Here is a 144,179-nt window from a genome sequence, read left to right as displayed (position 1 = left end):
TTAATAAACAAATATTTAATCATCTGCTTGCCTTGTATAATTCATATTATAATTTTATTTTATAATATTTGTAGATATTATGGATAATGATGGAGGATCGAATCACGACGCCCCTCTTGCCTCTCCGCGGCGCACAGTTTGGGAACCCCTGACCTAGGCTATATTAAATAGCTATTAGTTTCATTTTCTACCGCCCCCGCGCCATTGGTCTAGCAACCTATGCCGCCACTGATTCGTAATGGCGCATGACGTAGAGCAAAATGAAACCTTTAGACCAGTGGTCCCCAACCTTTTTTTCATGCGGGCCACAAACATGTTTCGGTCTTGGTGTCGTGGGCCGTAACAAATTTTTTTTAGGGTTAAAAATAACATACTTCAAAGTTAATGAAAGTGAGAAAAATTTCATGACTATCACGACGACTTTACATTATTTTGTCTGTGGGCGTGAATTTCAAAATGGTATAACATCACGAGGGCCACACATAAAGCCCCGGCGGGACGCGGGTTGGGGATAGCGGCTTTAGAGTTAGACAATGCTACGCTACGCTTGCTATAAAATACAAACACTCATCTTATAACAACATATTGTTATCTATTCCAGGCTATGAGCTAATGCGGCCATATCTCCATGAGTTCCTGACGTCAGCATACGAGGACTACGACATAGTGATCTGGTCGGCCACGGGCATGAAGTGGATAGAGGAGAAGATGCGGCTGCTCGGAGTGTCCACGCACCAGAGCTACAAGATCATGTTCTATCTGGACTATCTGGCAATGATAACTGTGCATACCACTAAATATGGAACTATTGATGTGAGTTTTTAGGCTATTGCATAGCTTTTATTGCGAGATTTGAGTGCGGCGAATTAAAAAATTCCGAAAAGAAAAACCCTTGACAAACTACAATCTGACAGGCACCGCGGTGTTGGTCGGTGCGGCGTTGCCAGACTTCGGCCGACTGTTGTGTGCAGCGACCACATAACCCAATAGACGCCTAATGTTTTGATTTCTCTTAAGAGGATTCCACACCGCCATTTTTTCCATACAAACGCTGTCCCCTGTTTCCTCCCTGGATAATGCTAGTAGAGTTATAATTTTTTTCCTGAATATCTACGGCCACTAATACAATGTCCCTATGTTTTCTTTTTTTTCATAATTTAATTATTAAATAAGATATAAACGTTCAAAAACCCAAAAAAATGGCCAGATTTTCCACTGTGTTCAAACGTCCAGAAAACAGATTTGGATAGATTATACAAAAAAAGCAAAACATAGGAACACAGCTCAAGCCTTTTTTTAATCTTTAATGAAAAAAGTACTTAAATCGGTTAAGTTTTGGAGAAGGAATCAGGGGACAACGAATCGTTGATTTTCTGGATTTTCTGCAGTTGTCTCTATCGCGTTCTGCGGTATAGGCTTGAGGTAAGGGAGACAGCTATAGATATTACACGTACTTTTTTTTCATTTCTCTAGCTGCTGTGGTATCCTCTTAACAAATTATTGTTCAATGTGCTGAGGTAAGCGACGCGGGGGGAGAGGTAAGAAATGCATTACGATTGGCTTATTGAAATTCACGGCATGTCATAAATCAGAACTAGTGATGGGAAGTACGAGAAGCGCTTGTCAAAAGAAATAAAAAAAAACAGTACATATTTATTTTAAAGCATAGAATGAAGAAAAGACTTTTATTAATTGTGGCAAGCTTCTAAAAATATACAAAAACGTCTTCGGATTATATTATAAAAGTACCTATACTTACCTAAGTATATTTAAAAATATACTTTTTTTTACAAATTATATATGTATATACTTTTTTAAACTTTTAAAGGGCAAAAATTCTGTAATATTATATGATTTTTGCGAAACTTTTATCGTTTACGCAGCACAATAGGAAAAATCACCCGATTTTGAAACATTTTTCATTGGTGCTCCGCTCCTATTGGTCTTAGCGTGATAATATAATATAGGCTACATAGGATATATAATAAAGCCTTCCTTGATTAATACTGAGAAAAAATTTAAATCGGTCCAGTAGTTTCTGAGATCAGCGCGTTCAAACAACAAACAAACACTTCAGCTTTATATTTATTATTAGTATAGATTATTTGACTTGCTAATTTCGCCACATGATTTCTAAGTCACAATAAAATTGATGGAAATTTATTTCTAAAAATAGTTGTTCGCCAATAAAACTGCTTGAAGTTTTAGTGACTAAAATTTAAAAATCTTTACTTGGTTACTTTCTTTACGCTTTCAAGATAAGATTTCATGATTACTTCGCAACGCCGACAAAAACAACGCTTTGTGATGGGTAGATAGTAGTAGTACTAGTAGATGGATGGTTTATCCATATTTCTCTTACTAAAATTGGCAAAATCAGTGTTGGTACTGCAGAGCTCAGTAATCGTCGACAATTTTTATTGCTATTTTTTTTTATGAGATAAGGGGGCAAATGAGCAAACGGGTCACCTGATGGAAAGCAACTTCCGTCGCCCATGGACACTCGCAGCATCAGAAGAGCTGCAGGTGCGTTGCCGGCCTTTTAAGAGGGAATAGGGAAGGGTAGGGATGGGAAGGGAAGGGAATAGGGTAGGGTAGGGATGGGAAGGGAAGGGAATAGGGTAGGGTAGGGAATAGGGGATTGGGCCTCCGGTAAACTCACTCACTCGGCGAAACACAGCGCAAGCGCTGTTTCACGCCGGTTTTCTGTGAGAACGTGGTATTTCTCCGGTCGAGCCGGCCCATTCGTGCCGAAGCATGGCTCTCCCACGTATAGCTATACGCTATAAATTATAATCATTAATCAGTTGTTTAACAACAGTTCTACTCAAAATGACTTGAGCATATCACGCTGTTTCGATTTTCGATTAAAAAAAATATACCTCTGAAAGAAAGTTGGTATCACATCACTAGTGACGCGTGACGATAACGGAAGAAAGGATAAGCATTACTAATTTGTATTTGATAGAAAGGGATATGACTTATGTCAAATGCTTTCGTCATGGATTCAGACCAGTGTAATTTGAGCTCTGAATAAATTGATTCTTGACAGTAAAAAAAATATTTTGTATGAAACGCACGAGATGTACATGGGTCACGGATGTGGTCGATACGAGTACTAAGACAGATTTCGCTATCATTATCTAAAGTAAGACCTATAAGTCTTACATATTGTCTGAAAGTATTCGCCTTGCATTAGGCGTCTAGAGGCTATGTGGTCGCTGGTTGTGTGCGTGCGACTAGACGTATGCGAATTATAACTATTACCGTAGCAGTCCCTGATTGCCACACGCATTTTTTTTATTATTTCCTTTTGTTACTAAAGCTAAAAAAGAAAGATCTGCAGAGATTCTGTCAAAGGAAAATGTTAAACTGTCGCTAGACTTGTTTTTTTTTGTGTTTTTTATTTAGTCACAACCTTTAGTTTTCCTATGCAAAAAAATCAACGTACAGAGTTGAGATCCAAGGTCTAATGTTTAAATAATACTAATTTTTATTTTCAGGTCAAGCCACTCGGCGTTATATGGGGTAAATATCCACAATACAGTCCAAAAAATACAATCATGTTCGATGATATACGAAGAAATTTCATAATGAACCCGAAGAGCGGTTTGAAAATCAGGCCGTTCCGACAGGCACATTTAAACCGAGACCGAGACCGGGAATTAGTGCATTTGTCCACTTATTTACGTGAAATAGCTCAATATTGTGAGGATTTTGATACTTTAAATCATAAAAAATGGGAAAAATACAAACCCGACAAGAGCAAAATCCAACAGGCAGGAAACAAAAGAAAAGCGGAGGACAGCGCGCCGTCGGCGAAGGAATGACGTTAATTTTGGCGGGAGCGCCATTTTGATTTGAGAAACTGGTAGAATATCTGGAGATTCGAATGTAGAATTTGAATGATTGTAAATAGAAATGTCTTACCATGAAACGTGTAAAGCCTTGCACTTAATCTAAGAAATAGAGACTGCTTAGAAGTCTATAAAATATGTTATAAGAGAGGCAAGGGAGGTATTCTATATTTAAAATATATAAAATAAATAAAAATAATGTCTACCAATTTCTATAATCGCATCTTTTTAAACGTCACACTTTGGATAGTAATAAACACCATATTATGATAAATATAGAGCATCACTATCTTTTTCGCACAGATTTAAATATAACAACCAGTATATTCTACTAGTAACTTAAATAGTTTATTGCGCCTTAAATGAAGACTGCCAACAAAAGACTATGTTGTGTTTAAGTCATAGACATAAAGACTACAGAGAGATATTTAAAAAAAAAGGTTGTAAATATAGTTTTGAGCGCAACTGCAACACTGCTCGGTAAAACTACCCTATGGTTTTACAATAGCTGCGTTTGGACAATAACAACCAATAATATTATATCTACCAATTACGGCGCGTCTGGTAACTAAATCTACGTGACCCCGCACCGCCCCGCAGCCCGCTCATTCCTCGGCTCTTGGTAGGCCAAAGATACCTAAAAAGCCAACATGTGCATTCCTCCTTCCATTTTTGCTCAAAGATCTTAAAGTGGGCGTCAAAATAAGTGAACGTCAGATTAGAACTATTAATTAAAAAAATGTCCACGTCTTAATGTCTTTGATTTAAGTGCAATAGTGAAAGTAATAATTAGGCTATTTTAATTTCATAACTTCGTATTTATGATAGATAATAGTAATATTTTTCAATAAATTTTTTAATTTTGTTTGGTTGCATTTAATTTGATCATTTTCAGGGAGTTTTAATTAACTTTTTTAGGGTGTTTACACATTCGCGGCGCCGTGTGTAAACAGCCTTACAGTCTGGTTAAAGTGATGACTGGTAATACCATAGATGACGTCGAAATAAAGGTTTTTTGTGAAAGGTCTTGTCGATCAAAGCGAAGTACAGGTAATCCTACTAATATTATAAAGCTGAAAGTATGTGAGTTTGTATGTTTGTTACTTCTTCACGCTTAAACGGCTGGACCGATTTCGACAAAATCTTACAAGGAGGTAGCTGACATCCTGGATTAACACATAAACGATATCTAGAACTAGAATCAGTGTGTAGAAAACTGTCAGCAAACTGTCAGTAGTGTGGCAGAATTTCACATACGCTTTGTCTCGCTCTAACATTAGCCTAAATAAATTAGTTGCGTCCTTGTCGGTATTGTTTCGCAAGGAACTGCGAAACCGTCGACACCATAAACTTAACGACAGTATCTACGACACAGACGCAAGCGTTAGAGCGAAACAAAGCGTATGCAAAATTCTGCTATGCTACCAGTTACCACAGAGGTTTATATTACAGATATGCATACCATGATACCACTGACAGTTTTCGCTGCCGCATGCGAATGCGTCGGTGGAGTGTGGACAAGAGGCGTTAACCAGACAATACGATAGATTTTATAAGTTCGTCTCCCTTTAATCTTTATGATAGATTACTTTTCATGTAATTCTTAAAAATCTAAACAGCTCTAAGCAAAATAAGTCTTGATCATGCTAAAGCGGGGAATTAACTACCGGGCCGCCCGTTAGCGGGGAATTGACTACCGGGCCGCCCGTCACGGGCAGGTCTGTCGCTTGTCTCCTCGTCAATTCCTAGGTACGGGCACAGACATGCCCATTGGCCCGTGCCCGCAGCCTGCCCGCGAGATCGCATTTTTCCCGCGCGGGCACGGGCAAGTCTGTACATGAATGGTCGCGACGGGCGACCCGTCGTCATTCACGCCTTGGAGAGCGACTGGAATATTATTGTAAAAAATACAAACACTAAACTTAGGAATGAAGGAACAAAAACAATTTTGACATTCGTTTATTTCCATTTACCGGTCTTCCGTATCCTTGTTTGTAGAAAGTTAAAAGCAAGGATTACATGAACACCGATCTACCTAATGCCGCTAAGACAGCGAACTTATTGAAAAATCCAAAGAAATCAATGCCGATGCTGATCTATCATTTGTTACAAAGAAGATTGAGTCCATGAGTCCACGACCGAGCTGCAGCCCTCTATCTATTTGACTGACTTGCCTGCTTGTGCCAGACCGGGCGGCCCGCGGGCAGCCCGGTAGTGAATTCCCCGCTTAAGTAAAAAACTAAAATAAAAAAAGGATAAAATGACAGCTGACGTCATATTTTGACGATGCTATAGATTAGCATCATTCAACATTTGTTACAAAGAAGATTGAGTCCATGTGTCCACCACCGAGGTCCGAGCTGTAGCCCTCTATCTATTCGACTGACTTGCCTGTTCTGTGTGTGTTCAATACGGGCAAGCGGCAGACTTGTGCCAGACCGGGCGGCCCGCGGGCAGCCCGGTAGTGAATTCCCCGCTTTACGGGCCGCCCGTCACGGGCAGGTCTGTCGCATGTCTGCTCGTCAATGCCTATAGGTACGGTCCACAGACATGCCCGTTGGCCCGTGCCCGCAGCCTGCCCGCGAGATTGCATTTTTCCCGCGCGGGCACGGGCAAGTCTGTACATGAATGGTCGCGACGGGCGGCCCGCCGTCATTCACGCCTTGGAGAGCGACTGGAATATTATTGTAAAAAATACAAACACTAAACTTAGGAATGAAGGAACAAAAACAATTTTGACATTCGTTTATTTCCATTTACCGGTCTTCCGTATCCTTGTTTGTAGAAAGTTAAAAGCAAGGATTACATGAACACCGATCTACCTAATGCCGTTAAGACAGCGAACTTATTGAAAAATCCAAAGAAATCAATGCCGATGCTGATCTATCATTTGTTACAAAGAAGATTGAGTCCATGAGTCCACGACCGAGCTGCAGCCCTCTATCTATTTGACTGACTTGCCTGCTTGTGCCAGACCGGGCGGCCCGCGGGCAGCCCGGTAGTGAATTCCCCGCTTAAGTAAAAAACTAAAATAAAAAAAGGATAAAATGACAGCTGACGTCATATTTTGACGATGCTATAGATTAGCATCATTCAACATTTGTTACAAAGAAGATTGAGTCCATGTGTCCACCACCGAGGTCCGAGCTGTAGCCCTCTATCTATTCGACTGACTTGCCTGTTCTGTGTGTGTTCAATACGGGCAAGCGGCAGACTTGTGCCAGACCGGGCGGCCCGCGGGCAGCCCGGTAGTGAATTCCCCGCTTTACGGGCCGCCCGTCACGGGCAGGTCTGTCGCATGTCTGCTCGTCAATGCCTATAGGTACGGTCCACAGACATGCCCGTTGGCCCGTGCCCGCAGCCTGCCCGCGAGATTGCATTTTTCCCGCGCGGGCACGGGCAAGTCTGTACATGAATGGTCGCGACGGGCGGCCCGCCGTCATTCGCGCCTGGAGAGCGACTGGAATATTATTGTAAAAAATACAAACACTAAACTTAGGAATGAAGGAACAAAAACAATTTTGACATTCGTTTATTTCCATTTACCGGTCTTCCGTATCCTTGTTTGTAGAAAGTTAAAAGCAAGGATTACATGAACACCGATCTACCTAATGCCGCTAAGACAGCGAACTTATTGAAAAATCCAAAGAAATCAATGCCGATGCTGATCTATCATTTGTTACAAAGAAGATTGAGTCCATGAGTCCACGACCGAGCTGCAGCCCTCTATCTATTCGACTGACTTGCCTGCTTGTGCCAGACCGGGCGGCCCGCGGCCCGGGCAGCCCGGTAGTGAATTCCCCGCTTAAGTAAAAAACTAAAATAAAAAAAAAAAAAAAATTACAGCTGACGTCATATTTTGACGTAATCGGTAATTTTGACTTTGAAAAGTAAAAAGTAAACATTTGGAATTTCCAGTTTGAAATCAGAAAACTTCCATTTATTTTTTATTTCTATAAATTAGATTTATACTTACTATACTTACTTTATTTCATATGCTATAAGTAGATAAAACTCATTATTCCCACCCGCAAGCGTACGCCTGATGATCAAGCTGGATCAGTTATGGCGCTATTAGTACTTATTAAGTTTAACTCCGTACTAAAAAGTACTTAAAAGTAGGTTAAAAGTTATATTTAGATACGTACGTACACCGCGATAACTTGTTGACTAAACAACAAACCAGGAAAGTACACCATATATACGTACGTACACCGCGATAACTTGTTGACTAAACAAACCAGGAAAGTAACCAGGAAAATACACCATAATTATATTGGATGAAAAGATGGAAGACTCAAACGCTACACCTTTACCCACAGTGGTAACTACTCAACCTACTCCAAATGTAGATACACCGGATAGTCCTGACGATTCCAGTGCTCCATTAAACCAACCTGAAGAGGAGACAGAAAAAAAAGAAAGAAAACGCCGTGACGATTGCTGCTCCAGCCCTAATGATTGCATATGGGACGAAGGTGATTGGTTAGATTTCTTCTGCTTGTGTCGTTGTATCGGGCATATCTTTCAATCCATGGGCCACTGTATTGGCAGCTGTTGTAACGACTGCGGGGAATGTTTTGGCGAATGCTGCACCAGCTGCGGCGAGACATTCTGTCATGGATGCTGTGAGGCTGGCGCGGATGCGACTGATGCTGCCGATGGTGGTGACTGCGATTGTGGAGATGGTGAATGTGACTGCGGGGACTGTAACTGTGACTGTTTGTAGTCTGATGAGTATGAAGACTTCAATGGCAGGATGTGGTATGCTATAAAAATGACGAATCTATAAGGGTATCGTTTTTGCCATTTGGCTACGGAACCCTAAAAACATCCACCGAAGAAACTCAATTATCTTTTATTTAAAGTACATAGTTAAGTTGCATTTGATATCTCAAATTTATTAAATAATATACTCCTTTGCCAGAGTTCTTGGCACTATTTATAGGACTTATATAATTTTTTATACTTGTATTCTAAATAGCCTAAGCTGAAGTCTATGTTACTTAAAGTATAGTTAAAAAAAATAATGTCATTATAAGAAGTACTATAAGTACTGTAAAACATTATTTATAATATTATACTTTCATAGCAATTAGTAACTAGGAATATATTTTATACCTTTTATTATATTTTGTCATGGACATGTCTACTATAATGACAATAAATAAAGACTTGTTAATATTTTAATTTCGCATTATAATACTTACTAGTATTCAATGTAGTAATTTAAGTCTTACTTAAATTATAATTGAACTGATTGCAAATAGTAATCCGTCCAATCCATCCTTTGCTATTGCTATAATATAATAATTAGGTTCTTAAAAGAAATCTGTCTCATGTAAACCTACAGGAAATTCTAAAAATGGTGCCAAAGTAAAAAACAATATTATAAATACCATCGAACTCAAAAATTCACATGTCCCAAGTGCCATTATAAAATGAAAAAAATTGCTAGTTTATACTTGTAAGACTAATAATTTCAAATGCTTCCTTAGACTTAGTTACAGGGTGAAGCCAAACAAGCGTAATTTGTGAGTTGTGAGTCGCAGAATTTCGGTCGCGTAGATATTTTTTCATACAAATCATGACTCACAAAATTACGCTCGTGTGAATCAATCAGGGCTTTTGTATGAAACTGAATGCAGCAGAATTTCTGCCAGCCGAAATTCTGCGACTCACAACTCACAAATTACGCTCGTTTGGCTTCACCCTTCAATATACTTAATATTAATTTACATAATAGATATACTAACCCTACGAATAAATATTTACGCTTGCACTAGTGCACTATGTTGGTACCTATTTAAAGAAAATGAATAAAATATATTAAGCTGACACAGGGCGTTTGTGCACTACACGGAATTTTACCGTCCGGCGTTCATAACTTTCACGTTTGCCATATAAATAAGGTAGGAAATCGAGATGCCGCGCCGCGCCGGATGGTAAAATTCCGTGTAGTGCACAAACGCCCATACAATGGTTTTACAAAAAAAGCACAATAATACTTAGAATTGGAATGAATTTGAAATAATTTTATTTAGGACCTGTGATATGATATGTATAAATTGTTTTAATTGGTTTGTTATAAAATTTTACATTTATACTCAAACATTGCGTAAGTATGTAGTTTTACATTATTGTACTTAATAAAAATGTTTGTTATAAGTACACATTTTTTTATTTGTATTGGTCTTTGGTAGGTACCTTCATTAGTCTGTTAAAAAAATGTATGTGCGCTATAATTATCTTACAAATAATGCACATTGTATACGTTTTTGATCATACTTTTGGCATGGTCAAACTATGAGTTACTGTACCGTATGAATCGAGGTGGTAGGGGTCGTTGACCTTTTTAGTCTAGGATGAAGGATTTATTTGAAAAATGCTCGCACTGTATTCAATAAACTTATTTAAAAAAATCGGCCAAGTGCGAGTCGGACTTGCGCACGAAGGGTTCCGTACCGGTATAGAGCAAAAGTAGACAAAAAATTGAGTTTTTTGTATGAGAGCCCCCTTAAATATTTACTTTAATTAAATTTTATTAATAATAGGCTAGATGACTATTTTTTTTTCTTATTGGTAATTGAAAGACCCTTAAGAAAAAGAAACATCGCTGAAGGAATGACTCTGATAGCTTAAAAATTCACCAAGATATGACAATTCAAACATCTCATAAAATAGACCTGCCCGAAGCGCTCCATACAAAGTGCTACGAAAGACCGACGTCACTCTTTCGTAGTTTGTACGCATCAGGTGACAAGTTTGTTCGATAGGTATATCAAATATTGCGTTTATGAAAGTGGTTTCATAACAAAAGTTGCTTTTAATTGCATAAGTTATCGATTGGTATACAAATATTAAGAAATTTAATTGAAAAAAAATCGACTTGATTATCTAACTTTGAAGGCGCATAACAAAACAAATAAAAATGCTATCGAGCTGTAAGTTTGGGGACACATATTTTTCACCGTGATTTCTTTATTTTATTAACAAAATTCGCTAATCTTTGACCTTGTCATCATCCCTATTATTAAAGTACAAATATAATTAAGCACTTTGTGAAAATTTCTGATTATTTATACCAGCCCGAGAGTTACCAAGAGGTTTTCCGTTTTGAGTTTATCATTCTAAGGATGATAATATCCAAGTTTTTATGAGTTCGAAGTGACCTACAAGATTCTCTAATCTGAGTACACATGACACATATGTAAGTAAAATATGTCCGAGTATGTAAAATACGAATCGCCCTTAAAGGAATCCGCCACCAAAAAGTTTGAGAACCGCTGGTCTAAATAATGTAAATTATTCAAACTTCATAATTTCCACGACGTTAAGTTTTCTCAACGACCAAGAAAAGTTAATTGCTTGGAAATTATGTAAAGAATGCACGAAAAGGTAAATAAAATGTTTTTATTTACAGTCATCCAAGGCTGTTTTGGTGTGTGGCGAAAATCAAATAGGTTGTCATTTTTCAAAATGTTATTTACTACGAATAATAAAAACTTTAATCGTAGGTTATTTATGAGACATTTTACAAAATAGGGTGTTTCAAACTTAATTAAGAAACATGGTAGTCTTTGGGGGGACGCCTTTGCCCAGCAGTGGGATAGTTTGGGCTTATACAGGGTGTTTCAAATGAGGTATACTACACCAACTCACAAAGTTTCTATGGAGAATTACGTAGTACATACTATGTCAGTGTGGAGAATCAATATTTTTTTCACAAATTTTTAATGGAATTTAGAATGACCCCTGAGTCACCCTCTTCCGGCTTAGTATACCTTATTTGAAATACCTGTATATTATTACTTAACAAAAACTTTATTCTGTTTAAAAACATAATATTTTAATTTTAAGACGAAGTCACAGGCAATAAACTAGCTGTTACTGCGTCTAGACATGGATTAATGGCGGTGGATTTTATTTACAAAAGATGGCATCGTAGACATTCTCTTTTATTTGCCTAAAAGGTTAAAGAGTTTGTAAATGCATGAGTGTTTTATATTTCGTATTGTTACTCAACTACGGCAACAAAATAAAGGGTACATACTAATTTACTAAATGAGAAATTATGTCTGTCTGTATGGAACCTCTTCACGCTTAAACAGCTTAACTGATTTTGATGAAGTTTCCACTTTGGTATGCACATAGGTATTTTATTTATTTATTTATTTAAATCAGGCTACGTAGGCCCATACAATATATACCTTAATGACTAACATACATAAACATTATATAAACTTAACAACTACACATTATCACGAATTAACGGCGACGTGACGCGCGCTTCATTCCGGAGTCTCCCCCGGAACCTTCGGTAAACCACATCAGTCGGCCAGAATTCCTCCGCTTCAAAGGTCGGGAGAAGATGCGTCGGTACTCTCACCACAAAGGAACTGAAGTTGACCTTGTGGCGAGACTGCAGACGCTCGACCCTCAAGTGGAGGGATGTCTTCTTACTGATGTAGTCCACGACATCTTCGACCTCCATGGACCAGTGCAGGTGGGATATGTATAGGGGCGTCGCGGATTTTATGTCCCGACTCCCGGAAAAGGACATACATAGAACAGGGGCTGTAGCCAAAGTCCCGTTATAAACGATGACGAAATTCGTTATCAAAATGTATGGGATTTGATATTAGTCTTCGAAAGCTAAATGTCATTTACCGATGACTTATGTCAAACCGCATATCTTATCCCGGAGCAGTTCTTATCCCGCAAAAATGTACGGTTCCCGCGCGCTAAACGATTTACTACTTGCGAGTACGAGTTGCGAGCCGTCATTGATATTACGAAAAAAGGTACGGTCCCACCTGTAAACGTATTACGGCCATTCCCAAATATTGATCTATCTTTGGTTTTGCCCTACTAGAGATAGGAATAGCTCACATTACGGCGGTTCCCAATATTTGATCTATCTCTGGTTTGGCCCTACCAGAGATAGAAATAGCTCACATTAGACATAAAATATTTTATGTCAATTGTGAGCTATTACTATCTCTAGTAAGGCAAAACCAGAGATAGATCAAATATTGGGAACGGCCCGACATTAGAGACATATTTTATGTCAATGGGGATTGTCCATTTTTTTTTAATTTTGCTCATTACAAAAACATTTCGAGGAATAAGGTCAGTGATCGTTTTTCTGTATATAAACGAAAAAAATACCCATTAGTTACTTATATTTTTGAACAAATATGTTTAACCTTTGTTTGACCTTCAATGGCGTTAAATTAGCAATAAATTCGACCAACATTACGTTTCGAACTTTTGGTAAGCTTCTCGTATCAGCTTTCACATAATGAGAACTTGCATTTGACGAACCAGCCATTATAAATAAGATTGTAAGGAAATTTAAAACATATGCAGAGGTAAATTGGCGGCCGATGATGACGTCAGAGCGAAACTTAGATCAAATATTGGGAACGGCCGTTAGAGTACAAGTTACAACAAAGTTGAGGGAAAAATGCAACATCAAGTCTATACATATAAATAAAATTGGAGTGTCTGTTTGTAATATTAAAATAAACGTTTTTTTACTACATATGCATATGAATATTTGGACGATACTTATACCAAAATAACAATTTGTCTGTCTGTATGTCTGTCTGTTTGTTCCGGCTAATCTCCGAAATGGCTGGACCGATTTTGACGAGACTTTATTGGCAGATAGCTGATGTAATAAGGAGTAAATTAGGCTACTTTTTAACCGACTTCCAAAAAGGAGGAGGACATATTTTTACTTTTTTATTTTTTACTTATGTATTTTACATTTTGTTAACGCGGACGAAGTCGCGGGTAATAGCTAGTATATAATATTAATTAATGAACTATTATCTAAATACTAGAAATTCTTTCAGCTGTTGATCAGCTGATGCTTATCCATATTAAAGCGGATTAAAGTCAATTCATCCATTTGTACCGTGGAGCGAAGCTAAATATAGACACAATGGACCAATTGGTGTACAGAGATCATTCATCTCGTGTTAAGTCTCAATTAAACGTTGACGATTTACAGAAATGATTTTAAAGATGGACATGAAAAATTTGTAAATATATAAAATTATCATTTACGAATAAAAAATATATATCGAAGGCAACGTAGCTCTGCATAGTGAAGCGTAAGCATCGTAGTCTAATGTAACGCGACGTAGTACTTCGTAGCGAAGCGTAGCGACGTAACGCTACATAGTGCAACCTTGCTACGAAGTGCTACGTCGCGCGATGCGCTACATAGTGCTACGTCACTACGCTTTGCTACGAAGCGCTACGTTACCTACGCTTCGCTACGAGGTGCTACGTCGCGCGATGCGCTACGTAGTGCTACATTGCTACGAAGTGCTACGTTACCTACGCTTCGCTACGAGGTGCTACGTCGCGCGATGCGCTACGTAGTGCTACATTGCTACGAAGTGCTACGTTACCTACGCTTCGCTACGAAGTGGTACGTTGCACGCTGCAGGTGCGTTGCCGGCCCTTCCTCTCTTTACCTCTCTCTAATATAAAATACTATGTAGTATTAGAATCGAAAGTGAGTTTATTGACCCAATATATCATTCCCCAAAACTACTTGCAATAAACGAAATTGTATCCGTGATATACGACGTCTGGCCTGTGTCATATATAAAAAGTCAACACTCATAGCTCATAGCATCCATACTAATAATGTTATGAATGCGAAAGTTTGTCTGTCTCTCTGTCTGTCTGTCACCTCTTTACGCCCAAACCGCTGAACCGATTTTGATGAGCATGTAGAATCTATATCTATATATATAAAACTCAAAGGTGACTGACTGACATGGTGATCTATCAACGCACAGCCCAAACCACTGGACCGCTTGGGCTGAAATTTGGCATGCAGGTAGATATTATGACGTAGGCATCCAATAAGAAAGGATTTTGATCAATTGCACCTCCAATGGGTTAAAATACGGGAGGAAAGTTTGTATAAAATAATACTTCTTAACGCGAGCGAAGCCGCGGGCAAAAGTTCGTGTAGATATAATATGTGTTATGTTGTATGACGTATTGTGAAGTGAGTCCCGGGAAAGGACATATTATTATGATTGACTTTTTATTCCTAAAAATGTGCGATTCCGTGATAAACGAAGTTTGATGCTTAAAATTTAGTTTGTTATTATTTTTAGCAATATTCCGCGAAATAAACCTCAACCTTTAAGTAAATGAGTGAGTGTACGCAGGGCCCCCGTAAGGGCTACTGGCGCCTGTGTGCAAAAAAAAGATTTTGGCGCCCCTTTAGGCAAATTTTTTGGGTCCTTGGTTTTGGTGCCCCTAAAGATGGCGATTTGGCGCCCCTAGAGGATGGCGCCCGTGTGCATTATATGGTAGCGGGGGCCCTGAGTGTACGCATAGGCATTTTGATGCAACGGAATAGCAGGTGTCATCTATATATAGTTCATAAATAGCAAACTCGCCAACTTCACTCTGCATCTCCATAGTGAAGTTTGCGTTTTAAATTAGTGTCGCTGACTCCATATGGACTCCATATCTATACTATTATTATGAATGCAAACCGTTGAACTTTGCTGGGTATGCAGATACATTAAGTGCCGGGCAAGGTCATAGGAAAGTTTTATCTCGGACAATGTACGGATTTCGCCCGTAAGGCTGCATTTCCACCGGAGATGACCTAAGCTGCGTTGCGAGGAATGTGTTTTACAAGAACCAATAGAATCGTTGCGCTGAACGCGGTGAGGCAAATGAAGCGTTTCTATTGGTTCACAAAAACACATTCCTCGCAACGCAGCCTAGCTTAGCTCCGGTAGAAACGCAGCATTAAGCAACTACGTCATCTAGTTCATGAATCTAGCCAACTTCACTCTGCATCTCCATAGTGAAGTTTGCGCTCTAAATTAGTGTCGCTGACTCCATATGTCCATTAATAATATTTTGTTTATTCCGCGTCGTTCTGCGCATGTTTGTGAGCATGCGCAGTCCGCAATGCCGTAGCTATTGTACAGATAGACGTACAGACAGACGTTTTGTCAATTCCAATGAATAATCTCATAAAATAAATAAAATTGTGTGTGAAAGTGGTGTGAGATGGAGAGGTGATTTTTGGAGTGTCTTGTGAAAAATAAAAAGGAACACGTAAGTACAAAATGATGCATTATTAAGAATAATCTAGAAGAAAATATAATTGATTGATTGCATTTTTAATGATTCAAGTGTTTTTTAAATTTATGTAAAAAAGGAGATTTTTGTTTTTAAATTGATAGAGTATTCCACTTTTGAAATCTGAATTAGACTATAAAATGCCGTACGGTAGAAATTGGGTAGTATTTCTTACCATATTTCTTCTGTGCATAAAAAAAGAAAATGTGAATGTGTCATATTATGTTACTATAATTTTTTATTAATTAATAATTATTATAGTATTATTATTCTGACTGTTGTAGGTTATACTAGGGCTCGCTTAGTTCGCCTTGATTATTCTTTTTAAAAATATATATTTAAATCCATACCTTCACCATTTTTCAAATAGTCGGTAATGGGTGTCGGTGAAAAGTTAACTACGAAAAAAAATATTTTATAGTAATTTTAATACTTAAGTGTTTTATTACGGATAAGTCAAAGACCATTTTGGAAGATGAGTGTTTAAATTATATGAAAGTATAATTCATTTCAGTACACTAAATTAAATAGACCACTGATCGAATTTTTATTTGCCTATTTTTTTGTTTTTGTTTGTCTTCATTCAACTTTTTGTTATCTAGACCTTGTCTTTCAATAGTTAGATAAAAATTAAGCCTTAATTTGATTATCTTAATCAGTTTTCCGGTTCAAAAAAGCAAAAAGGTACTTATAAAACAAAACTCAACCACGGTAAATAATAATACCTATGGAGTATGGACGCTTCACACCACGTCAGCCTGGTCCCGTGCTGCAACTTGTGTTACGGCCTACGGGTGCCAGACAACGGAAATTTGATTTTTATCATACGATACACATATTTAGTACATAATATATCCATGATCCATGAACATTGAACACTTTTTGTTCCGTCAGCGAGATTTGAGCCCGCAACCCTCGGCTTGAGCCATCACGCGCTAAACCATTGAACCACAGAGGTCGTCAAAACATCTCTAGATGAAAGCAAATTATAGACTTCGAGAAACAGTGTCAATTGTAAAATTGGCTCATTAGAAGCTTAACAAGTAGCCGCATCCGTGATCCAGAAATAGATATGTCCACACTGTGCACTTTCATCTTCAATTTTCGTCATCAACTTTCATATTGGCGCGTTCAATAATTGAATGCGTCAAGGAACGCAATGCCAATATTGTCATTTTTGAAGTTTTGGATACGGTCAGGGGGCATGCGTCGCGGGCATGCCTCACGTTCGCTGTTGACCGCGCTATAAAGCATGCCCTTGATGAACAGAAAAAGGCACAGTGTGGACAAAGTTATACATCAGTTACTATAGTTCTACCAGAATCTGATGGCAAATTTTGATGGCAGATTTTCATTGGATAAATTTTTATATTTGCATGTTTCACACACAGAATAAGCCGCTATAAGGAAAAAAAGGATCAAAATGTTTTATTTTGATACTTTTTTATAAAGGGTTCCGTACGTTTAGTCAAAATAAATTGAGATGATATAGTTTTTGCTTATGTTAGAGCAGTTTGTAAAATTTCGCCATCAGCCATATTATAATCTTTAATAATAATAATAAACATTTATTCAACAAACATTCACATCACACAACAAATACTATTTAAAATATCAGAGTGTCTGTTTGTCTGTTACCTCTTTACGTTTAAAAGGCTGAACCGACTTACATGATACGGTGTGGAGACTGGAGATACTGTGAGAGAAGAGTTTTCTTGAAAAATGTACGGTTTTTGATAGAATTTCGGGGCTACTGAGTTACGGATGTCCTTTAGTACGTTATAAAACTTAAGGCGACGCCTTGATAATTTGGCTGTAGCGATATCGATTTTTCTCAGCAATGACTAAACCAAAGAAATTAAAGTTCATTGTCAGTATTCATCATGTCTTTGTCTTTGAATTACCCATAGCATAATACGATTGGTCAACTTTTATAATACAGAACAAGCAATCAAAAAGACCTCTGTAAAAAAGGGATTCCTATTTTGCCAACAGAGGAGAGTGATTTAAGCTTCCAAAATTTGTACATAGATTGGTTCAAGCATACACTTTAATTTGCCCATAGCTTATATGAAATGTATTTATGGTTTTGAAATTACGCGACAAAAACCATTTTGTCGCTTACGCCCTTTCCATTTTTTGCTGTTCCATTGCTTGTTTTCTATGAAACAAGCAATCTAAAACCTATCCAACACGGTTTTTTACTTTAAGGCGGCGTCATCCTAAAAAGAAACCTGCAATATCACACTTTGTCAAACGACTTTGCCCTACTCTTTCTAGGTCAAAGTATTTTCCATTTAACACTAGCTGTTACCTGTAGCTCTGTTACTTTATGCCTACAATAATATTTAATTTATTTAATTTTTTGTATTTGTATATACAAATACTAAAAATTAAACAAGCGGCAACAGAAAACATACCTACTTAATCTGTGAAAATTTCAACTTTCTAGCTATTACCGTTCTTGAGATTTTCATGATTTTTTGTTTCGATATACCAGACCGACCATCTTCTCGAAACATGTATGCTGCCCCCCCCCCCTCCCCCCTAACTAAACTCCCGTTATTAGCATCCCGTTTTTACCCTTTGGGTACGGAACCCTAATATACGTATGAGTAGTATTCAGAATTAAATAATTCTAAATGGAAATTAACTTACCTGTAATTTTCCAATAAATATGAGTCAATATAGTGATTTAATAAGCAATCAAACTTAATTCCAGACTTAGGTATTGTTTAGGTTTCCTAGAACGGAAACTAGACCGCGTAATAAGCTAGGTCACAGACACAATGGAACCAATAAAGTATGACTAAACTTATTTTGAGGTTACTTTAAGGTTTAGTCATATTTTATTAAGGATAGAAATTAGGCATTGGTTATTTAAAGTATAATGAGTAGGTATATAATCTATATTATACTAATATTATAATTGGGAAGAGTTTGTTTGTTTGTTTGAACGCGCTAATCTCAGGAACTACTTATCTGATTTGGAAAATTCTTTCAATGTTAGGTAGCCCATTTGTCAAGGAAGACTGTAGGCTCTATTTTATCACGCTAAGACTAATAAAAGCGAAGAAATAGATGAAAATGTGGAAAAAACGGGGGAAATTATATGGAATTGCTTATTATCTTATAAACTACTGGAGCAATTTTTATGTTATTTGGCAAACATGAAGAATAGACCACGTGAAGGGCTATTTTTTGCTGCAAGATGTAAGGTTGCGTGAAATCCCTAAATTACGCAAGCGAAGCCGCGCGGAACATCTACTTATATAAAATAAAATCGTAGGAAAGTCAATTCTGTATATTGAATATTTTTGTACAATAAATAATACTTGGGATGTGATCTACTATGCTAACGCGGACGAAGTCGCGGGCAACAGCTAGTAATATTATAATGTTCCACGGAAATACGATTTTGTTTTATGCATTATTTTGTTTCATTTAACTTTCCAAATTAAAATGTAATGGGATTTGAAATAATCGATTTACGGCCGTTCCCAATATTTTACTTTTTTTAATTAGACATTAGAGACATATATTTTATGTCAATTGTGAGCTATTCCTATCTCTAGTAGGGCAAAACCAGAGATAGATCAAATATTGGGAACGGCCGTTAAAGTGACAATATTTGATTATTTAAAATTAGCCTGAGTCATAGTAGACAGCTTAGTGCTTAGTCAAAATGCGTTCACCAGTTTTGATAAACGTATGTCATGGCGCTTGCGATGTGGTGTGTCCGATATCTCTTTTTTCTCTCACACATTTCTATCTATCTCTCTCCAGCATGGACAACGAGCAGCCCCACCAGGAGCTAGTCAAGTGCGTTGTGGTCGGTGACACGGCGGTCGGCAAAACGCGGCTGATCTGCGCGCGAGCGTGCAACAAGCATGTGTCCCTGTCGCAGCTTTTGACAACGCACGTGCCCACAGTGTGGGCTATAGACCAGTACAGGATATATAAGGACGTGAGTATATAAGACTTTTATAGACAGCCCACCAGAACACTGCTACTCCTGTAAGCCAGTAGGCCTACCACGAAATAGTTTTGAGACTCAAACAATCGGACGAGGATGCCGCGTCCCACTCTAACAACATGATTTTACATTTGTAAGAGTAGGACGCTGCATAATGCATTCTCGTACGATTGTTTGAGTCTCAAAACGGTTTCGTGGTACGGCCCCTGGATCGACAGCGCGGTAATCACAAGCGCCAAGTAATTTTGATTTGTCGTGCTGTGCTGAAGGCACGCCATTTCGCGTACTCCTTGCTAGAGGATGATAATCTTTGAGACTTTGAGCGAAGAGCCCAAGCGCAATGGCGACTTAATTAGCGTCTAGCGTCTCTCTTATTTTAATTAGTTTCAAGAAAACAGAATCTTCTCTTGACTTTCATACAAAATGTTATACTATACTATATACTATTATATAGGCCCAAACCCCTACCCTATTCCCTTCCCTACCCCCTTCCTTTTAAGAGGGAATAGGGGAGGGTCCCCATTCCCCTATTCCCTCTTTAAAGGCCAACGCACCTGCAGCTCTTCTGATGTTGCGAGTGTCCATGGGCGACGGAAGTTGCTTTCCATCAGGTGAGCCGTTTGCTCGTTTGCCCCCTTATTTCATAAAACAAAACTCTTACTGCTTTTATATTGTACTAGCTTTCGCCCGCGGCTTCGCTCGCGTTAAGAAGTATTATTATTAGTTTGGTATTAAAGTCTCATCCCGATCGGTTTAAAATTTTCATAGTTTCATACAAACTTTCATCCCCTATTTTGTCCCCTTGGGGGTAGAATTGATCAAAATCCTTTCTTAGCGGATGCCTACGTCGTAACATCTACCTGAATGCCAAATTTCAACCCGATCCGTCCAGTGGTTTGGGCTTTGCGTTGATATCTATCAACGCAGTAATCTTACTATGTCAGTCAATCAGTCAGTCAATTTTGAGTTATTTTATTTTGCTAATTCGATAGCGCAGTTAGATGTGAAAAATTTATGTTAAATAACATTTGGCATCACGGATGGCTAAGTGGTGTAAATCCCAACAAGCCAGGCTGGCTGGCCTGGCTGGAATGCGGTGGCGTTAGGGCGAGTCCTTGGGAGAGTTCTTTGCCTAGCATAGGGATAGTATAGGCTCTTAAAAAAGTGGTACACAGCTTACGATGCTCTATATCAAATCCCATTAATTTTTGACATCCAACTTTGCTCTTGAAACTACCAATATGACTAGGAACGCTGGTTTCTTATCTAACAATATGATAGCATAATATTATTGATTTTTAGGGTTCCGTACCCAAAGGGTAAAAACGGGACCCTATTACTAAGACTTCGTTGTCTGTCCGTCTGTCTGTCTCCAGGCTGTATCTCAAGAACCGTTATAGCTAGAGTTATGAAATTTTTACAGATTGTGTATATCTGTTGCCGCTATAACAACAAATACTGAAAACAAAATAAAATTAATATTTAAGGGGGGCTCCCATACAACAAACATGATTTCTTTGGCATTTTTTGCTCGATATCAACAATGACAACAGACAAGCAGTTGAAATTTTCACAGAATCCTTAATTATATGTGAACTTTAATAATTAATAATAAAATTAAAATATAATTAAAATTTAAGGGGGGCTCCCATACAAAACACAACTTTTGGCCTATTTTTTCTTTATAACGGTACGGGACCCTTCGTGCGCGAGTCCGACTCGCACTTGGCCGATTTTTATATTAAAAAACATTACCTCTGAACTCATATGATGTAATCCAAGCCCGTACGTGTTGTAATCTTCTAAATCTATCTTGAGAGGCTTCTTAATTCTCTGACTATGTGTATGTATCCACTGTAGAGTTCACTATAACTTGTAAGAGTAGCAGCCCTGAAAGAGTAACTTTTGACTTCTATATTATGTTTCAATGCGGAAAGACCTATCGTCATAGATTATTTTCCCATACAATAATAAAAAAATCAACCAAATGCGAGTCGGACTCGCGCACGAAGGGTTCCGTACCATTATAGAGCAAAATTAGGCCAAAAATCGTGTAGCCCCCCATTATTTTTTTATTTTATTTTAATTTTATTATTAAAAATTAAAGTACCCATGACATATTATACCTAAGGACTTTGAGAAAAATTCTGTTGCCATTATGTTATTGATATAGAGCAAACAAGGCCAAAAAAATCACATTTGTTGTATGGGAGCCCCCCTTAAACATTAATTTTATTTTGTTTTTAGTATTTGTTGTTATAGCGGCAACTGAAGATATACATAATCTGTGAAATTTTCAACTCTCTAGCTATTACCGTTCTTGAGTTACAGCCTGGAGACATACAGACGGACAGACAACGAAGTCTTAGGGTCCCGTTTTTTACCCTTTGGGTACGGGACCCTGACTAGGTATTTCTGCATCCATTGTGGATTATTTACACATGACATACAGTATTTTCTGAGTGAAGTACCTTCGAATACTGTAGTGCCTGAAACATTACTTTAAATGTCCGTATGGTTGCCCGAGTATACATACGAGTTATGACATTTTTTACAAAATTATGGTACCCTGTTAATGTAATTTATTACGTGAGAGAGCCATGCTTCGGCACGAATGGGCCGGCTCGACCGGAGAAATACCACGTTCTCACAGAAAACCCGCGTGAAACAGCGCTAGCGCTGTGTTTCGCCGAGTGAGTGAGTTTACCGGAGGCCCAATCCCCTACCCTATTCCCTTCCCTACCTTCCCCTATTCCGTTCACTTCCCTACCCTCCCCTATTACCCTATTCCCTCTTAAAAGGCCGGCAACGCACTTGCAGCTCTTCTGATGCTGCGAGTGTCCATGGGCGACGGAAGTTGCTTTCCATCAGGTGACCCGTTTGCTCGTTTGTCCCCTTATTTCATAAAAAAAACCCTCTCTCCCTTTCGAATGTAACAAGATGTAGTAGACAGAAATATTTCCCGTTTAAAAATTCTATTTGCTACCACAAACACAGCTCTATAATAGCTAGTCTACACTATCTTTTTAACAATCATAGCAACATAGTATGTGTAGGAATCGATGTAAGTTACAGCTGTGTAACAGCTGTTATCGATTCCTGTAAGCCATTAGCGAATTTCTTCAACTTTATACTATGAAGGACATTTTGTTGATGCTAAAGTAAGAATATTTTATACTAGATGTCCCGCGCGGCTTCGCCCGCGTAAATTAGGAATTTTACGGAAACCGTACATTTTCCCATAAAAATAGCTCTTATGTCCCTACTCCCTTCACTTGGTCTACTCTATATCTGTGCCAAATATTGCCATAAAAATTGCTCCAGTAGTTCGTAATTTCTAATATTTCCCCCGTTTTTCCCACATTTTCCTGAGTTTCTTCGGTCGTATTAGTCTTAGCCTATAGTCTTAGTTCTTACTCGATAAATGAGCTATCTAACACTGAAATAAGTTTTTAAATCGGATCTGTAGTTCCTCCGATTCCGTTCAAGCAAACATACTCTTCAGGTTTATAATATTAGGTAGGTATAGATTTTTTTAAATTATCGCTTGACAAACTCGAGTCTCGATCTAAAAGACTATGAAAAGTACTTACCAATAACATGGTATAATATGGTAGTGATGATGATGACGATGTTGATGATGAATGTAATTTGCATAGAAGCATATGCTTTCCGTTCTTAAAACAACGCCGAAACTCCCAAACTTGTATCTATAAAGAATCAGGAGTTCTCTCAGCACCTTCCGAACCACGGTATACCAGGTATACCTCGGTTCAAAATCTTACTTGTTGGTAGCATATGCTTAGAATACTTCTCACGAAACCGAAGTCACCACATATTTCCCTATAATTTTTGAGGAGTTCCCTCGTTTACTTATGGATCCTTCATCAGATCACCACTTTTGTGAATATAATACCGAATTGGGATGATACCCTATATTTATGATGATACCCAAAAGAAAAATTTTGAAAATCGGTTAACAAACGACGGAGTAATCGTTGAACATAAGAAAACGAACATAACACCTCCCCCATTTTGAACGTCGGTTAAAATTGTAGCCTATGTGTTATTATGATGTTTAAGCTATATTATTGTAAAGTTTCATTAAAATCCGTTCAGTAGTTTTTGCGTGAAAGAGTAACAAACATCCATACATCTACATATACATCCATGCATCTATACATCTGTGGGATAATGCGTGGCGACGCTAAAGGAAGATCTTCCGACCGAGCGAGGTGTTATGCTCGGTCAGGCCGAAGCCCACGTGATACATTTCAGCTGTCGTATATATACCGACGCGCTCAGAAAACTTCGATAGCGCGATGCAGGAATATTAGGCGATTTGTGGGTACCGCCACACATCCAAAATTTTTCTCACCTTTTAAACCTTCCCTAGACCTCCACGAATAATTCAAGACCAAGATAAGATAAATCCGTTCAGCCGTTCTCGAGTTTTAGCGAGACTAACGAACAGCAATTGATTTTTATATATATAGATTTATGTTTAAGACTGTATTAAAACTAAGTGATAATAATTAATTAATACTTTAGAGTGTATGTGTTTTAGAACAACCAGCGCCCTGGCCGAGATTTCTTCGGCGCCCAGGTTGCTGGTAGTGCTGAAAAAATTGGCGCTCTTGGTTTGCGCCCCTTTTTATCTGGCGCCCTGCCCCCGTAGACAAGTGGCAAAACGCTAACGCTAACGCTAGCGCTAGCGCTACAAAATGTATGGATCTGACATTAGTATTCGCTAGCGAAGCGATGACTTATGTCAAATCGCATACATTTTGTAGCGCTAGCGTTAGCGTTAGCGTTAGCGCTTTGCCACTTGTCTACAGGCCCTGGTCGCATAGCGTCGCCTCCCCCCGCCCCCCCCCCCCCCCCCCCCCCTCTAATGCCGCTACTGCACATAATATATATACTTAGAGTTCACTGTGAAAGTATCAGCGCCAAAAGAGTTGTTGAAGTGGACATTCATTAAAGCGATTTGAGAGTGAAATTTCAAGATGGCGTCATGAGAAAGACGGTCAAAATAATTGTCTCAAAAAACTAAAATCTATGTCCTCTCTCGTATTTCAATGTATGTCCATAGGAAATTTTATCTGAATTAGTTCAGTTGTTTAAGCTTGAAGAGGTAACAGACAGACAAACAGACAGACACAATTTCGCATTTATATATTATAGTGTATCCCACAACCTTTACATTTTGTGGTACACTTTACGGAAAAACTATCACGTCTATTGATTTGTGCTTTAACATAGTCATTTTTATTTATATTAAGTAGATGTGTTATTATCAGTCAGTCAAGATGTGACGACGCGAGCCCTCAAAGGCCTGATAGACGTACGAACCGGGTTTTAAGTTTGCGAACTTACTCGGCTCGCGTCGGTGACACACGAGAATCGCTCACACTGGATTACCATGCCCCCGGGCTAGCGGCTCTTTGCTGACACACAGGCGTGTGATATTTTTATTAAGATGAATTATTATTAAGATCGTCGAGTCCGCGTACTTACTCGCACGTCTGTCACCCCTTTCACAAAGCTCGGCTTGTAAGGATATCTGATATCTAGACTTATAGAGCCTCGCCTTGAGTTTAAGTACGAATTATATTACGTCATAACTCCTGAAGAAATATACGACAAATTGCGACTATTGTATAAGAAATTACACCATAATCTACTTTATATTCCGAGCGATATTAAACCATATACCACATGTAATAACGTTCTTAATTGAATGGCGGGAATTTTTAGGGTTTCACTGCATGATCTAGTTCAGGCTTCAGGGGTCACCAATTAATTCGCTCGGGGTCCGTTTTAAGACATGAAATGAACTTCGCGGTCCACATATTTTATATAAAAAAATATTAAACATAGGTAATTAGTAATTACGGAAATTACAAAGGTATTTTTTATTTTTTAGAAAAAAAAGAACCATTTTTTGTAGCTAATTATCACTCTGAAATTTGAAGTGAAATATTGGTGTAAGCTATAGATATTGACATTAAGAGGATTCCACACCGCCCTTTTTTCCATACAAACGTTGTCCCCTGTTTCCTCCCTGGATAATGCTAGTAGAGTTATAATTTTTTTCCTGAATATCTACGGCCACTAACACAATGTCCCTATGTTTTCTTTTTTTTCATAATTTAATTATTAAATAAGATATGAACGTTCAAAAACCCAAAAAAATGGCCAGATTTTCCACTGTGTTCAAACGTCCAGAAAACAGATTTGGCTAGATTATACAAAAAAGCAAAACATAGGAACACAGCTCAAGCCTTTTTTTAATCTTTAATGAAAAAAGTACTTAAATCGGTTAAGTTTTGGAGAAGGAATCAGGGGACAACGAATCGTTGATTTTCTGGATTTTCTGCAGTTGTCTCTATCGCGTTCTGCGGTATACGCTTGAGGTAAGGGAGACAGCTATAGATATTACACGTACTTTTTTTAATTTCTCTAGCCGCTGTTGTATCCTCTTAAATCCTGGAGTCCTAAGATGAACGAAGATCATCTCCGAACATGCTTGGTCCGCACGCAATGTTTCGGCGGTCCGGAAGCGGATCGCGGTCCGCCAATTGGTGACCCCTGATCTAGTTTATATGAATTGGTTATGCCTCTCCTTTAAATATTATATGTATCTTACATCTGATAATAATTGTTATTTGATCACTACATGACGCTCGTTGCGCCGTTGTGCCAAATTCGTTTATCGCGCGGGAACCGTACATTTTTCTGGGATAAAATGTATCCCATTTCCTTGTCCGGGACTCAAAATATCTCCGTACCAAATTTCAGCAAAATCGGTTTAGCGGTTTGAGCGTGAAGAGTTCACAGACAGACAGATAGAAACACTTTCGTATTTATAATTTTCGTATGGATTGGAATGAGATTAAAGTATATTGTCGTCTCTTCAAGTTCCTAAAACAAATGCATGTCAGTTTATCATAGTATATCAATTTGTTATAAAGCAACGAAATAAACTCGAGATGACATACGGACACGACAAATCTATTTTTGGTTCATTGCTTTTTTCTATCGGCTTGTTATGTTATATCTTTAAACGAGCAATAAATTCTTGTATATATATATATATATATATATATATATATATATATATATATATACATATATATATATATATATATATATATATATATATATATATATATATATATATATATATATATATATATATATACGTATATATATATAATACGAGCAGTATATATATATTAATATGTACCTAACACAAACATGAAAACATACATACACACTTTTGTTTGGCACATTTGTTCAGACGCTGATATAGACTAATAAATACAAAAACTAACATTTTAAGTCGGTTAAAATCGTTGCTGTGTTTCAATGTGTCCTGACCCTACTAACTAAAGTGATAGTAGTCGATGACAGATCACAATCTTTTGGCTCGTGTCCAATCTGATATAATTATTAATAGTTTGAATGTGGTGGTTTTTGCTTAAAAATACCGTGTCTAGACTTATTGTAAATTTGTAAATCGCCCTGGGGTAAAAACTGGTCTCATTGTGGTAAACATAGTAATTTAATTTTTTTATTATGTTTATATTACATTATTATTTGCTATTGTCTTTTTGTTTGCTAAAATAGCAAATCGAATATAATAATGTACAATTATCATGTTTTTAATAATTAATTACTTATTATTTTAATAATTTCTATAACGCAGTATAAGGCTCTATTTGCCGCCCGAACGCGCGGTTTGGCATCTATTTAGATAAATCGTTACCGTTCCACGCGAACGCATATAAATCCAGGCTAAGGGTCAATTTATACTGGCGCAGAGTCAAAGCGCATCGAAGCGAATTACCAAAACTGAACATAACAAATTCAGCCATAACTCCAAAGCGTTAATGCACACATTATGCGGGCTTTACACTTGCGGCGCGAATTTCGGCTGCGATTCACGGATGCTATGCGCCGTGAACAGGACGCGAACAAATACGGCCTTCTACACTCGCAATCTTCGCAATTTACGTTCGCGCATTTGAGTAAAATGGAAGAAGTCACTGTTCGTGCTCTGACATTGTGTGCGACAGCGAATAAATGCGAGTGTGGATGATGTTCGCGTTCGCGCTTTGCGAGTTCTTTGTCGCGGGCCAAAAAACCGACACCGGCCGGGGAAAGCCGCGAAGCGCCAACACAAAGCCGCGAAACCCTCCACACTCGCAGTTCGCGGCCTTCGCGGGCTTTCGCGCCGCGAGTGTGGAGCCCGCTTTACAAGAGGGCGCGTGCATTCGCGCGAATGCACGCGCCCACCGCTCGATTGTTCTCGCAGAAGCGCCGTGCCGCTGAAAAAAATCGTAGCACTGCTACGCGCGTAGCACCTCTACGCTCGTAAACCGTAGCAGTGCTACGAATTTATAGTAGAATACTGCCGCACTCAGAGATGAATATTAATTATTACTAGAGATCGCCCAATGGTCGAAATTCCTATATTTTGTAAAAAAATATTGACTTTATCATATTTTTTTCAACTCTTGTCTCTGGGACTCAGCTGATCTCAGACTGGCCGTGTAAGCATTGTCTAATAGTATCTAAGATTCAATAAAAAAAAAACTATAATCCATTTTTAATCTGTCTCCTTGTTGTCAACAAACTTCAACCATAAATAAAATAAAAGATTCGTATGTATAGGCTTGTCACTCAAAAATATGTCATATATTTGAGTGTGCGTATTGTAGTGTGTGTAATGTTTTATTTGTTGAAGAAAATGTATGATAAAAGCATAATTTAAAAATAATATTAGCTCGATGCACTCCTTCACCATATAAACTATAACTGTGCAAAATTTCATTCACCTACGTTTCCGCATTTTTCGTCAAAAGGGATATAAAGTTTTTCGCTTGCGTGTTAATATATAGATTATTACTAAGGTTGGGTTGCAACTTGCACCAGAGGCGTGGTTAAAGTTAAAGTTATAGTCAAAGTTATGGTTATAGTTAAAGCTAATTTAACTTTAACCTTAAATTTGACCACAGAATTTGACAGACGAAGTTGCTGGTCCGACAAGGCTTTATAAGAACGTGGGCGGGGGCGCTGCTGGTAAAGGAGAACTGTCAAAAATGGCGTTTTTGTATGATGACAGCGGTTCCTTTTTTCGCTACGGGCATTTAAAGCCTTGTCGAGCTCCATGGTTATGGTTAAATATGGCGTCTTGATGGCGTCCATTTTTAATCGACTTCCAACAAGGAGGATGATAAATGTTCGTCTGTATATTTTTAACTTTAACCAAAGATTTGACATTTTGCATTGTAGTTAAAGTTATAGTTAAAGTTACAGTTATAGTTAAAGTAAGTTGGTGCAACCCACCCTTATTAGTTAAATATGAAGCGGCATACGACGCGATCGATCGCGATGCACGGAATTGTACCTTTACATCTAGATTTTTAGCTATAAAAGCTAAGTATGGGCATCCAGGAATATATGTGGCGATTAGACAGAGGTTCGGTGATGATGATGAATAATAAATCAAAATCAAATCTGAGTTCCGTACAAAACAAATTATGTCATAATTTGTTAAAGCTTTCAGCAAATTCTACGAAAAATGTAAACGCCACAATCATGCAATACAATCATTTTGTTTGCCATACGAAAATAGTTCTTATTATGTAACTCGTAAAGTTTACAATAGCTAGACTCTTACAATGACTCTATGTTACAAGCGAAATACACTCTTATGTAGTGGTATATAAAGGTGACTAATCGTAAAGCAAATATAAAGGGTGTGTTCTAATTTTTTCGTTCCACATTAATCATATAAAATTAAATGTTGGTTTGTAACTATTGTTGTAATTTACGCTGAGACAAGCGAAAACTATTTATTAATAGTTTTTGCTTACGGCTACCTTAACACGTAAAAATAAAAATTTCGAAAATCGGTTCACAAACGGCGGAGTAATCGTTGAACATACAAAAATAAAAAAAATAAAAAAATATCCACAGCCGAACATATAACCTCCTCGTTTTTTGGAAGTCGGTTAAAAATAGCGATCAACAATCCACTAGCAATCCGCGAGCGATGGCTGGGTGTCATGAATGTCACAAACAATGGTGTCATGTATAGTGATCGATTGCAATCGTATTTAGCTGATACGTGATACGAATTGCGATTTTGGAGCAATTATCGCGCAATAATTGCTATTTGCTATCGCATTGCTCTCGCAAGATACGTGATAGGGGGGGCGGTCCTGCCCCGAAAGTTTTTTATTGTATTAGATATCGCCCGCAACTCCGTTGCGCTAAAATTTGGCTTTCGCGGAACCGTACATTTTCCGGGATAAAAAGTATCCTATGTCCTTTCCCTGGACTCAACGTATCTCAATATAAAATTTCAGCAAAATCGGTTCACCAGTTTGAAGAGGTAACAGACACTTTCAAAATTTATGCAGGGTGTAACCAAACTAAGTGATGATACTTTAGGGCAGTGTTTTTCAACCTTTTTGATGACGCGACCCCCCCTAGTATAAAAAAAATATTTCGCGACCCCCCCAACCTTTCCTTTTTCATGCATGTATATTGTATGTTAATGAATAAATTTTACTTTTGTTAAAATTCTCCTACTTTATATTATAAATTTTTTTGACTGAAATAGTTCTATCGACCTCTGGCGACCCTCTTGCAGTTAAAGCGACCCCCAGGGGGTCGCGACCCACAGGTTGAAAATCCCTGATTTAGGGTGTGTAGGTGTAGCTATACTACCTTCAGTGAACTCTGTTCAAGGCATATACACACCCTAAAGTATTATCATTTATCACTTAGATTTGTTACACCCTGTATTGTTCAGTCCGATTTCGCTCGGTAAGGAAATACTTTGAGACCCGTGAAAGGACATTTATTAAGATACTTTTGATCCCGGAAACGGACCGTCCGTCCCACGCGATAAACTTATTTTGGCACAATGGAGTTACTGGCAACATCTAGTAGACAATAATTTTATAAGTTTTATAAGGAACTCTGGCACGACTCGCACTTGGACAGTTTAAAAAAAGTTTCTATGTCGTTCCAGGTTCTAGAACGTTCTTGGGAGGTGGTGGATGGAGTCAACGTGTCTCTTCGTCTTTGGGATACCTTCGGAGACCATGAGAAAGACAGGAGATTTGCCTATGGAAGGTAATAAAAGTTTGCGGAAAATAGCTCTTGTTGATGACTACAGACGAGCGGTTTTTCTTTGAACTGTAGAGTAGATTTTTACTACGTTCAAAGGAAAAACGCTCTTTTTGGTAAGATTAGAAAAGCCGCTTTCCTCTAAACCTTAGCTGGGTAGGTACATCACTATTTCGTTCTATGATAATGACGTTTAAAATTCGAAACTCAAACTCGCTGATTCTTCTTCTTCTTTCAAATAAAAAAAAATAACGTAAAATTATGATTCATTTAAAAATAATCATGCGATTCAAACATTGATTATGTTTTGATCTCTGATGTTTGAATTGTTTTCTTTTTGATAGGCTACTTACACCTACTTCTTTTAAGTCAATTTTAAATGTCAAATAACAAATTAATTGACTCTAGTGATTCGCTTTTTGTCGCGTTTATGATAAAGCTATAATTTTTTTTATATTGTTCATCTACAGGTCGGACGTGGTACTGCTGTGCTTCTCCATCACCAATCCCATATCTCTCAGGAACTGTGGAGCCATGTGGTATCCAGAAATCAGGTGAGTGTCTAAAGTATAAAAATATTATAAAACCAAGTTAATTGTCAATAAATAATACTTCTGGTTAACCCAGTATACTGACCAGTGCTCATGAGTTATGACTAGATAATGAGTTAGGATGTCTAGAATTTCGAAATAATATATTACACACCAGTCTATTTGTTGGGATGTCATTAGGTGCATATGTCTGACTGGTTTAAATAGCCGTTCAATCAAACAGCTAGCCCTTTGACTGAACAACGCCATTCAATCACACGTCTAGCTTTAATATTGAATATTTTAGTCGCTCAAAACGTTCAACACTACAGCTGATTTAAAAGCCGCCGTCTAATTTGAGTAGTTCAGCGCGCACCGCTGCGGCGCTAGCTGCGTTTTATTTACAATATGGCGTCAACTAGCAGGTGTTTGTTGGTGTTTGTGGTTGTTTTTCGGAAAGAAAGTAGTTAATAAAAGTTACAAGTGTTATTAAAGAGACAAAAATTGTAGAGGCACATACGAGTGAATCAAAATTTCAACAAATATTCGAGATTAAATTACGGGATTATGAAATGGATAGACGCAGCCCACCGGAAAGGGGGGTTCGGGGGGCACAGCCCCCCGCCAAAACAAAAACAAACACAATCCAGAAAGTCCAAAAGTAGGTTAGAACTGTGACTGTGCTGCGGCAGCAGCCGGCGACCACAAAACACGCCTCAGAATTTTTTATTTTTACTTATTGCATTAAACTTTTGGTCACCCCTTAAACTTAATCCGAGAATAATCTTTCAATAAAATACAAAAAGTTTTCCTATTCTCCCAAATTACATATTAAGCTAATGGTCGCCCTAGTTAATTTGCCATTAAACCAGTTGGCTAAGCGTCGTCTAGCTGTAGTGTTGAACGTTGTAGTCAACAAGTCGGCTAAGCGACGTATAGCCGTGTGATTGAATGGCGATGTTCAGTCAAAGGGCTAGCTGTTTGATTGAACGGCTATTTAAATCAGTCGGCTGCGACACATACATCACTTATCACACCAGCCTGCCTAGCATACGCCAACGAGATATCTCACTCCCGAGATAATTAAAAACTACTCGCCTCATAATGTCAAAATCTCGACATTATCTCGACAAAACTCTATAAAAATGTGTTATTTCGAAGTTAGATCTACGCGAAAAAAAAATTTTGTCATGCTAGGGTCAATAGAGATGAAGAGACAAACCATCAAACATCGAGAAAACATGTAGAGTGTATGCTAGGAAGGCAGTTCACGTGGCATCGGATTCAAGATTCGTGATGAGCACCGGCCAGTATACAAGATTATATTTTGGAACATACCTATTTAGATACATTTTTACGTCATTTATCAATTTTGAGATTGCAATGTCTTAACGCAAATATTCTACACTTTATTTGTGTTAAGACAATGACAAGTCAGTTACATTAAGTTACTTTTTTCAGGCGATTCTGCCCAAACACGCCCATCCTACTCGTCGGCTGCAAGAACGACCTCCGCTACATGTACAGAGACGAGACCTACCTCAACTACTGTAAAGATCGCAGTCCCTTTATACGGTGAGTCCTAATTCCCCAGACATAGACTAAAAATTGGTTTATCGCTAAAAAGAAGAAGAAAAAAGGCGAATATTGATTATGTGATTTCCACTGTTGGGGAAATATCGGTCATCACTCATCAGTCACCATAACGAAATCGTATTGTATCACACATCTGCATTACTTTCACTTTACGTTATTTATTTTGATAACAATAAATATAACGTTTGCACTGAAACATTACTGCACCAATTACTGCGCAGCCACAAATTTTTTGCCAATTTGCCAATTGCAAAATTACCAATGAAAGCATTAACTCACACGAGCGCCGACAAAGCTACGTTTTTAGGTTCCGTAATTTCTTCATCAAATCTATGAAATACTGGACATGAACGGAGCCATAATATGGCTTTATTCTAGCATAATATATTAAATTCACATTAAGTGGCCTATTCACTATCCTGCATTGCAGTCCGTCAGCTTTATACAGGTGAATGGTGTCGCAGGCCGGCCGCCATGCAGGGCTGCGACACCATTCACTATCCTGCATTAGCCGGCGTACTGCACGGCGGACTGCCGTGAATGGGCCCTTTTAGATCCTCAAGAGCCGCAGTGACGTCAGGGCAACAATTACCTGCCTTCAAGACAAAAAAAAAACACCTACTGTGAAACACATCACTTTTCTTTAACAAATCTTACCCCTCTTTCAGGGCACCACGTAAAAGCGACCTCGTAATGCCCGACCAAGCGAGGGCTTTGGCTCACGAGTTGGGCATATACTACTACGAGACGTCGGTGTTCACGTACTACGGGATTAACGAGGTGTTCGAGAACGCGATACGGGCAGCGCTCATCGCGAGGAGACAGCAGAGGTTCTGGATGACTAACCTGAAGAGAGTGCAAAGGCCGTTGTTGCAGGTATGGCATCCCTGTTTTCCAAGTAGCGGACTGGAGCGCAATATGCGGCATTATGCTTAACGTTGAAGGAGGTCGTTAAGTGTTAACATCCCAGTTTTGAGCACATTATGCGCCATGATGATCATTGGAAAACAGGGAATAATCTGTGGTTGGCGAGCGGTTTTTGGGCGGAGCGTGTTCACGTCGCGAACAATCTGCGGCTGCGCGTCGAAGATGTCGCGGGCAACTGGCGGATACGCAACGTTTTTTCGCGTATTCTCAGCATGTTAACAAATTAACAGAACATTACTGCCCAGTTGCGATTTATTCGCGGCGACGTTGTCATTTTTCTTTTGACATTTTTAGATGTTAATTAAGCAACACTTAACTGTCATTTATTTTCAGGCACCTTTCCGCCCCCCGAGACCCATAGAGCCGGAGGTGGTGGTAGTAAACAGCACGTTTTTGGAAAACATGGCAACACTTCTAAGACAACAGGTATTTAATTTTTTGGTCCTCCCAACATAATATAGACTATAGCGACCCAAACGTGATGGGAGGTATCCTTGAAAATTTAACATCCCTTGACCCTTGGGCCTTGCCAATCAACTTTTGCAAGTTAAAATCTAATTTACTTATTATTTGAAAGTTAGGTTAAGAAGACAATAACAATTACAATTTATCGATTGTAATTTAGAGAATGAGGAGTGCGTTGACCTTGAGCACCTTGCCCCTTAGTAACTAGGCCACTGACCCTAACCATCTCGTCTAGTACTTCTCCGACATGGTGATCATCTGCGGCGCGAAGGGTTTCCCTGTCCACCGGTTCGCGATGGCGTGCGCGTGCGAGGCTTTTCACCGGCTGCTCGCGGCCGAGTCGCGGCTGGCTGCGGACCTCGCTGCCGACCTGGCCAGGAGTTCCAGTGAGAGCAGCATGGTAAGTGACAACTGACATCACAAATTAACTGACTGTCTCTTCACAAGTGAAACTGACGTACTCAGAGACGAATATTATTACTTAAGAGCCAGTCCACATGGCGTTGCGTCGACGCAGCGCTGCCATTGCGTTGTTTTACATACAAATAACCATGGTGTTCGTTTTCAACCAATATGACGGACAGCCCTCTCCCGCTTCGTCTCGGAGGCTGCTGATGTTCAGTAATCAGTAATCATTTATTTTGTTAAGACCGCTTAGTAATAACGCTGCGATGGCGCGGCGCCCGTGTGGCCGGCTATGCATCAAAATATTTGCGTTGCGACGATGCAACGCAACGCAATGCGCTGTGTTGACTGGCTCTAACTGTAATTACTTAAATGAAGATTTTGACACAAGCCGCATTATCCGTCAAACTTAGGTCAAACTCTTAATTAAAATGAAGTTTAATAATCATATTATAATGTCTTTGAGTGCATCGACTTGAGTCGCCCATGGACACTCGCAGCATCAGAAGAGCTACAGGTGCGTTGTCGGCCTTTTAAGAGGGAATAGGGGAGGGTAGGGATGGGAAGGGAAGGGAATAGGGGACGGTAGGGAAGGGAATAAGGTAGGGGATGGGGCCTCCGGTAAACTCACTCACTCACTCGGCGAAACACAGCGCATGCGCTGTTTCACGCCGGTTTTATGTGAGCCCGTGGTATTTCACCGGTCGAGCCGGCCCATTCGTGCCGAAGCATGGCTCTTCCACGTATAAGTGGTTTTATACTTATTATAAAATTGACATAAATGAAAAGTTATATATATATATATTTAGGTCAGCAGTATGGGTGAAGCTACAGCTGGCGAATTCAATGAAGACACAGAATACTTAATACGACAGGATCAAGCGAAACAGATGAGGTACATTTTCAAATTAAATAATATATAGCATGAACTAACGCTGCCATTTTGTACAATGTCACTGATGAGACAGTTGTTAAAATATACTAAACTCTCTTGGAAATATTATAATCTAATATAATTATCATTTTGCATGTCTACTACTAAAAAGAAATTATCGCTGGTGTTATTTTTACTGACTGTTACCGCCCAACCCCCATGACATAGTTATTTACCTTGTTTTCCAATTAGTTACGTTAAACTTAAAGCGTTGTAGTTGAAACATTCAACGTTGAGCATTACAGTTTGACAACGCTTTATATGAACGTGGCGAGAAAAGGAACTATATACTGGAGAGAACCTTATATCGGTGTATAAGCGTCAAAAGCGTGTAATGTTATGTCCTACTTACTAGGACATAACAAAGGAGTCGGTTGGCATATTTCATGTAATAAAAGTGTTAATAAAGGTTTTTAGTGAACATTTAATGCTTGATATTGTTGAGTTTTGTGGTTCCGCTAAATAATAAACCATAAGAATGGCCAAAGAATGCCTCAAACACGTGGATTTAACATTAAATACGTAAGTTTTGAACAACGTTTTTTGGGCTTTTTGGTATTTTTGTAAGCTAAAAAGATAATTTATAAGTTTAATAATCCCTTATTCGTGCTATATAAGGCATTAGGGTTAAAATGTCACATCAATTAATAATTTGGCTATAAAAATTGCATAGCTTTTTACGTGTGTTTACGGATTCTCATCACTTGAACTATAATAAATCGATATCATGAACTAATTGACTTTCTTTCCTGTATCATAAAGTGCTTCGGAATAATCGACAAATAGAAATATTCAAGAAAATAAACGCACACTACTTGTATGAAAATAAGCACAAAATGGCCACGCGATGACGGGCTAAGACTACATCTATACTATAATACATAATCTATGAACTAAACGCTTCTATCATACTAAAACGTCATTTTTGACATGTGTTTGACAGTTCTCCTTTACCAGCAGCGCTCCCGTCAATGTCACTCACGTTCATTTAAAGCCTTGTGAGCTCTATTCTGTATAATACGTTCTAGTGCAGCAATTGGAAAACACGGTAACATGACAAAACATCCATGTAGTCCTGTCAAGTTTTAGTCTTTTTTCAGAGTATGGGATCAGATCAAGCGGCGCTCGTCGTGTCAGATTCTGCCTCTCAGTGACAGCTGTAAGAAGCCGCCGGATCTGTGCAGGGAGGTCAACCATCCTGCCATAGTGTCCATCAGAGTTGTCAAGGTGAGTTGCGTGTCCTTAAGGTTGGGACTCCTAAGGACATCCAAAATATATTTAAAAAAAAATCAATGTCATATTATTTCAGAATAACAAAATATTATAGGTATAGGTACCTACCCTTGCTTCTTAGAATAAAAAAGAAGAGGAAGAAATGGCGCAGACCTAATTTTTTTTGCTTTCAAAGTACAGTCAGACGAATGAAAAGATAATATTATATTTAATTTATTTGTGTTCCAATTAGATATCTTATTTACTTAAAGTCGCCCTATTAAGCTTTAACAATACGTCTTATAAAAATAACTCGTAATAAAATGCATTTTTTTTTCTTCAGTGTGACAAAGTCCAACACGGCACGTCCCAAACTCAAACCATCGTGACAATGAGCAAGTTGATATCACAGAACGTCATGCAAGAGATTATAAACTTCATATACACAGGAACTGTGGACAGCGCGGCTTTCAAGCAGCAGGTAAGCGAAATTACACTTTATCCTTTTTGGAATACGTCGTAAAATTGTATGGCTTCCCTTGCGTAAGGTTTGGGACACACTTGGATTTCGCTTCGCCAGCTTAAACGCTAACACGCTTTTAAGCTACTTTAAATACTTCTTCACTGCTTCGTTGTTATGATATTATCATTGAATTTAAATCGTAAATTTATAGTTAATTTTACAACTATTTTTTTCTAAATACTTAATTTTAAAAAATATATAAATTAACACCAATTTTGGAGATTTTTTATAAACATACCCTTTTTATAATAATCACCTATTGTTCTTGATTTTTAACCGACTTCCAAAAAACGAGGAGGTTATATATTCGGCTGTGATTTTTTTTTTGTTAATAAGTTCATAATACAAAAGGTAATTTTTTGAAATATTAATGTTTATAACATGAAGATTTATTTATTTAAAACAGCATCTCTATTTAACGACAATAAGTATTTTTCTGATAATATTTTTGTGATAAAAATCTTATTGTGCACCAAACCTTAGTCCTACTCTTCTAAAATGTCCCGCTTCTATGAAATTATAATATTTTTAATTTAAATAAAGTTTAGTTAAAAAATAAATTATATTTAACATTTAAATAAAATAAAAATCTTCTGCAGTCCGCTGCTATTGGATTACTGCTGGTAAATTTTATAAATAATATTTAATATTTATACATTTAATCATTTTATATGTAAAGATCACATTTATTTTATAGTTTTTTAAAGAAAATTTCATCTTTTATGCATGCACTTTCATAAATTAATTTTTAATTTACTTCACTGTCATTTTTATTTTGATTTTTATCACGCTAGTTAAATTTTATATTATATTCGTTAAATAGTACCTACCTATATAATATTCATACTTTTTAAATCTAAAAATATTATGACTTTGTTTCTGCTATACGTATTTTCACGTATTTTTGTTTTACTTTTAAATTTCACACGTAATAATAGTAAGATTAGATTTTTCTGAGGGTATCTATTTTTTTTTAATATATTCACTTATGTCCAACTATCTTAGCATAAGCATAGCTATTCTAATAATATTCCTAATTTAGCTACTTATTTTAAATTTTTAAATTCTCTATATTCTTGCTGTGAGCCTATGCATATTGCTACAGAGCATTTCGAGTCTAAAATCTTTATAACATTTAAAAAATATGATGTAAATTCTTTTTAAAATCTAAATAAAACACTATTATTTTATTGAAGCTGCCTTTTTAGTATTTTTTGGTATTCATACAATAGGGTATAGTCCGTCAAGAAAGTGAAGAAATTAAAAAGTGGCAACATCGTTAGATTGATTTGGAAGGGATGACACTACGATGTTGCCACTTTTTAATTTCTTCACTTTCTTGACAGACTATAGATATAAATTGCCATAAAGGCGTGTTCCTCATATCAACGTTGATTCTAAAATAAAAGAAAATACAGTCATCATAATCAATTTTTTAACTATCAAAAGACAGAAGTTTATCCAAAGGGTAACAGCATAGTAAACAATCATCAACGCAGTTGAATAAATCAACTCTTGTTTACCACGGAAACCTTTTGTATAGGAAATACGACAAGCAGCGGAACTCCTCGGCTTCCACGAGCTGACGAAACTCAGCCAGTTCATCCTGGACCAACACTTGCTGTTCGACAAGGGTTTCATGCAGCAGTTCCACACTGTGAGTTCTTTTTATTACCTCGATCGTTGGAATCGCAGACAAAATAGATTTGCAATCGTTATGCGACAGCCGGGTGCCACTTGGGGATTGATGGGTTAAAAACAACCCCTGATTCAAAAATTTTTATATGTGACAGGAATCAGAGTAATATTGGACCGATCTGACACTGGAAGTCGCTTACGTAGTAAATAAACACAAATTATAGCACTGGGCGGGCTGATGATGATGAACTATAGCATAACAATCTGGATTAGGTAAATTTTTAAGACAAAGTAACTAGATCCAAATCAGTACACCTGTTTAGATCACACAGACAGCCAGACAGACACGACAAACTTATAAGATCCCTTTGTTTCGTCGGGGGCTAAAACATATTATCATCTGCTCACAGCCCATACCTCAGCGTCTCCGTGAGATGTACGTGGAGAGGAACCTCTTCGCTGACGTGACCTTCGACCTGGACGACGGCATCCACCTCGCTCACCGGGCCGTGCTGATGGCGCGCTGCGACCCCATGAAGGCCATGTTCCAGGGACACTTCAGGGAGAGCACGTCGAGAGTGGTGAGTGACCTTCGCCGACGACGGCGTCCATCTTGATCAATAATCTGGCTGATGGCACGCTGTGATATGGGATCACAGCTCTTTATATCTCGTAGAAGAAAGGGAGGCATACCTATATTAAAATATCGTGTACGCAGCGGCGGCTGCATTTTCAGGCTTAACATGCGTCCAGTCTCCAGAATATCGTGACCTGACTGTGACTCCTGTGGAACTGGCGTGCTTTCAGTTGGTTGCCATTCTCGAGTCGGTTATACAATTTTCATTTCCACATTTGAGCAGCCCAAATATGAGAGTTATCGTTTTATTTAATTTTATAATAACAATAGAAGATAATATAACTTTCCTTTAAACAGATTTGAACTAGCTAAAAATTATATACATATTTAGGGCCTGTTTCACCACTCTCTGATAAAGTGCCGAATAGGTTATTCACAGCTTTTTTGACAGATTCACCATACTTTACCTTTCAATTTAAGTTGTGAATAGCCTATAATTCGGCACTTATCAGGAAGTGGTGAAACAGCCCCTTAGGACAGTTTTTTTTTTTACTTTACCTCCATCACTAAAATTGATTTTAAATGAATTTTCTTTCAGATATCGTTCCCCGGCGTCAAAATGTACGAGTTCCACATCCTCCTCTGCTACATCTACTCGGACAAAATACCGGCTGTGGAGCCGGTGAGGTGTCTCGAGCTACTGGAGCTCGCGAATCGGCTGTGCATGAACCGCCTCGTGAATCTAGTGGAGGCCAGGGTGATAGATCTGCTGCAGCATCAGGACAGGTTGGGTCGGTTCAAATTTGAAAAATTCTGCGACTTCAAGAAGTTGCAGAAGTTCGAATTTGAATTTGTGATAATTTGGCTTTAAACTATTAAATAAATCAGGAAATACGACGGGAAAAACAACCATGAACAACAAATTTTCTATATTTTAATTTCGTATTACAGACTAGGTGAAGAAGATCAAGTCGTGGAGATAGCACTTTCGCTTTTGGAGCCTGTAAAGGTAAGATGTCTGAAATAATGTTTGTTTTAGAACAAATCTCGCATAAAAATAAAAAAATCTTAACAATTAATTAAACATCAAAATATTGAAATGATTATAAAATATTAGTCCATCACTTACGGCCGTTCCCAATATTTGATCTATCTCTGGTTTTGCCCTACTAGAGATAGGAATAGCTCACATTAGACATTAAAGACATATATTTTATGTCAATTGTGAACTATTCCTATCTCTAGTAGGGCAAAACCAGAGATAGATCAAATATTGGGAACGGCCGTTACAAGTACAGTTAAGTTCAAAAATTTATGGTGCATTTTTATGGCAGCTGAATAATCAAATCAGAACTAGATGGCGCTGAATATTTAAATTTCATCTTATTGAAAAATATATAAACATAAAAGAATAATAATAATTATCGTAAGGTTATAAACATATTATTATATTATATTCTCGTGACGTCATATTGCGTGTCGCTGTCTCTTTCAGTGAGTCTTTCCGCCTTTTTGGTCAATAAAATGAAAAGATAACCCTACGTCCCCAGATGCACAACGCACACAAGCTGTCAGAGTGGTGTACGTGGCGGCTGTGTGGCGCGTACGACCGCGTGTGTCGCGCGAAGCACCTCAGCGCCGCGACTCGCGACTACCTGGCCGACAACCGGTGGCCGCCGGTGTGGTGAGAATATTTACTTCTATACTTTATGCATTTATGATGAAAAATAGTTAATTCATAGAAAACATCTATCAAAAACTTGTAAATTAATATTTAATTAGTTGGTAAAGGAAAAGAAATCGAAATTATCGTGTTAACTAAACGGCTCATAATCACAGATTCGATGTCGATTCAGCAGTGTCAATCTCCATAAACAGCAGTTCCGTTTCATGAATATGCAGGCGCGGTCGCAGCCTGAAGTTTTGGAGGGGATCACTCACTAGTCATTACACTAAAAATTTATTGCTGTTATAGGATAACTAGAAATTTCCTTTTTATTATTTGGCAAAATTTTGAGATTTTTCAATTTGACCTTAGATTTTGGGGGGGGGGGCATGTCCCCTGTGACTTCGGACCCCCCCTTCGGACCGTGCCTGTGAATATGAGACTTTTTATGTAGTATTTTATCTTTTGGAAGTTCTTTATAAATTAATTTAACATTATTCAGGTTCGTGAAAGAGTTCGACTACTACCAGAAGTGCCTGTCGGAGCAGACGCGCGAGCTGCGGGAGCTGCGGCCGGCGGCGCTGCAGCACACGCCGCATACCGGCTGCCTGTGTTTCACTAGTGGGTGATGATGACTTAGCATGTTCTCTAAATTCAGAGCCTCCGTGGTCTAGTGGTATAGAGCGGAGCGCGGCTCTTGACTCGGGGGTCGTGGGTTCGATTCCCGCGTTGGAAACATGTTACTTCCAAGTTTGGTTAGGACAATGCAGGCTGCAAACCTGATTGTCTGACGAGTAAGATGATCCATGCGTCGGATGAGCATGTAAAAAGTTGGTCCTGCGCCTGATCTCTCGCCGGTCGTGTCGGTCTTCCGTCCCACTGGGTTATGAGAGTAAAGAAATAGAGAGTGATCTTGTGTACTGCGCACACACTTGGGCACTATAAAATTACTCCTGCGTAGTTGGCCTGGTATCAATGAAACCGGCCACCGTCACCGAGTGCCGAAGAACTTGCGGTGATGCTCCACTACGCAACGAAGTATTGTGGTCTCGAGGAACTCTGAGTGGAGGCACGTATGACTATGCTCGTTTAAGCACGTAGTCAAGATAACGTCGCAACCTTGTAAATTGTCCTACACTAATTATTCCATACCCAGTACCCACGTCATCTTATTATGTATCTTCTGAATGACAATTGACACTAGGTAAATGATAGCGGTTGGGGTTTATACATATAAGTGATTGTTTCATACTGACCTCCATTATACAAGTACGTTTAACGCTGTACTTATGATACCCACCGGTTTTTGCCTATTTGAGGCGGAATCAGCGCCCCCAATGCGGGGGAAGAGAACTAAATCAGACGTAAAAATGACGTTTGAAAGTCGCCATATTGGCGCTCATAGCAGTAGTGAGAGTACTTGGAACTAATAATAGTGATGACAACTGTTGTTATTGGTTGTGGCTACGTCAGATTTAGTTCTCTTCCCCCGCATTGGGGGCGCTGATTCCGCTTCAAATAGCCACAAAAAATAGCAGTCATAAGTCTGGCGTACTTGTATAATGGAGGTCAGTGGTTTCATATCTTCAGCCTTATGTTGTATTATGTCATTAGAATGACCCAAATTGATAGCGTCAGTTTGTAATAGCGGCGTTATTGTCCAGGTAAAGTGCGTCGTGAGAGCGAGGCGACGGTGGACGCGACGACGTCGCTGTGCCGCACCGAGCCGCCGCAGCCGCCGCTCTGACACTTGCCTTACTGGAGGTACGCTTGTTTCTAACCCCGACTGTAAGCATGGGTTGCACCAACTTACTTTAACTAATAGTTTAACTATAACTACAATGCAAAATGTCAAATCTTAGGTTAAAGTAAAAAACGGACGCCATATTTAATCAACACCATAGAGCTCGGCAAGGTTTTAAATGCACGTGGCGTAAAAAGGAACTAACGCCACAGTGTAAATAGATACTAACGCTGTCATCATACGAAAAAGTCATTTTTGACATTTCTCCTTTACCAGCAGCGGGGGCGCTGCTGGTAAAGGAGAAATGTCGGCTGCACACGTTAATTTAAAGCCTTGTCGGACCAGCAACGTCTTCTGTCAAATTCTGTGGTCAAAGTTAAGGTTAAAGTTAAATTAACCTTAACTACAACTATAACCATAACTTTATTAACCACGCCTCTGGTGCAAGAGTAAGAGTGCAGTGGTGTTATAAGTTTAACGTGCATATTTGTATGTTTGTTGCAGATCGCTCCGGTTCGCGGTTCTCCTGCCAGTGTCAATGTGTTTCATGAGCACAATACTGACTATACTTATAATTTTCCATATTTACACATAGGATGTGAATAAACCCCTGACTATACTTATAATTTTCCATATTTACACATAGGATGTGAATAAACCCCTCAATCTATAGCCTATTCGTGGTAAAACAGTGGAGCAATAATTATGTCGGGTAAGACACCTACAGTTGATAAAATATTGTTTGTCATATTTTGTCAATAATTATTATATATGTGTTTACTTTTACTTTGATTTTTACCTAAAGTAAAGGTGACTTTCCGATTCTTGCGGCAAGCGACCGCGACTGACAAAAATTAAAATAAAATGCCACTTTATGAACTAGGCTATAAGGTTTCATTTTCTACCGATATTGGTCTAGCGACCGCTTCACTGCGGCTGCTTTGTAGTAGCGTAGCTAGTAGGTACACAATGAAATCTTTAACCTAGCCCCTAGGTCATAAAGTGACATGTTGTTTGATTTTTTGTCGGTCGCGGTCGCTTGCCACGCCGATCGGATACCTTACGATTGTCTGTCTTTACGCTGTATGATCGCTGTTTTAACCGGCATATAAATCGCATCACTGTCTGGATTAATGTAATGCACTAGAAGTTGCATAAATTTTATACAAAGAATTATTAAAAACAATTTTAGCCTTCAATGCACATTACAGCTATGTAAAATTTCAATTCAAAGGCTAAACTCACACTGGGGCACATTTGAGGCGACTCGACAGGTTTTTCTCTGAAGCATTTCATCTCTATTGTTTCGTTATAAAGTAAAAATTTCTGCTATGGAAATATGGAAGCGATATAGAATCGCCGAAGAGGGAACGCGCGCGTCCTTCCAAATTTTTTTAAATTTTTTATAGTGCACTAAGGCCGGTAATAGTCAGTATTTAAGATGCGACCCGGTCTCAAGACGCGGTTCGGCTCTGTGATTGGTCCAAATTTTGACAGCAAACCAATCACAGAGCCTGAACCGTGTCTTGAGACCGAGATGCATCTTGAGTACTGACTATTTATACCGGCCTAAGTTTATTCAGAAATGCGCCTTTCTACAATGTACAGCGCATGACTCTATATAGTATTAGCGCCACTAGCATTTGCTACTAGTTTTAAGTTTCTGAAAATGACACGGCGTCATTCCAGTGTCAAAAGTCAACATGACTGTGTTTATATTTCACCATAGTCTCCACTTTAGAATTAGTATAAGACTTCGTGTAAGCTTCGCGTATTTCAGAATAAATTCCTAACGTATAGTCTGTCAAGAAAGTGAAGAAATTAAAAAGTGGCAACATCGTAGTGTCATCCCTGTCATGTTGCCACTTTTTAATTTGTTCACTTTTTTGACGGACTATAATTATTTAGTATTATTAGTGTCTGTGATTTCACAAATTATTTTAGTGTCAATGAGTATTTTACAGTTCATTTAGTGATTATTATTTTCACAGAAATTAAGTTGATTGGTCAACGTGCTAGCGAATAGATAAATGCCTGTCAAACCCCTTAAAATTGAACATCAGACACTTTTTCCTTTTTTTCAAAATAATAGGCTATTTATCTTTAATTATTTACTATTTTTCTATATTAGTAAAGTGCCTATCATTGACACTGAAATAATTTTGTAATTAATTTGACTTATAATATAATAATTAACTAGACTACAAAATTCCTAGTATAAGTGCACTTTAGTCATAAAAAATAAACCTACTTAATTATTAATTTTCAGCATCTGTAATTTTAAATTGCTTATTTTAAAGGACTATAATATTATTGTAATAGTCATCAATCTAAATATTTTTACTTGGTGCGTCCCCATAGGTATGATATTTAATAATAATTGTTATTATTGGCCTCTTCGTATTTAAATAGTTAATAGAATCGGCGTTACTTTGCGGAAATCCATAGGTTAAAATTTAGTAAGTATGTTATTATTTTTACCAATATTCCGCGAAATAAACCTCAACCTGTTAGTAAATGAGTGAGTGTACGCATAGGCATGCGTACAGCACCTCCCTCCTCCCACACTGCCTATGCGTACACTCGCATGCAAGAACTTGCAAACACCACCACCACACAAGCAATAATGTTGGCAAATCCGTGCAAGGCCCCTCACCACCATGCAGGTTGAAAAACTCAACGCGCGTTTCGCCCCAACACCGGAGCATCCTCAGGACTATGAGTCAGGAATACTCAGGCTGTTGACTCTTTAAACAACGTCCGTCAACTATAAGAGGCCTTGCACGAATTTGCTAACATTATTGCTTGTGTGGTGGTGTTGTTTGCAGGTTCTTGCATGCGAGTGTACGCATAGGCAGAGTGGGAAAGGGGGGAGGTGCTGCACGCATGCCTATGCGTACACTCACTCATTTACTTACAGAGAGGTTTATTTCGCGGAATATTTCTAAAAATAATAACATACTAAACTCTTCGTATTTACATGTTTCATGCATTTATTATTTTAATTTTAGTGAGAATTGCAAACGGGATTTGGTAGTTATGTAATCGCATATAATATATTATTTAACTTATAAGATTTAGTATTTTCTTATATTATATCTGGTATCTGCTTATATTAAGCTAGTTTTAAAAAATGTTTAGAAGAGTGACAACCTTCACTGTAACAAAAAGAGATGGCGCTGTTTCGAATATTATTAATTATGTTCATTTTCTTATTTATTTTTTGTTTTCTCCTCCTTTTAATATCTTAAATACGTTAATATGGTTTCATGATAATTTAAGATTATATAAAGTATATAAACTGTAGTTTTATAAAGATGTTGGAAAGAGTTAATGCATCGTAGATGCAGTTTGAATGGTCTGTCACAGAGTACTTTATTATATACTGGAATAGAGACCTCACTCCCTTTATTTTGTGGAAACCGCAATAAAGCGCCATCTGTAACTTTACAACGGTCTAGTACCGTCGTAAAGTTACAGATGGCGCTTTATTGCGGTACTATGGATTCTAGTATTACTATATGTACCTAAATATTTATAGAATATTAGATGTACATTTAAAATTAAAATAAAACAACAGAATTTTATACATTTTATTTATTACAAGAACATTATTTTATTTCAAAACATTTTAAAGCAACACAACACTTCTACAAAGTACAAAGAGTCCTATCTCAGTTCTTGCACAGGAGCAATCTCACAGCACTTACAATTTACAAACACACAAACAGGAGGAACGGAGGCTCTACTCGACGGACATATGCACAGAAACAAACAAATTTCTCTGCATTATATATTAAGTCTATGTTTCTCCGTAATTCGTAAGCCGCAAGAAAAAAGCGTAGACGCATATCTATGACAGATAGCACCAAACTCTTCTTCTTCTTCTTCTTCTTTTTAATAATGGCTCCTTGGTGAGTTGCCACTTGCCAATATCAGAGTGAGTGGCAAAGACTCCGTGCTGAAGAAGGTCTAATGCTTAAAATAAAATATTTTCAATAAAAGGTATGTATTGTGTTGTATTTTTGTAACATAACAGCTATAATATTATTTTTCCTTCTGGTAACATCGATAAAAATATCCCAACAAAGATGTCAAAGTCAATCAAACTTTTTGCTTTCGAGTGTGGTGCGAAGCATGTAAAACCATAAACTTAACAGTGTGCTCTACAATTTGTCGAGTTGTTACAGTTACAGGCTCGGACATTGTTGCTCGCCTGTCTTTCTTGCAAAAATTAGGGTAAGGGATAGTTCCCTTTGTGAGTGTGGGCTAGACGAAGGTACATCACGATCATATATTTTTCTCTTGTCCTAATAACCATTGTTCCCTATATGATCTTCTCCCCGCAACCATTCCCCGTCCTATCAATTTTAAATCTGTGTTATGTTTTGTAAATACGTCATTTATTAAAGTGTTATGTACATTTATTGATACTAATAAAATAAAATTGTAATTAGTTAGTAGTTACTAACCCTAAATGTTTGTGTTGTTTTAGGTTCTCTCAACAGACTCATTTTATAAAAGTAGTATACCGTACACTTGTTTAAAATACTATTTTCATAAAAGATTCTCAAATTTTGTATATTTACTTATGTATTTTAGTTGCAAATAACTCAGTAGTGACATCTAGTACAATTTATGATAAAATCTGATGCGAAAGCTTTACAAGCGCCATCTCTTATTTTGCGACGGAGTTATTAACTATTATTATCCTACCAAATTAAAAAGTAAGCATTTCATACAATAATTAGGTACTTGGCTGGTCTTCTTTATTTTGGAGGTTTAAAATTCTTATGTTACCGTGTCAAACATTCTAAGATTGTACACCCTGTGGTCTGTGATCGAGGCGCAATAAAAATTGTGACGTTCAGAGTAACTATTGTAACCTTTATGGCAAAGTGATATTTATGTCCAAGGCATAAAGGTCATTACAGGAGTGAGGCGCAATAAAAATTGTGACGTTCAGAGTAACTATTGTAACCTTTATGGCAAAGTGATATTTATGTCCAAGGCATAAAGGTCATTACAGGAGTGAGGCGCAATAAAAATTGTGACGTTCAGAGTAACTATTGTAACCTTTATGGCAAAGTGATATTTATGTCCAAGGCATAAAGGTCATTACAGGAGTGAGGCGCAATAAAAATTGTGACGTTCAGAGTAACTATTGTAACCTTTATGGCAAAGTGATATTTATGTCCAAGGCATAAAGGTCATTACAGGAGTAAAATAACAGTTGTGGACGGGTTAACGGAATGTGATAGTACAGTCATCCAGAAAAAAATGTGATTGAAGATTAAAACGCTATAAAAATCATACATGTGCGCTTTTTAAATATATGGTTTTACAGTGTAATATTTTGCTTGTTTTTTAAAGTAGCAACTAGCATGTAGAAATAATATTGGAATATGTATTTGTCTTGTATCTGATAGTTTTTTTTGTGTTAAAACTCATATTATATTTAAAATGTAACTTAAGTTTAAGCTTATAATTACTACCAGGTATATAATATTATAAACTTTACATATTATTCTTAAGGTTATTAAAAATTGGTAAAAATCACACTATTTTTATAAGTGTATTTTAGTTTTATCAAATAAACTGAAATATTTTATCACCATTATTTTCAGGCAAATTTTTGCTTACGCACAAAAATCAAAATCTTACTCTACAGCTTAAATATTATGTTAAAGTACCTATATTATATTATAATATTTTATTATAATATTATATTAATATAGTTATAATATCTTATCTTAATCTAACATACGTAATAATAGTATTAAATACTATTTCAATTACCGCCTCAGATTTTTTTTATTTGAAGATTATTATAGGTAGTGATTCCGTTTTAAGGATAGTTTCCGGTTTTATTTATAAGCACTTTTAATGGTAATATTTTATACATGTGTAATTTATCTACAAGATCTCTAAAATGTACCAAGCAGGGTTTCCGTAGTTTTATTATTTTTGTAAATAATACGAATTCAAAATGAAATGTGTCGGCTAAGTATTATATTATCAAACAGATCACCTTAGTTAGTTTAGAGGTTGGCCACACACTATTTTTAGGGTTCCGTACCCAACCAAAGGGTAAAAACGGGACCCTACTACTAAAACTTCGTTGACTGTCTGTCTGTATATCTCCAGGCTGTAACTCAAGAACGGCAATAGCTAGAGAGTTGAAATTTTCACAGATTGTGTATATCTGTTGCCGCTATAACAGCAAATACTAAAAACAAAATAAAACTAATATTTAAGGGGGGCTCCCATACAAGAAACGTGATTTTTTTGGCCTTTTTTGCTCTATATCTAATTTAAATCCTTAGTTTTATGTGTACTTTAATATTTTATAATAATATTAGTATAAAATAAAAAATTAAGAGGGGCTCCCATACAATAAACACAAATTTTGGCCTAATTTTGCTCTATCGGTACGGAACCCTTCGTGCGCGAGTCCGACTCGCACTTGGCCGATTTTTTTATCGTAAAACGATTGCAAAATTCGCAAATTAGTCGAAATACAATCCAAGAGTACGGTACTTGAAAAAAGTTTGGGCTCATAAATTCAAAACAAGCACATCTAAATCTCACACACACACTTCGATCACTAATATACAAGATACACAGTCCGCGGCAAAAAACGACCTCACTAAAAGAGCACCAAACGCAACATTCTGGTGGACTTTCGATTTAGTAGTGCTCGAACGCTCCGCTGGGAAACATGTCCCAGTACTCGTTCAACAATTGTAAAAATCATACGTTTAAAACGCAAAAAATGGGTTGGAATTTCATATTTCCGGTAAGTATTAATTTTATCCTAATATATTTCATACAATTGTATTATAAATATTGGTATTTCATTAAGAAATCAACAAAAAACAGTTTTAAAATTAAGTTGTAAATAAATCAACACGAGGTATAAACCATCTCAATTGCGAATACTCATACTAAAGGTACTTATCGTAGTTTATCATGCCCACTTGAAATGTTCGGGTTATACACTGCGTTTCTGTTCCATTTGGTGGAGTCGCTATTAATTATTATTTATTTTATTGAGGAATATATTCTTTCTAGGTTTCCTCGAAATCCAGTTAGATGTGGAGATTGGATATCAGTTATAGCACGGCAAAGATGCGAACAATTTTTCAAGCCGACTTTAGCGAATAGGGTAGGGGATTGAGCCTCTGGTAAACTCACTCACTCGGCGAAACACAGCGTAAGCACTGTTTCACGCCGGTTTTCTGTGAGAACGTGGTATTTCTCCGGTCGAGCCGGCCCATTCGTGCCGAAGCATGGCTCTCCCACGTATATAATTAGTTAACTATAAAATTAAACATATTAGAACAACATAAAATTACAAATAAAAATAATAATTAATCCACACTTACCACTTTAAATATATCCACATTAAACTTTGGAAAAATTAAAAAATGGACTGTTAAAATTATTACAATCAACAAAAAATTTTGAACAGTTCTACTCCACTCATACTTCACATCACCCTGTTCCAGCAGCGAAGTGCGGCCGTAAAATTATTGAAGTGCTTTTTTGGAATTGTAATAATTTAAACTTTAAGACGATGGTTGAATTTAGTTTGAAGCGTGCGTCGTTCGTAAAAACTTATTGCTTTGTAAACACACATTGTACATTGTCTTATAAAAAGATCTTTAATAACTATTATTAAGGTTGATTTTAGATAAATGTATACTTTTTTAAACACTTTTACTCGGCGACAGATTTTCGAGAGGTTTTGTATGGGACTGTGTATCTTGTATATTAGTGATTGAAGCACACACACAACATTTTTTTACAGGATTAACAAAACAAAGATATACCTAGGTATACATAGACATATATATACCTAGGTATATCTTTTATACATATATACTTTAGGGTGTCTATCACCCTAAAGTATTATCACTTTGTTTTGTTTACACCCTGTATTCTGTAAAATATTTTTACAGGTTACCAACTCACAGAGATAGATACTAAGATTAAAATTAAACCAACATTAATTTTAGACGTTCTTACCTTTAAAACTATTTGCAAAACAAAAACAAATAAATGCTTCAATTACTAGTACATAACAAAGTATTTTAAATTGGGAGGGGTTTAAGTAGAACTTTTCCGGTTTTTGTAAGTATAATATTATTTAATTTTATTAATACCTACTACAAATTACAATATTATAATCACTGTAAGTCTGGAAAAATACCATAGGGCACTGTTAATATAATGATAAAAACGCTTGTATTTAGATTAAATATTAATATTTTGTTTAGTTTTCATTTTGTTGGAAATTGGTAACTAAGTATGTACCATCGAGGAAATTGATTCCTAGGCAGTTGACGGACCTACGTCACTCGATCGGCTTATGTCAATTCAATGTTAAGCTGTGATCGGTTTGATGGGTTTGACTTAAGAGCCTGCTGCCAAAAATATCAAAGCACGCTAGCCCCGCCTACACACCCAGCTAGCCTCCAATCGTGATATAATGATTCCATGAATCGTGTCTGCGAGGATTGTACTTTGCGCGGCAGCCTGCAGCTAATAGTGAATAATATCGCGTAACAATGGTTCCCGCATTAAAGCACGAAAGTAAAGGTCGTAAGTCCCAAAACTGTTTTTGATGATTACTTAAAAATTAAATACAATGCTATAAATATTTCCTTTAGCCATTATTTTATAAAGTGTGTGATTGTAGTAGTTATTTAATGATAGTAACTCGATAAGTGTAACAGATATTTGTTGAAAAGCCCAGAAAGATTCATAATTTCAAAAAATATAACTCGATAGTTATATTTTTTGAAATTATGAATCTTTCAAAATAAGTGAATCGTGTTATCCGTTAGGCAAATATCAGATAAATATACAATGATTAAATAAATCTCAATTTCATTTAAGTCAATCGTCTTCCGGGATCGTAATACTTAGGTACCTACTTATTAGAAAACACAGCAAAATTTGGCAGCCCGCCCTTAACGCGACCAAATTACTCAGGTCCGCCATCTGCCTAGTAATCAACTTCTCTGATAGTGCATTCATTTATTTTTCATAACTGTACTTTAAGGTCAGATTCCTAATCTACAGTACAGTAAAAAAATAGGTAATCCCTCGTTTTGCACTGGAGTTATTAGGAGCTGCTGAAATCCCTCTAAAGCCGTAAGGTATATGTAGTTTAACAGTAATTTTAGATGTCTAGTTACCTGACCTACTTGTATTTTGCCAATCTTCACTGTCGAATGACAATCTGCCATTTTTTACGTACTTGTAGATTTTAATAAGTGTAATAAATGTATGTGAAATAAACAGTGTGTTATTACATAATTAACATCCTGACTGTACTTTTAAAAGTGACATCTAATGAAAAGTGAAGCATTTTTTTACTGTCGCTACTGAACAAATAGAGGTCGCTTTTTTAACCGATTTAAAGTAAAATAATATCACTATGTATTATGAGCCTGCTGTCAGAAATTCAAAGCACGCTAGTCGCTAGCCCCGCTTACACACCCCGCTATCCTCCAATCGTGATAATTATAATGATTCTATTAATCGTGCCACCTTGTGTGCTTTGCGCTGCAGCTAGGGAATCTCCTTGTGAGTATAGTATTCGTTGTAGGGAATGCCATTATGCGAAAAAAATACTATTCGAATACTTAATTCAAATATTCTACAAAAATGTTCGAATAATTCAAATATATTCGGATAATTCGAATGCTGAAAACTCTGAATAAAAGTAGCACGAAGCTTCGTACAACCTTCTTTGTTAATAGTAGGAAGTAAATAATTCTTATTTTTACTTTTATATCAACATAATTCAGTAAATGACATAGTTAATGTTCATTGTTAACACTTACCACAACATAGAAAAAAATTGTAACGATGCTCTGGGGGTGGGTGAAACAATCTTGGAGCTGGTGACTTTAGTAACTTGAGGTGGCTAACGCCAATAACATGATATTAAGAGGATACACCAGGGGCGAGAGAAATTGAAAATAGGTATTTGAAAATGTATTGCTGTCTCACCAATCTCAAGTCTCCCACCGCAGAGCGCGATAAAGACAACACGACAAAAGTTCTAATAAAAGAACAGAAAATCTTCGATTCGTTGTCCGCTGATTCCTTCTCCAAAACTTAACCGATTTAAGTACTGTTTTCATTAAGAATTAAAGCAAGGCTTGAGCTGTGTTCCTATGTTTTATTTTTTTTGTATATTTTAGCCAGTTTTGTTTTCTGGGTGTTTGAACACAGAGGAAAATCTGGCCATTTTTTTGGGTTTTTGGACGTCCTTATCTTTTTTATTAATAAAATTATGAAAAAAAAGAAAACATAGGGACATGCTAATAGTGGCCATAGATATTCAGGAAAAAAATCATAACTCTACCGGCATTATCCAGGGAGGAAACAGGGAGGAGGGAGCAATAATATATACGTGGGAGAGCCATGCTTCGGCACGAATGGGCCGGCTCGACCGGAGAAATACCACGTTCTCACAGAAAACCGGTGTGAAACAGCGCTTGCGCTGTGTTTCGCCGAGTGAGTTTACCGGAGGCCCAATCCCCTACCCTATTCCCTTCCCTACCCTCCCCTATTACCTTTTCCCTCTTAAAAGGCCGGCAACGCACCTGCAGCTCTTCTGATGCTGCGAGTGTCCATGGGCGACGGAAGTTGCTTTCGATTAGGTGACTCGTCTGCCCCCTTATTTTCATTTTAAAAAATATCCACTTTATAATTTAACTAAGTAGGTACCGTACTTTTATTTTTATTTTTATCATAGACTAAGGAAAATTTATCGTCCATGTTTTTATATAAAAATCAAATAGCCACCGTACCAAGTCTACAGTACAAAAATAATTTACTAATAGTTTGAATATTTTGTTTATGATTTATAACTGTATCATTAGAACCTCATGAAAGACTAATCATAGGCATTAAAATAAAACTATGAACCCCTTACAAACTAAGCTTTATTTTTTTTCTATAAGTACAAGTTCTACTGTTTAAATGAGGTCAATATGCTAAAAAAATATCGCAAATATTGCGGCAAATTATGCTAGGTCGGAAGTGCAGCAGGCTTTGATTATGGTGTCACATATTTTAATGATTAACTTATTATTTATAGCTTATTATACTTAACCCCCGTGTTTCATTTCTTGTTAAATACGATCAAAATGCTCAAAATAGTAGGCATTTTTAGCGTTTTGATCGTTTTTAACATCAAATGGAACGCGGGATATAAGTTAGAAACTCTTATCACTGGTCTAATGGTAGGCAAAATCATTTCTGTAGTAGGCATGCAAGTTATTGCAAACATGGATGTATGATAAGCCGACATAATATATAATATGGAATATCAAGTTTTTCACTATTCTAAGACTTAAAAATATAATGTCTGTAGGTCTGGGAAACTGTTTTTTAAAATAAATTTTCTTTTCGGACGCGCTAAAAAGACTTGTAGATGAATTATGAAACATCAACTTGGATTATTTTCAATAGACTGCCAAGAGCCTTTTGGCTTGTGATGGCTTTTGAAACAAATGCCGCCACATGTTAAGTATTGTTGACAGTTGCATTATTATACAGAGTTCACTCTTATAATCAGTCAAAAGGTCATTTAAATATTGTATGTGCCTATCAAGCCTCATAAGATCACCCGTGGTCGCGACAGCAATAGAATAACAATAGATTTCCAAGAATCCACGATCGAAGGATTAAGAAGTACTGCTGAAATATTAATGCTTCAACTCCCAAGCGGTCACATTCTACCCTGATAACAATAGATTTTCACGATCGAGGGATTAAAGTAGACAAACTATTGTAACTGAAGCAAATTCTTCCAAAACATTTATGATTCAACATCACCATTAGACCTGAAGGACAAACAATTAGTATCCACTTCAAAATAAAACTAGTAATTATAACGGATGTCCTAACATTTTTATTTCACTTTGCACTTCCTCGTACAGGTCCTTATAATCTTCGTGCTCTTTAACAAGTACCATTATGCATCCTCTCATGGTACCCATGGCGGAACCGATATCTTTCCGACTGGGAGTGTAGCAGTATGGAACGTCTTTCTCCTCACAAACTGCCGGCAGATGACACATGATCTCTATCGGTGAGATATCTCCAGCGAAGAATACTAATCTGAAATTGAAATGTTTTATCAGTTAAAGTTGTGTACGGTACTCCTTTTTAAATAACTTATAAATTCTTAAGACTTAGTAGGAGTGATTGAGATGTTTTTGTAAAATATGGAATTATGGCCTTTAGAGACATATTTTGATAAACAGTTTTACTTGTAATAAAGCACACTGACACACTACATTTTTTACTATCTTAAAAGTAGAAACAGATCATAATACTATTGAAAATTATATATGATAGCCATTCATCCAACCAATCTTGATTGGTTTATATTTTCTAAGACATTAATGGAAATAACAACATTATGAAAAAAAGATTAGATATTTTGATTGGAAATTCTTAGCTCTTTTACATTCTAACCTTAAAATAAACACTTACCCTTTTTCGCCTAATCTAAGTTGCTTCTGTACTATTTTCAGTCCATTTCTTATATAATTCTTGTGGCTACTGGATTTCTTAATGAGTTTGTATATTTTCTTGCTGAGTTTCTTGGGGGCCATGGGTTTGGCAATGATGCTGCAATGTTCTACCTTATCATCGTAACTTTGTGGTTCGGTTTTTACACTAACGTCGGCATCTTCTTGTTGTTCAACGGGCTCTTGCTTTACTTTACCCATTTTATTGATAATTAAATAAAAATAAAATAATGCTGTTCCTAATAGCACGTGTTTTTTAACCAAACAAATCGTATCAACAACGCGGCTGTCAAGTGTCAAATACAAAAATCAAAATGATTTCTCATCTGACATTGACATTTGACAAATAACAATTGACAACTATATTTTTTATACATACTTTGCAGCCTGCATACAGCCTGCATGGCCAGCTGGCAACGACACCATTCACTATTCTGCATAAGCCGGCGGACGGCAAGGCGGCCTGCCGTGAATGGGCCCCTTTAGATTGATTTGAAAGGGACAAGCATAGATAAAGTATTATAGTATAATAGATGTAGTCTTAGCCCGTCATCGCGTGGCCATTTTGTGCTTATTTTCATACAAGTAGTGTGTGTATATTTTTTTGAATATTTCTATTTGTCGCTTATTTCGAAGCACATTATGATACAGAAAAGAAAGTCAATTAGTTCATGATATCGATTAACTATAGTTCAAGTGATGAGAATCCGTAAACACACGTAAAAAGCTATGCAATTTTTATAGCCAAATTATTAATTGATGTGACATTTTTAGGGCTAATGCCTTATATAGCACGAATAAGGGATTAATAAACTTATAAATTATCTTTTTAGCTTACAAAAATACCGATTGAAAAGCCCAAAAAACGTTGTTCAAAACTTACGTATTTAATGCTAAATCCACGTGTTTGAGGCATTCTTTGGCCATTCTTATGGTTTATTATTTAGCGGAACCACAAAACTCAACAATATCTAGCATTAAATGTTCACTAAAAACCTTTATTGACACTTTTATTACATGAAATATGCAGACCGACTCCTTTGTTATGTTCTAGTAAGTAGGACATAACATTACACGCTTTTGACGCTTATACACCGATATAAGGCTCTCTCCAGTCTATAGTACCTCAATGGGGACATGAGTCATTCAGAGTCATGCCACTACGTGTTGCCACTTTTTAATTTCTTCACTTTTTTGACAGACTATACCCCGGAGAAACAGCACAAAGTCAAAATATTATGTTAACAATACAAATTGCGCACGCGGCACGACATAATTACTTTTAATTTCAGTATTTTATAGAAAACATTATTATGTACGTAAAAGACTATAATAGATCTATATAATATTTACGTTCTCTGTTCTGTAGAACGTTGTCATAGCAACATAATTAATCAAAATAGACCAGTAAAATGTCAAATCTTAAGACGAAATATTATTGTATTTGAATAATTTGATAATTTTCAATTTTCATCAAAATGGTAAGTTTCGAATTAAAAAATTTATTAAGTATTGCTTTACATCGGCTAGGGTGACCATACTGGTTCAAATTTAAGGACACTTATCGTTCATGACGTTGGAAAAAAACTAATGCATGGGTGTTTTTATATTTCAGGGGCTGCTTAACATACTCAGAAAATTGAGGTCTAATCCCGAAAAGGAGTTAAGGTTACTTCTTTTGGGCTTAGACAACGCCGGGAAAACCACTTTACTCAAGCAACTAGCATCAGAAGACATCAACCATGTGACTCCCACTGCCGGTTTCAATATAAAATCGGTTTTATCAAACGGTTTCAAACTGAACGTATGGGATATAGGTGGACAGAGGAAAATACGTCCATATTGGAGAAACTATTTTGAAAACACTGATATTTTGGTATGTGTTGATCCAGAGTATTCCAGTGCATATAGTACCAGTTATTAACGTATAGTGACCGCAACTTCGTTGCGCAGAAATTCATATACCGCGCGGGGACCGTAAACTTATAAAATAATTATTCAGAATATAAAAATATTATGATAAAAAGCGAGAAATTTGGTTTTCAGATTTACGTGGTGGATTGCTCTGATCATCAAAGACTGCAGGAGACGGCCCAGGAGTTAGCGGAGTTGTTACAAGATGAAAAACTGGTTGGTGTCCCACTTTTAGTGTATGCAAACAAACAAGATCTCGCTACAGGTAAGATATTTTGATGTTTTTAAATCAAAATTCTTTAGGCGAATTGTGAGCAATATTTGAACGATGTGGATTTTAAAGGATGAACGAACTTTTACTTCTGCTTCATGAAATAAAGTGTGTCATATTTTATTTAGATACATGTGCATTGTGCAGGCTGCTCAAAAATTTCTCGAAAATTCTCTGATTTCTATTGGAAAATGAGTAAGATATTAGAGAATAGATGACGCCAGCACTATAGACATAACTACCAGTAGTTCGACTGCAAAGAAACGGACAGGTTTCAATATCTGTCAAATTCGTCGGGTTTCACTAGGATTTACGAATGGATTGTGCCTCGCGCTGGCTGATATAATTTATTTTTAAATATTTTAAATATTTTAAATATTTAAAAATAAATTTTTTAATATTTTAAATATTTCAAAATTGGATTCTGACAATTTTAATCGCATGTGCCAAAACACAAAGAACAAAACGACCAAAGAGGAACACGTTCATCGAATATGTCACATTTTTAAATTCGTAGGTAACAAGCTAACAACCCTAGCGACGATTTTCGTCATAATACGTCAAATTTAAAAATTTCAACATCAGTTGTAAGTCGGCATACCCTATCATTCTGTCTACTCTGACGCCAGCGACTCGCGCCAAAATTCGTTTATCGCGCGTGAACCGTACATTTTTCCGGGATAAAAAGTATCCTATGTCCTTTCCCGGGATTCAAAGTATCACTATAGTCTATACCCGGGGTCGGCAAGTGATTTTAGGTGGGGCCCGGGTACTGTAGGAAAATTTTGACGAGGTCCAGAAAAAAATACAGTTGTCATAAATAGCTTAAAAATATCATTTTAATTGATAAAGGTATACGTATACCTTATCCATGTATTCATTGATACTTGGTATAAAATACATTACTTAAAATATTTCACGGTCCGAGATTCGACCTTTCTGTTGTCTGTCCGCCTGTTGCCTACCGCTGGTCTATACCAAAATGCAGCAAAATCGGTATTGGTTCGGGCGTGACGCAGACACGATAGACACACTTTCGCGTTTTTAATGGGTATGGGTAAAAGTGTCAATGTGTCTATCTATCTCTTTCTCGCTAAATGAAATATAATATTGACTTTGTATGCAATACCTGTTATATTATGTCACGTATACACTGTACATTACCACTAGACATCGGATTATAATATGCACGATCAAAGTGCCGAAATATGCAGGCAAATATGCACGAAAATGGCCAAAATATGCACAAAATATGCTCAATCAAAGTCACTTATTATTATTAAAATTTATTCTTTTTGGAAGAGTTTTCCGGTGTTTCCCATAATAAATGCGCTAATTTCCATTTTTTTCCTCCTTTCCGATTGCAATCTGTGCTCATGGAAGTTGATTACCTACTTTATTCCATTTTTTTCGAATGTTACCAAGTACAAAGAAACATTTTGTTTCTAGTCTTGAAACGGGCGGGCGCGGGACTACACATTTGAAGTATTTTGATCTATCGTACCTCTGTTTCGTGGCCTTGGTGTGTATTATAGCTAGCTAGTTTGGAGACTACGAGGGCATAATATGGCCGAAATATTATGCACTATCAACGATAAATTGCCAAATTTTGCATTTGCATATGCAAATATTATGCAAATGCATATAATCCGATGTCTAATTACCACTATTACCTTCATTCTCTTTATGCTTTTTTTCAGCTCTCCCAGCGAGTGAAATAGCACAGCACTTAGGCCTGCACCTGATTAGAGATAGGACGTGGCAAATTCAAGCTTGTGTGGCCACGGACGGAACTGGTATTAAGGTAAATCCTATTTTTATGCTGTCCTCCTTAATAGTAAACATTCACACGACAATCTTTTCTCGTTATTCTGTAACATTGGAAAAGGTGTTGGTAGACATAATAATTATTACAATTAAAGCTTTGCAATATCTATAATAAAAAAAATACGTGAGATAAGCACTCGGGAACTGCCGCGGTAAAGTTATTGCATAGCATTTTTATCAACTTGTGCAATTATAATTTGCATACGTCCAGTCGCACGCATACAAAGTACAACGTGCCGAAGTCTGGCAACGCCGCACTTGTCTCTCAAGCAACTTTTCTAATTCATTAGACAGGGACAAAACTTTATAAAGCGTCATATCGACAAAGTTGGCAGCTTGGCCCTTTACTTAAAGTCTTGTAAGTACGCGAAATAGTTAAACATAAAGTAACCGCCACGACTGCAGACGTGGGAGGACTTAAACATATTGTGTGCACGATTTTAAGGCGCTGTTATTTTCATAGTGCGCCTGATCTAACGGCAACTTAACTATTTAATAAAGAAACAATAATTTCACATTTCAGGACGGGATGGAGTGGGTTTGTAAGAACATTCCAGTCAAGAAAGAAAAATAATAATACTGTCAAAAACATAGGGCTACCACATATCGGAATAGTTTCGGACATTTTCTATAATAACATAATGTTATTCACTTATGAAATAATAACATTTGCGTTTCTAAGAATATAAATCGTTATTTAACAAGCACATTTACTTTAAATATGAAATGTCAGCAAAGGCAAAGGGAAATTGTGAGAAAGCACACGAGTACGACGCCTAAAAATGAGTTTAAATAGATATCTCAGAGTGTCTGATATAAATTATACATTTTTATATTTTTACTAGTAAGTTAAACTGTACATGTTTTTTTCTTTTAATTTTAAATGTTATGGTTGATGTTTCACACATGTGTATTATAAAATTTGCATTCACATATTTCTAGATTTCAATATTGTAAATTGAAATTCTAAAGAAATACGCTACTTTGTTTGTATTCACATATTTCTAGATTTCAATATTGTGTGACATAATTCTAAACGAATTCGATTCCTTACAATATCGTTAAACAAATTTATTTTCTTCGTATCTAATTTGAATAAACTGCGTTTTATTATTTTCCATTGAAAATACTTCTTGAAGTCTTGATATAATGCTGATATTTACGGGTAAATAATAATAACTAAATCGGAAACCATTAGGCACAATCATATTTTTATTAGAGTAGTATTATTTAATATCTGGATATTATTAATTTAAGGCCATTATTTTACACTATTCATTATGTCTAATAATATGCATTTTTGTGTTGAATAAAACATTATGGAAATATAATCTTTTATTTATTTACATATTACAATGATCAATTAGTCTACAAATTCGAAGGATATTTTTGGTAAGGAAGATGATAGAGTGCAAATAAATTGCAAATGATAGATTAGCACCAAATCCAGCTACTCATGTACTTAATCTAAAAATAACGTAAAATTTACCTACATCACAAAATATTAGACCACTTGTTAATTTTTTGCTAATCTCTGTTTTAAAAACAATGCAGTTGCTACGCTGGACGCTGTTATGCGTTTGTGTATTCTTTAACAAAAAAATAAAATAAACTGTACGTACCGTATTGAGTTATGAATGCAAACATGTTCTTTAGATCATATTTTAGAACAAGACTGCATTCATAATTCAACAAAAATATCAACCAATGGATAATAATAATTATTATAGTGGCTAATAATACAACATGGTAAACAATTATTTAATATTAATTAAGTACCTACCTCAGTCTCAAGTCAAAACTTGACCTTAAAATATAAATGTTTATGTACCTACGTATAACAACAATTTCGAATCACTTAAATCACAAAATTATTTAATACGAATAATATCTATTATGCCTAAGCATATTTAAAATCTCAAAATTATTGTCAATAAAGATTAAAAACTGAAAAATTATTAAGTACATAATATTATTGCTACTCTTAATCAAAAACCAATCTACTTATATAAAATGCTACAACTTACTTTAAATTTAATAGGACTGTCCCTAAACTTTAAGCAAATGTGGTAAACGTTCTTGGTGAGACCTCTATAATTCGCTGTGGTAGACTTCTGTGGTCACTTTCAGTTCGTGCTCGTGGAAAGCGGCGCAGTCGGCAGGATATTTCGCCTGTAAATAAAGTAAGGGTTACTTAAACCTTTTTAAAAAAGGTTAGACGCGGAACCTAAATTTAAAAAAGAACTTGAGAGGTGTCACCCGAATGGAACGAAGTTATTTCTTATGTTCAAAAAAACCTGTGTACACTCAAAAAATTATTACTATATTATACACTCGAAAAATTATTAAAATAACGCCATCTACTGACGCCCAGGAATACTAGCAACGCGTCACTATTTATTAGAGGGATATTAGATTATCATATATATATTGGATCCGAGATCATTGAGTCAATTATATTGGATAATGTAAGGGCCAATTCACACCGGATCGGCAGCGGCCGGCAGCGGCGCGAAGAGCACTTTTAGTGTGAAATAATTTTAAACTTTATTTACATACTTATATCTACTAGTATCGCTTGAAAACTTCAAAAGTGCTCGTGGCGCCGCGGGCGGACGCGCGCGGTCGCGCGCGAGGTGCCGCGAGCACTTTCCGCCGACGGACGCGCGGTGCACAGTGGATCGAAAATCGAGTATCATAGACATAAGAACTTGAATTTCCAGATGTCATTTTTTTGGGCTGAAATATGGTCTCCTAGTTGTTATTAATGTTTCAAATATTGTAATGTAATTATTTTTCTAATTATATAAGTACTTGGATAATCTTGCTGAAATAACAAAAAACAAGCCATATTAAAAATGACGATGTCTTTTGACAAATCGAATTCTCTGAGATCTAGTAACCCTGACGTCAATACCTGTCAGCGTTAGCGCTCTCCATTGGCTATTGAAATCACATATGACGATAGGATCAATGAAATATGATAATGTAATACGCAGATATGATCAAATGATCATATATATTGGATCCTATATATGATCATAGAAATGATCCAATATAAATGATAATGTAATACCCCCCTTATAAAAACGCCATCTAGTTGACGCACTATCAACACATAATACTATCAACGCCCTCTGCCCCTACCATCCAGGTACTAATAAAAAGTTTCGTTACAACTTTTTCAGTCTAGCCCAAGGCGGAATGCGCGTTAACGAACTACGTTCCAATAAGTAAGTACCTAATGGGTACTTATGTGTTTAAAACTTTATTTAATCATTGGCCTAAACCTTGCAGATATTGTGTTTTTTATATTGCTATAAGTATAGTATGTTTTATTATGGTTTAGGTTAGGGTGTGTTCATGTGTTGTGAGTTGTGACTGGCGACGAATATGTTTTTCCAATATCCAAGTACCAAAAGAATCATTGCGCTTAGTGACGTCACATTATGCGAATCTATGAGTTTTCAAAAACACATTCCTTGCACTGCAGCTCCAGTGAAAACACACTCTCATTTCTGTGTGAATTGACCCTTAAGCTAAGGGGGCGTCCATTAATTACGAGACATTTTCACTAACCTCGCAGTTGACGTCACTCTGAACAGCATTGTACAGGTCCCAGAATCCCTTGCCGTCTTGGAAGCTGAGAGCTGCTGAAGCCACCAGGCTGCTCAGCTTGGTTAGACCTGCCTTGAAGCCTGGAAGACCTGGAAAAATGCTCATTCATCAAATTATGCTGAAACATTGAAATACTTATCCCTAATCGTTAAAAATGCTCACCATTTAATTGCGCGGTGCGCCCAATCGTTATTAAAATATCCTCAATCATTAAAATAAGCCTAATCATCTGAATATGGCCAATCGTTAAAATGTTATGGTCATCATTAAAATATTGCCAATCGTAAAAATATGGCCAATCAATAGTCATTATTCAATAACTTAATAATATGGCCAATCATTAAAATAATTATGGCCAATCATTAAAATATTATGCCCTATCATTAAAATATACCTAATCAAATTATAATATCAAAAGAAATTCTCCTTAATGCCATAATGTTAATAATGGAGGAAATGAGGCCTGTGCGGTTTCGGCAGTGGAACCGGTTGCCGCATAATATTTCAAGTAAATAATTGAGTAGGTTAAAATAGTAATAACAATATAAGAGAATAATATTTATTGAATGCAAACTTAAAATAAAACAATTAACATTAACACGATGGAGCACTGCTTATCTAAAATTTTCTCCATCTCCAACGATACAAGTTTCAAATTTCCATGAAGTTTAGGTGCTCTACCCAGTTACAAAATTGGAGGCAGGAGCCTTTCAACAGCTTTCAGTAATCAAATAATTAAAAAAAAAACGAAAACCTCTTTCATACTGTCAATGTAACAAAATATTGTTTTTTTAATATTCTTTTTTATTTTAGTATAAAAATATTACTATAAAATGTTATTATATCAAATAGTACATTTGATAACATTATAGGTAATGTAGGACCAAGGACATTAAGAGCACCTTCACATTACCTCACAAGCAGTGCGGCAGCAGTGCTGCAGCCGCACGGCTTCTATACAAAAACGACTCTCTTTTGTATAGAAGTCGCGCGGCTGCAGTGCTGCTGCTGCACTGCTTGTGACGTAATGTGAAGGCAGCCTTAAAAGTACGCAAAGTACTAAATAATACAAATCTTATTGAAAACGTAAAGTTAAGTATTCCGAGTTCTAATTAATCAACAATAATTATTATAGGTAGGTAATATTTTGTATGATATATTTATTTCTTGCTCAAGCATCGGTTAGCCCGTTTTAGGAGAAAATCATTTATATTAACCATCTTCTTTTCTTTTCTGATTGTGTCAAAAGCTTGAATTATGCGTTTTTTTAGCACATCAATGTCTGTTATTGTATCCCTTTTCCTATAAACTAAGCCCTTAACACGATTCCATACGTAGGTCTCTGCAGGAGTCAGGTCGCCTGAATACGGAGGCCACTCCACTGGTCCATTGCGACCAATCCACCGAACATCAAAGACCTTTTCAAGATAGCTTCGCACTCTTTTATCATTGTGACTCGGATTCCCATTGTGCTGCAGGAACATTTTGCTACGAGCAGCTAGGGGTATCTCTAATAGTATATCAGGCAGCTGCTCTTTAAGAAATTTAAGATAGGATGAAGCATCTTTTCCCTCCAAAAACACTGGGCCTAGCAACTGGTCCTCTATTATACCACACCAGACTTGAACGTAAAAATTTTCTCCACTCCTTTCTGGCAATTTTATAGGAAAGGTTAATTCATGTGGTCTGCACCAGTAGTGTAAGTTGTGAGGTTCTTCGTATCGCATGAATGTGCATTCGTCTGTCCAGAGAATGTTTCGTGGCTTCAGTATCAGCCACCGGCAGAAATCGTGACGCGCTTTCTTCTTGTTTTTCTCCACACCGCCTCCGCCTTTTTTTGGCATGTCTTCGGAATTTATAGCTTTTGCTTCTTTTGTTTAAATGTTTTTCCAACTCTTCGTGACCTCAAGTAAGATTCTTTCGCTGGGACTCTAACCGATTCGAAACTTGCAGAGAGGGAACTATATCCCTGTTACATGTAGGTACTTTAAGCTGTGTTTACCACAAGTTAACAAAGTTGCCACAAGTGTGAAAACAAAAAACGTTAATTTGTCTTATTATGTAAGTAAGAAATGATGTGGAAAATTTATTTTAAAATCAAGTTAAAAGTTCTTCTGAAGTAAATTGAATTAAACCACAGATTACTAGAATTAAACCGCGAGCGTTATGCGTAACAACATCAACATTCAACAATAATGTCGACTGTCAGCTGTCAAATGTGTCAAAGGTACATCTTTTACTTCTTTTTTTTTCATATGGCGCCCGGCTTTTTAACCATGGCTAGTGTCAAGTAAAATATGGCGGGAAAAAAATGTTCGTGAAAACCCGCGTGGGGTTTCAAGTTCGCGAACTTACTCGGCTCGCGTCGGTGATACACGAGAATCGCTCACACTGGATTACCATACCCCCAGGCTCGCGGCTCTTTGCTGACACATAGGTGAATAAGATCGTCGAGCCATAAGTTGCGCGTACTTACTCGCACGTCTGTCACCCCTTTGAATAATTTGCACGTCTTTTGACGCTTCACATAAATAATAAATTACAAGTTACAACCATAAAAGATCATTTTTACTTACGTCCATCCTTGTCGTGATGTCTGTTGACCACGCACATAAGGTGCTCCTGGCACTGCGGAGCGGCGAGCGCGTGTCGGTAAGCTCGGTGCACCCTCAACACTGGCTCGATCACCTCCAAGTTGAGTGTGTCAGTTAGCCGCTCAGCCAACGCATTGTAGTCCGACTTGGCTAATTTCTGGCTAGCCGTCTGAGCCATTTTCAGAGTTTGCTAAAAGATAGAGTTAGGTTATAATAATCGAAAATGAGTCGGATTCGCCTAGTGGTTATCAAGAGTAAATTGGCGCAAGTGGGCCTTATGGTTATAGCGTTTTAGAACACAATTTAAAAAGTAAAAACTTCAATATTAGGACATTATAGCTTTTTAAATTGTGTGTTCAAAAGTTGTGGTAAACACCTTGATATACTCAAACGCTGGTGAGATATACTCGGAGACGTCAGTATCCATATCCATGTACTTCTTCAGGGCGTAGTTGATGAGCTTGGTGATGGTCTGCTCTGGTCTCTTCATGTCGACGTGGACTGACTTCGGCAGACCCTGGCTGTCTAGGAAGGTGTTGGTGATGTACTCCGCTGATATCATGTATCTGGAAGATGGATGGATTGATGAAGCATACGTAACTAGAGACTGCATCTGCCGTACCTACTGTTTCTGCGTTAAAGAGTACCTAGCCGTGGTGTTTGTGGCTGTGCTTTTTATCAAAATCGATCTAGTTGTTTCGGATTTATTGCGACAAACGAATTATCCTCTTTTATTATAATAGTAAAACACAGATGACAGCCAGACAGACAGACAACTACGACAATATAAAACATATTAAGTATTGTTATAGCTTAAAAACTATGTCTTCACGCGGACTGTGAAGGGTCGGTGAAATTAAAAGGTTAAGATCTAAAATTATTGATGCTACTCAACAGAGCATAGATCCCTTTTCAGTACCTATTTCAGAAGGCAATATTATTTAAATCAAATAGTATTTAAAAACATGAGTAGATAAAGTGGGTAGCTAACAATTTCTTTCCTGTCTTTCTCTCTTTCTATAGTTTACTCTTCGTTCGTTGTTTATTTTATTTTGTCTATCTTTTCACCACCTTCTCTACTCTATCTTTCATATTTTGGTTAACTCTTCTCTACATCAGGGTGTGTTTCCGTGTATATATATGTGTATGTTTGTGCGATGGATGGACCCGTGGGTCCCTAATCCCCGGTTTGTGGTGCTCGGCCTTGGGATGCATGGCGAGCAGGTGGCTTACGTCGCAAGGGCACCAGGGCAGAATCTCCCTCTAAAGATCACAATATGGAGAAACGCAAATTGGAAAATACTCCCCGGGCGGGTACCAGTTCAACTGGAGAATCCCGCACTCCCGGTTCTCCGGGAGTCTGCCGCACGTATACGTGTGAGGGTAAGGGGCCATAGCAACGGCGAAAGATGGAGAGGGTGCGACAACGCACGAATGTCCGAAATCGGCGCACCTAACCGCGCCGGCGGCGGACGCAATTACGGACGAGGACGTGGATTTTACCGTCTACCAGCCTAACGGCGTAGAGCGGGTGAAAAGACTGGCTCAGAGAAAGAAGGAGCGGGGTTGTCCAATCCGGGACCTACCCAACCTGCCACCTGTGCTGCAGTACCGGGATGTTTTCGGGACGCAGCCCCGCGCTCCTACTCCTACCGGACGAGACGAAGAGGTCGGTATAGATTTGACGCGCTAAACTCGCGTCGTTCTGCGTGACGTGATGCGTGAATTCTCTTGTGGTGGCGGCACAAGGACGAGACCAATCCACCGGACGAGACAGTGAGGACTGGCCCGCGGACTCCGACTATACTGCCTCAGACATATCGATGGACTCTGAGGGCCTGCCCACAATACCGGACAGGACACGCCTGAGAAGGCGAAACTCTGATGAAGACATGGGGCCGCCCATCAGTAAAGGTGTGGTGCCCAAAGCGAAGAAGGGACGTGGCCGGCCACCAACCACCAAGCCCATTTAAACAAGGAGAAGAAGGAACGCCGGGCCGCATTCAGGGCGAAAGTCGAGGAGGTGGCCCGGGCGGCGCGGGAGGCACGAGAAGCAAGAGAGGCGTGAGTCTATCTTCGCGCAAGCCCTGCCCCGGCCCAGGACATGGAGCAGACCAGCGCCGGCTTAGCAGCCGACGTAGAGGGGGCCTTGGAGATGGTGACCATGGTCGCTACAAGGTCCTCGAATTTGAAAGGGACTTATCAGCGGGCCCTCAAGGAGGCGGTCGCGTCCATCAAGGGTCACCGAAATTAGGGGCCGCGGTCAGAACGAGGAGATGCGGGCACTGGAGGCGCAAAATGAACGCTTTCTGCGCCAGGTGAACGCGATGCGCCGGGAGCTAGAGGAGCTCCGCCGTCGCGTCAATGGGCCCGCAGCCGATGACCTGCAGAGGATGTTGTCGGAGGTCAAAGAAGAAGAGAAAGAAGCGGCCATCAATGGCCGCTCAGGAGGCGGCAAATGGGGGGCAGAAGACCAACGCCCCTCCTGCAGAGGCCTCGTGGACCACCGTTGGCCCACGCAGGCAGAAGAAGAAAGGGGCGGCTACTCCAGCTAAGGCCGCCCCCAAGAAGAAGGCCAAACTGCGTGCCCCCAACACCGCGGCAATCACCATCACCTTGAAGGAGAGAGCCGCGGCGCAGGGGGTCACGTACCTTGACGTGCTGAAGAAGGCAAAAGACGCGGTCCAAACCGGACTGCAGGTCCAATCGCTTCCGACTGGCCGAAACCGGCGCGCGCGTCATCACCATCCCTGGCGAGGGCGCCCAGGAGAAGGCAGATGCGGCCGCCCGGCGAAATGCGTAGAAATACGCATCGCCGGGCTGGACGACTCAGCCACGACGGCCGACGTATTGGAGGCCGTTGCAAGAGAAGGAGGATGCCCGACTACCTCCATCAGGTCGGGCCCAATAAAGAAAGGAAGGTGGGGCGATGCCTCGCTTTGGCTGAGCGTCCCCGTCGCGGCAGCCAAAAAGCTAGTCAGCTTAGGGCGGCTGCGAGTGGGCTGGGTCTCGGCGAAGGTGACACTGCTGGCCGCGAGGCCTAAGAAACAAGAATTAAAAAAAAAAAAAACCTCGTGTAGGGAGTCCCACATACCCCCGCCCCTTCCCCCGAGGGGGCGGGGGATACGTAACGTATTTTCCCTCCTCAAAAAAAAAAAAAAGGGTAGGTAACTAACAATTTGAAAACTGTCGCTTTTGTTTCTGAAACAGATGAAGGCTTTAAGACCAGGAAAATTATTTGAAATAAAAAAAAATGTGGATTCTATATATTATTATGGCTAGATGATGAAGTAAGTACGGTCCGTTACAATGTTTGTTCAAATTATATGGACAAAAAATGAGTACAGTACTGCCAAATTAATAATGCGCATGCAAATCTTCGCTAATAATAATTGTCGTAATCACGAAAACACCCGAATCTATGAAACGTAAGAGCCCCAAACAATGACTTGCAATTTGCACCTTGTTCAAAGAAAATAGAAGTAAATATCATATTAGAGCCGGTGGCAGTCCGCTGTCGCTAGTACGTCAATAAGTGCTATAACCACAGACATATTGTGGCTTTAACTCACCGGGAAGCCATCGCGGCGTTACCATGGTAACGTCCAAGCAACGTCACTCTACGTCGCTGCAAAGCGCTGTTTTGTTTAAAACAGCGGTTGCGGCGACGTCTTTTTTCTTCATGCTAATAGCTTCTTAATCATTCATTTTTACAAAAAAAAACTAATATTTTAATATTTTACATAGTAGAAACCCATAAAAATGTTGATTGAAAAATATGCTTTATAAATGGCGCCGAAAACACTGTCCGCCATAGTGTGACGTCATACGTTTTGTATTTTAAACTCTCTTTATTGAACATTTTTTTATGTGCTAAATGTATGAGTCTAAAAGTGCCCAAAAATTATAAAAGAATTAAATAAGAAATTAGAAATCATTTGTAATGTTGAAAACTTTTGGAGAAAAGTTTTGGCCATTTCATTTCCCGTCTACAATAAATGGAGATAATTTACAAAACTGATGTTTTATTTGAATTATTCAAGAAAATATATTTTACAAATCTTTCTAGGCTTATCTTATTATTTATGTACAAATAAACTTACATTTCACAAGCGCGATAAATAAAAGATATTAAATTACGAGTATGATGACGTCGCATCCAAATCGGAAGTACCACAAAAGCGTTTTCGCCAGTACAAATCCTATTTTCATAAAATCATATTTTCAATTCGACTTTATTTATCAATCATAAGTTTTTATTTGATGATAAGGGTAAAATATAGTTTCCTAGGCCAAGTTCTACTAGAAATATGCATTTGTTCAATGAAATTGAACATAGGTCAAGTAGCCTATTATGACCGTTGCCGAAAAATTACGAAAATTTCTATGCGCATTATTACTTTGGGACAGAGTTGGGCAAAAACTAATTAGATTAACAATTACACAATTACAAATACTTTGTAGTTGTTAATCTGATTACGAAATAATCAGATTGCTGAAGTAATTGTGCACTTGAAGTTGTGGCGGTACCCACAATTCGCCTAACATTCCTGCATCGCGCTATCGAAGTTTCGTAGAACGGCAAGATATATACAACGTCTGAAATGACGTCAGTGGGCTTCGGCCTGACCAAGCATGCTATCTCGCTCGGTCGGAAGATCTTCCTTTTCGGCCGCCACGAACAACGTTAAAAAGTTAACCAGTAGTTGAGAATGTAGTTAGAATAAATTTTAATCTAATTACATTATAATCAGATTACTGCGTAATTCAAATACATGGAATTACTTTTTTTTTATAGTGATTATTCCTAGCCAAAGACTTCTTTTTTATTATGGCGGTCTCAGTGAGTTGCCAATGTGAAATCATGAAATGTCAGAGCGATTTTGTGTTGACTTTGCAGTTTGCTCTTGGATGTACCTATCTAAGGTCAAATTCCGTACTACATCCAATTAAATTATAAAAGTACTAAATATGTAAAAAATTGGACACCCAGACACTTATTATTCATTATAATAATTTTTTATAATAGATTTTTAAAGAAATATTCGATATTTAATTATTATTGAAAAAAAATTTGTTGCAATTTGACTACCTACCGCAAATAAGTTTTTTTTCAGACACAAGATGATTCTGTAGATATTCATGGTTTATCTCAACAGTAAACCATAACTTGAATTTGAGACTTTTAGATTTCAAAAGTGTTAGTGCCCTAGCGAGATAAGCCCTTTCAAATAATTTCCCACATTTTTTTCACATGCTCCTATTAGTCTTAGCATGATAAAATATAGCCTACTTATAGCCTTCCTAAATGAATAGGCTATCTAACACTGAAAGAATTTTTCAAATCGGACCGGTAGTTCCTGAGATTAGCGCGTTCAAGTTAGCCCTTTCAAATAATTTTCCCCGTTTATTTCCACATTTTCCTCTATTTCTTCGCTCCTATTAGTGTTAGCGTGATAAAATAAAACCTATAACCTTCCTCGATAAATTGAAAGAATCATAAAAATCCGTAACGTACTTACTTAGTTTAAAAGATTGGGAACAAAGGGACATGAGGGAAAAAAACGACTTTGTTTAATAATATTATCACGTGAAACAAGCCTATAGGCTTCGTTTCTGAATATTCTGTGAATTGAAAAAAGTAGGGGCTGTAATTTTTCTAACTTTAAAATCTCTTCGAACTGTACAACTTCTATGGCGTATGACACGTCACACGGCTAACGTGTCTGAAAGTTTTTAAAAAATGTGAGCCGCAATTAATCGGTTAATGTCCTTTTTCAGGACTCAAAGTACCTATATACAGTCTGTCAAGAAAGTGAAGAAATTAAAAAGTGGCAACATCCTTTTTTCTTAGATTGATTTGAAAGAGATGACACTACGATGTTGCCACTTTTTAATTTCTTCACTTTCTTGACAGACTGTACCTCTATAGTTTATACCAAAATTCAGAAAAATCGGTAACAAACAGACAGAATAACAAACAGACACACTTTCGCATTTATAATGTAAGTTATAAGTACCTACGGATAATAATCATCAGTAAGGAATAAGGATGCTAAGTATAAACTATAAAGTCGCCATTTCTTTTGTCCGACGATAAATTTATTAAAGTTTTCTGAATGTATTCTTTGCTGTGGTCGCTCATGCCCTGATGTTTAAAAAAAAACTCCTGACACTGTAAAAATCATAGACTTAATATAATATACTGTTTCTAGGTTTATGGTAAAAATATTAGTAGAGTAATTAGTCGAAACCAAAGTATTCAATTACAAAAGTAATTAATTTCAAATTAATTAGAATTATTTGAAATTGGATTACTTACGAATCGATTGCTTGGTGTGATTCTATATTTAAATTTTAAAGTAATTGAACTACAATTTAGTTAGAATAAAATGTATTCTAATTAGTTTGCAATTAGATTGATAATTAGATTAACCAGTATTTTAATTATGCCCAACTCTGCTTTGGGATCACTGTACTTATTGCTTTTACTTTGTAAAATTTTAGTTACCAACTTTATCCACTCAATATGCTTTCATTTAAATCACTTCAGTTCATGCCATTGAATCAAAAAAGGGTGAGCGTCTAACAAGATATTCATTTCAATTAAAAATATTTCTCATAAAACCTTTTTAATTAAAGACGTTGGACTTTTGAAAGTCATAATTCAATGATTTATTAGAGGGATGTTTTAACGAGAACTTGGTCTAATGGCTCATAAAATCACATTCATAATATTATTCGCAATATTGGATGATAATTAAGGTAGGGATTTTGATTTAAAGATTAAGCAGTGATAGTAGGGGAGGGGAAGGTGCTAATTTTTGTAGTCACTCGAGCGTCATGGAGACCTAGTAGGTTTTTTACATAAAAGGTATAACTGATAAAAAAATAATAAGAGCGTTTTTTATTTTAGCGGTGGGTTCAGAAACTGCAGCCATTTTAAAGTTTTTAAAAAGAAAATATATCCAGAAAATTACTTATTTAGGTTAATTATAAATATATTTTAGACAACAAGGACTAAATCATTTAGTTTAGTGCAAAATAAAATATCTGCGAAGTTTAGTTAGGAAAATATGAGGCTTTATTTTTTTATATTATAAAATGTCCCTACAGGCTTATCTAACCTTTGAATCGTCAGTGCTTTATATGGAAGCTTTTTTGAGGTATACTAAATATCCCCTATCTTAATCTGACAGATCCGATGACATTTCAATATTTTAAAAAAATTAAGCCACCATGTGAGAAATCTGATTTCTGTACCATGATAACTAGACACATGTCAGAAGTTTATACAAGCTTAATCTGACACGCTCGACCTACTCCCGAAATCCTTCTTCCCCTCCCCAACTATGATTATAATCCTATTTTTACAAACCGCAACAGACCAACCAAAACTGCTAAATGGAGACGCGATAGCGATAGTCATGAAAAAAAAATCGTTATTCGTTTTCAATAAGATGAAAGTTTTTAATATAAAAGAAATTTTATACGTGGGAGAGCCATGCTTCGGCACGAATGGGCCGGCTCGACCGGAGAAATACCACGTTCTCACAGAAAATCGGCGTGAAACAGCGCTAGCGCTGTGTTTCGCCGAGTGAGTGAGTTTACCGGAGGCCCAATCCCCTACCCTATTCCCTTCCCTACCCTCCCCTATTCCCTTTCCTTCCCATCCCTATCCTCCCCTATTAAGTATCCTATTCCCTCTTAAAAGGCCGGCAACGCACCTGCAGCTCTTCTGATGCTGCGAGTGTCCATGGGCGACGAAAGTTGCTTTCCATCAGGTGACCCGTTTGCTCGTTTGCCCCCATATTTCATAAAAAAAAAACAAAACTTATTATCGTTAACTCAGACTCAAGTAACTTTGCTTAATTTTCTTTTAACTTACCTCTTATATACTTCAGGCTTCGCTATATGGACGACCATGTCAGTCAGATATTTCGCTACAGCCTTAATCCAGTGCCTTCTGAACGAATGGTTCTCGAAACTTTTAAACATCATCTCAAAGCTGATGCTCCCATCAGGTGCTGTGAAGGCTTTAGTGGCTTTCTTCAGTCCAGACTTCTCCCAGATCGTCTTACCCAGCTCGGAATTAATGAAGAGGTCCCAATATAGATGCGCCTTCTCCAGAAATGGCGGAAGGAAGGAGGCATGGTCTTTGTGAGAATCAGATCGTTTCTGGGCCTCGTTCTCCGATAGAGAGTTGAGAGTATTCATGATCATCGACATTACTCCACCAGCATTCTGGTTGCTTAGCAGCCCAGAGGCTAAATTCATGATGCCGTCCAGATTGAGGTCTTCCGAGCTCCGTTTCTGCCGTTGGGGCTGGTCTCCCATTTGAGCGAACATCGACATCATTGTACCAATCATGGATGGGTCAATGTTGCCGTTCTGACCTCCTAGTAAGCTGCCCAGACCTGTAATAATAATAAATTAGACCAGAACACTTACCAGCCAATCTGGTTGCATCATAAAGTTATATACCTAGCGGGATAGAGCAACAATCTCAAGCTGTCGAACGTAACCGATGTTGGTTTTCATCTGTGTGAAAAATATGTGTACGTATACACTTACACAAGCATGACTGAACATGAATTCTATGAGATTAAATTGTCAACGTGCGGCACGTGCCGACTGGACGTCAAAAAAAGAGTGCTGCTGTCATGTATCACACGTCTCATTTTACCACGCAGTGTTACTGATAGTGACATCTCGCTTGCTCGGGCCTTGTTTCTCTATTCCGCTAGGTATATTAACTTTATGGGTTGCATACTTGAACGTATAAAACTTCCCCAGCGGAATTTGAGCCTACGTCCTTCCTATTATTAGGCGATTTCAGCACTAAGCCACCGGGTCTCGATGTAGTAAAAGTTGATCCCAGTTACTTTTATAGCCGGATCAAACTTAATTACAATTTAGGAGGGTATGGTTTGGGAATTAACCTGATTTGAAACATTCTGGGAGAAATTAAGGTTTTTTGCGTTATTAACGGCTATATTAAACACTACTTAAATTAAGAGACATATAAGTATGTAACTTAAATGTCTTTTAATTTCCTCTTCAACATGCTCACTTTGCTCAGAAAAAATACATTTTGCCTTCCGCATACAAGGTAGTAAGATGGAAATTCTCATCATTATTCTCTGAGGTATCTTTTAATTCGCGCCAAAAAATTGTTTCCTAATTCTCAATTTTTTTAAACTTAGAACTGTGTGACATCGTACCTGACAGCAAATCGCCAGCGTTATTCTTCTGTCCAAACAGAGCTCCAAGGTTCTTGGCATTGTCTCCCTGCATTAGGTTCCCCACTATGCTCCCTAAAGCCCCCAAGCCATTGTCCTCCCCATTCCCCATATTCTGGAGTAGGGATGAAGTGAGGTCAAGGAAGGGATTGTCTTCGTTGGTGTAGCCTCCACCGATGGAGAGGACCACGAGAAGTAATGGTAATATCGCCATCATTGATTCTGGAAAAAATAGAAATAGTTCAGAACATACTTTGCACACGTCATATTATTATCACGACACGCGTTCATTTTTCTTGGGTAGGTTCCGAAATACAACCCAATATACAGGCTATATGACTTCACAAAACTTAAGAGCCCATATGACCCTAACTTGACTACATACATTAACCTAGATCTCAAAATCTGTAAGGGCTAGAAAACTGATTTTTTGACACAAGTAACTTCAGTTCATAAAGATTAACGGCCGTTCCCAATATTTGATCTATCTCTGGTTTTGCCCTACTAGAGATAGTAATAGCTCACAATTGACATAAAATATATGTCTCTAATGTCTAATGTGAGCTATTCCTATCTCTAGTAGGGCCAAACCAGAGATAGATCAAATATTAGGAACCGCCGTAAATGCTCAAGACGAAAACACGATTACTCAAAAAATGCTCGATAGTTTCTTTTTTACAAAAAACCTTGTTTTAGACACATTTTTGCTTGGATCTTCGAAGTTTGCTGTCTTTTCTTTAATAATTTTTAATATCTAAAAAGGTATTGATAAAACCTAAATTTGCTCAAAACACTTTTTTCATAATCATTATAGTTCGTCTTTTATTCAAGTAAAACTAACTCGGCGATGATTCCGCGCCGTCCTTTTTCACCTGGCATATGAAAGACGGGCGTGAGTGTGAAGAGAGAAGGACGATGTTTGATTTTTAGAGTCAGGTGAGCTCTTAAGAGTCGGCGCTATACCAGTAAAATAGTAGTAACTATTAGGGTACTTCAAAGTATGCCTGAAATATTTAGAACTAGATGACGCCCGCGACTCCGTTGCGCCAAAATTCGTTTATCGCGCAGGAACCGTACATTTTTTCTGGATAAAAACTATCCGATGTCCTTTTCTGGGACTCAAAGTATCTCCTGGATGCTCAGCAAAATCCTGTCCATGTCCATGCCAAATTTCAGTAAAATCCAAAATCAAAATCCAAAACCGATTTTGCTGAAATTTGGCATGAGCTTAAAGAGATAACAGACTGACAGACTACAGACAGACAGACAGATGGACAGACAGAGACACGTTCACATTTATATAATATTAGTATGAACTGTACTCTTTAGAGTTACTCAGACTCTGACCTATACAAAGAAAATAGGTTGTTCTTAAAAACGCCGCGTCCTGCTCTAACAACGTCGTTTCACGTTTGTTAGAGCAGGACGCGGCATTCTCGTTCGATTGTTTGATTCTTAAAACGGTTTCGTGGTACATGCCCTGACTGAACATTGCTGCTCCAGTAGCCCTAGCATGGCCACCAGTAGAAATGCGAAAGTATAGACAAACTGTGGACATAAACTAAACGTGCCGTTCCGTTTAAAGGTTGCCGGTAAAGATTACCGCGGCCTATAATATATGCCATAGAGTAGGATATTATTTAAATTTTTAGGACTATAGTCTGTCATAAAGTGGCATTTTAATTAAATTTTTGGGAACGAAAAAAGATCGGAACGCTACCTTAAGTTTATCTCCACAGTTTGTCCATACTTCGCATTTCTACTGGCGGCCGTGCTAGGGCTACAGGAAACACTCTGCCGGCCCTTCTATGAAAACGATGATGATTACAATTGAAATTCTCGTATTTGTCAATGTAAGCTACAATCACACGCCGCCCCAGGGCGCAATCACAAAGGGCGCTATTTCTTTACTCTTTTTGATAAGTTTACGTGTAACGTCACATTCCTTTGCGAATCTTACAAAATAAATAAAACGTTTGAACCTGTTTGGACGGATTATTTTTGGGTTCTGTACCTAAAAAATAAGTTCCAAAGTCCGAAAACTCGTCTGGCTGGGGTTTGTCGTGAACGTGTATGTCTGTGAGTCGACTGAGAGAGAGGAAAGTATGAAAGCAGAAATACCGATCTAATATGCGACTAAGTGAAGCGTACTCCATGTTTTATTCAACGACATTAACACAATAATCCGTACGAAAATAAGTGCGAATGTCTGTCTTTTCGTTTTTCATAAAATTTCGCGAATTTTGTGATCCTAAAAATAATATAACAAAAATGATGTCCCACGAGATTTACATGGAATACATAATATCCGTCCATTATAATGCGAAAGTGTGTTTGACGTTCTGTCGGTCTGTTGCCTCTGCCAAACCTCTGAACTGATTTTGCTGAAATTTGGTATGAAGATACATTGAGTCCCGGGAAAGGACATAGGATACTTTTCATCCCGGAAAAATGTACGGTTCCCGCGTGATAAACGAATTCGTGAGTGTAGAAAAATTTGCGGCGTTTTTCTACAGTCGCAAATCACATTCCATGCAATAAAAATTATAATTTTGTTATTTTCTCGATTTCATTTTTATGGAGCAAGATAAAGATCAAATCAGCAACCGTAACTTTTCATACTTTTTGTGTAATGTGTTGACAACATAAAGTTAATATACCTAGCGGAATAGAGAAACAAAGGCCTGAGCAAGAGAGATGTCACTATCAGCACTGCGTGGTAAAAAGAGACGTGTGATACATGACATCAGCACTCTTTTTTTGACGTCCAGTCGGCACGTGCCGCACGTTGACAATTTAATCTCATGGAATTCATGTTCAATCATGCTTGTGTAAGTGTATACGTACACATATTTTTCACACAGATGAAAACCAATTTTGGTTACATTTGACAGCTCGAGATTGTTGCTCTATTCCGCTAGGTATATTGACTTTATGGTTGACAATCGTCACACTGACATGGTTACGCTTCAAATCGTCAGCAAAAACATTTTGTACTATCAGAAAAATTGCTTCATAGGCAGATTGCGGACCTATATTATTTGGTTGGTTTACACAGGGTGTAACATAACTAAGTGATAATACTTTAGGGTGTGTACGTGTTCCTTATAGAGAGTTCACTGTGAAAGTAGCAGCGCTGAAAGACCAAATTTTTTTTCACTTTTGTATGGACAAGTGCCCGAGTCGAGCGTCACGAGTTTAACCATACAAAAGTGAAAAAAAAAGGTCTTTCAGCGCTGCTACTTTCACAGGGATCTCTCTACAAGAAACACGTACACACCCTAAAGTATTATCACTTAGTTACCTACGTATAAAAACAACGTAAGCCGGAATGCGGATTCCTCTTCCCGGAACTACACGGGACAAAATATCTCCATTCGAAAGTTTCAGCAAAAATGGTACAACGGTTTGGGGTAATATTGGTAAGAATAAACCAAGTATTCAATCTATAAACAACCATATTCTATACTAATAAATATTACTGCCGTACTCAGAGATGTATAGTGATCAATTTAGGTTGGGATGCACCAGAGGCGTGGTTATAGTTAAAGTTAAATATGGCGTCCAAACACCCCATATTCTCATACGACATCTGTCAATTTTTCCGGTTATAGTTAAGGTTAAAGTTAGTTGGTGCAACCCAGTCTTAATGAAGAGTTTGACAGATAATGTAAATGTATGGGGCTTATGTCAAAATCTTCCAGTAATTTCGTCTCTGAGTGCGCTACCACAATAGACATAACGACCAGTAGTTCGACTGCAAAGAAACGGACAGGTTTCAATATCTGTCAAATTCGTCGGGTTTCACTAGGATCATGAACGGAATGTGCCTCGCGCTGACTGATATAATTTATTTTTAAATATTTAAAATAAAGATTACAAAATTGGATTCTGACAATTTTCATCGCATGTGCCAAAACACAAACAACAATACTACCAAAGAGGGACACGTCCAGCGAATATGTCATAGTTTTAAATTCGTAGGTAACAAGTTAACAACCCTAGCGACGATTTTCGTCATAATACGTCAAATTTAAAAATTTCAACATCAGTTCTAAGTCGGCATACTCTATTTAATAATTCTGTCTACTCTGGCGCTACTAAGCACTCAGGTATTCAGAACCATTTGGCATTCCTCAGCATATTACCATTATTACAATACAATGACCTAATAGTTTTCCTAGAACATTAACTAAAGACAAAAACGATAAGTATTTAACAAAAATTAAGTTGTTATCAGGTAAGGAATATTTTAAATCATTGTAAAACTATTTTAATCCCTACCTCAAAAAAAAAAAAAACAAAAAAAAAAAAAAAACAAAGTGAAAAGCGAATAAGCTTGATTTGTCGTATGTCCTTTAACCTTTTGTACGATGCTTCCTAAGTCCCAAAAGATGAACCGATTTTGATATATTTACATAATTTTTTTGTCAGTAAGCTACGTGGTCAATAGCGTTTTTAATGATAAATGCTTACTAATACTGTAAAAAGACACACTAATAAATTGTGTGTTTGTCTGTTACTCGCAAACTGTTGTCCGCCAATACACTGAACTCATTAGAAATAGAGGAAAATGTGGAAAAAACGGGATGAAATTATTTGAAAGGGCTTATTTGAACGCGCTAATCTCAGGAACTACTGGTCCGATTTGAAAAATTCTTTCAGTGTTAGATAGTCCATTTATCGAGGTAGGTATAGAACATCTTGTAATTAATATTATTTAACTTTGTACTAACACAATTTAATAACTAGGTTAGTTAGTCATTCATGATACATTTATTGTGAATTTGTATATTTATTGGTTAGCTACCGTTACGCTGTTCGCAATTGTTTAAGTACGGTACTAAAGTCATTACCAGCATTAAAAGTAGGTTAAAAGTAAGCAAAAAATTTGGGTGAGTGTTGTTTTTGATAACTTTTTGTTTTAGTTCCAATTTAATGGATGAGATTTATAGAAAGTTTTCGCTGCGTATTACAATTTTTTCATCCACATCATTCGTATTTATTCATCATCATTATTATCTGTAAAGTTCATCATAACGAGACGTCTTGATTTTAGTCTAAACGACTGATGGAAACTCTGAATAGCTTTGTCCACACTGTGCCTTTTTCTGTTCGTCAAGGGCATGCGTTATAGCACAGTTAACAGCGAACGTGAGGCATGTCCGCGACGCATGCCCTCTGACCGTATCCAAAACTTCAAAAATGACAATATTGGCGTTGCGTTCCTTGACATTGAATGCGCCAATATGAAAGTTGATGACGAAAATTGAAGATGAAAGTGCACAATGTGGACATAGCTAATGTAACGTCTTATTAGAGTACCAATATAAAACTAAAATTATTATTAAATAATTTAGATGTCGAGTTGTTCACCGCAGTAGGAGAAACATCAATTCATCATCATACAGGGTGTAAAAAAACAAAATGATTATTATTAAGGGCGCGTATATGAATGTCCCGTATAGTTTACTGTAAAAGAAGAGGTCTTAAGACGCTCCCCCTATGGAGATACCGTAATTTACCGTTTGTAGAGCTTTATTAACTCATAATTTAAAAGCTACAACATTATAATAAAAATACAGCAATAATCTTCAGTATATGAACATTCCTTTCATGGTTATAAATTTCCCTTTTTTTGTTTTTTTTACTCATGATATCAGCTTCCAAAGTCATACCAATTTATTTAAAATCAAGCATACATTCAGTATCTGCCTAATATTTACAAATTACGGTTATTTGTAAACACACGCCAATAGATCGATAATTTCATTAACTACATACTGGACGTTTGAATGTTTTTAGGTCAATTTTTAACTAAGATCTAAGGTAAGTAGGATTTTGGCGCGATCTCGGCAACGCGGCAAATGTATGGTCAAGGTCGTTTGCTCGGGGGATGGCCTCAAAGAAAAACTTTTTAAAATTTTGTATGGGGAAATCTAAAGCAATGGGGCACGTGCCCATACAAATAACAAAAAAATTTGCTCTTTCGGCACTGCTAATTTCACTGTAAACTATTTAAGTGAAACATATACATCCTAAAGTATCATCACTTTGTTTTGCACCTTGTATAAAAACTGCTACAGAATGTCAACGAAAACTATGTCAAATATTTGAATGACTCATATCGATACTATGAATGCATCAGTCACATATAACCGTTATGCAAAATGTACGAGGTTTGGTAGGTGGAATGTGTTGACATAGTTTAGTTAATAGGATTTTTTTGTAAATTGTAGTTACAAAGATATTAAGGTCTCTAAGAACACTTGCTATACTATAAAGATCGACAGTGTTTAAATAGGCGTTTTAGTTGTATGTACGTAGTTTTGTCTATGTCCGATACGGGATACCCTGGAAAAGTAGCTTGAATTGCAAAACAGTGTTGCTCTAATATAAATAGAGGTACACTGTGTTTTTTTATTTCAATTTTTATCGTAATTACCCCTTTTCTAATAATATTAATAGGGTAAGCACTAAGCCGTAAGTGTAATAAAATAAAAATGGTAAAATGTTTTTAGTAACTTTTCTAGTAATTAGGTACTTTTAGGTATTTATTGCTAGAAAAGTTAAGATACTTCGGTAACTGATACCACACAGCTTTGAAATAATAAGTTTTAAAATAGTAAGTCCTATGCTAAATCTTTTTCTTTTCTATTTACGTGTTATTTTTAAGCTTCTTGAGTTACACATAATAATATTATTATCTTACCTTAATTTTCCTTTCTGATTTACAGTTGCAATCCCATTGAACGTGTCAACTTATGCACCGTTACTCAGAGCACTAAAATGTGAAATAAAAAAACAATGACTGTCAAGGACAGGTATTTATTTTTTAAATTAGTTTCGTTCGAATTTCAATTATTTTAAAAATCGATTTATTTTCGCGGCGAATCTGTGACGTGCCTACGCGGCAACATAAACATAAAGTATTGTCATCTCACTCCAAGGCAGTGCTGCCAGCATTCAGACATATTTTATGCCGAAATAGCTTAGAAAATAGTAACTTTTATTCGTAAATTGAGTTTTGTATCATTTACAGTTAAAAGCCGATCTATTTAATATTTTTTATGTATGCTTTAATAAGCAATTGAATTTTATATACTTAAGTATACTTTTTTATTATTCGTAAAAAATGATTTCCGACCGAAAACAAACGAAATAATTAAATTAAAATGATTTAAGATCCACGTGTTCATTTTTCCCCTAAATATCGTGAAAAACCTCCAAACTGGCAACATTGCCAAGGTAATACGTGTACTGCGCCTACGGTTTCTTGACGAAAAGTACCGTTTCATCGTCTGTCTCTTTCTCTCGCCCGTTAACCGCGTGAGTGTGAAAGAGAAAGCTGTAGTACCTGTTATTTTATGACGTCCACAGTCATTGACCGAAGGATTTTTAAACGTTTTATTTACATTAACGGTTACAAGTCCTTTAACCTGTTCAAAAGTGGACAGATGAAAACGGAAAATTACTCCATAGTTAAATTACAATCCTAACTAACTTGTAACTTACTTTACAACGAGGCTTCAAAGGTGAAGTAAAAAAATAATACTTTCTTGAAATCGTAATAAATAAAAGTCGTAGCCGTGCCGCCGTATATCAATGACCGCTATAACGGACCAAAGCACCTCCAATCTCTATACTTACCAAATTTCAGCAAAATCGGTTCAGTGGTTTCGGCGTGAAGAGGTAACAGACAGTCGACAGACAGACAGGTCACTCACTTTCGCATTTATAATATTAGTATGGATTGGTACTGCTAATATAATAATATATTATTCTGTGGTATGGATGAGTGTAGGCCACTTCATTTTTGCCGCCCCATGTACGAAAACTACTGCCCCCCTAGGACGATGCGCCTTTAGGCCGCGGCCTATATTGCCTACGCGGCCTTTTTATAAATGCAGGGTTGCGGACACTAAACATTTTTTGATGTAGTCGGGTTATTGTTTTTTTTAACTTATCGCTTACTTGTTTAGCATAATAATGTTACTAGCTATTTGACCGAGCTTCGCTCGGTATTCGATAAAACACGAATAAAATGACATTTTTAACCGACTTCAAAAAAACGAGGAGGTTATATATTCGGCTGTGGATATTTTTTTTCTAAAAATGATTCCTAGCTAGATCGATTTATCGCCCCCGTAACCCCCTATATAATAATAATAATAATAAAAATTCTTTATTTGCACATTAAAAACATAGCAATAATATCTATAATAATAATATCTATGGACTTTTGACATCAAAAGGACATTTTGCATAATAGACCAGGGTAGAAGCCTTTAAAAATAATGAAATGTGAAAAAAAATTATAATAGAATGAAACCCATTAGAAAAGGAGGGAAATATGATAAAAATGAAAGGAAAAATAATTTACGGGCGATCTGAGGTTGGGAAGGGGATGGGGGTGAGTTTTTAAGGGTAAAAAACGGATTTTCTCGATTTCCGGCAAAACTAAAAGTCCTATCGAAAAAAGTCAAATGGAAAAGTTGTAGATAATAAAAAAATCTAAAACTTTTGTATTTACACTTTTTTCACATAACCTCAAAATTTATGTGAAAAATTAAAAAAACCAAGTTTTTGGTTTTTTATTTTTATCTTTTACAAAATTTTTTTTTTTTTAACGAAATTTTGTGAAAACTTACCTTTTTATGTCCCAAATACGCTGTAATTTATTTAATTAAAAATATCTATTTTTTCACCTTATTTTGAATTAATATCGAAAAAACACCCTAATTTTCAATCGAAAATTCACCCGTCAAAATATCAGCTTTTTTCAAAAAGTTGGTGTGGTTTCTGTTCGTTGAAATCTCTACTTTCCGATGGTAAAAAAAAATATATATGTTACTATGGTAAATCTTCTCAGAAAACGCAAAAATTAAAAAAAAACTTGAATTTGAAATTTTTTTTTAATTATTATAAATAATTTTGAGCTATTTATTAAAATTTAGACTTTAATTACTCGAAAAACGTTAGATTACATGTGACGTTGATAACAAAAAAATTGCAAATAAAAATATACTACTATAATTAACAAACAAATAAGTTAATTAAATTAATATTTAATAAGACATCTACAATATTTGGAGAAAGTTGTCTAATTTTCTTTAAATTATATGCGTAGATGCTTATTTATAACTATTTTGAGATAAATTATATATATACCTGAGTAGATATACCTGAGTGACCTACGAAAAATTGTAGCCCATCAAAAGGTATTTCGTGGAGAAGTGGGGAAGGGGCTAGGCGGGTCTGGGTCTTACTACATACATACCTACTATTATATACTATATATTTCGTAGCAGCTGTTACATTAAATGATATTTTAGTACAAGATAAAAAAATAATTATCTCCTTAATTTTGCACAAACAAATGTAGTTAATCCCATGAAAAAAAAAAAATTTCAAAATCTATAAAAAATATATTTAAAATCTATAAAAAATATATAAAATATATATCGTAAATATATTTCTAATAAAACAAACTTTTGGCCGATTTTCATATATATTTTATACTTTTTTATAGATTTATAATATATTTTTTATACATTTTGACATTGATTTCTTTAATTTTTTTTTTCATGGGAGTTTATTCACGATTAAATAGTGAAGACATTATTAATTCGATTTTGTCTTTTCAGATTATCAGTATGGATGAATCTGTTTGTATCATTTGCAATAAGGCAGATGATAAGCAAGTGTATGCAATAAAAAAAGCAGCTTTGAATCGTTTAGTGGTATCCAGCAAAAAAAGAATCGACAATAAATACAAAAAATTTGAGACTTTGACATCAGCTTTTATTCATCGAAGTTGTCAAAGTCAATATAATGACGAGACCGCAATAGCTACATTTTGTAGTTCAAGACAAAAAAAGCAAAGGAAGGAAAAGAAGTAATTAAAGATGCTCTTAGATTTAATTTTGAATCTCATTGCTTTATCTGCGGTGGATTTTTCGGTAATAAATCAAAAGAAAAAATTTCATGTGTTCAAAGCAGCGATACAAGAAATAATGTATTACAGTATATTAAAAAAAAGAACACATTAAATGATTTTGATAAATGTAATTAGAATTAAATAAATCAACTTTTTAATTGAAACAAATTGCAGCAATCACATTTTTTAGATGAAATTATTTATAATAATTAAAAAAAATTTTTCGAATTCAAGTTTTTTTTTAATTTTTGCATTTTCTGAGAAGATTTACCATAGTAACATATATATTTTTTTTCACCATCGGAAAGTAGAGATTCCAACGAACAGAAACCACACCAACTTTTTGAAAAAAGCTGATATTTTGACGGGTGAATTTTCGATTGAAAATTAGGGTGTTTTTTCGATATTAATTCAAAATAAGGTGAAAAAATAGATATTTTTAATTAAATAAATTACAGCGTATTTGGGACATAAAAAGGTAAGTTTTCACAAAATTTCGTTAAAAAAAAAAAAATGTTTGTAAAAGATAAAAATAAAAAACCAAAAACTTGGTTTTTTGAATTTTTCACATAAATTTTGAGGTTATGTGAAAAAAGTGTAAATACAAAAGTTTTAGATCTTTTTATTATCTACAACTTTTCCATTTGACTTTTTTCGATAGGACTTTTAGTTTTGCCGGAAATCGAGAAAATCCGTTTTTTACCCTTAAAAACTCACCCCCATCCCCTTCCCAACCTCAGATCGCCCGTAAATTATTTTTCCTTTCATTTTTATCATATTTCCCTCCTTTTGTAATGGGTTTCATCCTATTATGATTTTTTTTGGTTTTAAAAATTATCGACCCTGGACTATAAGGGACGCAATACTTTTTATTTGTATTTTGCAAATAATGTTTTATGTTATAACTTATAAGTTATAACCTTCGTATGATCAGAGTATGATGTAGCTTCTTCGCATACAAAAAATTCTCTGAGGCTTTCATGCGCCTGCGAAAATAGTTATAGCAATATTTATATTGCGTAATAGTTATAATAGTTAATACAGGATATTAAATCCCCGCAATTATCTTCCTACCGTCCTACGTCTGTTATTTTCATCAAAATCTGTTTAGTAAATAATTTCGAAGCCAAGAAAAATTCCAGAGAAATAATTTATTCTTAGTCAAATGGTGGATTTAACTTTTTTATTAAGCCCCGCCATTTGCCTGCGTAGATCCATCCATACTAATATTATAAATGCGAAAGTGTGTCTGTCTGTCTGTCTGTCTGTCTGTTACCTTTTCACGCCCAAACCGCTGAACCTATTTTGTTGAAATTTGGTATGTAAATACTTTTTTTGAGGATACTTTTTTCCCGGAAAAATGTACGGGCCCGAGCCATGGGCGTACCCAGGTTCTGGGCCAGGGGGGGGGGGGGCAAAATTTCCAGGATCTGGGCCGGGGGGGGGGGGGGGGGGGGGGGGGGCAAATAACCCAGGTTCTGGGCCAGGGGGGGGGGCAAATCAGATTTTTGATAAGCTAGGTGTTTATAAAGAATAAAAACATTATAATTTTTAGTTGTAAGTAAAAATATTGTATTGCAAACAAATGGCAAAAGTTCGTTTTCTTAATTTTTGATTTTTATAGATAATAGATTTACTAGATAATATACTTAGTAGGGACGTCAACATGATCCAGGGGGGGGGGGGCAGCAGGAGTTGCGGGCGTCATCTTGTATTATGCGGGCGTCAACTAGATCCATTTCTGTGATTTTATTATTATAATTGGGAAGAGCTTGTTTGTTTGTTTGTTTGAACGCGCTTATCTCAGGAGCTACTGGTCCGATTTGAAAAATTATTTCAGTGTTAGATAGCCTTTTTTTTTTTTTTATTTATCGAGGAAGGCTATTAGGCTATATTTTATCGCGGTATGACTAATAGGAGCGAAGAAATAAAGGAAAGTGTTGAAAAAACGGAAGAAATTATTTTAAGTGGCTTATTTGAACTCGCTAATCTCAAGTAGTACTGGTCCGATATGCATATTATATAAGACTAGATGTCCCGCGCGGCTTCGCCCGCGTAAATTAGAAATTTTACAGAATCCGTAGGTACATTTTCCCATAAAAAATATTTCCCCCGTTTTTCCCACATTTTCCTGAGTTTCTTCTGTCGTATTAGTCTTAGAGTAATAATATAATATAACCTTCTCGATAAATGATGAGTCTTACTCGATAAATGATCTATCTAACACTGAGATAAGTTTTTAAATCGGACCTGTAGTTTCTGAGATTGACGCGTTCAAGCAAACATACTCTTCAGGTTTATAATATTAGGCAGATATAGATTTTTTTTAATTATCGCTTGACAAACTCGAGTCTCGATCTAAAAGACTATGAAATGGTATAATATGGTAGTGATGATGATGATGATGATGATGAAGAATGTAATTTGCATAGTAGCATATGCTTTCTGTTCTTAAAACAACGCCGAAACTCCCAAACTTGTATCTATAAAGAATCAGGAATTCTCTCAGCACCTTCCGAACCACGGTATACCAGGTATATCTCGGTGCAAAATCTTACTTGTTGGTAGCATATGCTTAGAATACTTCTCACGAAACCGAAGTCACCATATGTTTCCCTATAAGTTTTGAGGAGTTCCCTCGATTACTTATGGATCCTTCATCAGATCACCACTTTTCTGAATATAATACCAAATTGGGATGATACCCTATATACCAAAAGAAAAATTTTGAAAATCGGTTAACAAACGGCGGAGTAATCGTTGAATATAAGAAAACGAACATAACACCTCCCCCATTTTGAAAGTCGGTTAAAATTGTAGCCTATGTGTTATTTATTTAATATTTTAATCAGCACATGAATTGAATAACAAATTTTTTTTCAAATTAATCGTAGCACCATCTGTCTGGACAAACTAAAATTGAAATAGAATAATATTGAATGCGATGATAGCGCCGTCCGCCGGATCTAATGTAAAACAATCCAAAATCAACAACTCCTTATAAATAAGAAATTAATTGAAAAAACATTTTCCAGTAGACCAAACTGTAAATCTAAACCATTCTCGAATCTCCACGAACACACACAAAAAATTTCATCAAAATTGGTCCAGTCGTTTAGGAGGAGTTCAGTCACATACACACGCACACAAGAAATATATATATTAAGATACTTACCAATAATTTTTCTAATCTTACGTGCTAGGCAAAATTTTAATAAGGGTTACCGATTTTCTACCGATTTTTGCGCCTGAAGTAGAACGTACCTTAGCAGTTAGTACATAGTCCTAAAGAAAAAAATCCATGCTCAACGAGAAAAAAAAAAGAACAATGGGGCGATAAAGAGTTTGACTTTAGCTCAGTAGTAATATCACGTGTTTATGTGCGTAAAAAAGGCAAATATGGACATTTTGAAGGTAATATTTATTTACTTTATTATTAGCATAGTGTCCGACGGAAACTGATTTTTCAGCCGAAACCGAAACCGAACTTTCGGCCTCACTGTTTCGAAACCGAAACCGAAACTTGATAAAACATTTAAAATTCCGATTATTTACTTAACTGATTTTTAACATTTACTAACACTGCCACATCGGATTTTTTTGCATTTTGCGACATTTCTTAAGATAAATAATATTAGTCTTAATCTTATCTCGTCACGTTATAATGTTCAATTATTGTTCAGCTATGCAAAGTTGCACCATAATCGGCAATGTAAGGGTTATAAGACTGACACACATACACACACACACACACACACACACACACACACACACACACACACACACACACACACACACACACATTTTATTAGTATGGATTTCAATTTCAGGTTGTTTCAATAATTATCTACTTCATAACAACTGTCAAGTGTATAAAAGTGATAGACAAGTTTGTAAAGACGGGGCCTGTAGTTGATAAATATTGTGGAAAGTACGGTGCCTGCGACGAAGGGACTCATGTTATGTGCAGGTACTATGATCCAGTGAGTATTTGCCTTTTTAACATCTCCATAGAGGTCCACACATTTTATATAAAAAAAAATATTAAACATAGGTAATTACGGAAATTATAAAGGTATTTTTTAGATATCAATGAGAAAAGTAACATTTTTTGTAGCTAATTGTCTCTCTGAAGTTTGGAGTGAAATATTGGTGCAAGCTATAGATATTGACATTAAATCCTGGAGATGTTGAAGTCCTAAAATGAACGAAGATCATCTTCGAACATGCTTGGTCCGCACACAATGGGTCGGCGGTCCGGATGCGGACCGCGGACCGTATGCGGAACGCGGTACGCCATTTGGTGACCCCTGCCCTAGGTAACCGGCTGCCGCTTGATGGGATTGATGGGTTAACTTATATGTATTTGTAAGCTGAAGATTTAAGATTTTGAATAGATTTTATAGCGGGATCTGAGCGCGGCGATCGAATCAAGAAATTTTGTAACAAAAAAAACCTAACACACCCCACTCCGTTCGGCACAAGGGTGCTGTGTTGGCAAAATTCGGTTTTTGTTCGTACACGCAAAAACACTGGACTCAACACTGAAAAATTATCCTGGTAGCATTGTATTTTTTTGTTTCAGAATAACAAGTTCGGCCCAATGTGTCACGACCCTTATACAAATATAACCTTAAATGAGGACCAGAAAGAATTCATTGTGGCGGTTGTCAATGAGTAGGTAATAAGTTTTCATGCTACAGTCAAAATGCATTAAGGTGGCACCAGCGGTCATTGACCTTAGTCTAGGAGCTATGAGAATAATTATAGCACTCCTATGTGATGACATCAAGCCTGTAACTTCTTTGCGCTTAAGTTCCTTTATTTCGCCGGAATTATTTAATTTTTCATGCTTAAAATATTATACTTATAGTATTATTGTCCTTTCCTAGGACTCAAAGTATTTTCACACTGAATTTGAAAATTGGCTCAGAAAGAACTTGAAGCCGTAGGCAAACTTTCGCATTCAAAATATTATTACGATTTTAATTTAAATTTTTATTGATATGTTGCTAAAGCATAATATCAACTAACAATTTGTAAGGCTGGTCACTGGTGTATGTTTAAAAACTTACGTACGTACTTAAGTACTTTTTTTCAGAGTTCGAAGCAGAGTCGCGATGGGAGGTGACAAGTTGAGGGACGGCAGTATGCTACCGCAGGGCTATGGAGTTATGAGCGTTGTAAAAACAAAACTATTAAAATATTTACTACTTATATAATAATAAAAGAAAGTCGCTTCGCTTTCGCTGTCTGTCCTGATACAGGGTGTAACAAAACTAAGGGTGGGTTGCACCAACTTACTTTAACTATTATAACTGTAACTTTAACTATAACTACAATGCAAAATGTCAAATATTTAGTTAAAGTTAAAAAATGGACGCCATATTTAACCATAACCTTGAGCTCGACAAGGTTTTAAATGGACGTGGCGAAAAAAAGAACTAACGCTGTCATCATACAGAAACGCTATTTTTGACAATTCTCCTTTACCAGCAGCACCCCTGCCCACGTTCATTTAAAGCCTTGTCGGACCAGCTATCATCTGTCAAATTCTGTTGTCAAAGTTAGCCTTGACTATAACCATAACTTTGACCATAACTTTAACTTTAACCACGCCTCTGGTGCAACCCACCCTAAGTAACAATACTTTAAGGTGTGTATGTGTGTGTTCCTTATAAAGAGTTCACTGTAAAAATGGCACTGATAGAGATAGTAAGTACTAAGTAGTGTGCTTTGTTCGAACTTCGAAACATAATAATCTTGAAACATGAAATGTAATATTATCAGCTAATCTTACAACTTTTCGTTTTCCGCCAGGCATGGGACGACGAGCTTGCTGAATTTGCCCAGCTGTGGGCAAACCAGTGCATCGAAGGATACGACTTATGTCGCGCTACGTGTAATACTATATTTAAAGTGAAGAAATCTAGAAAAACTTACTGTATTTCTGTTCATTAGAACTTTGCCCTGAACTTAACTTGAGGGGAGAATCCTATCAGCTCATACTTTCATCTCTTTAGCTCCCGTTTCCCGGTCAGCTGCCGACCCCGCTCTCGTTTCCGCTCCTGCTTGCGCTCCAGCTTTCGCTTCCGCTTCCGGTGTAGCTCCTGCTCTCGCTTCCGCTCCAGCTTTGACTCCCGCTTCCGCTTCCACTCCTGATTCCACTCCCGCTTCTGCTACAGTTGACGCTTCCGCGGTACCCGCTTCTGCTACCACTTCCACCAACTATTCCGCTCTTCGCTCCCACTCCCGTTCGCGTGCCCGCTTCCTAGCATCTCAAGAATGTTCCTGAACATAATGTTAGCTATAAGAGCAGGGCCCGATCTAAGGGGGGCGAGCCGGGCATTTGCCCAGAGCGGCAAAAATGAGGGGCGGCGAAATTGACTTATTCCTATCTTCCAACCTAGCCATCCACCACTTAAGTTTGAGAATTTTACCAGCTAACCTACCTTAAGTTTGCTAGTGGAAATATTTGAGTATTTTACTTAAATATTCCTCCCATTTTCCCCCAACAAATATGTTTCCTGTATATGTAAAGGGCGGCGAAAATGATCTTTGCCTGGAGCGCCTAAATGGCTAGATCGGGTCCTGTATAAGAGCGGTTTATGATTGTAAGCCTTAATGACTTATCTTTTTTCCCTCAGCCAAGTTCCCCGACTTTTTATTGATATGTTGCTAAAGCATAATATCAACTAACAATTTGTAAGGCTGGTCACTGGTGTATGTTTAAAAACGTACTTAAGTACTTTTTTTCAGAGTTCGAAGCAGAGTCGCGATGGGAGGTGACAAGTTGAGGGACGGCAGTATGCTACCGCAGGGCTATGGAGTTATGAGCGTTGTAAAAACAAAACTATTAAAATATTTACTACTTATATAATAATAAAAGAAAGTCGCTTCGCTTTCGCTGTCTGTCCTGATACAGGGTGTAACAAAACTAAGGGTGGGTTGCACCAACTTACTTTAACTATTATAACTGTAACTTTAACTATAACTACAATGCAAAATGTCAAATATTTAGTTAAAGTTAAAAAATGGACGCCATATTTAACCATAACCTTGAGCTCGACAAGGTTTTAAATGGACGTGGCGAAAAAAAGAACTAACGCTGTCATCATACAGAAACGCTATTTTTGACAATTCTCCTTTACCAGCAGCACCCCTGCCCACGTTCATTTAAAGCCTTGTCGGACCAGCTATCATCTGTCAAATTCTGTTGTCAAAGTTAGCCTTGACTATAACCATAACTTTGACCATAACTTTAACTTTAACCACGCCTCTGGTGCAACCCACCCTAAGTAACAATACTTTAAGGTGTGTATGTGTGTGTTCCTTATAAAGAGTTCACTGTAAAAATGGCACTGATAGAGATAGTAAGTACTAAGTAGTGTGCTTTGTTCGAACTTCGAAACATAATAATCTTGAAACATGAAATGTAATATTATCAGCTAATCTTACAACTTTTCGTTTTCCGCCAGGCATGGGACGACGAGCTTGCTGAATTTGCCCAGCTGTGGGCAAACCAGTGCATCGAAGGATACGACTTATGTCGCGCTACGTGTAATACTATATTTAAAGTGAAGAAATCTAGAAAAACTTACTGTATTTCTGTTCATTAGAACTTTGCCCTGAACTTAACTTGAGGGGAGAATCCTATCAGCTCATACTTTCATCTCTTTAGCTCCCGTTTCCCGGTCAGCTGCCGACCCCGCTCTCGTTTCCGCTCCTGCTTGCGCTCCAGCTTTCGCTTCCGCTTCCGGTGTAGCTCCTGCTCTCGCTTCCGCTCCAGCTTTGACTCCCGCTTCCGCTTCCACTCCTGATTCCACTCCCGCTTCTGCTACAGTTGACGCTTCCGCGGTACCCGCTTCTGCTACCACTTCCACCAACTATTCCGCTCTTCGCTCCCACTCCCGTTCGCGTGCCCGCTTCCTAGCATCTCAAGAATGTTCCTGAACATAATGTTAGCTATAAGAGCAGGGCCCGATCTAAGGGGGGCGAGCCGGGCATTTGCCCAGAGCGGCAAAAATGAGGGGCGGCGAAATTGACTTATTCCTATCTTCCAACCTAGCCATCCACCACTTAAGTTTGAGAATTTTACCAGCTAACCTACCTTAAGTTTGCTAGTGGAAATATTTGAGTATTTTACTTAAATATTCCTCCCATTTTCCCCCAACAAATATGTTTCCTGTATATGTAAAGGGCGGCGAAAATGATCTTTGCCTGGAGCGCCTAAATGGCTAGATCGGGTCCTGTATAAGAGCGGTTTATGATTGTAAGCCTTAATGACTTATCTTTTTTCCCTCAGCCAAGTTCCCCGACCCAGGACAGTACATGATCAAAAACCGTTTTGAGTACGACACCTGGGTGCCGACTGTGTACAAGCATACGAAATTCAGGGACCCCCACTACGTATCACCTGAGAAGATCAACTACGTGGCGTACATGACCATACGAAGGTCCTACCATGATGCCCTTCAGGCTATGTCTCCGGATATCATCGAGGAGAATTCTGGGTAAGTCTTATTACTTACCCAGAATTACTTTAAAGAAGAGGTTTTACTGAAAGGTAAGGCACAATGGTCCATGCTGGCCCACTTCAAGCCAAGCCGTGTAGACGGGGTATTGGTGTATGATGGCGGGTGATTTCCAGGCGTGGCGTGCAATGGCGTGGCCTACAGTGGGCCATCGTGGGCCATTGTGTACTGGCTACTTTGAAAAGAAAAGGTATACAATCAGACCTCATCTTTATTTTTAACGTCTTTTGAGAACACCTCCAGAAAATTTGGGAAAGAGCTTCATAGCATCAGCAGCTGCAGTAATTATTCTATCGGAGTCCGGATAGTTCGAGTCAGGGCTCCTGGTGTCTGTGTGCAAAAAATGGATTTTGGCGCCCCTTTTTTGGGTCCTTGGTTTTGGCGCCCCTATAGATGGCTTTTTGGCGCCCCTAGAGGATGGCGCCCGTGTGCATTGCACACACTGCACATATGGTTGCGGCGCCCTGGTTCGAGTCAGCAAATATCTGACAGCATGTTGCGAATTGCGTCGTACCATAACGTATTACGATTTACGGACCCAGTTGAAGAAAATACTCCCTCACTTTATACGTGGGAGAGTCATGCTTCGGAACGAATGGGTCGGCTCGACCAGAGAAATACCACGTTCTCACAGAAAACCGGCTTGAAACAGCGTTTGCGCTGTGTTTCGCCGAGTGAGTGAGTTTACCGGAGGCCCAATTCCCTTCCCTATCCTCCCCTATTACCCCTTAAAAGGCCGGCAACGCACCTGCAGCTCTTCTGATGCTGCGAGTGTCAATGGGCGACGGAAGTTGCTTTCCATCAGGTGACCCGTTTGCTCGTTTGCCCCCCCCCCCTATTTCATAAAAAAAAACTTTGCGTTACATTATCCAGACTAAACCCTGCATCTCTTTTCTTACCCTGATAAGCCATAATTTTCATTTTAAAATACAAAAAAATCTTTCATTTAACCATTGAGAAGATGGTGTCGCACTATATGCTAGAGCATACCCTGTATTTGAACTTACCCGACCTTAAGTTTCATTCGGAATTTTTTCTTCTTTTCTGCAGTGAAGATGGAGTATACGCATCGGTGCCAGCAATTAACTTCCTCTTCGGAATGCAGACGCATATAGGCTGTGGGGTATCAGCCTTTAAGGACTACGAGTACACCATAGACTACATGTTTCATCAGAGATATAGAAGGATACGGAATGTATGTTGGTTAAAAGGAAATTGTATAGGCCATTTTTTTCAATGTTTTGCCTAAGCCTAAATATTTATTTAGAACAGAACACCGAATTGAGAAGCAACACGATGATGCATGCTATGCAAGGTTGAAATATCAAACCACATTCATGCAATTTGGCTCTTTAATTTTTCATCCCCAATTTGTACCTTTTTTTTTAACATGGGTAGATGCTTTACGCATCCCCGGCAAATTGGGGATATCGGCCGGGTATGTGGGACTCCTGTAGTCTACCCACTAAAACCCCCATGGTGCTCCACTCATCGCTTAAGGCAGATTTGCGGGTACGATAGAACCTACCGCAACCCCCAATTTGTACCTAGTTATGTCTGGCCGCGTACATAATATCCGTATATCTGTTTCTTCTGAGAAGTAACTGATAGTAGATTTCATTTCTTTATTACTCAATACTCAAAGATAAGAAAAGGAAGATTCTGTTCTGTCCAAACAAGAAGAGTTCCGAAAGAAAAGACTTACAACCCTATCGCTAGGTAGTGAAGTAAGATATAGCTTCTCCCTGTAGCATATTGTGATGGTTATTGTTTGAAAGATGATTCAGGAAGAATTTAGAGCTTAAAAATGTTGACCTGACATAATTTTTTATCTTTCAGGTAGTACTCCTAATATGCAACTACTCGGAGCGGTTGCCAAAGAATGGTAAACTGTATCACACGGAGCCGAAGGAAGGCACTGACTTGTGTGGCTGCCCACCAGGTTGGAGTGGAGATGCTAGCTGCCTTTGTCGTGAAGGTTGTATATAGCCAAAACTACCAAAGACATCACAGACTTCTTAATCCTTCGATAGTGGATTCTTGGAAATCTATTGTTATTCTATTGTGTCTCGCTCACCGGTGAGCTTATGGGGCTTGATGGGTTAATTATTAAGAGTTTTCAATATTCATTTTGATACTGAATGGGGTCAAATCTGACAAGAAGCTCCCAACAGGGAATATTATGCAAAGGTCGGAGCAAAGGGCGCCACAGGCACATACAGTAAACAATCCGACCAAAATCCGACATGATGCACACGTCATATCAGAATATTGACAGAATCGTTGTCAAACGTCGAACAAAACTTTTTGTTTACTATAAATGCTGGTGCTGCACTCTAGCGTGAAAATATTGAAGTAATATATTATCCTATTAAGTCTTTGTCGTGTCAATAGTAGAAACCCTCATTTTGGCCATAAAGTTTTGTGCCTTTACTCGTAAAGGGAATAAACTAAAGGGGTTCGAACATTGTTGTATGGAGCCTGGCATATCTATTTGCCCTTTTGATTTTTTCCGAGCACGATAAAAGTGGTATATTTGGATAGAGGACACTTATACAAACAAAAAATGTTATATAACATGGTATCCTAAAGTGTTACGTTTCCGAGATATTTGGAAGTAAAGATCGCCATTTGTGTCCTTGGCGATCTTTACATATCTCGGAAATATGACACTTTAGGATACCATTTTATATAACATTTTTTGCTTGTAAAAGTATCCTCTATCCAAATATATATCACTTTTATCGTGCTCGGAAAAAATCAAGATGGCCGGCGGCTAGATATGCCACAAAGGTTCGTACCCCTTTGGTAAAACTTTCAAAAACTAATATAGCCGTTTGATCTTGAGGATAAACCTGTATACTTCTTTTCAAAGGTATCTGTGGTATTTTCGGCATTTTTTAAAATGTTTTATCTGTTTCCATTTCAGCTTGTGGTACTTATTGCAAGTCAATACCAGATATTGCTATTTTACCTATTTTTAAAATCGAAGATGCACCACCAAGAAAGATTGCTAAGCTCAGGTAGGATCCACAGAGGCTTCTTATACTGATCGTTTTTTTTAATTACCTACATATTAGTTACATCACAGACATAGATCAAGATAGATACCGCATGTGTATGTACTTCGCGTGCCATATCGGGTTCCCAAACGACGAGCAATGCTCGTGTTTCGAAAGTCTGTTCTTTAGTCTACTATCGGAATCGGACGAAAATCGAAATTTTATTAATGTCTAAATGCCTAATTGTGCCGAATTGAGAAAATGTAGAAATTCGTTTCTTATCATCGGTACGTCACAGTAGGTAGGTTAAAGTGGTACGCCCGTTTGGCATGGCACGCCTTGATCGATGTCTGTGAGTTACATCTGGCAAGTTCCTGGAGTAGACAATGTATCTCGCAATGAACATTAAATTTGCTACAGTAAAAATGCTATCCTACGTAAATAACATTCAAATCTGTTCAGGGATTTAAGCGCTATACTTAAATCCATAAAGAGAGAGACACCAAACAAATTAAATCTATTTGATTGTTTTTAGAAATTATGACTTAAATAAGCCAAATACTGATATTTATGAGGTGGGAAGAGATCCAGTAATAGAAGAAGAAGTCAAGTATTTCGATCTCGCTCAAGCAGAAGTAAGACTTTTTATATACGTACTGATGAATAAATATCCAAAATTTTAATTGTTTATCGCTTTACGTTACGTTTACACCAAACATAAGTCAATTTTATATTCAATTAAAATGGCGTTTTAGAGTGTTATAATAATACCTAAAACATATAAAATACCTAGGCAACTTTTATAACATACTAGGGATCAGAAAATAATTCTAAACTCTTCAAAATAAACGTCTAATGCTGATCACATATTGCAGTTTCACACAAAACTAAATAATGCGACGAAAGAAGATGCTGTAAATTCCTTTTCACGTAAAACCAATGTCAATAGTGCCACAAATAACGTTGGTGATGATTTGAAAGCACATGAAGATGTATTTGATTTACTCAATAAATTAGACAATGAAATAGAAAACATTGAAATAGGAGAGAAGGAAAAAGAAGAAATTCACGAAAACGTAGCAAGCATTTACAAATTACTGACCGATGAAGAACAAGAATACGAAGATGGCGACCGTAGATACGCCAATAATAATAATTATTATCAGTCAGACAGTTATAATACAGCACAGACAAATGAAGATGGTTACAATAATATAAATTACAATAGAAGTCCAAATAGAGCACCAAATTTCAGAAGTACGTACGATATGAAAAGTCATCATCGTAACGAATATTTTGGTACCAAAAATAATAATATATACGCTGAAAGCTATGGAAATGGAGTATAAATGCGCAAAATCTACCTGTACCTACCTCTAAGTTAAACTTGAGTAATTAAAATGTGGAACTGTGATATAGTGAATTAAAACTAGAATGGAGAATCTGAATTTTTCAACACATTTATCTGTTTCTAAAATATTTATGTGTATTATTTTTCAATAAATATCTTAATAAATTGGTATTTTATTCCTATTAAAGTACCTTTGAAGTAACAAAGTGTGATGTGAGGAATATCATACATTTCATGATCATTTTAAGATGAATGCTGTTTAGGTAATACGCAAAGTATTTTTAGTGCATATTATAATAAAGTTATAGTGAAATATGTAGTGTCTACTACAGTCCGTCTTTTAAAGCCCACCTAAGTATTCTGAATTTAATTTGATTTCGAATTTTACAAAGTAAAATCTATTTTGAACAAAGAAATAATAATCATTAAAAAATTTAATTAAGTTCTGTAGAAGATTAAAAGACTAAAATGATTAAACACATCGCTTTACGGCAAAGTATAGAAAAGAAATAAAAATTAACAACAACACTTGCACCGATAACACATGCTTGAATGCATCAGTCTCGATTGTTTCTAAAATGGGTTTTAAAATGAAGAAATGATTCTCGTAAAGGTAAATATTCTCTGTTTATTATCCAAAAATCCATGTTTAATCTAAGTTAAGACTTTTGTAGCATAACTTTTGTTTACCATCTATATAAAGTAAAAATGTGAGTGGTATTGAGTGATTTAAGATCTTTTTATATATTTTTATTCAGATTCTCCTAATCATTGATTTGATCATCACCATCAAGTGCTACAATACGAATACAGTGAAAGTAATCGACAGATTCGTAAAGAATGGTTATACGGACATAGCCAAGCTGTATTGTCCACGTATTGGCGTGTGCTCTGAAGGGACTCATGTTATGTGCATGTATTACGATGCTGTAAGTAGTTTAGTGGATCAAATAACGGTCAAAACTGCCTTATCGTCATCATTACTATCGTCGCCATCATCATCATCATCATCATCATCATCATCATCATCACAGGTGGAGTTACAAGTGTATGTGTGCCCGTTCCTTTCAATTCTGCAGACCATTTTGTTGTTCAGTGTAAATTTCTTGGATATTTTTTGTTAATTTCAGGATAACCAGCACGGACCCATGTGTCACGGTGTGCAAAATATCACTATGATGCCAGAATTTTCAGAACGAATATTGGAAATTATAAATGAGTGCGTTTCGTTTTTCTATAATTTTAGTAACTCTGATAAATTTTTCTATATTATGAGCTTCGAAAATGTACATTTTATTTACATCGGTAATTTGGTGGCGCAGGAGCGGGCACAATAGACGACCTTGGCTTTTGCCCAGTAGCGGGATAATATAGGCTAAGAAAACTACGTTAGAAGATAAAATATGTTTTCAATAGGCGAATTCACCTTTACCAATTAAGTTGTATTATATTATTCGGTGTTTGCTTATCTGTTTCTTGTTACATTAGTAAACGTTTCTAGGATCAGAAGCCGGACAGCCAAAGGAGTTTTGCATGATAAGAATGGAAAAATACTGCCAAGAGGATACGGAATTTATAGAGTGGTACTAAATTGTGTTAATTAAATAAATAAAATACTTCAATATTTTAAGATACTAACAGTATTTTCGCTTTCCAGGAGTGGGAAGATGAACTCGCAATATTTGCACAAGTTTGGGCGAATCAATGCATCATGGCGAAAGATAGATGCCATGCGTCTAGTAAGTATAGTCCCCGTTTGTACTTAGCGTGCTCTCGCAGTATATTTTAAGGTTTATGTATCTCTCAAGATAAAAAGCAAATGCGTCACCTACGTTCGCTTTAGAAGTTAGAACTCAGGTTTAGATTTGTAAACCTATTCAACCTGTCCAAATATCTAGATTTTGGTTACTCATATTTTTATTCTCACATCATTTTATTTCACAAAATGAGAAAAAAATATTTTATTACCATTTCAAAATGTAAATCCCTTTCTTAACCTTTAGGACGCTTTCCCGATCCTGGCCAAATCGGTGGAGTCTACCGTTTCACGTACGACGACAGATGGGATGTTATATCCACTAAGAAAATCAACATCAAGTTCACTGAACCAGGCTTTACGCATGGCAGAGTGCTGTATGCAATCTACTATATCCTTCGAACCCAATTCTCGTCTATGCTGAAAGTTATCACACCAGAGATCATCGCAAATATGTAAGTCTGTAAGTTATTACTTTTTTAATTATTCTCAGTTCTTTTACTTTACCTGCTAAGTTGACGATAATCCTTATAATGTTGTCGGTGGAAAAATTGTTTCTAATGGGCAGTGGACAGATCTCATCTCAATTTTGTTATCTAGCTAAATTACAGCAAGGAATGAAGTTGATTAAATTGTCTTATAGGATTCAACAACAAGGATTTACTAATAAAATTATTTAAGTAGCGTATAATGTGTTTAAGATTTTACCATCTTTGTCTGTTTTGTGTTGTTTTCGTTTTGTCAGGTACAAAAAACCTTATTTAGTAATTAATCTGCATTATTTATCAGAACAGATCAGCACATCATCGATAACAACGCCTACCTTCAACTATTCTTCGGGAACATCCGCTATATGGGCTGTGGAGTGTCAGCTTTCGCGGAATACGTATATACACCGGATAAGAAGTCTATATACAATGTACGTATTGTCAAAGGCCCACTTGCACAACCCTGAGTTATGAATGTATAGACAAATGTATCCCACATAGGCATTACTTTGTCATCCAAAGATACCTGCGATTTTTATGAGTGTAATGTATAATAACTAATTTCGACTACGCTTCTTATATTATCCTAGTACGATTTTTTGCTGATTGACAGTCTAAATATGGACTTTAACGACAAAGAAGGAGAGAGACAACATGATTTATAATCCACTTAAACTTATAAATTACTTAAAAAAATACCATGACTAATACTGTAAATAAAACAGAAATAGATTTTGGAGTACCTCAAAGTACACTTATAGGACCAGTCTCTTTCATATTTTATAAGTGTCATAATGCTTCGAAACTATATATAGGTATATTTTATTTTTTAAGTAAATAATATAATAAACTTTCAGAGTGTATTCTTGGTGTGCAATTATTCTCAACGTCTTCATTTATATGATCAGTTGTATCTGACTGAGAAACCAACAGAGGAAGGCTATAGTAAAGAAAGTGGATGTCCACCAGATTTTGCCGAGGATTCCGATTTGCTCTGCTATGAAACTGGTAAGGGAAACTGTGACTTTTGGGACTTATAATTCCACATTTGACCTTGTCAATTGATAGACAACTATTGTATATAAAGTTGAAAAACTAATCAGGGCTATTAACCTAAGTTCCACGAGATGCTATGTGTCACCTCGAGTGAAAAACGCAAAATTATTGGCAATAATCAGAAAAAAATTATAATATTTGTGTATCCATCTGATAAAGCCTTACCGTCGATTTTAGAATTATGTCTTTTTCAGTCTGCAAGCAGCATTGCAAGTACGTCCCGGATACAGTAGTGTTGCCAATTTTCGACATAGAGGACAGACCATACAGAGACAAGCCGAAGTACAGGTTAGTAGAGTGAATACGGCACTTCAAGTTACAGCAAAGCAATGTGGCTTTGCCTTAATTCCGTGGCAAGAAAGGTTCTGGAAGGCTAGAAGTAAAAATAAAATATCAGAAGCAGGCATTTTTACCCATCCTCAAGAAGTGATCAACGCCGCTAAAAGAAGTTAAAAAAACCACGGAGCAATAACAAAATATAAAAAAAAACTCTAATGGGATGGCAAAATACGAATGATTAAAAATATAAACCATATAAATCAAAAGACATTGTAAGACTATATTGAGCTATGGACTATATTTTATCTCTAAGTTCAATGGATTTTAATAAAGTAGTCATTTAAATATAATCATGATAATATTTTTGTAAGAGATACTATTTTCTTAATAAGCTTGCTAACTATTTTTTAATGTATTGCATTAAAATCAACTTTAGTTTTGTTGCTGTGAAAATCGCCATTTTGATGTTACAATTAAAGCTGAACCCTATTATTTATAACAAACAGACAGACAAAGGCTCCATAAATTACTGACCGCAACACAAACTTTATCAATAATAGAGTAAATTTGGTAAGACGTCCAAAACAAGGGTCTTGTCAACATGCTCAGAGTATTGTATTTCTTGTATTTCGGTTGTCAAGATCCCTTGCGTTAAATTCCGAAGCATACCCCTTCCTTTCCCTTCTGGCCAGCAGGCCTACAGAAATATTTGATATAACAACATTCCAACCAAGTCATAAGCTTAGTCAATTCACTGGCGTATAGAAAAAAGGCCTATAGTATTCGAAACGAGTCAACAGTACGGTATCGACTTATGGTGTTACTAGATATAAAGTTAATATTTAAGGGGGGTTCCCATACAAGAAACGTGATATTTTTGCTCGTAATCAATAATGGTAACATCTAGGCACTTGAAATTTTCACCAAATCCTTAATCATATTTGTATTTTAATAATTAATAATAAAATTAAAATAAAATAAATATTTTAGGGGAGCTCCTATACAAAAACACATTTTTTTGTCTACTTTCGCTCAATACCGGTACGGAACCCTTCGTGCGCGAGTCCGACTCGCACTTGGCCGATTATTTTTTAATGATAATTTTCATATTTTCCAGGCACTACGGCAACATTTCTAAAGATGTGCTAGATCTGGGTATCATATCAAAAAGCCATGGTGTGGCCAAGGAAGACCATGTGAATATGGAAGGTCTTACAAAGGATAAAGATTTTATTGTAAGTACACATATTTTTAACTGCCCTATCTTTCTTAATTTATGAATTTAACCAAAATGTAAACTTCTAGTATTAAATTATTTCTAAAATTATCAATTCAAATCAATTAACAAAAATATAATATGACCTAGAGTCAGTGAAATGTGATCATAAATTTTAATAATTTCATTGTTTTCAGGAAACTAAAATAGCGAACAGTGTCGAAGAAAATCTTCCAGACAATCTAGTACCCGTAAGAAGAAATCAACCTTTAGGGTATAATAAAAAACGCAAGCAAAGAGTCCCACAGTACAGGAATATTAGCATAAAAAAGTATGATAATAAAAGAAGCAGGGATAACGTGTTGAAATTGGTTAGCAAGTTGCAAGATGCAGTAGAAAAGATTGGAACAGGAAATAAAAGAAGACAAATCATAAGAGATAAAGTAGCAAACATTCATAAAAAGCTAACCAGAGCTAATGCACCGAAAATTATTAATACAAATAGACTTAACAACCAAAATTATAAAAAATATCAAAACCCTACTCCAAATTCTCAAAGAAATATATATAATTCCAATACTGCACTTCAAATAAGACCTGTCAATAACAGAAATTACAATCACGACTATCGAGAATCTGCATCTTCTGATTACGCAAGTTTTAGTAAAAACATAAGGAATAATAATAATAATCCATATGCTAGACCTTATGATTATAACAGAAATTACAATCAAAATATGCAACACTTTGTCCCACAAAATGCATTTCCAAATAATAGAGTTATTAATAGTGTTAATGCATATAATAATCAAAAAGCTTTACAAATCAGACCTTTTAATAATAATGATTACAATCAGAATATGCAAAGATATGGGACTTCTCATAACGCAGTTTTTGAAAATAGAGTTAGGGATGGACATAATTTTAATAATTACGATATTGCATTACAACCTAGACCACTAAATACAAGAAGTTGTCATAAAAATAATGCAGCAGCTGTAAGAAATACATATGATATAAGAAACCAACCTCTAATTCATCCTGACACTTATAATATGAATTCTGAAGTTGAAAGAAATAATTATAATGATGAAAATACGTATGATGTAAGTCAACCTAGAAGATACTATAATGAGGATGATGAAAAAAGTCTTGAAGTTGATAGATTACTCAATTATAATAATAGAGAGCAATACAGAAGTACTTTATAAGATTTAATAAAGAATTTCTGATGTCATGTATTTGATTCTTTAATTTTTTAAGTGCCTTTAAATAATAACATTTATACTCGGTTTTATTTCTTTTTTACTGATTCACATATGGTCACTGTTAAGCGTTAGTGTCCTAACCCACAATTTTTTTGTTGTTAAATTTTTAATGCAGTCTTGTTCTAAATCATTTAAAGAACAAAAGTGCATAACTAATTCAATACGTAATTTTTGTGTGGGCTAGTACACGAATGCTTAACAGCGTCCATTATTATAAATGTAAACGATTAAAAAAAGGAAAGTTGAATTAGTAAAGCACAAATGATAATAATATTTAAAATAGAGCAAAAAACAAACCCTGAATTGAAATGAGCATTTAAGTTAAGGGACGGAGATTTTTTTTTAACTTACGACACCAAAAACAGTGTTAATTACTATGTTCTATATATTGTTCAAATCTGCGAATAACTAAAAAATATATTCGTATGTCAACAAACTACCAATTAAAAATGGAGAAGACCTATATCAGATGCGTCGTTGGTAGATCGCGATCAGACCATGACACGGTATTTGTAGTTATTTGATGCATAAAGCTGATAGGCGTAATTTCCTTCACTTTCGGGAATCTTTAAAAAAGTACGCAGCGCATTGAAAAAACTATATTTTTTCAGCTTACGAAACATAAAACCAATACCTTTCGATGGATATAAGTCAGGAAGGTATTTCCTTTCCCGAAGATCAGGGTTTTAAGGTCAATGCGATCTACATAGATCCCTTATGCAGGGAATATTTTGTAATAAATCAGATCTAAGATTGCGAGATTGTAGGATTTAACGTAGATCAAAAGTTGGGGACGTGAGATGGTAAGAGTAAACGGACGTATTAGTTGGGTTCCGTATCCATACTGATATAATAAATGCAAAGGTTTATTTGTTTGGAGGACATGCATTAGGTATCCCTTTGTGCCTGTCCAGATGAGGCGTTTTACGCGCGAAGTCCATACGCGCGTTTCAATTTCTATTGCATCTAGAATCCAGATAGCCCATTTTACTCGCGTTACGCTACAAACATGAACTCGAACTTATCACGCTCCGATTAAATACGTCCATTTGCGACGGACTCGCGCGCAGTACTCTGCGTCTAGCATGCGTCCAACGAGATATCTCACTCGTGTAGTTAAGAACTACTCTTCTCATAATGTCAAAATCTCTACAAAACTCGATAAAAATGTGTTGTCATGTTAGGGTTCGCTAATTTTGACGACAGATCTACACGAAAAAAAAAGTATGTTATGTTAGGGTTAATAGAGATAAAGAGACAGACCATCAATCATCGAGAAAACATGTAGACAAAATTTTTCCTTGGCGCAATATGCATTATGCTAGGCGCACTGGACGCTGTAATGTATCTCGACTCGCGCGTCGCTCGCGCGATTTACGGGCGAGCCGATAGTACCGCTCATTGCAAGCATTTTACGCGCGAGTAAGAAAACGCGCGTAGGCATCTGCATAGATAGCATAAGCACGTAGACAAACGGAAGAAACTAAATTTTGACAGTTTTACCGGAAAAACATTGGAGAAAAAGTTTCTTTCGTATCTCGATATCTTCCGCTTTTGAAAATCTATATGTCAAGCATGACGATCCGCAGACAATCAAGATCAAAAGACATTTAGTTTCTTGATTCTGTTTTTATTTTTATTATGGCACTTGGCTATAAAAACATGGCCGAGGTGCCATAATAAAAAAAAAGAACCAGGAAACTAAATGTCAAAAAAAATAATTGCCGTTGCTTTAATGGTTGCTATGGAAAGAGTTTCTTGTCTTTGTCCACTGAAACTCAAGTCGATGGGTGGTGCCATGCTCGGGAAAAAGATATGTAGTAGACATGGGAAAGTAAAAAAAAAGGAAAAAAGGAAAAAAAAAAAAATAATTTTACAGCAATTACTGTTACATTTTAATTTAAATAATTTATTACACAATAACCAATACGGTTTTACTAAGGGTCGTTCCACAACGGATGCTGGTATAGGTCTTCTTTGTAGCATATTTGAAGCTTGGGAGGAGTCACAGGATGCCTTAGGTATTTTTTGTGACCTCTCTAAGGCATTTGACTGTGTCGAGCATGCTACTTTAGTCAAAAAATTGCACCACTATGGCATAAGGGACTCAGCACTCAGCCTTTTGACTTCTTACCTCAAAAATAGGACTCAAAGGGTTGAAGTTAATAGTAAAAGATCCAATGGGACCAAAATAGAATTAGGTGTACCACAGGGATCCATTTTAGGACCATTTCTTTTTCTCATCTACATTAATGACTTACCTTATGTAGTTAAGGATAATGAGATAGTACTTTTTGCTGATGACACTTCACTTATTTTTAAAGTGAAGCGACGGCAGTCAAATTACGACGAGGTAAATAGTGCTCTCTCAAAAATAGTACATTGGTTTAATGTTAATAACTTACTTTTAAACTCTAAGAAAACCAAATGTTTAAAATTTACTTTGCCCAATGTTAGGCAAGTTCAAACCAATTTACTATTAAATGATGAGAAAATGAATTTGGTGGACTCCACTGTATTCTTAGGCATTACATTAGATAGTAAATTACAGTGGGGTCCTCATATTGCTAATCTTGCAGGTAAGCTCAGTTCTGCAGCATATGCAGTCAGAAAAATTAGGGAAATTTCTGATGAAGACACGGCAAGACTAGTTTATTTTAGTTATTTTCACAGTAGAATGTCTTATGGTATCCTTTTATGGGGAAACGCTGCCGACATCAATACAATTTTTGTGCTGCAGAAGCGAGCTATACGCTCAATTTATAAAATGTCAGCTTTTGAATCTCTGAGAGAAAAGTTTAAAGAAATTGGTATTCTAACTGTTGCTTCTCAATACATTTTGGATAATGTATTGTATGTTAGAAAGAATTTAACTAAATTTAAAACTAAAAGTGATAGTCACGTTAGAAACACTAGAAATAGGCACAAGCTGGAAATACCAGTGATCAGACTTAGCAAAATAAGTAAATCTTTTAAAGGTCAATGTATACGCCTTTACAATAAAATCCCGGAAAACGTTCAAAATCTATCAATTAATAAATTTAGAAAAGTAATCAAAGAACGTGTGAGTGCCAAATCCTACTATACGGTCAAAGATTTCCTAAACGATAGCACATCTTGGGAGTAGGATGGCTGCTTGCAAGGCTGCTTCTACATTTATTATATGTGACTTACAATTGTGTATTCATATTGTATAGATTAAGTTATTTACATTGTAAATTTTATTTTTTTAAAAGACAAATTTTCCACTTTTTTACTAAAAAGTGGCCCCGTGCGAGTTTCTTACGCCGGTTCTTCTCGCCGGGTTAGTTCCCGAACCGGTGGTAGGCAACATGTAGTTCAACATTCTGAAAATATTTGATTCAAATTTATTCAGAAATAAAACAATTTTTATTTATTTTATTTATTATTTTAAAGAAACTGCCATTACTTTCTTCCGAAGAATCGACTGGGAAACCCCGTGCTAGCTATGCTGGACGCGATATATTATGTAGAGCTCTATAGTATCTCGGGTACTCGCGCGTAAAACGCCTCATCTGGACAGGCTCTATGTTGCAAACATGAAAATTCATACACCAAAATTCCTAATTAACGTTATAACTAATCACGTGCTACTGTTATAGCAATGTAAATAAACAACTAATGTTTGTAAAATGTGTGAAAAAAAATAAACAACGAATGTTTGGCAAACAATACAGCAATCAGCTGCACATTTTACTCATTCGCGATGCTGTGTTTGCTGATCACGTTGCTGATTGGTATACATGAGGTAAAATTAGGCCCAGATTGTTCTAGATATTTCTGGATTGTTTGCTAATTTGACAGTTGTGTATGTTCAATTATTAATATCATTAGAGATAAATTTCAATGAAGTTAGAGAGAGTTGGACGTAAGCAACTCCGTTGCGTCAAAATTCGTTTATAGTTCGGGAACCGTATATTCTTTCGGGATAAAAAGTATACTTTGTCCTTTCCCAGGATTCATCTCCATACCAAACAGCAAAATCGGTTCAGCGTCCAGCGTTACAGTTTCAATTCAAAGAGACCGAAACACTTTCGCATTTATAATATTAGTATGGATTTTAATATTATTTCTTTTTTTTATGAAATAAAGGGGCAAACGAGCAAACGGGTCACCTGATGGAAAGCAACTTCCGTCGCCCATGGACACTCGCAGCATCAGAAGAGCTGCAGGTGCATTGCCGGCCTTTTAAGAGGGAATAGGGTAATAGGAGAGGGTAGGGATGGGAAGAGAAGGGAATAGGGGAGGGTAGGGAAGGGAATAGGGATTGGGCCTCCGGTAAACTCACTCACTCGGCGAAACACAGCGCAAGCGCTGTTTCACGCCGGTTTTCTGTGAGAACGTGGTATTTCTACGGTCGAGCCGGCCTATTCGTGCCGAAGCATGGCTCTCCCACGTATAAATTTATTTTCTTATTCAGCTTACGAACCATCTGACATTGATAATAATGTATTTAATTTTTTCCTCTTGTTAGCAAAATTTGTATTATTTATGTTACGCCGCGAACAATAGTGTTATTATGTGTTAGTCTATATTGTATATTCTAATTATATTTATTTTAATATTTTAACGGTTTTTTGTTATAATAAAGAAAATAAAAATTAAACAAAATACTTTTCAGATTGACTCAAGTCGCAATGATAATCAAGATTTGCAACCTTTGGTAGAATACATCAGGCACAGAAGACACCAAGTAAGATGTTTTGAAAATAATAAAAGCCAAAGTAGAAAAATGTCACCCATAGTCAGTTGTCAACTTGATACTTTACGAATATACAAAAAAATCGGCCAAGTGCGAGTCAGACTCGCGCACGAAGGGTTCCGCACCATTATAGAGCGAAAGTAGAGAAAAAATTTTGTTTTGTATGGGAGCCCCCTTAATCATTTAATATTATATTTTAATTTTATTTATTTTATTTTAAAAAAGATTACGAGCCAAAAAGGGCAAAAAAATCATGTTTGTTGTATAGGAGACCCTTAAATATTAACTTTATTTTATGTTTAGTATTTGTTGTTACAGCGGCACCAGAAATACACAATCTGTGAAAATTTCAGAAGTCTAGCTATTGCGGTTCTTGAGATACAGCCTGGAGACAGACGGACAGACATCGAATTCTCAGTAATAGGGTCCCGTTTTTACCCTTTGGGTACGGAACCCTAAAAAATCAAAAACGGACAAACATTTTTATAGCCTCCTACTTTTTGGAAGTCGGTTAAAAATGTTAAGATAATTCGAGCCTGTTTCTAAAAAAATACCGTCTGAAAACGTAACACGTGCAGGGATACAAGTTTTCAACATGAAGTAGAAGCGTATTGCTTCCTCACCTACCCGGCGCCAGCGGTCTAATCTCCCTTCATCCAAATTTTCATGACTATTTCAATGTTTTAACCGTCCTGAAAAAGTTCAGACTAAAAAGTTTTTATTTCAACCTTGTATTATCTAATCTGTGCTTCAACAAACATGTTTTCTCCAGGTATCTTGGAGCCAAATCATTTGTTGGCCCTTGCAGGTTTAATTCAATTCTGTTTCCGAAGGATTATTTTGTTTACAGGGAGACATAAAACGATATAATCCCATCGTAAAGTTTACGAGTTAAACCGGAGATTAGAGTTAATAATGGATGTTAGAAAGTATTTTTATATCCTTAAAGTAAACCTTTAACTTATTTAGTACTGTTTAAGATCTTGTAATAAATGTTTTTTTGGTTTGTTCGTTTTAAATCGACTTCAAAAAAAAGGAAGGAGTTTTCTCAATTTGATTGTAAAAGTGTGTATTATGTATACTTAATACTAATATTATGAATGCAAAAGTGTCTGTCTGTCTGTCTTTCTATCTGTTACTTGTTCACGCTCAAACCTATACAGTCTGTTAGTGTAAACATCGTTATCCTTGAAACCATCAAACGAGCCCGTCAAAATAGTATTATCACTTAGTTTTGTTACACCCTGTATAAGTATGGATTGTTATATGTAAGGTTTTTTAAACTTATTTTTTCTTACAGATTTACGATGTTGAACCAAATGATTATTTTGAAGAAAAAGAAAACTACCCCAAAGTGATAGTAACACAGCACAAGGCAAATAAACACAAAAAGCAGAAAAACAAACACGAAAAAGTTAAAGCTGAACCAAAGAAGATTCAGAAACGAATCCAGAAACCGAAACCCGATTCAGAAACCAGTAAGAAGACTCATAAGAAGAAAAATGATTGGATAAAGGAAAGTTATAAGGAATCTAACGTCTCAGAATCGGAAGAAAAACATAGCCCCGTAGATATTGTTGTGCATATCAAAATGAACGAATGAATTGGTTTATGAATAAATTAATAAATTGACTATGTTTTGAACTAATGCTCAAATGGGAAACATTGTAGTTCAGTGTACCTTATTTATGATGGGGGAAAATTGTAAAAAAATGTCCGGCCTAATGCTAAGTACTGACATACGGTTTTGCTCGATAGTTTTACTCCAAATCGAGCAATAACCACCGTGTGGACCGCAAAACTGACAGCTCGAGGCTCGCTTCGAGCCGGCTCGATGGAATTAAATATGTCAAATATGTCATTTTCCTCGATTAGGAGTAAAACTATCGAGCAAAACCGTATGTGAGTACTTAGCATTAGGCTGCGTTTCCACCAGAGCTGAGCGGAGCTGTGTTGCAAGGAATGCGTTTTTGAGAACCAATAGCATCGCCGCACAGAGCGATGTCATGGCAAAGTAATGTCAATGAAGCGATTCTATTGGTTTTCAAAAACACGTTCCTAGCAAAACAGCTCCGCTCAGCTCTGGTGGAAAGGCAGCCTTAAACTATAACAAATATGAAAATGTCTTTGTCTATGTGTTTGTCTGGCTATATCATTATCTTTTCAAGCTTAAAACCACCTAACTGAATTGATAAAACTTAGCATGAAAAAACTTTTAGTCCTGGAAATGAACCTTAATAGCTTCTAAACCGAAAATGTTGAGTTCCGTTATACGATACTCTTTACACTGAAAAATGTACGGTTTCCGCTTGATAGGCGCTAAGTAAAGTTGCGTGCAATATCTATTATAAAATATTTATACTGAAATCTCCGTACATTCCTTACTTTGGGTTCTCGTAAGCAATTAAAGTAGATGTAATGGATTCCAAATGCTAAGTCCCACTGACGTACGATCATTAGGGATGTTGCATTTGTTAAGTTTATTTTTTTACGATTTAATACTATTTTGTGGTATGCAGGCCTTGTGTGTCTTCCAACATTAGGTTTCTGAGATAATTTTGCAATTATGAATATAAAAAATAGCATTAAAACTCCTATTTGCGTCGGATGGAAAATTTAAACTTCGTATAATGATAGCTTTAATACCTAAAAAAAAAGAAGTACTTAGTATAGAAAAATAAAATGTGTTGAATAAGGGCCAATCCACACGTACCACAACCACACCACGTCGCGTCGCAACGACAAAATGCCGTCAAGCAGTGGTTACGTATGTATGGTGTCGCTGCAGCTTTTTGTTTGGTTAGTACCTACTATGGAGGGTAGATGGAGGAGAACTATCTTATATGGGGGATATTTGAAAAAGTGTCCAGCTGTACGCAGTAGATAACAGTTGCAAAAGAGTGGCGCTAGCTGCAGCAAAGGGCATGGGCGTACCGAGGGGGGGGGGGGCAGGGGGGGGGCAGCTGCCCCCCGCTGGATCATGTTGACGTCCTTACTAAGTATATTATCTAGTACTTTTATCCATAAAAATAGAAAATTAAGAATACGAATTTTTGCCATTTGTTTGCAATACAATATTTTTACAACTAAAAATTATCAATTATTTTTTTATTTAACACCTAGCTTATGAAAAATCTGATTTGCCCCCCCCCCCTGGCACCAGAACCTGGGTAATTTGCCCCCCCCCCCCCCCCCCCTGGACCAGAACCTGGGTACGCCCATGGCAAAGGGTATGGAATGAATGTAGCCGTTGGTGACAAAATATAAATTGAAGTTAGCCGAATAGCCGAGTCACAGAAATACTGGGTTAATACCAATATATTTTGAAAAATTTAACCTAAAATAGCTGAAATAAAAGCTGCTAAATGATTTAAAATTTACCCTGTTGCTACTGTAGCGCCACCCTAATTTAACGCATTTCAGCGGACAATTTTTACATGTAGAGATAGTTCTCCCCCATCTACACTCCATAGTACCTACCTACCAATAAGTAATAGCCATCTGACCAATTTTAAATGAGGTGCGACATCCTTAGCTACAGTACGTCAATGTTTATTCTCCACAAAACGAGCTCTACCGGAAAATGAGTATAAGAAAAGAAATGAATGGTATCATTTTGTTTCAGTTCCTTTTGGACTAATGAGATCTCTTTGTTAAAAAGTTATAATGTCAAAAGATAAATAACTATGAATTGCTGCAGTTGAAACCATAGATAAAGTATTATATTATATAGGTGGTTGAAACCATAAAGTTAATATACCTAGCGGAATATATTAACTTTATTCCGCTAGATATATTAACTTTATGGATGTTCCACACCGGTTTCAGTGACAGTGGCCGGTTTCATTGAAAACAGCTCAGCTGGCGAGCGCACGTCATTTTATAGTACCTAAGAGTGTGCGCAATACACAGGAGCACTCTGCACCAAGTGGGATGGAAGACACGACTGGCGAGAGATCAGGCGGGCCGACTTTTTACATGCCCATCCGACGCTTGAATCATCTTACTTGTCAGACAATTACTTGACTAGCATTCGTTAATAATTTAGGGTTGCATCAATCTTCTGATGTTGCGAGTGTCCATAGGCGACGGTAGTTGCTTTCCATCAGGTGACACGTTTGCTCATTTGCCCCCTTATTTCATAAAAAAAGGTGATTTGAGACCAAGCTACACTATCAACGCGGCAGTGACGCGACGCGACACTTCACGTTCCATAAAGGAGTGAGCACACTGAGACGGGCCGTGCCGGGGCTCAGCGTGCCGGGTCTCATCGCAAAAATCCGCCTCCATACAATTTGTATGGAAGCGGAAATCCGCTGCGCTGGAGTGCGAGTATGGAGACGGATTTTTGCGATGAGCCCCGGTATGCTGAGCCCCGGCACGACCCGTCTCAGTGTGCTCACTCCTTAAGGGTTGATTCGCAAGACGTCTGACGTAATTGAAATCTGTCAAATCCATACAAATTTAGAAATACATCTACGTGTCAAAAAAATTTGAAGAAGAAGACTCTGTCAAAAAAATTGTCCACGAGTCTACAAAATGTGACCCGAATACATGCATACTTTTTGCATGTATTCGGTACACAATTTTGTGTAAATATAGAAGTGACAATTAATATCAACGGCTTTATTCCGTAAAGAGTGTTAGGGTCAATTCAGACCGTAACGCAACGAGGCGAGGCGAGGTGCGGCACGGCATAAATTTGTATGGATTTTACAGTTTTCAATTGCGTGAGACGTCTTGCGAATCTGTCAAATCCGTACAAATTTAGAAATGCATCTACGCGTCGCGTTGCGGCTTAAATTGATCCGCGAACGGTCTACGCGGCAGCGACGCGACACTACACGTTCCAAACTGATATTTTGTGACGTCTCTGCCGCGTAGTAAGGCGGGTGAAGCCAAACGAGCGTTTGTGAGTTGTGAGCGATTCCAGTGGGCGAAATTCTGCTGCATTCAGTTTCATACAAAAATTCAGTTTGATTCACACGAGCGTAATTTTGGAGAGTCATGATTTGTATGAAAAGATACTTACGCGACCGAAATTCTGCGACTCACACCTCACAAATTACGCTCGTTTGGCTCAACTCTTACATTATATGCATTAATGTAGGCTTTCATACAAAGAATATTGGGGCGTATGGTGTCGCGTTGCTTTGCTGCCGCGTTGTGCCCCAAAATGTCTCGGTGTTACTGACCCTTAACTATTAATCCAGTTTTATCCGCTTCATTATCTGGTAATAAACGGGTAATAAAGTATACATTGTTTTCCAATAATCGCGATTAATCCTCTAAGGAGCCTCTTGGATAAATCCCGATAATTTTATTTACGGAAATAACCTTACAGTATTATATTCCTACAATGTTTATATCTTCCCTTAGTTATTTATTTTCATTTTGTATGGATAGTGCACATAACGGCGCGTCCACATTTGTATCAATTGCGCGATCAGATCTCCGATCAGATATATCTGATCGGAGATCTATCGGGAATCTCCGTCGCGTATCAAAATGATACGCGTATCATGATACGCCCCGATCGCTATTAACCGCGTATCTGATACGTGTCGTATCAAATACGCACATGATCGGCAGAATGATCTAATAGGCGTCCACACTATGATACGCATACTTGATACGGCGCGATGATCGCGACGGAGATTTGATCGGAGATCTGATCGCGCAAATGATACAAAAGTGGACGCACCTTATGGTGTCTTTCCGATCTTTGTCGCAAGTGACCGCGAACGACAAAAATTCAAATAAAATGCCACTTTATGACTTAGGCCTAGGTTTCATATTGCTCTTTGCCTCTACAAAGCAGCAGTGGCAGGGGTCGCTAGAGTTTTGAGCTCGGGGCGTCAGCATGGGGCTGCCGTCACCTATGACATCGAGTCCCGGGTACGCCACGATGCGCTAGGTGTTCCAGGGCATCGTCGCGGAGTGTGGAACGTGGTGTTTTTACGAGTGGAGCCCAAAGAGGCAGAGGTGGTGTGGCTGCGGTCGTGTATCACGTAGCCGTAGTCTCATCTTCAGAAGTTAGAGTCTAGCCCAATGTCGGTAGAAAATAAAACCTATACTAGCCTACTTTAAAAAAGTAGCATTTTATTAATTAGTTTTTTTGTCAGTCGCGGTCCCTTGCGATTAAAGAATTAGCCACCTTTTTATATTATGCAATATATTTAAAGAAGAACAACATTATTCTTTTGTACATGTTACGCTCAAAGACCGAAATCGCTCAATGAGCGAAAAAATAGCTCACAACGCGTTGTGGCCACAGTGAAACAGCCACGACGCGAAAGTCGCGTCGTGGCTCTGATGAAAACGTGGCCGTTTTCCCTGCATAACGTGTTTAACATTATTATTTATAAAATATCTACTAAAATATCCATAGTTCCATACATTTCGTACTAATATTGTTACTGTCTGTCTGTCTGGCGCAACGCAGTTTTTTTAATTAAGATCAGATTACGTCATTAAATTAAAAAAAACAACAACAAACAACAACATGTTTCGCCAGACAGACAGACAGTCTTAATATTAGTATGAATAGTATGGAACTATGGATATTTTATAAATAATAATGATAAACACGTAATGCAGTGATATAGTAAAAGAAAAAATATTATGTAGTACGCGTGGTAATTCAAATATAATCTTCCATACCTATGGATGATTAATCAATCAAGAACAAATAAAAAAAAAACGAATAGCATATCAGCCATGTGACGGATTTTGTCGACGCATCACATCATCGACGTCACACGCACACACGCAGGGCTTACGTAGGCCTGCGCCCGGGCTGCGCGGCGCGCCCCCTTCACTCGATATTGGACCACCGCCGGTGTGCGCATGTCAAAGTGTCATACTTTAAAGTATCAATAAATCGTATTGAGTCTAAATCAGGTTTCATTCATCACCATCATCGAGGCACCTTCCAGTAGACGGCTCCAGGCTCCAGCCCCATCATTGATCCTTCTCCCGGACGTGCAGTGAACCAGCAGGGACAGTTTTGGGTTCGGATGCAGGATAGTGCCGTTAACAAAATTCCCGGATTGCAGCATTGCGAACAGGCAAGTGGCGAACTGGTCAGACAATCTCAAGTAAGCCAATTTTCCTTACTTATTAACAATCCCGATTCTGCCGCGTCATTTGTGTCAGTGCTGTGATTATTATCAATATTTTAGCTACCTATTGCTATAAATTAAGGCTGCCTATTGCCGTTTAAATAACATTACCACAAATATATTTTTATCTATTGAATACCAATAAATATTTGATAGATGTATTCAAACTTTCTAAATTCTATTTTACAAGAAATCTAATCAAATACCACAAAAATATTTGATAGATTTTTATGATTCAATTTTTATTCTATTATTTATCGAGTACCTATAAATATTCGGTAGATACTAGAAAATTACATATAATAAAGTAATTAACCAATTAATTACCCATTATTTACAATTATTTACAAGTTTACATCAAACAAACTTAAACCTATTTTACTAACTATTCTATTTACTTATATACTACCTATATATTAAGTATTTACATAATCAAATTATCCAGTTCAACCTAAAAAGTGCATAAATATCATCATTTGTTTTTGCGCAATCGCAAAAACAAATCGGGTATTCATACAAAGTGTCGTACGATCGGCCGCTCGTGAGCCGGTTCTAGAAAAGTTATACAGGACGCATTCTAAACAACGGTGCGCGCTTTTACAGTAAATACTCGTTGTTACTATCTTTAGTTTATTTTCATATTTCGGTGAATTTCGATCACTATGGCCGACGAACAGGCTTTAATTAAAAAAAGAGGGACCTTAAAAGGTCGATTGACATTATTCTCTAATTATATTAATAGTTTGCCTGCTCATTTGAGTAACGAAATTAAGTTAGAAATCGAAGTACGAATGTCAAAATTGGAACCATTATTCGATAGTTACAATGAGGTTCAGGAACAAATAGAAACTATTAGTACTAATGTCGCCGAGCAGCAAAAAGAGCGCGACCTGTTTGAGGGCATATACTTTAAGACCATGGCGTTAGCTAAGTCGAAGTTAGGTGTAGTGGCGGAGCAACAGCACAACTGTAGCTGTGATACCGACGGCACCCACAAGGCGCACGGAGCTACTGTCAAACTACCTATCATTCAGTTAGCCAAGTTCGACGGTGCTTACAATTCATGGCTAGAGTTTCGAGACACATACCTATCTTTAATTCACGATAATCCCGATTTAAGTCCGATTAATAAATTCCATTATTTACGCTCGTCGTTAGAAGGCAGCGCGTTATTAGTAATAAAATCAATTGAATTCTCTTCGACCAACTACGAAGTAGCTTGGAAACTTATTTGTGATCGATTCGATAACAAAAAAATGCTTATCGCTAATCACGTCAAGTCGTTGTTTACCATTTACTCCATGCAGAAGGATACTTCATTTAATTTAAAGCGCTTGGTTGATACTTTTGTTAAGAATTTGCGATCATTAACTACACTCGGTGAGCCTACCGATAAGTGGGACACTCTCTTGATACATATGTTATCTAGCAAATTCGATTCGCAAACTTTTGTCGAATGGGAAAAATATAAAGCTGTACATGAAACAAAAGATTTGACATTCGAAGATTTAGTAAAATTCGCGAGAAGTCGATCGGAGTTATTAGAAACTTTAGAAAATAATAATAAAACAAAATTTGTACAAAAACAATCAAGTACCAGCTTATTAATTACTAATCAAAATAATAATAAAAATAAAAAATGTCCCATTTGTAATTCATCAGATCATTTCATTTACTACTGTAAAACATTTTTAAATTTAAATAACAAAGATCGCGAAGCAAAGGCTAGTTCATTAAATTTATGTTTAAATTGTTTAAAAACAGGGCATCCTACGAAAAAGTGTCAACTAAGGGCTTGCAAACAATGCAATAAAAGGCACAATAGTTTAATTTGTCCCGATATACCGAGCGGCGACGGATCGAACCCGCGCGCCGGCGAAGTAGTGTTATCGTGCGGTGTTGCATCGGCTCAAGCGCTGTTATCTACGGCTCGTGTTAATGTGCGCGCTGCGACGGGGAGCAGCCGGCGTGTGCGCCTTATCCTAGACTCGGGAAGTACCGGACATTTCTGTACACAGCGATTATGTAAACAACTCCAGTTGCCTACTAGAAATGTAACGACAACAATTAACGGGTTGAATAAAAGCGTATCTGTTGCGAAGGAATGTTGCGACATTACTATTCAATCGCTTCATTCTAATTACACTAAAACGATTACGTGTGTTATTATTTCAGAAATTACGAACCCTTGGCCGAGTTCTCCTATAGATAAAAACGCAATTAAAATTCCGAGTAACATAACTTTAGCAGATCCGCAGTTTTATTTACCATCTAATATCGACATTTTAATAGGCAACGGAATATTATGGGAATTCATTGAGTCGGAACAGATTAAATTAAATAATCAGAATATTATTTTACAAAAATCAAAATTAGGTTGGTTTTTAACTGGATCAATACAACATAGCTCATCAATATATTGCAATTTTTCAGATTCTCAAATTCTTACCGATCAATTAGCTAAGTTTTGGGAATTAGATTCAATCATTACAAATAAACAATTACAGTGGTCTCCTGAGGAGATCGAATGTGAAAATTCGTTTGTGCAAAATACGTCTCGCCTACCTAATGGCAGATTTTTAGTCACGATTCCATTAAAGCATAGTCCAGATGTTTTAGGCGATTCATTCAAAATGGCTAAAATTAGATTTTTACAGCTAGAGAAAAAATTACAAACTAACTTACAATTAAAAAATCAGTATAAAAATTTTATTCAAGAATATATTAATTTGGGTCACATGAGACTATCAAAACATGTGAACAGTGACCAAATAAAATATTTTGCTCCACACCACGGTGTAGAACGCCCTACTAGTTCTACTACGTCATTAAGGGTCGTTTTCGATTGTTCTATGAAATCATCTTCCGGTTATTCATTTAATGAGTTGCAAATGGTCGGCCCGACGATACAAGATGATCTTTTCTCAATATTATTGCGCTTTCGTCAACATAATATCGTCATTACAGCTGACGTCACTAAAATGTATAGGCAGGTCGAAGTTAATGAGTCACAAAGACCCCTTCAACAAATACTGTGGCGCGACGAGCCTAGCGAACCTCTGCGGGCCTACGAGCTAAACACGGTAACGTACGGCACTGCTTCGGCTCCATTCTTAGCGATACGGTGTCTCAAGCAGTTAGCCGACGAATGTACCGACCCGCTGATTCAAGAGGTGATCTCTAAAGACTTCTACGTCGATGACGTCATCACAGGCGCTAGTAACATCTCTCAGGCTCTTCACATTTATACAGGAGTTACCAAGCAACTTGCTAGTGGCTGTTTCCCTTTGCGTAAGTGGTGTTCGAACGATAAAAATGTGCTATCACAAATTAAAAACCTTTCAAACGACAACATAACAATTGATCGCTTAGATTTATGTCCGAATGATGTTTCAAAAACATTAGGTATAAACTGGGATCATAAGTCAGACGAAATTTGTTTTAATATAAATTTAAAAACTTGTAGCAAAATAACCAAAAGAAATATTTTGTCTACTATATCTCAACTTTTTGACCCACTGGGCCTGGTCACCCCTTCTATATTAGAAGCAAAAATAACCCTACAAAAACTATGGTTATGTAAGTTGTCGTGGGACGATCCAGTACCAGAAGCTACACGTACAGCTTGGTATAAGTTCATTTCGTCATTATCAGAATTAAATAATTTAAGAATCCCCAGACACGCTCTTCGTTCGAATTACAATAACCTACAATTGCATATATTTACGGACGCTTCCGAAGACGCATACGGAGCGTGCGCATATTTACGGTCTGTTGACGATAGTGGCGAAGTAAACGTGACGCTCTTGTGTTCAAAAAATAAAGTTTCGCCTCTGAAACCGCAAACACTCCCGCGTCTAGAACTTTGCGGCGCATTACTAGGAGCGAGACTCGGTATCAAGATCGTTGAATCATTGCGACTCACTATAGATAATATTTTTTATTGGTGTGACTCCACCATCGTTTTAGGCTGGCTTAACACAACTACTAATAGACTGCAGACATTTGTACGTAACAGAATAGGAGAAATACAGTCCATTTCAAACATTAGGTCGTGGAATTATGTTCCAACATATTTAAATTCAGCGGACTATCTAACGCGTAAAACCAGCCCTGATGTGTTAATCAGCTGTGAGCAATGGTGGAAAGGCCCGCATTTTTTACAGTCCACCGAGTCATCGTGGCCTACATTTGATTTTAAAAATAATAATTTAATTTTACCAGAACTAAAACAAGAAGTAACATTAACAATAGCTCAATCAGATGAATCGGTATTTCCATTTGTTAAATTTTCTAGTTATTCCCGAATGCAAAGAACCATGGCTTATATCCTACGTTTTATTTACAATTTAAAAAATAATAAAAATAAAATAACAGGCCCTTTACAAGTATCTGAAATTAAAAACGCTATTTACAAGTTAATTAGTATATCACAGAAGCAATCATTTCCTACAGAGTACGAACAATTAAAATCAAATAAAACTTTAAAAAGTACTTGCTCAATTTTATCTCTTAATCCATTTTTTGATCATAAATTAGATGTAATAAGAGTCGGTGGACGACTTCTAAATTCACAGTATGATTATAATAAAAAACACCCATTTCTCATTCATAAAAATCATATATTTTCTAAGCTTTTATTTCAAAATGAACACAAAATTTTAATGCATACCGGACCGCAACAATTACTTTACTCCACTCGTCAAAACTATTGGACGATTGGTGGGCGAGATCTGGCTAGGCATGTGTATCGAAACTGCACCATTTGTAGGCGATTTCGTGCTGACAGTACTATACCTATAATGGGAAATATTCCCAAAGAAAGATTTAGTGCAAGCGACGTCGGTTATCCCTTCCAATACACATCAACTGATTATTGTGGTCCTATTATGATTGCTAATAAAGAAGGGCGAGGATGTCGCTTAATAAAATCATATATTTGCGTCTTTGTATGCTTTACCACTAAAGCCATACACTTGGAATTAGTTAGCGACATGTCCACTACAAAATTTATTTTAGCCTTAAAAAGGTTCATATCGCGTAGAGGCAAACCATCATACATGTATTGCGATAATGGTTCGAATTTTGTTGGAGCTAATAATGAGATTAAAAAAATGATATCTACAGACGGAGACAAAATAGTTGATATTTTTGCACAAGAATCCATAAAATTTAGTTTCTCGCCTCCCCGGTCTCCCCATTTTGGTGGACTTCATGAATCAGGTGTAAAATCTACTAAAAATCATTTGAAACGTGCAATTGGTAACTTAAATTTAACATACGAGCAACTGTACACAGCCCTGACGCAAATTGAGGCAATACTTAACTCGCGTCCTCTTACCCCAATGTCATCAAATCCCGAAGACCTACTTACCCCAGGCCATTTCCTAATTGGCAGACAAATCACGTCATTACCAGAGCCAGACTTAGCCGAAATTCCATTGCATCGCCTCGATCGTTACCAAAGAATGGAAAGAGTACGTCAACAATTCTGGTCAAGATGGCACAAAGAATATATTTCGGAGCTCCAAATTCGCACCAAGTGGAAACAATCTCATGGGTCGCTCTGCAAAGGAGATCTCGTACTTATCAAAGATGACCACCTGCCTCCAATGAAATGGCACTTGGGACGAATCATAACCATTTATCCGGGATCTGATGGAGTAACACGAGTGGCTGACATCAAGACATCGTCAGGGACAGTCCGACGCTCATTCTCAAAAATTTGTCCTCTTCCAAAACCTGAACAAGATTGAAGCGAGGCTTCAATGAGGGCCGGCATGTCGACGCATCACATCATCGACGTCACACGCACACACGCAGGGCTTACGTAGGCCTGCGCCCGGGCTGCGCGGCGCGCCCCCTTCACTCGATATTGGACCACCGCCGGTGTGCGCATGTCAAAGTGTCATACTTTAAAGTATCAATAAATCGTATTGAGTCTAAATCAGGTTTCATTCATCACCATCATCGAGGCACCTTCCAGTAGACGGCTCCAGGCTCCAGCCCCATCAGATTTCGCGTTATGGCCTTTTTGTGATTGTCAGAACGCGTCGTGGCCGTTTTCATTAGAGCCACGAGGCGACTTTCACGTCGTGGCTGTTTCACTGTGACCACAACGCGTTGTGAGCTATTTTTTCGCTCATTGAGCGATTTCGGTCTTTGAGCGTAACATATACAAAATAATAATGGGTTAGGACCATCTACTACATTTCTAAATACTTATTGAAATCGACCATTTAAAAGCAATTATTATCGTATTCATATCAATCAGAAAACATTTGTAGTTTTCAAAACACTAGAACACACAATAAGTGTTTGGAAAACAAGATTTTTCGATTCCAAAGTTCATTTCCTTGCTAAGCTTTGGAAATGTTACTTCTGCACTTTGTTATTCAAACTTTATTGGCCCTCTCTTTGGCAGATTATCAGCTGGTAATTATTTGTATTATATTGTTTTACGGCCGTTCCCAATATTTGATCTATCTCTGGTTTTGCCCTACTAGAAATAGGAATAGCTCACATTAGACATAATATTTTATGTCAATTGTGAGCTATTCCTATCTCTAGTAGGGCAAAACCAGAGATAGATCAAATATTGGGAACGGCCGTTATTCTGCAAGGTAGAATAAAACAAAATGTCTCTTGTCAAAAAATACTTGGAAAGTTGGCATTAGCGGGCACCTAGACGATAAATTTTATTTCGCAATTTTACGTATTGTACGAAATTGGCCGTCTCAATATTGCACAATAAAATAGATCGTCTAGGGACCCACTTAAAGACTTTAAATAAATGTTTTTTTTCAATGTATCTCAATATTTTTAAAAGGAAGTGCTATATTATACCTTTTAATTTTTTTTAGAACAAATCAGGACGCACAGATTTGAGAGGAATAAAAGATGGCACGGCAAAGGCTATGCTCACAAGAGGCCTTCACGTAAGTAATTGTTTTGAAGGAAAAAAAAAATGAAAGAGAAATGCTATGTTTCAATGTTTTGATAATTATTAACATCATGAATTCGGCCCTACAAAAAAACTGAACTCTATATAACGGATATATAATAAGGCTGTAACAAAACTAAGTGATAAGACAATACTTTAGTGTGTGTGCGTGTTTCCAATGTCTAAAGTTCGCTATGCAAGCGAATTACTTAATTTAAGAGGACAAAACTTATTTCATTCATTATCATATATCTATAAACGAGCAATCCATACTATATAATATTATAAATGCGAAAGTGTGTTTGTCTGTCTGTCTGTCTGTCTGTTACCTCTTCACACCCAAACCGCTCAACCGATTTTGCTGAAATTTGGCATGGAGATACCTTGAGTCCCGGGAAAGGACATAGGATACTTTTTGTCCCGAAAAAATGTAATGTTTTTCGGGACAAAATGTGTCCTATGTCCTTTTCCGGGACTCAAAGTATCTCCATGCCAAATTTCAGCAAAATTGGTTCAGCGGTTTGGGCGTGAAGAGGTAACAGACAGACATCATTTTTGAAAATGTAATTTTATTCGTGTTTTATCGAATACCGAGCAAAGCTCGGTCAAATAGCTGGTTAATATTTATAGTAATAATAATATGTCCATTGTACAGTGTGTTAGTGTAAACACCGTTATCCTTGACACCATCGAATGAGCCCGTCAAAATGAACAACTTTTTCTATGAGAACAATTGTAGAAAAAGATGTTCATTTTGACGGGCTCATTTGATGTTTTCAAGGATAATGTGTTTACACCAACATCTTGTATACTGATGTTTTATACAAATTAAACTATACAAAGGATTGATGAAGACTGATTGGAATTAGTAAACATTCGTAATAGATCGTTCCTCCATTATTAAGTCTAATTGATAAATTCCCAAGACGACAACGCGTGAAAATGTAATTTAATATAGATCTATAGATCGCTTTTGTCCCAAATCTAATTTAAGTCCTTCCTTCATTTTGTTTAAAGGAGATATTGTTTTGGCCAAACAATCTTTCGATAAACCTGAAATTTATAGACTGCTCGTAATTTTAAAATTGTTAAGTGAAACTGGAAAGGGTAGCGTTTAGTTGCTACCAATAGGGATCGTGCAGGAACATAATATAAACTCAAACTCAAAATTTTTATTCAGAATAATTTTTTTCAAACGTTTTCTAAACGTTGGTACTACTTAAATTTTCCGGACTAAGACTATCCTTGGTATGTCCTTTCCCGGAACCAGTATCCCCATTCCCCATACCAAAATTCATCTAATAAGTTAAGAGGTTAACGTGAAGAGGTAACAGACAGACAGACACACTTTCATATTTAAAATATTAATTTGGATAGCTAAAAGTATTTTCCTTGTCATATTTCAGGAGCAAAACAGAACTTATTTTAACAGAGAGGAGAATTTAATTCGGGTGCCTCATAAGATAGAAAAGATAGAAAGTATATTCAGGCACAAAACTATTAAATCACCGAAAAGAACTATCCAGAAGATAATAAGAAAAGGAAAGGATAAAGTTAGAAGAACGTACGCAGTGAAGATCGAATCTACCGCGCCTCCGCGGATTATAGAAATAAGCCAAGAAGAATTCACCACAGAAAAAACTTATCATAGAAAAAACAAAGTACAAAAATCTCCAAAAACTTCACCGAAGGTAGTTCGAAACAAACTATTCCATTTTCAAACGCACAAAAGGAATAAAAGGGATACACGGGAACTGTACATTTTGAAAGATTTCGACGAGATGGAATTTGTGAAGAATAAGAAAGATTACGACGAAGTCAACGCACATGTAAAGAAATATTGGTAGAATAAATAATGGTTTAAAAAAACTATAAAAACAGTTTTTATTAATTAAAAAAATTACATTGTCATTAGCTCTTAATACGTATGCAAAGTTTCGAATTAATTAGACTACTGGAGATAGGTAAAAATCGGGCTCAAAGATTCCGATACATCCATACAGCCCAAGCATGTTTAAAATGCGTGTTAAAATTATTCTTGATTCTGTTGTTTTCCACATTAACCATTAATACATCTTCAATCCAATCCAGATTCCATCAAACATCAAAGTATTAGTAATCTTAAATCCTGACTAATAAAGTAAATGCAAAAGTGTGTGTGTCTATCCTCTTCACGCCCAAACCGCTGAACCGATTTTGCTGAAATTCGGTATGGAGATACTTTGAACTCCCGGGGAAGGACATAGGACAGTTTTATCCCGAAAATATGTACGGTTCCAGCGCGTTAAGGGACGGTTTTCTATGAGAGGCCGGCCCAGCCTCTCATAGAAAACCAGAAATGGAACAGCAAGAAATGGAAAGGGCGTAAGCGACAAAATGGTTTTTGTCGCGTAATTTAAAAACCATAAATATATTTCAAACAAGCTATGGGCAAATTAAAGTGTATGCTTGAACCAATATATTATGTACAAATTCTGGAAGCTTAAATCACTCTTCTCTGTTGACAAAATTAGAATCCCTTTTTATACAGAGGTCTTTTTGATTGATTATTCTGTGTTATAAAAGTTGACCAATCGTGTTATGCTATGGGTAATTCAAAGACAAATACATGATGAATACTGACAATGAACTTTAATTTCTTAGCTTTAGTCTTTGCTGAGAAAAATCGATATCGCTACAGCCAAATTATCAAGGCGCAGCCTTAAACGAATATTAGTGCAACGGAGTTGCAGGCGTTATCTAGTATATTTTAATAAAACACTTATACATAAATATAACAGTTATTTATAAGAAATGAAAATAAAACGCTTTATTTATTATAATAAATTATTATTCATTGTTCAAAAGAGATACAATAAATAAATTTACACAACATAGAAAAGCACTATAATTTTATTTCTATTAGCATCTGAATACTTATTGCCTTAATAATAAAACACTTACAAGGCGAGTATCTACAATGTATAACAAAACAAAGCTATAATACTTTAGGGTGTGTACGTGTCCCCTGTATAGAGTTCACTGTGAAAGTAGCTGCGCTGAAAAAGTTACTTTTTAAATTATGTATGCGCAAATTCATTAGCTGAAGTGCTTGTCGATGCAAATCACAAAAGATTTGCTCCTTCAGCGCTGCTATTTTCACAATAAACTTAAACAAGCTATTTGACCGAGCTTGGGCCCTATCATGAGCTCTTAAATCCATTCTTTTTACGTCCTTATCTGACTGTATAACGACGTAAAGTGAATGGATTTAAGAGCTCATGATAGAGGCCCTTTGCTCGGTATTCGATAAAACACGAATAAAATGACATTTTCTAGCTAGATCGATTTATCGCCCCCGAAACCCCCTATATACTAAATTTCATGAAAATCGTTGGAGCCGATTCCGAGATTCCAATTATATATAATATATTATAAGATAAGTTAATAATATTATAAGGGACGCAAATCCTATATTATTAACACTTTATTTTGCTACAGCCTGTATACTTGTCTTTATCTGGCACGTTAGAAAAATCACACGACAGACAGAGACGAAAGTGTGTAAATATTTATTAGTACGCTAGACTAGAATTACTTAAATTTTACAATCTATATTTATAAGGAATAACCTATATAGTCTAACTAAAAACACTTATAAAGTTTACAATATTTTCCAAACATTTGGAATACTGACAAGGTTTTTTATTAAATACTGCCCCGACACGTTTCTGTCGCTTGATATTGACTGTATTTAGAGAACAATAAAGTTAATATACCTATATATTAACTTTATGATGTAGAATTAAACAGCTAATCCAAAATCCATGAGTCATGAGTGGATGAAGAGGGTAACTGGGTAACTAACGATTTCAAAACCGATTTGAAAACCGGAAACTTTTCCGGTTTTCAAATCGGTTTTTTATTCCAAATACTTATTTGGAATAAAAAAATGTGGATTCTATGTATAGCTAGATATTTTAGCTAGATGATGGAGCAAGTTATAGGGTTTGTTCAAATTATAGGGAAAAAAAATTAGTACTTAATTGCTCTAATGTTTTAAAATGTCAGGGAGCGTCCATTAATTGCGTGAGGCATTTTGAGAGTTTTTTGACCCTCTCTGCGCTCCCCCCAAAGTGAGATTTGGAAAGATTTCGCTTGACCCCATAGAACACCTCACGTACCTATTTAATGGACGCCCCCTTACTTACTTCATCCACTCATATCTTCAATTAATTTTATATCGTTTATGGTGAAGCCAAACGATCATAATTTGTGAGTTGTGACTTGTGAGCCTCAGAATTTCGGCTCGCAGAAATTCTGCTGCATTCAGTTTCATACAAAAGTCCTGTTTGATTCACACGAGCGTAGTTTTGTGATTTGTATGAAAAGATATTTACGCGACCGAAATTCTGCGACTCACGACTCACAAATTACGCTTGTTTGGCTTCACCCTTAGGGTCAATTCATACCGCAATGCGACGCGTAGATGCATTTCTAAATTTGTATAGATTTTACAGATACGGTGACGCAAATCCATACACATTTAGAGATGTTTTAGAATTGACCCTAAAACAGCTTATTTAAGTCAGCAGTGGATAGCTGGATGGCTGGATGAATGGATGGATGATCACTACTCAACTTTGATATCGTTCTTCTTACTCCTGTACTCCCCCCAGCCCTGGTAAGCCAGGTCTTGAGGGTGCTCGCTCTCTCTGAAGGCTACTCCTCCTCCTCCGTGCCCGTAGTGTTGGCCCTAAAATCATTAAAAAAATTATATAAGTAGGTACTTAAAATAAAATAAAAACAAAAATATTTAGAGTTCAGATTAAAATATCAGTCAGCTGACAGTTGAATTGCTGAAGAATGAGTCAATCAGCTGAGAGTTGAATTGCTTGAGAGAAAAATTTCTAAAAATATACCCGATAGGTAGATGAGCTGTTAAAAATCTTGATCAAAGACAGGTCATCCGTTTGGAAGCCTCATCTCAGCAAATGCGAAAAAGAGGGTTATTGAGGCTGTACTCACGACAACCCTGCTTTTTGTCAGGCAATAAAGACTACCATATTCAATAGCTGACTGCTGATCCTGTAGGCCTACTACGAAACCGTTTTGAGACCAAACAATCGGACAAGAACGCTGCGTCCTGCTCTAACAACGTCGTTTCACGTTTCTTAGAGCAGGACGCGGCATTCTCGTTCGATTGCTTGAGTCTCAAAACGGTTTCGTGGTACAGGCCCTGGCGACTTTATAGATATTAGTGGTGGGAATGTGTGGTGGACCAAAGCCCTTTACAAAAAACTTACAGCATAAGTATCATAGTGTCCGTACTGTCCGTGCTCCCTGTACGGTCCGAGGCCGATACCAGCGGGCGAGTACTGCGGGCCTGTGTAGTGGCTGGACGAGAACGGGGAGGAGTTGGGCTTGCAGAACTTGAAGTAGCCGATTAGACCTAAAAAAAAAGAATGTTTAACTTGGCTTTCGTATACTAGATGACGCCCGAAACTCTGTTGCGCATAAATTCATTTATCGTGTGGGAACCGTACATTTTCTGGGATGAAAAGTATTCTATGTCCTTTTCCGGGAATTGCAATATCTTTATATCAAATTTCAGCAAAATCGGTTCAACTGTTCGGGTGTGAAGACCTTAACATAGAGGTAACTATATTCTGTCACTCCATATAGATTTCTGTGATTGCGTGACTCATCACTGCATAGCAAGCAGGTTGATTTCATCGAAACCTTCTCATATTGTTTGTTCACGAGGAAGAGATATCTGGACAATGGACATCGAGCTTGACATATATTCTGATCCTCTCTCTCTAATAATCTTTACTTCTAAGCATTTTAGACCTATTTTGTAATTGTAAATGAGTATTTCTGCATCCATTCAGAAGCTATGATGGCTTTGACATATACACACACACACACAGAGACAGATACGTCGAACTAATAACACTCCTGTTTGGCGTAGGGACTTGATGGTTGATTACTAAAGAAAATCAAACCGTCCTTACCTGGCACGATAAGAGCCATGAATCCCAGGAACTTCTTGAAGCTGGCCAGGCCAAGGATGAGCGGCAGGAACAGCAACAGCTTTAGCTTGAACAGCTTCAGGATCAGCAGCATGGGCACGATGAGCTTCTTGAGCTTGTGGCGACCTGTCAATTAAAAATTAGCTTTAATTACATAGTCCATTGCTAAACTATACTCCTTGTGTGATTTCTTTCTACGGAAGAATAAACAGATAGACAAAGGAAATCCGCCATTTTGTCGATAAATCTGTCAGTATGTCCATTCTTTCCTGATCTAATGTGTAAATAGCATGACAATGCTAAGCCTGCGGAGTATTAATCGTTTGTCAATAAATCATGGTTTCTCCTTCATCAATAAAGATATCGAAAAAATTATATTAAATTGACTACTTAAGAGTCTTTGTGAACCTATCACCCATCAGGCGTAGGACACATTCTGTGTCTAGTGATCGTATTTTCGTAAACTTGCTAAATTCCTTAAGACATTACACGGAATGGTGATTTCTTGTCCTCAAAATTCAACCAATATGCGTAGAATATAATTTCTTTATTTGTCCAATGAAGGATATGGGTGAACTGCCTTCCTTCAGAAACTACTTACGGAAAGGCGCTTTCTTGTCCTGAATGATTTCCAAATCATCATTAACATCCTCCAAGAACCTAGGGGCGATGACACCGTTGGCTGTTACTTCATCGTCCAAGTCAAACTCCAGAGCAGTGGATCTCAAAAACCTGTAATAGCCACGAAAATAATACCTCATAAGAATTTTTGTATTGGCAGAGACCAGATGGTGTCGGGAAAGACGCATTTCTCAGAACTATCACTGAATGAACTCCTGGAAAAGGCTGTGTGTTATTCTTAAATTCGTTTTCAGATGGCGTTATTTAATTGTGACGAAGATTCGCATCAGAGCTATGGAGCCTTGCTCTTAGAGCCTGTATTCACTTTCATTAGTGCGAGTGCAGGTTATTAGTGCAAGTGTTTAGTGATTAAAAGAAAATAAAGGACTTGCACTAATCAGTCACTGTCCAGACGTACTTTTTCCTGATTACTATTAATCACCTGCACTTATAATCAAAGTGAAGCCTTTAGTTTTTTTTTTAATTCTTCCGCCAAGCAATGGATGCTTGCTTGGAACGGCAACTTATTACTTATGTATCAGTTATCACCGAAAAGTGTCATCAATTTTGTCCAATGCTTACCTTTCGATCTTCCTCATTCCATATTTGACGAGAGCGTCCCAGTCGGAGTCTTCGCTTCTTGGCTGGGATTCAAATGTTGGAGGCTCTCTGGATAAGGCTCTGGCTTGGGACTCCACCTTGACTAGTAGTGCGTTGTCTGAAAGTCTGAAAACATAATTATTAGGTAAGAAAGGTGAATTCTGGAATACTTATAATTATTAAGCATATTGTGATGAAAGCTGTATTTTCTTCAGGGAAAAGCCTTAGGCTGTATAGGGTGACGATGATGCAACTGTTTTCAAAATGTATGAAGAAAAATGGTAGGCTGCTTGTTTACACATTTTCTAATGTACTAAAGAAAAAAAAATATAGTAGGAAAATTGAAGAAGAAACTAAATTGTGTTACAACGAAAGCAGCGAAACGATAACAAGCTAAACCTCCCCTTTACACAGTTTGTCATATTACTTACTGGTAAGCCTGTTTGTCGAAGAAGTCGTCGAAGGACCTCAAAGCCTGGGCTTTGAAGCAATCAGCCAGGTCTCCACTGACGCACTGCTGCGTGGCTTGCTGGATGTAAGGATCCTGGTCGTCTCCGAAACCCAGCCAGTCAGCCAGCAGACCTCGCCCTGATGCTTGTGGCTGGAATGAGTAAAGAAGCTTTTAGTGAATGGAAAGGTGATCTTGGTTGAGGGGAAATTGTTTGGAAACAAAGCATAATTGAAATTGTTTGTATTCTTCTATAAGATTCAAACGCTATTCTATCGTATCCAACCACAGAGCAGAAACAGGCACCTTGGTCGCTCCGAATACTCATCCACGAAGGAAATTCGCGGCACCAACCCCACCCACATCGTTCAATTTATGAGCAGCATTGGGCTAGGGATGGTACTTTAACGCAAAGGAGTGACAAGGATACTCAAGGGTCGCAGTCACGTCAGGACTACAATGTCGTTATGTCTATTGTGACAATGACCTGACTTCAAGACATTTTTTTTTTAATCTGATGATAATTGAAGACATGAGTGGATACCTTTATAATTAGAATCCACATTTTTTAATTTCAAATAATTTTCCCCAGTCCAAAAGCCTCCATTTATGAAAAAGCCACAGTTATTTAAACTGCTGTTTTCTGGTTCTACTCACCGATCTTCCGCGGTCATCGTCTCCAAAATTCAGCGATCTTCCTTCTGTTTCCTCCTTCGGTGGCTGATCAGGAAGTCGGAATCCACCTTCAGCAGTCGCCTGCGCTAGAATTGCCATCACGGCGACCAAGATCCATCTCCGAGTCATTTTGGAGTTTTAGATTCTGAAAAAAAGAAACAATCATGTTGTAAAAATCAAATCTAAATCCGTACTAATATTATAAATGCGATGTGTGTATGTCTGTCTGATACCTATTCACGCCCAAGCCACTGAACAGATTCTATTGAAATTTTGTATGGAGAATCTTTGATTCCCGGGTAAGGACGATACTTTTAATATCTGAAAAATGTACGGTTCCTGGGTGAATTTTGGCGCAACGGAGTTGCGGGTATCATCTAGTTATTTTATGAAGTAGATCCAAAAATGTGCTGTCAGATCGCTTGATGGTAAGGGAATATTTTCAGTGACGGATTAACCCTTAATCAAATTAAGGAATTGCCTAGGGCATCACGTCTGAGGGGCACTAGAAAAAATCCGTACTGAGGGTATCACTCTCTTACGACACCAAAAACCACACCAAAAAAGTTCCTGGGAAAAACACACTGCGAGGATATTTTAGTTTCAAATGAAAGATAATATATTCATCTCCACGTCTATACCATAACAATTTCACATAAAATACGTTTTAACCATCACAATAATCGCAAAATATAAAAAAATGGGGTCTGATTAGGTACCATTATAGCTAAATACACTGAACTAAGGAAAATAAATATACAAAAAATTTGTTGCTTATTTAGTCCCCTATACGAATAGCTAAATATTATATATAAAAATAAGTAACATTTCCATTTATAAGAAAAATAAGAAACGCTCTCAAATTTCTTCATACATTTTCGCTCTATCAAGAAAGCGGAGAGCGTCGTAACCGCCACTGTACAAGGCGCGCTGATATTGTATCTTATTTTAATGTCCTTAACGTCGATATTCGTACTGACCTGCTAATTTTTGTCATAATTTTTGTGATAGCATCCTTAAAGACCGATTTTAGTTGACATACAGAATATAGGGGGCTGGGGGGTCCACAGGCATTGAGTGCTTAAGGCATCAAGTAGTCTTAATCCGTCACCGGATATTTTACAGAAAAACATGCTGGTGATAACACTGATGAAGTTTCAAGTGCGAAAATGACCCTTATTTACATAACATGAATACAGGAAATTGACTACAAATTGGCTTGTTACATAAGGACTATTAAATACCCTTTCATTACCTGTCACCTGTCATCGCAATAATTACAGACCCTGCTCTTGACATCGAGGGATGGTATAGTCAAAACCGTGAGAAGAGGCACAAAACTTTTAAGAAGATATTTTGACAGTTTCGTAAATAACTAGGCCGGTATCCCATAACCGAACTCATGATACTTTACTCATCACAAGCAAAACCAAAGGAAGTTTTTACTCTATAAAGACAATCTCTGTGGCTCAATGGTTGAGTGTGTGGCAGCTCAAGCAGGGGTCGCGAGTTCGAATCACACGAACAAAAAGTTTTCAATGTTCCTGGGTCTGGATGTGTATTAAATATGTGTAATAATAAAAATCTTAAATATATTATGTACAGTATAAAAAAAGTATTAAATATATTTCCGTTGTCTGGTACCTGTAACACAAGTCCTTCAGGTACTTAGCACGGGGCCAGACTGACGTGGTGTGAAGCGTCCATAGATATTATTATTATTATTAAAGATCAGGAAATATCTTACCAGGACCATTGGAAATCACAATTTTCACCACACAAATGCAAGGCGCGAGCATAAAACGTACACTGGCTTAATAGTACCACTTTCCACCTTCCCTATTCCGAATCCAATGTAATTTAAGCCCTAACTATTTATATTAAGGTCTAAAATGTCTTTTGGTGTTATAGGAAGAAGTTTTGTTATGTTTTTCACGTAACGCCTGACTGGACAAGAAATGGTTTGAGGCGTTGTTACACTTAGCTGCATTCAGCCAACTGTATACAGGGTGTAACAAAAACAAGTGATAATACTTTAGGGTGCGTACGTGTTCCTGGTAGAGAATTCACTGTGAAAGTAGCAGCGCTGAAAGACCAAAATTTTTTTTCACTTTTGTATGGGGAAACTCGTGACGCTCGGGCCCTTGCCCATACAAAAGTGAAAAAAAATTTTGGTCTTTCAGCGCTGCTACTTTCACAGTGAACTCTCTACCAGGAACACGTACACACCCTAAAGTATTATCACTAGTTTTTGTTACACACTGTATAATTGGAGCATCCAATACAAATTTATTGTTTTTGATTGGTGAATTTCACATTGTTATGTGTAAAATTAGCTTAGAAAACGTATGTTTTTCGAAAGTATATAGTAAATTGGTTAAACACGGTATTTTCGTAGAGTTTTTTTTAGGGTTCCGTAGCCAAATGGCAAAAAACGGAACCCTTATTTTATGAAAACTTAATAGTGAAGTGTTTTTTTGCCACTTTTCAAACACTGCGTCTGTCCCATCACCCATGACACAGTATAGCCAGAGTAGACAGAATGATAGAGTATGCCGACTTAGAACTGATGTTGAAATTTTTAAATTTGACGTATTATGACGAAAATCGTCGCTAGGGTTGTTAACTTGTTACCTACGAATTTAAAACTATGACATATTCGATGGACGTGTTCCTCTTTGGTCGTATTGTTGTTTGTGTTTTGGCACATGCGATTAAAATTGTCAGAATCCAATTTTGAAATTTTTATTTGAAATATTTAAAAATAAATTATATCAGCCAGCGCGAGGCACATTCCGTTCATAATCCTAGTGAAACCCGACGAATTTGACAGATATTGTAACCTGTCCGTTTCTTTGCAGTCGAACTACTGGTAGTTATGTCTATTGTGGTATAGCAATATGACATAGGGACTAATATTGCTATACTGTGCCCATGACTATTGTAAATGTCCGTATGGTTGCCCAAGCACATACGGCATTCTCGCTACATATTCGGCCTAGTACAAGGAATGAGCAGGTCAATACGTCTGGGACCAACCATGTGCGGGTTTCAACGTTTTCCTTTACCGTACGAGCGAATAATGCACTTTGACTCATAAGTAAAATCTGGGATCGAACCTGTACCCTCTCCAATGCGAATCAAAAGTCTACCCACTAGACCACCGAGAACTATAAGAGGCGTTTAAGTTATTAAGCTTTTCCATATGAAAATTAACGGAAAATTCGAAAACTTCCGCTAAATTTTCCGACACAAAATATGAAAATTGAAATTGAAAAACTGTATTAAAACCACAATTTGTGTGTCCAAGCTAAGCTGTAGCTTGCGTGCTATTTTAAATCCAATTTGCATGTATGGCAGAGTGAAATGACAAAACACGTTAGTGAAAATTCTAAAAATTAATGGCTGCCAAGTGATACATATTTTAATGTTTTAGTGTTTTTTTAGGTATCCATACTAATATTATAAAAACGAAAGTGTGTCTGTCTGTTACCTCTTCACGCCTAAACCGCTGTACCGATTTTGCTGTTTGGTATGGAGATAATTTGAGTCCCGGGAAAGGAAATAGGATACTTTTTATCCCGGAAAATGTATGGTCATCTTTTTTTTTTTTATGAAATAAGGGGGCAAACGAGCAAACGGGTCACCTGATGGAAAGCAACTTCCGTCGCCCATGGACACTCGCAGCATCAGGAGAGCTGCAGGTGCGTTGCCGGCCTTTGTAGAGGGAATAGGGTAATAGGGGAGTAGGGATGGAAAGGGAACGGAATAAGGGAGGGTAGGGAAGGGAATAGGGTAGGGGATTGGGCCTCCGGTAAACTGACTCACTTAGCGAAACACAGCGCAAGCGCTGTTTCACGCCGGTTTTCTGTGAGGACGTGGTATTTCTCCGGTCGAGCCGGCCCATTCGTGCCGAAGCATGGCTCTCCCACGGCAAAATCATATTATGTTAACTTCACTAAAAAGATCTAGAGTAACCCTGCTACTTTTACACTAAACTCTACTGTATCTAGTCTCTACGTATACATATAAGGTACGCACTAGCTATTTGACCGAGCTTCGCTCGGTATTCGATAAAACACGAATAAAATGACATTTTCTAAAAATGATTCCCAGCTAAATCGATTTATCACCCCCGAAACCCCCTATATACTAAATTTCATGAAAATCGTTGGAGCCGATTCCGAGATTCCAATTATATATATATATACTAATATTATAAATGCGAAAGTATCTCTGTCTGTCTGTCTGTCTGTCTGTCTCGCTTTCACGCCAAAACCGCCAAATGAACCGATTGTAATGAAATTTTGTACACAGATAGTCTAAAGCCTGAGAAAGGACATAGGCTACTTTTTAACTGGAAAAAGGGGTTGTAAGGGGGTGAAAATGCGTAAATTTGGTCAAATTAAGTTAGTTCCAAAAATGCAAAACAGATGGCGCCAAGAGTCCCCTAGATCGCGCTATTGCTTGCTCATGCGTATTTTTATAAGAGGTGGTACCATGTTGAGTTGGATATTTCGATTCTTTCGATTGTTATACACGTTACTAATTAATAACTCACCTACCAACTTAGATATCATTTATCAAATTCAAAAACAACAGCGCCAAAACTACTGAACCCATTGTAATGAAATTTTGTACACAGATAGTCTAAAGCCTAAGAAAGGACATAGGCTACTTCTTACTGGAAAAAGGGGTTGTAAAGGGGTGTTTATGCGTAAATATGTTCAAATTAAGTTAGTTCCAAAAACTGGAACAGATGGCGCCAAGGGTCGCCTAGATCGCGCTATCGCTTGCTCATATGTATTTCTATAAAAGGTGGTACCATGCTGAGTTAATGTTTAGATTCTTTCGATTGTTATACATGTTTTTAAATAACTCACTTACCAACATAGATATCAGAAACAACAGTCTACCAATAATAAAATATACTTACTAAATAGTTTATGGGTATTGGGCAAAGCTAAAGTTGTGTAATGCATTATGCAGCTAAGTTGTGTAAGTTGTAACGCTAAATAAGCTTGGTATAAAAAAGTTTAATTTAAAAAAAAATCATATTATGTGCACACTACACGGCTGTTTTGGGTATTTTGATTTAAGGGGTACCAGGGTTTCGAAAACGCTTTTGACACCAATTTTATTGACACCGCGCGCTATAAACTGAAGGACATAGGCTACATTTTGATGTGGGAAAATATCTTATTTCCATGAAAATATCGATGAAAATTAATTCGCATTACGCGTGGGCAGCGCTCATCCCGGGGGTCCTGGGTTCGAGTCCCGCAGGCGGAACAAAAAGTTTTCAATGTTCCTGGGTCTTGGATGTGTATTAAAATAATATTTCAAAAATCTTAAATGTATTAATTTATGTATAATATTATAAAACATCCAGAAATATATCGATGCAATGAACATTTTAGTTTTAATACGATTCAACAGATGGCGTTTTATTTTTTACTTTATTGAACTAATCATACTTATTAGTTAGTATGTTTTTGTTTATAGTTTTTAATACGTTAGAATATTATGTTTCATAATATAAACACTTGGTATAATAATAATCAATCTATCTTATCTTATAGAACTCCTACTGCATTTCTAAGGAGTTCGAGTGTACCGTGTTGGCCTATATTCCATCCAGAAAATATATCAATGCAATCAACATTTTAATTCTAATATATAAAAACAGATGGCGTTTTATTTTTGACGTAACCTTAAATCTATCAATGATAAATAGTTCATGGGTAAAGTTGTGTAATTGGGGGGCTAAATAAGCTTTAAAATTTGGCATAAAATATAAAGTTTAATATAAAAAAATGAAATACTTATTGTGTGCACACTGCACAGCTGTATTGATTTAAGGGGTACCAGGGTTTTTTTATAAAAGCTTTTGACACCAATTTTGTTGACATCGCGCGCTATAAACTGAAGTCCACGCGGACGAAGTCGCGGGCAACAGCTAGTATATATATATATATATATATATATATATATATATATACAAGAATTGCTCGTTTAAAGATATAAGATAAGATACACACTTTAAGTTTAAAGTACACTTTGTTTTTCACACCCTGTATAATATAGTGGAAAATACGTAATAGGTCAATATAGGTATATCTCGACTATGTTACTAAACTAGATTAACTTAAACTTAAAAGTTTTTTGTCAATTAAACTTAGTCTTTAGTATTTACGTAACTTAGCCTACCTTTATCCAAGCGTTGTATGCACCACGTAACTAGCACTACTGACCCACAGACAGACAGATCTTATATAATAACAACAAAAATTGCACAAACTCAAGATCCGTATGGCTCATACTAAGACATGCCGCTCAGGGGAAACTCAACCTTAAAAATAAGAAAATAGAGTTCAAAATTTAACACGCATCGTTGTATAAATGCATCGGATTATGTTACTACATTTAATAAAATTACAACCTTATCACACAGTAAAAGGGTTGAAAATGCAATGAAATAAAATAAATAAGATTGTAAAATAAAGGCTGAAGGAACATGAACCGTTAGTGGAGGCGATAGAGTTCAGGTTGCTTTGGTAATTTTTGGCATAATGTTGTTGTATTGCATGAAGAAACTATGGGATACCCCAAGTTAGAGCGAAGTAAGTGTGGCATTGGACTTTTTATTTATAAAATTATTATTATAATTTATAAATGCTTTCAGTTTCTTTCCCTATCTGTTACCTATTTGCCGTTAAGCTGCTGTACCAATTTAAATTAAACGAGTTTTTGCCCGCGGCTTCGCTCGCGTTAAGAAGTATTATTATATACAAACTTTCATCCCCTATTTGAACCCCTCGGGGTTTTTTTTTTTATTATAAAATTGGGGCCGTCTATAGACTGTTCGTCCATATCCTTTTTTTGTTATTTTATTATTTAGATTTTTCGCACCAAGGATAATTGAAATAATATTATGAATTTTAATTAATTGTGGTCCATCACGCCATGGACACTTTTTTTTTTTTTTTTTTTTTTTTTTTTTTTTTTTTTAATATATATATATATATATATATGTGTATATGTATATTTAATAGAATAGAGTATAATATGTTATACATATAATAAATAAATATATACATTTATTGTTTTATAAATTGCATAATAATAATATTAATGTTTTGAACGGTGAGGTCCCAGTCGGTGTGGCGGCCAGTAGATCCGACATTTTCCGATTTCCTTAGATTTTATGCTGCTCCACCCTTTGCCTTTAGATGTTGTGACATTGGCTTGGTGGAGAGGGGTCACTCAAGCTGGGTGGAGTTTCTAGGTTGTTAAAAAGACATCGTTCTGTGTCGAATCTACCCGCCATGTGGCTTAGGACTTTATCGTTCCTGTCTTTTATAGCCATTTTTATATTATAATCTCTTATGTGTTCGGTTGACACCTCCGTGGCTCTTTTTATGAAGCTTGCCACAGCGTCTCCATCAGTGTCAGTGTAATAGACACAGGTGTTAGTGTGCCGGGATATGGCTACGACTGCATGAGGAACGCTGTCATGGATTGCCAGCTTTCGGGACTTGGTCTGTATGATGATCACCGAGGGACTCGTTAATCCCTGAGCTTCATGGATTGTGAGGACGCGAGAGTCCGTTCCCAACCCCTCGGGGTTAGAATTTATCAAAATCCTTTCTTAGCGGATGCCTACGTCATAACATCTACCTGCAAGCCAAATTTCAGCCCGATCCGTCCAGTGGTTTGGGCTGTGCGTTGATAGACCACTATGTCAATCAGTGAGTCAGTCACCTTTGAGTTTTTAACCGACTTCTATATATGGTCGCTGTTAAGCATTAGTGTCCTAACCCACAATTTTTTTTGTCGTTAAATTTTGAATGGAGTCTTGTTCTAAAATCATCTACAGAACATAACTGCATTCATAACTCAATACGTAATTTTTGTGGGTTAGTACACGAATGCTTAACAGCGTCCATATATAGATTCAAATTCAATAAAGTAGCTACACATAAAATGAGCATATACAATGTCCTGTTTTTATCTGCCAATCGTGAATCGACTTTTCCAACATAATATTAGAAATTAGAATGAGATAAAATAGATATTTTAAAATACCGATCAACCTTTAAGTAAAACAAATTGTTTGAATAACTATTTTCAGTTTTACAAGTAACTAGTAAGACTAACTACTTTACAATTTAATTTAATGTCATAGTTAATGACACTTTAATATTATGTTTTTAACTAGAACTTATCATAAATACAGTGTCTAGTGATCATAGTGCGTGACAGGTCCAATATACTTTCTTTTGAATTTACTCTAAACATTTTTTGTGGTTGTGAAAAAGTATGGGTTACTTTAAGAAAAACTTTTACTTACGTAGTAACTACGGTTAATGGTGATTTTAACAGGTTAACTTTTAAATTTTATCAGCCAGTCGGATTTTATCTATATATGTGAAACTCAAAGGTGACTGACTGATTGACATAGTGATCTATCAACGCACAGCCCACACCACTGGACGGATAAAGCTGAAATTTGGCATGCAGGTAGATGTTATGACGTAGGCATCCGCTAAAAAGGGATTTTGATAAATTCCAACCCCAAGGGGTTCAAATAGGGGATGAAAGTTTGTATATAATAATACTTCTTAACGCGAGCGAAGCCGCGGGCAAAAGCTCGTTGTTTAATAAAATATAATATCTGCAATTTTAATCGCAAATTGAAAATAAAACTTATGTTCTTAATAAAATATTGTCCCATATGAAGATTCAGCCACGCACACTGAAACTCTGGAACGAATTATCGCAGCAGTATTTCCGGACCAATACGACCTGCAAACCTTCACGAAGAGAGCGTATTCCCTCTGAAAAGGCTGACAACGCATCTGCAGCTCTTCTAATGTTACGAGTGTCCATGGGCGAAGATAGTTGCTTTCCATCAGGTGACCCGTTCTCTAGTTTGCCCCTGATTTCATATATATAAGTTTAATTGTAAAATCTGATAAAAAGCCTCCTCCATATGTATTACTGGTTAAATCCTGGTTGTCACAATGTGGTTCAGGGAACTTAGGCCTTTACCAGTTTACCACCGGTTACAAAACCATTACAACATGGAGGAATCCCGTAAAATCCAGCTCCATTAGATGCACTGGGTAAATGTTTGGAACATACCTTAACTCCTAAGGAAATGGAGCATCTATAATAATATAAAAATAGGAAGGTATGTTTCTCTTTTACCTTGTCGGGGTTAAGCTACTGAAAATATTTTTATGATTTAGGTATACATATCCATACTAATATTATGAATGTTTTAAAAGTGTGTCTGTCTGTCTGTTACCTCTTCTCCAGGATAAAAAGTATCCTATGTCCTTTCTTGGGATTCAAAGCATCTGTATTACAAATTTCAGTAAAATCAGTTCAGCGGTTTGGGCATAAAGAGGTATTAGACACATTCACTTTTGCTTTTTTGTTAATTAGTATGGAAGTAAAGATATTTTGCGTCCCGGACCCCGGTAAAGACGGAAAACATTTAGGCCCAATTTCACCAACGACTGTTTAAGTTAATGCTGGAATTAGTATCACGTTACCTCTTTCGTTTTACGTGGGAGAGCCATGCTTCGGCTCGAATGGGTCGGCTCGACCGGAGAAATACCACGTTCTAACAGAAAACCGGCGTGAAACAGCGCTTACGCTGTGTTTCGCCGAGTGAGTGAGTTTACCGGAGACCCAATTCCCTTCCCTACCCTCCCCTATTCCCTTCCCTACCCTCCCCTATTACCCTATTCCCTCTTAAAAGGCCGGCAATACACCTGCAGCTCTTCTGAGGCTGCGAGTGTCCATGGGCGACGGAAGTTGCTTTCCATCAGGTGACCCGTTTGCTCGTTTGCCCCTTTATTTCATAAAAAAAATGAATGAAAGAGAAGACTCCACATTTTAACAAGCTGTTAAGTGTTAACACCATGTTAACACTAACAGACGTTGGTGAAATTGGGCTTTAATCACGGAAAAATTTACGGTATCTACACGATAAACGTATTGCCATGAATTAATGCGGCAATATAACCTTACCCTAATATCAATTAGCTACTTAGGTTTTAAACCGATTAAAAAAGGAGGTAGCTCTTTGTTCGGCTGTTGATTTTTTTTCTAGTTATCTATCATGATTCTTGATACTGAGAGATGATGATGATGAATGCAATTCATACTATACTATTTAGCAATATTGTACTATCCTTCGGGTTTTTCAAAGTACTGTTTAATACAAAGATTACAAAACTTCTCTTTACAAGGTCAACAAATTGGGGTCTCTGTAAGTATTATATTTTATTCATCACATCGCTTGTCATGGGTTCGAATCGGATGAATATAAATTACTATATTTACAGTAAGTACATGATTTTTTTTACTTATTCTAAATACTATTATTCTACAATGTGTCCCGACACCAGTGTCCGATCCTATAATATTATGTTCATACGATATTTTCATGAGAAGTATTGGCACAGAATATATATTAGGTAGTGGTCAGATTAGTATGAGAGCCCGAAGAAAATTAAAATGGCTACCATTTTACAACCGTGAGAGAAACAAAAAATTTGAAAGACATTTTTTGTCGATAAAATAGGCCATACATCACAATATTAAAGTCTCGGACTGCAGGTGTCGGGACACATTGTATAGTAAATTGTCGCAATAGTACAGGTAGGTAGTTACCTCATCACTCATCAGGCTTAAACAAAAAAATAGTATGAAGTTAAAAGACGAAAATGAACTTAGGATAATAATTTTTGTTGGAAAAAAATGTATAAAGAAAAATGTGTAAGGTTTTGGAGGGTTCTTATACCCTAAAACTTAAGATAAATAGTCAGTTTCGGTCTGAGAAACAAATAAGTACGGAAAATATTATACAGTGTGTAACAAAAACTAGAGATAATACTTTAGGGTGTGTACATGTTCCTTGTAGAGAGTTCACTGTGAAAGTAGCAGCTCTGAAAGACGAACATTTTTTTTCACTTTTGTATGGGCAAGGGCCCGAGCGCCACGAGTTTCCCCATACAAAAGTGAAAAAAAATGTTGGTCTTTCAGCGCTGCTACTTTCACAGTGAACTCTCTACAAGGAACACGTACACACCCTAAAGTATTATCACTTGTTTTTGTTACACCCTGTATACAGAGATAGATATGTTAATATAACATTTCATTTAACGAAATCTCATCAAAGAAAGAACTCACAACTGTGATCGTAATATCAAACCAGGGGTTTCATACGAGATGCGGCAGTGCGATGAAAATTTAATTCAAAATTACGTATATAAAAAAAAACATTTGCTAATAATAGCAATGCTTTTTCATCTTTACATAAATGACACATAGAAATGACAAATAGAAAACAATTTAATTACTAAAATAGGTATTGTTTCTTGAACCGTGATAAAGTTTGAGATCGATATTCTTATTTATCCTGTATCCAACATGTAGATATGCAAAGTTTTACATAATTTGAATGAAATTATTACTTAATATGCAAAACTTTGCGTAAGTATTTGGGTGGCAAACTCTAACACTACTTACATTATTATTATTAAGCATCGTCCGTCTTCCCAGCCATTTTTTTTGGTTTCATTAAAGTTTTACCACCTATATTATAAAGTCTTAGTTTAGCCAATTTGTGTAATCGTCATTTCGTTTACATGCACATTTCATACGTTATTTAGTTAGGCTATATCAAGTCAATATTAGTCGTAATCTGGACTTGACATAACCCGACAAATTACATTGGTCCATTTCAATATAAACTTCACTCATATTTGCAGTAAGTGTGAAGGTACATATCAGGTTATTGCACTGTCCGCGAAGTGATCTGTAAAATGAAACGGTACACTGACTCACAGCTGCCACCTTAACTGTGACGTCATCATCATCATGTAAAGTGAAACGGTACTCACAAGTCACAGCTGCCACCTTAACTGTGACGTCATAGCATCATCGTCTTCATCATCATCATCATCTGATGATTTGATCCATCATCTGTCTTCCTGTGCTCCCAGCTGCTGCTGCTGTTACTATTTATTACGTTGCCACAGTATTATCTTATATATTGTCATTTGTGACTGATACTATACTTACTTTATTAAAATATTATCTTAATCGGCACCTCCACTTTTCTGCTCGTTATGAGAATAATTTAAACGAAACCTATAACGAAGGATAGAAAATCTTCCCTGCAGATACTTATTGGGTCTTCAACATTTCCTTGAAAAGCGGCTATTTAAAACCTTTTTCTCATGATTATAATAGCATAGAGAAAATATATTTTGAATTTTCCTTAGGGCCACGCCAAACCAGAATTGCAGCGGCGAAGCGAGCACTTTCAGTGCCATATGATTTTAAACTTTATCTTCATTATTGTATATCGCTTGAAGTCTACGGCCGCCCGTGGCCGCTCGTAGCCGCTGGCGGCCGCGATTTCTCAAGCGATACTATGTATTATATATTCCGGTGTGCGGCCCTTAGTCTATGATTATAGAGATTATTAAAAATACTTCTTAGCGAAGTATAATTATTATAATACATTTATAATGACACAAGTACATTGAACTACTGACCGCAAAAAATTACCCAATATTATGCACTTAGGTTCATCAAATCCGTATAGCCAAGTAAAAAAGGAACTTAACACAATGCACTAACGTTCATTCTAATTCCACTAAGCATGGGTCAAAATCGTATCAATAGCTGACAAGCGAATTTCAGCTGTGTTGTTAAAGAATAAAGTTGTTTTGGCTTGAGCAGAATTTTCA

General features: G+C 37.0%; 11 protein-coding genes and 1 long non-coding RNA gene across 12 annotated transcripts in view; 8 read left to right on the top strand and 4 right to left on the bottom strand.

Moving 5' to 3' along the window:
* LOC121737611 (ubiquitin-like domain-containing CTD phosphatase 1) overlaps positions 1–4,721 on the top strand; it is a 9,707-nt gene extending 4,986 nt beyond the window's left edge. Inside the window, exons 4-5 of the mRNA XM_042129271.1 lie at positions 602–813; positions 3,504–4,721. Coding sequence (XP_041985205.1) covers positions 602–813; positions 3,504–3,830 — 539 coding nt within the window. The 3' untranslated portion in view covers positions 3,831–4,721. The remainder of the gene's footprint in view (positions 1–601; positions 814–3,503) is intronic.
* An 11,149-nt stretch (positions 4,722–15,870) lies between these two features.
* Positions 15,871–44,056, top strand: LOC121737610 (rho-related BTB domain-containing protein 1). Its single transcript, XM_042129270.1, has 20 exons — positions 15,871–15,971; positions 19,782–19,962; positions 31,022–31,125; positions 31,590–31,673; positions 33,111–33,224; positions 33,914–34,121; positions 34,506–34,598; positions 34,873–35,037; positions 35,852–35,937; positions 37,077–37,203; positions 37,532–37,669; positions 38,311–38,334; positions 39,255–39,368; positions 39,760–39,930; positions 40,525–40,712; positions 40,878–40,935; positions 41,477–41,610; positions 42,095–42,213; positions 43,257–43,356; positions 43,841–44,056. The coding sequence occupies exons 2-19, from the start codon at positions 19,783–19,785 to the stop codon at positions 43,337–43,339; spliced, it is 2,190 nt and encodes a 729-aa protein (XP_041985204.1). The 5' UTR covers positions 15,871–15,971; position 19,782; the 3' UTR covers positions 43,340–43,356; positions 43,841–44,056.
* An 11,067-nt stretch (positions 44,057–55,123) lies between these two features.
* LOC121737612 (H/ACA ribonucleoprotein complex subunit 2-like protein) lies at positions 55,124–56,197 on the bottom strand. Its single transcript, XM_042129273.1, has 2 exons — positions 55,862–56,197; positions 55,124–55,483 (listed from the first exon to the last, which is right to left on the bottom strand). The coding sequence occupies exons 1-2, from the start codon at positions 56,098–56,100 to the stop codon at positions 55,252–55,254; spliced, it is 471 nt and encodes a 156-aa protein (XP_041985207.1). The 5' UTR covers positions 56,101–56,197; the 3' UTR covers positions 55,124–55,251.
* A 1,168-nt stretch (positions 56,198–57,365) lies between these two features.
* On the top strand, positions 57,366–60,760 carry LOC121737658 (ADP-ribosylation factor-like protein 3). The gene is made up of 5 exons (XM_042129324.1): positions 57,366–57,380; positions 57,515–57,775; positions 57,946–58,078; positions 59,785–59,888; positions 60,435–60,760. Exons 1-5 carry the CDS (start codon positions 57,378–57,380, stop codon positions 60,483–60,485), a joined length of 552 nt encoding a protein of 183 aa, XP_041985258.1. The 5' UTR covers positions 57,366–57,377; the 3' UTR covers positions 60,486–60,760.
* A 1,166-nt stretch (positions 60,761–61,926) lies between these two features.
* Positions 61,927–82,215, bottom strand: LOC121737663. The gene is made up of 7 exons (XM_042129327.1): positions 82,078–82,215; positions 75,348–75,587; positions 74,012–74,540; positions 66,500–66,689; positions 66,106–66,313; positions 63,491–63,618; positions 61,927–62,083 (listed from the first exon to the last, which is right to left on the bottom strand). Exons 2-7 carry the CDS (start codon positions 75,580–75,582, stop codon positions 62,003–62,005), a joined length of 1,371 nt encoding a protein of 456 aa, XP_041985261.1. The 5' UTR covers positions 75,583–75,587; positions 82,078–82,215; the 3' UTR covers positions 61,927–62,002.
* Positions 82,216–88,659: 6,444 nt separating this feature from the next.
* LOC121737872 (venom allergen 3-like) lies at positions 88,660–91,987 on the top strand. Its single transcript, XM_042129605.1, has 6 exons — positions 88,660–88,719; positions 89,136–89,288; positions 89,891–89,982; positions 90,407–90,488; positions 91,126–91,207; positions 91,953–91,987. The coding sequence occupies exons 1-6, from the start codon at positions 88,684–88,686 to the stop codon at positions 91,985–91,987; spliced, it is 480 nt and encodes a 159-aa protein (XP_041985539.1). The 5' UTR covers positions 88,660–88,683.
* Positions 91,988–92,068: 81 nt separating this feature from the next.
* LOC121737787 lies at positions 92,069–98,278 on the top strand. Its single transcript, XM_042129485.1, has 8 exons — positions 92,069–92,146; positions 92,784–92,865; positions 93,611–93,818; positions 94,890–95,034; positions 95,679–95,817; positions 96,769–96,862; positions 97,377–97,476; positions 97,717–98,278. The coding sequence occupies exons 1-8, from the start codon at positions 92,084–92,086 to the stop codon at positions 98,188–98,190; spliced, it is 1,305 nt and encodes a 434-aa protein (XP_041985419.1). The 5' UTR covers positions 92,069–92,083; the 3' UTR covers positions 98,191–98,278.
* On the bottom strand, positions 96,584–117,201 carry LOC121737792. Its single transcript, XR_006037190.1, has 3 exons — positions 117,191–117,201; positions 100,772–100,782; positions 96,584–96,642 (listed from the first exon to the last, which is right to left on the bottom strand). It is a non-coding gene; the product is annotated as an uncharacterized LOC121737792 (long non-coding RNA).
* Positions 98,734–104,203, top strand: LOC121737784. Its single transcript, XM_042129483.1, has 11 exons — positions 98,734–98,805; positions 98,951–99,121; positions 99,323–99,411; positions 99,694–99,775; positions 99,850–99,931; positions 100,196–100,403; positions 100,738–100,867; positions 101,294–101,444; positions 101,687–101,780; positions 102,889–103,006; positions 103,185–104,203. The coding sequence occupies exons 1-11, from the start codon at positions 98,791–98,793 to the stop codon at positions 104,196–104,198; spliced, it is 2,154 nt and encodes a 717-aa protein (XP_041985417.1). The 5' UTR covers positions 98,734–98,790; the 3' UTR covers positions 104,199–104,203.
* On the top strand, positions 107,949–110,611 carry LOC121737790. The gene is made up of 3 exons (XM_042129489.1): positions 107,949–108,024; positions 108,898–108,969; positions 110,279–110,611. The coding sequence occupies exons 1-3, from the start codon at positions 107,983–107,985 to the stop codon at positions 110,579–110,581; spliced, it is 417 nt and encodes a 138-aa protein (XP_041985423.1). The 5' UTR covers positions 107,949–107,982; the 3' UTR covers positions 110,582–110,611.
* A 5,258-nt stretch (positions 117,202–122,459) lies between the features above and the next one.
* Positions 122,460–124,917, top strand: LOC121737789. Its single transcript, XM_042129487.1, has 3 exons — positions 122,460–122,537; positions 122,966–123,040; positions 124,452–124,917. The coding sequence occupies exons 1-3, from the start codon at positions 122,475–122,477 to the stop codon at positions 124,890–124,892; spliced, it is 579 nt and encodes a 192-aa protein (XP_041985421.1). The 5' UTR covers positions 122,460–122,474; the 3' UTR covers positions 124,893–124,917.
* A 2,740-nt stretch (positions 124,918–127,657) lies between these two features.
* LOC121737871 lies at positions 127,658–131,545 on the bottom strand. Its single transcript, XM_042129604.1, has 7 exons — positions 131,386–131,545; positions 130,712–130,881; positions 130,263–130,406; positions 129,661–129,791; positions 129,042–129,185; positions 128,331–128,476; positions 127,658–127,780 (listed from the first exon to the last, which is right to left on the bottom strand). Exons 1-7 carry the CDS (start codon positions 131,530–131,532, stop codon positions 127,658–127,660), a joined length of 1,005 nt encoding a protein of 334 aa, XP_041985538.1. The 5' UTR covers positions 131,533–131,545.
* Positions 131,546–144,179: the final 12,634 nt, after the last annotated feature.

Source organism: Aricia agestis, chromosome 21, assembly GCF_905147365.1.
Source record: "Aricia agestis chromosome 21, ilAriAges1.1, whole genome shotgun sequence".
NCBI classification, from domain to species: domain Eukaryota; kingdom Metazoa; phylum Arthropoda; class Insecta; order Lepidoptera; family Lycaenidae; genus Aricia; species Aricia agestis.
Note: the sequence above shows the minus strand (reverse complement) of the source record. Positions and strands in the feature narration are given on the sequence as shown.

Excerpts from the sequence above, each read along its gene's own strand:
- LOC121737610 (XM_042129270.1), top strand. The coding sequence starts at position 19,783 with ATGGACAACGAGCAGCCCCACCAGGAGCTAGTCAAGTGCGTTGTGGTC. Across the intron at positions 35,038-35,851 it reads GTTCCAGTGAGAGCAGCATG|GTCAGCAGTATGGGTGAAGC; the intron begins GTAAGTGACAAC and ends ATATATATTTAG. Across the intron at positions 39,931-40,524 it reads GGGAGAGCACGTCGAGAGTG|ATATCGTTCCCCGGCGTCAA; the intron begins GTGAGTGACCTT and ends ATTTTCTTTCAG.
- LOC121737612 (XM_042129273.1), bottom strand. The coding sequence starts at position 56,100 with ATGGGTAAAGTAAAGCAAGAGCCCGTTGAACAACAAGAAGATGCCGAC. Across the intron at positions 55,484-55,861 it reads CTTAGATTAGGCGAAAAAGG|ATTAGTATTCTTCGCTGGAG; the intron begins GTAAGTGTTTAT and ends TTTCAATTTCAG.
- LOC121737658 (XM_042129324.1), top strand. Across the intron at positions 57,776-57,945 it reads TTGAAAACACTGATATTTTG|ATTTACGTGGTGGATTGCTC; the intron begins GTATGTGTTGAT and ends TTTGGTTTTCAG. Across the intron at positions 58,079-59,784 it reads CAAACAAGATCTCGCTACAG|CTCTCCCAGCGAGTGAAATA; the intron begins GTAAGATATTTT and ends GCTTTTTTTCAG.
- LOC121737663 (XM_042129327.1), bottom strand. The coding sequence starts at position 75,582 with ATGATGGCGATATTACCATTACTTCTCGTGGTCCTCTCCATCGGTGGA. Across the intron at positions 74,541-75,347 it reads CGCTGGCGATTTGCTGTCAG|GTCTGGGCAGCTTACTAGGA; the intron begins GTACGATGTCAC and ends TTATTATTACAG. Across the intron at positions 66,314-66,499 it reads CAGCGTTTGAGTATATCAAG|CAAACTCTGAAAATGGCTCA; the intron begins GTGTTTACCACA and ends TCTATCTTTTAG.
- LOC121737872 (XM_042129605.1), top strand. The coding sequence starts at position 88,684 with ATGTGCGTAAAAAAGGCAAATATGGACATTTTGAAG. Across the intron at positions 88,720-89,135 it reads CAAATATGGACATTTTGAAG|GTTGTTTCAATAATTATCTA; the intron begins GTAATATTTATT and ends TTTCAATTTCAG. Across the intron at positions 90,489-91,125 it reads GCTATGGAGTTATGAGCGTT|GCATGGGACGACGAGCTTGC; the intron begins GTAAAAACAAAA and ends GTTTTCCGCCAG.
- LOC121737787 (XM_042129485.1), top strand. The coding sequence starts at position 92,084 with ATGGGAGGTGACAAGTTGAGGGACGGCAGTATGCTACCGCAGGGCTAT. Across the intron at positions 95,035-95,678 it reads GATATAGAAGGATACGGAAT|GTAGTACTCCTAATATGCAA; the intron begins GTATGTTGGTTA and ends TTTATCTTTCAG. Across the intron at positions 95,818-96,768 it reads TAGCTGCCTTTGTCGTGAAG|CTTGTGGTACTTATTGCAAG; the intron begins GTTGTATATAGC and ends TTTCCATTTCAG.
- LOC121737784 (XM_042129483.1), top strand. Across the intron at positions 101,445-101,686 it reads TTTGCTCTGCTATGAAACTG|TCTGCAAGCAGCATTGCAAG; the intron begins GTAAGGGAAACT and ends TGTCTTTTTCAG. Across the intron at positions 103,007-103,184 it reads CAAAGGATAAAGATTTTATT|GAAACTAAAATAGCGAACAG; the intron begins GTAAGTACACAT and ends CATTGTTTTCAG.
- LOC121737790 (XM_042129489.1), top strand. The coding sequence starts at position 107,983 with ATGCTGTGTTTGCTGATCACGTTGCTGATTGGTATACATGAG. Across the intron at positions 108,025-108,897 it reads TGCTGATTGGTATACATGAG|ATTGACTCAAGTCGCAATGA; the intron begins GTAAAATTAGGC and ends AATACTTTTCAG. Across the intron at positions 108,970-110,278 it reads TCAGGCACAGAAGACACCAA|ATTTACGATGTTGAACCAAA; the intron begins GTAAGATGTTTT and ends TTTTTCTTACAG.
- LOC121737789 (XM_042129487.1), top strand. The coding sequence starts at position 122,475 with ATGTTACTTCTGCACTTTGTTATTCAAACTTTATTGGCCCTCTCTTTG. Across the intron at positions 122,538-122,965 it reads CTTTGGCAGATTATCAGCTG|AACAAATCAGGACGCACAGA; the intron begins GTAATTATTTGT and ends AATTTTTTTTAG. Across the intron at positions 123,041-124,451 it reads TGCTCACAAGAGGCCTTCAC|GAGCAAAACAGAACTTATTT; the intron begins GTAAGTAATTGT and ends GTCATATTTCAG.
- LOC121737871 (XM_042129604.1), bottom strand. The coding sequence starts at position 131,532 with ATGACTCGGAGATGGATCTTGGTCGCCGTGATGGCAATTCTAGCGCAG. Across the intron at positions 130,882-131,385 it reads ACGATGACCGCGGAAGATCG|CCACAAGCATCAGGGCGAGG; the intron begins GTGAGTAGAACC and ends TACTCATTCCAG. Across the intron at positions 127,781-128,330 it reads GACACTATGATACTTATGCT|GGCCAACACTACGGGCACGG; the intron begins GTAAGTTTTTTG and ends TAATGATTTTAG.